General features: G+C 44.7%; 1 protein-coding gene across 1 annotated transcript; it reads right to left on the reverse strand.

Annotated features, from left to right (window-relative positions):
• Positions 1 to 7889: 7889 nt before the first annotated feature.
• Positions 7890 to 70552, reverse strand: MB21D2 (Mab-21 domain containing 2). The gene is made up of 2 exons (XM_056358946.1): positions 70336 to 70552; positions 7890 to 11579 (listed from the first exon to the last, which is right to left on the reverse strand). Exons 1-2 carry the CDS (start codon positions 70544 to 70546, stop codon positions 10315 to 10317), a joined length of 1476 nt encoding a protein of 491 aa, XP_056214921.1. The 5' UTR covers positions 70547 to 70552; the 3' UTR covers positions 7890 to 10314.
• Positions 70553 to 136541: the final 65989 nt, after the last annotated feature.

Consider the following 136541-nt stretch of genomic DNA (forward strand, 5'->3'; position numbering starts at 1 on the left):
ATATTTAACAGAAAGTCCTGGCTCTAACTGACTGCAAAGAAATTTCAGTGGCTGCAGAAGTGCAAATCAGCATAATCTGTGACTAGAATGAAAATCCGGTACTAGAAGTGAGTTATGCATACAAGAGATTATTTTACAAACACATTCATTAATTTGTGTTGCTATTCTGTCCTCGTGCCCCTGCCTTCATCTTTTGAAATCAGGCTGGCTAAACACGGACATTTGCTGAAATATTATGTGTGAAATTGAGAACAGCAGATACCTTCCCCATCATCAGCCTGACCCTCAAAATAATGTTTTATCTTGCCATATGTGTGAAGGGACAAGGCCACCGGCAGTCGACGCCAGAAGGTTATTTCCAGTAAGAACTGGGAGATCCAATACTGCTGTGAGACATTACTTAGCTGTCTAAGCAGCGTGGGTATTTCCAAAGTGGCACATGCCGTGCAGTTGAGAGATACCTGAGCTGGCTCTTCCAGAAAGAGGAGCTGCATGTGGTCTAATTAGTGCCACTGAAGGAAAGAGCAAATTGGCTTGTGTGCAGAGCTGGGCTGGTCCTGCATGGGGCCATGCTATGCAGCTACATCAGCCCTGCTTCCTGAATGTCATCAGTAAAAGACTCAGGTCTTATTTCCAAGCCAAGCACCGGGCGTTGGGAAAGGGGAGCAAGATGCACTCCATCTCCTCACAGCTGGAGATGGCCCTTGGCTCCTGGTCAGAGCTCTTTGGGTTCACAGGGTGCCTTCCTGATGCACTTGTTGAGGGAAGTGCTCAGTGAGTGTCGTAACTGGAAAGAGGAATGACATCTGGATCTGAAGGACCTTTTTGCAGTCAGGTCAGAGGAGTACATGTGGTGACATGTGGACCCAGCCAGCCACTGGGGTGAGTTATCGTATGATGATGGCATCATGCCATTAAACAAGCATTTGAGGGACCAGGTCTGTGCCAGCAAACACCAGCAATACAGGAGGGGCATGACTCATGTCTAAATGCCTTGCTGGTCCCTTAGACCTCAGATCTAGTTGCACAAATGGTCAAATTAACTCACTTTGTGATAAATAAGTCCCCACCCCCAGTCATAAACCACAGCAGTTCATAATCCCTCCACCCCAGCTTTGTGTAGAGGTGTATTTAGTTCTTCAAGGCATATGCAGCTGTATAGCTGGAGTTCTTCATGCCTGAAATAAAAGGAAAGTAGTTAACAGGACTTGGTCGCTGGGACACCTAGACCCCCAAAAGACACAAACTCCCAGACCTACCAACCGCTCTGCTGGGCTGAACCCAGAGCCGATCAGTCAGGGACGGGGAGCTACAGCTGTCCCCAAGGCCTCCAGTCCACACCTGAGACCTCTCCTGCATGTGCACAGGTGTGAAGGCACAGAGGGGAGGGAAAGGCAAAGTAGGCAGGACCCTGTTCTAAAAACACCATGAAGATTCCTTGGCACATTGTATGGGAATTCTTTAACACGCCTTGTCTTTGTGCTGTTGAGCTGTAGTCTTCCTTGTAATTTTAGACAGAAGTCTCAAGGTGGGAAACACCTCCTGGAGGTCTTCACTGTTCAGGAGAACTTCTGAGACACTAATATATCAAGCAACTGGAAGACTAGAAGTTCAAGGATTTGACGTATGCAGCCACACACAAACCACCGCTGTGTCTAATGCTCAGTATTGAGCTGGAGCAGTGGGACATGGGTTTGCATTTGCCTCCAAGAGCGCATCTTTCCATAGTTACCAGAGCTGTATAACTGGCACAAATTCCCTCTCAGGCAGAGCACAATACAGTAAGGTTCCTTGGGAGTTGGAAGCTGGGCAGGAAATCCAAGTCTACTGTGACATTAAAACTGACCACGTGAAGTTCCTTTTCACTCAGCTTCGCACTGTGGAAGGGCTGTGCATGATGTACTGGTTTTTAGGTGGTCTTCTTTTTTTGACCCTTTAATTCTTGAGCTGTTACTCAGAAATGGCTTTCTAACTCAGGCACTGACCGTGTTCAATCAGTTGCACAGTGGTGTATAGTAGTGCAGCCGCAGGCACCCGGGTGCAGGTACAGCCGTGCCAGCACTAGAGCCCTCCAGCCTGCTGGTGCTTACACTGCTCCCACACCCTGCAGCCTCTCTCCTGTCCTCCACACAGTCACACTGCTGAGTTTCCACCCGCTCAACGAGCTGGAAAGTTAACAGGAAGATTCGCTCAGTTTTCTCCATAGCTTGCTTTAACTTGGGAGAGCATGATTTCTGTGTGCTGTCTGTCAAAACAACAAGCCGGTGCATCTGAATTATTTACGCCAACTCACTTGAACTTGCATTTCTTTTGCTTTTTTGCACAGTCACCATGATGCTTGCCACTCCACAATTAAGAAGAAGAGACAGATGACACAGATGATGAGGTTGCTCTAGGTGATTATAACAAAATATGACAAGACATTTATCCAGCTCTCTTCAGCAGCATTTTATTTCTGCTCAATTCATTAGTGTGTAGCAGGACACCTCTGGCGAGTTTACTTAAAGGTGCTTTGGAGAGGGGCGTGGGGCAGGCTGGGTGCAACAGAGAAACAGATTAGAGAAACCAGCTGAGCAGCACTTCTTTCCATGCCTCCTGGTGGGCTGGGTTTCACGTTCTGCCTTCAGTGTGTTTTGATGCTGAATAGAACCATGCCCTGGGGAAAGAACATGTGAGGAACGAGCTCTGTGCTATGGACCTGGTAACATATGCCTCGGTGGACTTACCAGTCCTTAGTCACACGGGGCTGGTGGGATTCAGGACTGTTGGGTTCAGTTTCAGGAGTTTTCCTTTAACTGTTGGGCTCACATATTTTCTGGAGGCTTTCTGTAACAACTTCCTACTGTTGTTCCCTTCATTTTAATTAGTAGCAGAGATGATGTTAGTGCAACCGGTTCAAGTATTCATCAAGATAACATCTATACATACTTGGAGCAGTCCAGGAGCTAAAGGCAACACTTGCCAATTCCAGTTTTGCCACCAGTGGTTAACAAAACGAGGTAATGAACATATTACATCAACCCAGACAGAACCATCAGCAAATAGAGACAACCTCTCGGGGAAGCTAAATGAAGGTTCCAGCTTTGAGTATTTTCTTGCGGTAGCCCTTCTGCCTGTTACAGGGTGTTAAGAAGTGTGGGGCTGGGGGTAGACTAGACACTCTGGAGCCTAAACGACAAAACCACCACTGCTGGTGTTTTTGACCATACTGGTGGCTGAACTCCATGACTGAAGTGGCTCCTCTGAGCCCTGCGTCAACAATTAACAGTTGAAGAATTGGAGGATCCTCACAGGACAATCACAGCTGAACACATGTGTACTGGACACCATGGGAGGTAGAGGAGAAGCACATCCTTTGCACTAACACTGTTGCTTGTCCTTGTTCCTCAGTGCCCCAGTTCTTCTGTGTTAGTTTACATGGCTGCAAAGAAGGTGTAAAGGCCCAGGGAAGGCTCTTGCAGGCACTGAGCACTTACCTAAGCGAGTAGGGAGGGACAGGGATCAGTGGGCTTGCTGCAGGCTTTCCCCGAGAGCCAGCTTTGCCAGGAAAGATCCGACCTCGCTTCCTGAGAGCTCCACAAATAGTGTCTTGCCATAGAAGCCACAACCAGCTGCTGCAGCTGTGGTGGTGGTGCAGAGCTTGGGGGTCGGAGTGAGGGGAGAGTGTGTCCTCAACCACTCCAGCTACCACTCTGCCGCCCTTGCTGGGGCAGTCCTAAGGCAGTCCTGGACTCTGTCCCACATGGTGGCAGGAGGCAGAAGAGCCCCAGCATCTCTCATGGATAGTGGCTGCTGCATGACACACACTCCTCGACCCAAGGGTGCCTTTACGGTAGCACTAGTCATGGAGCCTTCTCCTGGTCACTGCACAAGTCATAGTGCTGGTGGGAAAGGTTAGACTTTGCAGTGGCCTCCCTGGAGGAAGAATGTTCTCCTCCGTGCTGTTTCAGATCAGCCAATGGAGTTCTCTCTTGGTGTGGCAGTTGTCGGAAGCTGTCCCCTGGCCTGCCATCATCTGCAGATGCAGTCTGTACCCTGCAAACATAACCAGCCAAAGTCTGCTCTCGGAGCACTGACTTCAGATAGAAGCAGACTTGCCCTGCAAGGGATGCTGAAGGCTTGGAAGGGGGAGCTGGCCAGTTTGCACAGAAGTGCCTTGGCCTTTATTCTCTGATCAGCTGAAGCCCTCAGAAGTGGCTAATAACATACTGTGTATGTGAGCCTTGGCACACAGGTGGCAGCAGGACAGGAGGTCACTAGCTGTTCATGAAAAAGCCCATTCCTTGCACAGTTCTGTTGTGAATTGGCTGAACAGATCATAAAACCCTCTCCCCATCCCACCAATGTTATGATAAGGTGTAAGGCAACAGGGAGCCCTGGAGACAGAGACATTAATGCATTTATGCACTGATTCTAAGCCAAAGCTATGATTAGTACCCACTGAAGTGGACAAAAGCAGTTCATGTCTCTCCTATCCACCTACCCAAAAGAAAGCTAAACAAAGGGCTCAGAGGGGTTGAGAATCAGGGAGAAAAGTGGCTATTTGGGCTCAATTTTCACTTTGCACTAGAACTTCCTTGACTTCAGAATCACGTATCATGTCTTCTCTGTGCCAATCAAGACCTCAGTCACATCTTCCATCTTAATATTCCCAGCACACAAAAACTAGGAGGGAAAGACAGGGCCGAGTGAGTTTAAAGACAGCCTGATGCCCCCGATGTGCACCCACATCTCTCTGCTTGGCAAATCGGGCTGTCTGAAGACTGAATGAGAGCGTGTTCCTGCACCACAGAAGGTCAGTAAGATAAAAATAACCCCCCAAAGCCTACATTCAGCTTGGAAGCACAGTGCTGAGCCAGGGACAATGATAATAGGAAAACACAATACATTTCTCAGAGCAGTCCTAAAATAATACATTATAAATGGGCAAAGGGGGAGGAGGAGGGATGGAGGGCTATTTTATCACTATTCCAAAAGCATTCAGAGGAAATAAATTGGGATCCATTTGACAGACAGTTCTCAAAAGCCAAAATGTGCTAAATATAATGCTGAATTTCTCTAAACACAAAACATGTCAGCAAGAGTCCCTTGGCCAGCAACTTTTTAATATTTGTGCTTTTTTTGCCCCCCTCCCCTGGTTTAGCCTTTTCCCCATGATGGTTATTTGCCTTTCTGGAGAGCTTAATCAGGAGCTATTAGAGACAGTCACTCTCTAAGCTGTAAACGTTAAAAGTCCATTAGCTCACCCCAAGCGAGGCTGGCAGGAGGGAGATGATGTACTTGCTGAAGTTGAACAAGCTGTTTGCATGCTGAATATTTCTAATCACTGAGCAATGCCAGGAGAATCTGAACATTATTGCACTCAGCTGCCCAGTGACCTTTCGAAAACACTCACTCTAATAAAAAAAATGAAGTGGCAAACGTATCCAGCACTGAACCTGCAAAAAGGGACAGATGAACGTTTGTAAGCAATTCTAGGCACCAACTACACCCACCTTTACAATAAAATAACTCTAGAAATATTCATTAGCAAGGCCTACCTTGCCTGCTCCCTCTGCCACATTCACTTGCGTTATGCATGGTTGCCTGTAAAATGCATGGGTTAATAAAACATGACAGACAACTGCTTGCTTTTGGTCTGATCACAATCAGCTTGATCCAGCAAAGTGCACACACTTTGTTTTAAGCACATTTTCAAGTCCCAACGGTCTTTAATGTGATTTGAGCCCTGTCCTGTGACATTCTGGCCCCAGCTAGCACCTCCTGGAGGCTTTTGGTCTGATCACCCAGCTGCCATTCATCACTATACAGCAAGCAGAATGGCGAGACACCTAGGTAAACCTTTACAGAAACATTTTCAGAGGTTGCAGCTGAGTAGAACCAGGTTTAAGCACAAGTCACAGCCTTTGGAGAGTACAGCAATGCAACCTTGAGGAATCTCTGGCCTTCTAAGGCTTTTAAGAAGTCATTTCTCCCTGTATTCCCCAAAAAATTAAGCAATTGATTGGAGACTTCTAGCTACTCGTGGATGCCTGGCACCAGGACAGCATCTTGAGTGATGCCAGCCACACTCTGCTTGTTTTAGAGCACAGTGCCTACAGACAGAGTTTGGGGATTATCTCATATGGCCCACAACACCGGCCAACAGAAATTGAGCTGAGGGCACATCTCACGTCAAGAGTAACTGCTGTCTTTCAGTGCCTGTTTCAGTCACCGACCTGTCAATTGTAGCAGACATAAGCCTGTCTCCTAGCATAGTATACCTTCCATGAGAAGACCAAAAAATGGAAGGGCAGAGAGCTTGGATGTCCCTGTGAAGTTCAGAACAACCATAGATCAAAATTAGAGTTATTTCTCACAGTGACAGAAGGACAACGGAAAAGACAGACCATTAAAAAACAGCTCTTTGGTCAGTGGATGGTTTAAGCAAAATACCAGCAGGACTTTATCTCCTGCAAAGAGTGACTCTGATGCTCAGTTATAGTTTTCTGGTTAGAGCACCAACATTTCTCCAGGCTAGGGTATTCAAAAACATGGAGAAACTGATTTATCACAGCCAGCCAGAAGCGTCTGAGGCTTCACATAAGATGCTTGAAGGAGCAGAGACTGCAGGCTTTCACAGAGCGCTTGGGCTGTTGTTCCCTTCTGCTGTAGTTTGAGTACTCCCTCCAACGCAGCACAGAGTAACGCCCCACTGGCTGGTGGCTTTGTCAGCTCTGTAGCAGCTCAGGCATCCCCCTGAAGTGACAGGTTCTTCAGGGTCTCCCAGAAGAGGTGACAACTGGAACCAGTCAAATCAGTTGCTCCTCCCCTTGTGCTACTGGCCAGAAGCCCTATTGAAAGAGTAAAGGCAAAAGCTTGTCCCAAGAGCAGGACCAGAGCCAGGATGCCCAAGGAGGCTCACACTGAGACATGGAAGTGGAGCCTCTGAGGGGCACTTTTCTTCCTCCCCACCTCTCTGATGCCTCAAGGCCAGACCCTCTTGGTGGGGACTCCCCTCCCTTTTAACAGTGTAGGAGGCAGTAACATGCTCCTAGGATGTTACATAAAGGAGACCTCCTACATTCTTACACGTGCAGCCAGCCCCTCACTAATTGTCTCAGTCCCTTTGCAACATCACTCACCAACAGGGAGAAGCCAGCAGGAAGGCAGCTAATGGGCAAAAGGAAAATAAAATAAAATAAAATAAAAATTTAAAAATCTTAGCTCCACAGCAGCGGGTGCAGAACTGCAGCTTCCATTGAGACATGGGCTTACAGCGCTGCCTTGTCCTCTTGATATCAGTAGGGAAGATGACTACATTGCTAGTTTAAAGCAAATCCCCTCTTACTCCAGTGTTAGTCAGATTGGCCAAGCCTCTAACCCCGTGGGGTTGGGTGCTCTATCTAAAGTCTTGTGTGAAGACTTTAAAGAACTTCCCAATAGGAAAGGAACTGCAATCCTCTTGAAACTTGCAGGTTTCAAGTGTATAAACCCACTCACTACTTTGAAATCTCACACAGAGATCTATGCATTTTGCAAGTCTGTCCCAGTATATACTCAAAGGCAAGAGGGGACAATGGGAGAGGAAGAAAATAGAACCTTCAGTGTTCTCCAATATACAAAGCACACATCACCTCTCTGGCTGGCAACCTGCTTTATTAAGTTAAGCCATAGTATGTGATAAGGAGCAAATACTAGCCTAAGATTCAAAATCTACTGGAGATTAAGATTCTGCCTCCTTGAAAGACAGATGGTCCAGGCAGAGGATATAATGTTCTCTCAGACCTACCTGGGAAATTGCTTTCCAGTCCAGTAAAAAGCCAAGCCACCTCTCCCCCACAAAAATACCCCAAACCACCAACCAACACACCCACAGTTTCCTGAAAATGCAGGAAGAACAAGATGGATACTTTTCAAAATGCTTTTTAATTAAAACCAAAAAAAAGGAGCACACACCACAGCTTGACATGGGCTAGCCAAACTGCTGGTCATTGGGACGCTGAACTGGCATGAGGAAGGCTGTGTTTCTGCATAACTCAGGAGCACCGGCATGGACACTGAGACTCCCAGGAAAGTACTCTGCCTGCCAGGCTACTGCTGCTTTATGCTGAGCAGATCTCTCTCATGTGGTGATGAGAAACTTCATCCTGCAGCCCAAATTCTTTTTCCAACAGGCAGAAGTCCTGGAGACTGGGGAAAAGACCATTTCAATGAATCTGCATTTTCCAAGCACTTCTGGAAAGGTTTCCCCGTTGGTTCTCCTGCCTCCCGCGGCAGGTTACACGAGTTTAAATGGAGACTCATCTTTGGCAATAGCCACACTGGTAGGACCCAGTTCTGCTTCTGCTGAAGTCAATATATGTCCTTCCCCGGACTGTAACCGCAGCTGCACCAGGGCTCATGATCACTAGCCAATTGTGCTTTAAAGTTAAATCCTCATCCACTCCGTCTAGTCAGCAACTTCTGAGAGCTTCTTCAGGCTCACGGAAGTGTGTACCAGTAAATACAGGTAAACATGAACATCTTGGCTACAGCAGTGTGGTGAAGTTTTCAAATATGCCCAAGAGATGGAGGAGCCAAAGTTTCATTTTAAGACATGACTTGGGCACCAGATTAGGTATCAAAACCTCTCTGTCATCTAATAAAGCAGTTTCCAAAGCTGCTGGTGTGTTGCTCCACCAGCCTGTGGGTTTTCTTTTACCAGAAAGGCTGGGCTAAAAAAAGTGACACATCTTTCATACACAATTTTTATCTGTTAGAATTTGCTAGATATGCACCTCATTTGTCTGTCAAATATTTAAAAAATACTTCAACCTGCTCTAATAATCACATTTTAACACATGCATCAAGTTTGGATCGGAACAGCTTCTCTGGGATAATCAGTAAGCCCAAATTGCTGATTTAAGGCCTAAATATCAGTCACTGGCCAGCCAGCCACAAAAAGTCACTATCCTTGAACTCTTGGAATTATTTTTGGCTCAGACTAACCCTTGTTACCATACATCTTATCCTACACACAAAAGGAAAGCGTATGTGTTTTTCAAGGCTACTGTTGCACCACAAGTTTACATACAAACACAACTTTTGCAAACATGAGACCAAAGTAAGATCTCATATGTCCCAGGGTAAGTCAGAAAGTCCACAGGAGTCAAGGGAATGGTAACTGCCATAGAGGATCAGGCCTAATACATGCATTACAGAAGCAAGGTAGCTCCTTGGCTCGAGGTCTGGCTGATTCACTTTGCACATACCACTGCTTTAGCATTACATCCTTATCTAATGGTAAACCTGTTTCAACAACATGCAATACATATTAATGCAATATGCACTGCAACACACAATACGCATCCAAAGAAATATGCCAATGCAAAAATCTGACTTCTCACACATAACAGGGCTAATAAGGAAGAGCCTTTTACAAAAGACAATCAAGAAATCACCCGAAACCATGAGACCTGAGGGGCCTCAAGCGATCTGCAATACTGAGACCTAATAACAGATGCTAATTCATGAAAGAAACACAAACAGTGGGACTGAGGTAATGGCAGAGATTTCATTAGTGCAATTAACATTTATAATGGTATGTTCTTTAATAGAATTTAAATAAGGCTTTGAATAATTACACACACTAAAACTAACATTCCATAACCTTATTCCGCATGGAAAAGCAGCAGAAACAACCCTCTGGACTGCACAAGGTCCAATTATGAACAATTACATTCAAAAAGTAGATCAAAACAGAAACAACTCTTTCCCCCAAAAGATGCATCATCATCTTTAAAGTCAACTTTCTCCCCTAGTGTGAGAAGTGTGAAGAACAGATGAACTGGGCTTCAGCCCAGTAGATTTGGCCTCATCAAATTACCGGTACTGCTTTCCAACCCAGAGTCTCTCCTCATTTCTTTAGGGTGGTGGAAGCTCATGGAAAAAGAAGAGAATTTCTGAAGCAATGGAAGGTGAGCTGTCCCTTCCCCAGGCCCGACAATGTACATAAATTATGGAAGCTTGAAAAAAATCTACATTACAGTGTGGCATGTGTGTTATCGGTGCATGTTCTCCTTTAGAAACTACTCACAGACAATGGGGCTGGGTGGGCAAAAAAAATCAAAGCAGCATATGAAATAGTAATATACTGTTTCAAAATCTGCACTGTCCTGCAGAACCAGGAATTATAATTTATTCAGATTGTTCTCAACAGATCCAATCTACGCTGGATATGTAAAAAACAAGAGACTAAGTCATCAAGGAAAACCAAACAAAAAAACCTGCACACTGAAAGAGTTTTTAAAAATGAAACAAAAGAAAAAAATCCCAAGAAACACTGCTGAAAGCTCAGAAAAATTTATCATCAATTCTGAAGTGGGGCCTTGTGACATCATCTGGGTTAATGAAGACGGAGATGGACTTCCCAGGGTTCTCAGTCACTAGCTGTTGCAACTTTTTGGCTAATCGGTCATCAGGCTGGTTGGTGTCCCCTCCATCTGACTGCGGGGAGGGGATGCTGGTGGTGCTGCCCCGCCGCTGGAGCTCGAGTGTTAGCCGGTTGGCTGCTTTGACATGTTCAATGGCAGTTCGAAGGTGTTCGGCAGGGTCTGAGCGGACTGAGGACAGCTTCCGCGCGTGCAGCATGACGGTTTCTTCGGAGAGGTGCTCCAGCATATTGCACTGGGGGATGAAATAGTTTGGGCACATCTTGTTGACCAAGCAGTGCTGGAGATCATCAATGAGACCCAAGAGAAAATGGGCTGCGTAATCCTCCTGGGCCAAGTAGTTGGCTGGTAGCCTGTCACAAGCCCACAGCATCATGCTCCGCAAGTGATATGGACTAATGGCTTTGGGGCGGGACAGCAACTTGATAATGATAGCTTTGCAGGCCTGATAGGCTTGCATGAGGCTGCTGGAGATGCACTTTTTCAGCTGCACTTCACTTCTGGCAAATGACAGCCTCCATTCATTGTCCTTCTTCCCCTTGTAGGAACATGCAGGCACTAAGTAAAACCCACTTATTACTTCCTCCTCTGTGATCTTCCCATCCCAGAAGTGGTTCTCCATCAGCCAGCTCTGGGCCACAGCTGGCCAACCTTTGAAGGACACCACAGGGACAATGTCATACAGCATGCGGCTGCTGCCCACTCCCAAAATGATGGATATGATAGTCCCATTCTTTTCTACCTTCTCCACCTTTGGCATCCCTCGCTGGGGCTTTTTCTGGATCTCGGAGAGGACAATGCTAATGGAGTCATAGAACCAGTCTGCGACTTTTGTTGGAGAGAAGAAATAATTGGTAGCTCCATTGATATGGTCCACGATTGTGCAGCAGTCCTTCCATTTGCTGATAGTTCCTTCGTCAAACAGACGCAGGCTCAGCCAGGAGTGGCACAAAGCTGAGTGGCGCATGTCCAGCGTGACTGGTTGGTTGCGGTCATGCAGCTTCAGCGCGGGCACAAGCAGGGTGAAGTCCATGTCATAGTCTGTGCCTCGTGCATAAACATTCAGCTCATCAAGATCAATGTCCACCACACCTTCCCGCACACCGCCTGAAAGCAGCAGGTACTCGTTGGCTACAGGCAGCTTCTGGTCAAGCTTCTGAACCATGCCTGCAAAAGAGAGAAAGAGAAGTCCTTTCAAGAGAAGGCAAACAGATCTGGGATACAGGATTTAACCCCACCCCATACCCAGCAGGAATAAAAGCGGCCAGAGTTATCCATCACAGTTTGTGTGACACAGCACAGATGTACGTCAGACCCAGCACCCAGCCAACCTTTAGTCCCACCTGACTCAGGGCAGGGCCTTCCCTGCATTCCTGGGAATGGGTGAAGTCCATCCTAAACATCATACTGGGGACAATGGAAAAAAGCAGAAGCCTCTGGTAAAACACAGCAAAGCTACTTTCAGGACTAACTTTAACTTCTTAAACACCTTCTAAACCAGTTTTTCACCATATTGTTGCTTATTTCCATGGTATCCAAATGCTTCAAAAAGAAATGAGATTATTATTTGAATCACCGCTCTTATTTTCTCTCTGGTGTAAGAAAAAAGCTGGGCCACCATCAGGGGGTTGATTTGTGTGTAACTGAATGAACAGCTACAAATGATAGTTCAAGCAGGCCCGATTTTACTATTTGCTTTAGATTTACTGATGAACAAAGGCAATACGTCCTTCTCTTACGGTGGAACGCAGACAGGTTAAACTATCATATCCCTGCTCATTGCAGGAGGATTGGACTAGATGACCTTTAAAGGTCCCTTCCAACCCAAACTGTTCTATGATTATTTGACTCTATCAGGCAGTAACAGAAGCCAGCTCTGAAATTGGTTCCTCAAGCTGTAATGATGGTATCATGCCACAAAATACCTGATCAGCTCCCCAGAGCACACACACAGAATCATAGAAATACAGAATCATTTAGGTTGGAAAAGACCTTTAAGATCATCAAGTCCAACCATAAACCTAACACTGCCAAGTCCACCACTAAAGCATGACATGCAGACAGATTTCTATTTTCAACACCGAAACCAGACACTTCCCCTCACCTGCACTACCCACACCAGTTGTGCAAAGCCAGTTTTTCACTGCATTCTATAAATACCACCATACTCTGTTCACAGAACACGAACAGCAGACTGAGAAGAGACTCCATGCAGTAGCTGAGGTATTAGCACTTCATTCAATGTTCAAATTAGGATTAAAATTGAGGTCTGCACTTCGACTGCTCTATAGTTTGCTTCTGCTATCTGCGCTGTTTCATTCCTGGTGCTAATCCTGTGGTTAAACACTCTTGATTCCTTCCCAGCCCCAGTTCAGAAAACACACTTAGGCCACAAAGGAACTAAAGCCAGTGACTTTGAAGGGAGACACTGATTCTCTTATAAGCACTGCAAAAGGGATATACTGTTATTTCTTACAAGCACAAACGTACTATTTTTTGTTGGCATGCTTTCGAAAAGCACTATAGTTCACTCTGGTTTGCTTATATCAAGAGTGGTCAAATTAAGACCTTCCATGACAATGAAGCCAGATTTAAGAGAGACATCAGTGGGAATAACTAGCCAGAGGCATGACGAGGTGAGGCAGAAAGCTGCCTATCACTCTGTCAGCCCAGGAAGCACAGACAGACACATTAGGAGTGGTTTTTTACTGAAACATTAATACAAATGATCAGCACTAGAGTCTGAGCACCCATCCTGGCAAAGCCCCAGGTACTGCTGAGCCTTTCCTGAAGTTAATGCATCCCTGGGGAATACTGCCTGAGCTGAGTGGGTCTCCCTGGCAGAGTGCAGCAGAAGTACCCCAAGGTGCCGAGTGCTGCACTAGGCTGAGTGGCGTTGCAGTGCTTTTGAGGAGACTCGCCTGTCCTTTCCTGCATGCTAGGACAGGGACAAGGAAATGCTCTCTGCATACACACAGGTAGGCCATGACTAGAGCAAAATCTAAACCTATGCTGATTCTGATTCCTTGGGAGAGCCAAGGAGACTGTAGGAAGAGGCCTGTATGTGAAAGGGAATGCACCATGGGGCAATATTCAGGGTAACTGTGCAATCCCCCATGTGAAATTCCTTGTTAAATTCACTTTACCTGTTTCATTGCTTCCAAGAGCACGGGACCCAGTCCATTTTGCTGCACTGAGCTGGGATGATTTTCCTGCCAGGCAGGGCAATGACATAACCCCTTCCATTTCATGCAGCTCTAGAGGCTGCAAGAGAAGGAAACTGCTCCAGAGGAGTGCTAAGAAACTTGTCCTGCTAAGTCTGAGCTAATCACATTCTGTAATCTTGCCACATGCATAATCAAGAAAAGCTTCTGTCTACCCCAAAAACATTTTCTGAGGTGTAGGTACGCAGTGAGCTACGTTTCCCTGATCCATGGAGTGGCAAAGCCTTGCACAGGCTTCTCTATCCCTGAGGCCAAGTAAGTGGCAGTCACTGCCCCACTGCACCCAGAAGAAGATTTCTAATGGGTACCTAAATTGACAGGACTTTTGGAGACACTATTGGCACACTGCTTCTAAATCCTCTCCTTGAACCAGTGCAAGCAGCCTCGGTGTTTTACACCCCAGTTGCTGAGTCCAAGACCCATGAAGTAGAGTTTGGGTTAATCACATCATAGGGACAGGGCGCAGTTGCTTTTCTGAGCATACAAGTCAGTACTGACACTTACTGTGGGGCAGCACAGCTATTCAGGGTATGTAAAGCCCTGATGGCCCATCCTGCTTCTACATTGACCCAAAATTTTCCACTTAGGACTGTGATCTGCAGCATCTGCCATGCAGATCTGCAGACGTTCTTGAGAGAGGCAGACAGAATGTAACTATCCTACAGAAGAAACTGTTCTAATCTACAGAGTTCAATAAAGGATGTATTTTTTTAAAGTATTTTTAAACTTGAAGGATGAAAAATGTCCTGTGAAGTTGTGCAGTGTGCTCTTCGCACCAAAACTTCTATCCTATGGTACAGCCAGAGCTTTTGACTGGAAAAGAAAACACGATTTTTCTAAAAGGTAGAGATTCTCCACCACAGAATTGAAAAATAATCAGGCAATGGCTACAGGAAATGATCCAATAGATCATCATTGTCTCTCTACCTGGCTGGCTGAAGAGTTTAAATCCAAACCCTTGAGCTCTGCCTGGCAAAGAATTTCCCCTTAAAGGCCCGGACCAGCAACACCGGCAGATCTGCCACAGAGCTAGAGAAGGTATTTTTGCTAACAGATGAGAGCAGCATTGCTGATCCAATTTAAGCTGTGGAGCAGGGCGTTGAGATGAGGTCCCCTTGAGGAAAATATATTTAGAATAGGCATAGAGTGTTCTATAAATAGTTGAGATGGCCAAATTCAGCATTCACTAAGGCTTTAGGGGTTTGCAATGTGTTCCAACTGCCCCCCTTATTTATAAAACTATTTGAAATGTGAAGGGATTTCAATGAATCCCATTAGCCAACATCGTACGGCATACACTACTCTGGCACAAAGCTTTCATCCCAAGTTTCAACAGCCCAAATGCAATCTGAGAGAAGAAGCAGGCACTCCAGCTCAGCAAACATGTAAGTGCAAACCCAAAGAGAATCAAGTCTGGTACTTGAGCCAAGTACTTAAGATAATAGCACCAGTGGGCCATTTGAGTTCTCTTCTTTCCATCTCAGTACCAGGACCACCTGGGAGGAGGAGGGAATAGGGGTTACGAATAACCTTATGACATTTGTAGAAGCCCTGTGGAGCTGTCAGTAAAGACCAAACCCAGAACCTGTAGCGTCAAACACAAAAAAATGTATTTTAGCTGAAGGACCAGCTCTCATAGCATCAAAGAAGGTTCACTGATCTTTAACAAGTCTCTTGCTGGTACCAGGCAAAACACATAATTTGCAGGCGTCCCTTGTGTGACACATTGTTTTGAAAAGTTTGCTTGGCAAGCTGGTATTTTGCTAAGTAAAGAGACTGATGTTCAGTTACCACTTTTGCTTAAAGCACTTTAAAGGAGTTCTGTTTTCCTAGCTGTGTAAGCAGTAAGGCCTTCCAAAGCTATACAATCTGGCATTGCAATAGGTAAGTGTGCACAAGCATGAGAAAAGCAAGGAATGTTAGAATTAGGAGCAGCACCTCTAGGCCAAGCTTGCTGGTTAGTTCAGAGTAACACAGGTGAGCAAATGAGTTCTACAGAGAGAACTTCATTGCATTGTTGTTCATTCAGTGACAGGAAAATAGGATTTATTTCTACTCCAAGCACTGTGATACAAGGAGAATAAAGACAGAGAAAAGAGATTTTACTTTTACGTAACACCTACATTTAGGATACATTCCTGAATGAAGTGGGATGCTGATGCACATGACGCAGAGATTGTTCTTCCCATTTAAAAAAAAGCAATGCAGAGATGCTCTTCATCCATTACAGAATTTCAGATGAACTGATTTCATGACCACTGCAGTGCATGCTGGGATCTGCTCCTATTTCATGACCAGCTTTGTGTAAATAAGGAGGAACACACAGACTTGTCTTTGAAAAAACTGACCACAACAAAAAAAAATCACACAAAACCTTATTTCTAACACAGGCATTTCCTAATTTTTGCTTCCTTCTTGAAGCCTTCCTTCCTGATCCCTTAGATACGCAACCATTGCCATCAAAAGGAAATGTAAGCAAAGACGGTCACTGCATTAAGAGACTTTTTGCTGCACGGGAACTAGAGAGAGGTCAAAAGAGCAGAGAGGTGCTCAGAAAGGCTCCATGAAAGAGGATTTGCAGAACCGTGCATGCAGCAGAAGCATATCATGGGAGTGCTTCTGGGAGCCCAGCCAGATCTAGGCAGTAGCTCTGCACTGCTCCTCTTCTCCAACTTAGACCCCAGCATCTGCAGTAGCTTTACCAATGTTCCACATCAGCCTGCTGGGGAGGAGACAGTCCACACAGTGCGCTGCCTTGACTTCTTTCCTTGACCCCTGTATCACTCACTCCTCCTGCACAGCCTGCAAGGCTCCCTGTAAGCTGCTGGGACCATGAGTTACTGTAACATCCTTGTCTTTGCAGGCTTCCCATGTCAGGAAGGGTTTGCAAGTTGGCTCAGAAAGCTCATGTGGTCCCTCACAGACCATCTGCAACTTCTTAAGATCACAAATGTATTCTTTACATCACCAGCACTGGAGGTAAGCAAGAGGGTACTAAACCATGAAGATACTGTGGCCAGGCTGCCAAAGACCTTTAGGGGCATGATGATCCCCAGACATGTGTAAATGATGCACACAAGCTTATCCACAGCGTAGACAGCCAGGAGCTTGCCCCCTCTCTCCAGAAGAAAAAGACCCCAGGTTAATGACAAGGGACTGGCTCCAGCCCACAGGCAGCCGTGCAGTGCAACTCGGCAAGTAAAGGTGATGTTTGCTGCTCCTCATTACCGAGCTTCTCTGCTCACCTCTTGATTTTGCCATCTAATCTGATTTGAGAAGAAGCACAAGTCTGTGTAACATCAGCTGTTAAAAATAGCTGCAGCACAGAATAAAAACGCCTGGTACCTGCCCTTCAGCCCCACACTGGAGTTCAGAAGACGCCAGAGTACTCTCCAGCCCTGCTCAAAGACCCAAAGCACTGTAGGTTCAGCCTAGGGACAGAGCACCCTCTGTGAAGGATCAGAAGAACTGGGACACTGATTCTTTACACACTTCAACACGTGCACATAGACAGAAGGGAGGGAAAGAGCTCGACAAAACTAGAAGTGTCCTTCTCCCAGCTCCTCTCTCCCTCATGTACCAGGAGAAAGCCTGCAGAATTAAAATTGAGATTTTGTCTAGAGAAACCCAACACCCAAGCCGGATTTCTCATTGGTATCTTCTTCCCTTTATTCCTTCTTACTTTGCAGGTAACTTAATCTCCACATAACAAGAGGCCTGGATGCTCATTTCCTTGATCAATAGCAATGGTGTGGTGTTCTGGCACTGATCATCAGCCGACCTTGCATTCAAACCCTGCCCTCTCCAAACCATTAGCTTGTGCTCTAGCAGAAGTCTCCTGTTATTCGCAGCCACTCTTGCACAGACTTGACTATTGTCTTCAGCAACATTTTTTAGTAATCATATTGAATGAAAGTGAGCATCATGCTGCTGCTTTTGCACCCCTAGCACCTGGGAAGAAACATAGATACATACCCCTCATAAGAGAAATCAGAAAGTCCCCACTGACATCAATAGGGCTGTATGTTTGAACTACCCATCATCTGAGACTCATCTGAGGCCCAGGGACAAGTGAATTCCCACACAGAGAAGCTCTCTGGAGGGGTTCCATGAAGGAATCACACCTCTGAGGAGATCAGAACTGCTGGGAATTGCTTTTGATTCAACAGATGTGATTTGCCCTCATTTTTTCAGCACTTCCAGCAAGAAGCAGCACAGAGCCCCTTTAGGGAAGCTTGCCCTGTGGCACTGCATGCCCCAGCTCCAGGCCTGTTTTCTGGGATATGCAGAAATGCATCACTGGGAAACTAACCACTTTGTGGGAGTGCAGAGCCTGAGCCCAGGATCTCAGACAAGCTGAGCCCACGTGGGTTTGGAAGGAGCTGACACAGCTGCTGTCGAAGGCAGGGGTCATGCCCATTCATTTCACCAGGGTGGCCAAAACCCACTATGCTAGGTGTATGCCCCCCCATGCCCCCTGGCAGCCTAGGGAGAAGACATGTAGAAGGGATCTTCCTTATATAGGTGATGTCTTCTATAGGGAAGGCTAGGGATCACCCATATGCACCACTGCCTCTCTCCTTTCTGCTGCTTAATCCTTCCGCAGGACCCAGCATAGTCAGAGCTCTTGATTTTTCCTTCCAGGTCTACACAGTTTGAATGCATAACCTTGGCCATGCCTTTTTTTTGTTTTTTTCTTCTGCATAAAATCATTATGCTCCTGTAAGCCCCAAAAGCTAAGGAAGTTTGACCTCCTGGATGCTCAGAAAAGTGCTTGGAATTGCTCAGATGGCACTAACCACACACCAGACGTTATTAGCAGAGAACTCACAATAAATCTTAGGATCCTCCACTTTGGCTGGGCAATTCTTACCCTTGACTGCTATAAGAAACACATGAAACCCCAGGCTAGTTAAAAACCAAAAAGCTTTTCTCATTTTTCGTAAAGACACTAGACAGGCACTCTGTGGTTCCTTGACAATTCTGCAGCAAATAGCAGATCCTGCAGAATAGGAATGTTGTTCAAAGGAAAGATCCCCCTGCAGAGGTCTCCCAGCTATGCCTCAGTGACGTGTGTTGAATTTCAGGGGCTTCTTTAAGACAGGATGGGAGGCCGGCTCTGATGCAGCTGGGTTGCACTGATTCTTCTGTTACCCTTGGTAATTGTAAATCTATTTATGAGCAGTACAAGTTTTTGTTATGCAGAAGAACTGAAAGAGTCAGCTCTTTAGGAGAGTCTTGAGTTACAAAGCACATTTTGAGAGGACTTGGAGGAAGCAGGTGGGGGTGGGAGCAGAGTGGGGAGACTGAACCCTCTGACACCAGTTTAGTCAAATACGGGAGGCGACCGAAGGAAGACGCTCTTTGCAGGCTGATACACCAGTGTCCTACTGCTTCTGCTCCTTTTAGAAATCTTGTGACACGGTGACAGAACACACTGCAGGGAGTCAGCACCCCCTTGTAAAAGAAATCAGCTTCTTCCTCCAAAGTCCTCTTCAAAAACAATCTTAAAAGTAGTGTCCCAGTTTTTTTCCAGTTCTCATGTGCCCCAATAGAAGCCACCCAGCCAGCTGAAATCCTGTATGCCATTGAAGAGGGGCATTTCATGCTGCAAGGGGTAAAAAGCAAAAAAACCCCAACCAGAATGAAAATGGAAAAGGCCCAGACTCAAAAGGGTGTGCCTGTACATCGAAGGGTGTGCTGTCACAAACACCCAAACCCACCACGGCACCAAAACCAGCAGCGGTGTTATTGTAGTGACCTGCTTGGATAAAGTACTCGGGTCTCAGAGACCAGCACAGCAGGGCTAGACTGCTTCAAGAGATGGAGCCAGCACTTCCACAGGGAGCTCCTGCATCACTGTGCATCTCTGCTTTGGATAGCGAAGAGTTTAAGAGCCACCCTCCAAACTGATGTTGAGTTGGGTTTCCAGCCTGCCTGTTTGCTTATCCAACGGGCTTAGTCCAGAGTCATATTAGCCCAACTAAGAAGAGTATCTGAAAGCTGAAAGCCTACAAAGAATATGAAGTGGAAGTGAAAGAGGTGCTTTAGAGTCTGAATAATATGGGTGATGAGGTCTGAGAGCAGCTGCCAAGCAGAACAGAGGAAGAGGCTACAGAAAGGATACTTACAAGAACAGCTTGCTGTTACACCCTGCTTAACACTGTCCATACGGTGTCCGTATTTTTGAGTGTGTTTAACACATAAGATTCCCTTTAGAAATGGCACAAGATGCCATTTACCCTAGAATTGCAATCCCAAAGATAAAATCTGCCAGGGGACAGATTGCTTTATCAGTTCCACCCTCTGGGACTGAGAGTACACATTTGGCAAGGGCTACACAAGGTCTAGATGGGCCATTTCTGCTCACACCCCTACGGAACACTGCTAAGTACCGAGCAAGATGTTAGACGGAGGAGACTCACCAGGATTCCTCTCCTGGATCTGTTTACAAGGTAACAACAGTGGGTACAAACCAGGTTGAGCTTCTTGAGTGCAAATGAGCAGCTCCTCGCAGAAGAATCTGCTCTGCCCTTGTTTTCCTAGTCACTTCACTGTTACTGTGCTCTTTACAAAAGCCTAACAACCTCGGTGTGGTACATAACGTGTTCATCTACCCTAGCACCCTGTCTCAGACTGCTGCTGCTGACTGCTTGCAGGGGAAGAGCGTAAGAGCAAGTACAGCTTAATAACTTTCTCCAATCTTCAAGCAGTCTCTGGCTTTGGGATTTCCCAAACCAGAGGCAGTATTTGCACCTTTGCCTTTAACAGCACCAATGGACTTATCTGCTGGGAATGTCTCTCACTGCTTTCTAAATCATTTATATTCTTTGTATAGTCAGTGCCTTGCAGCACTGTGTTGCACAAAGCACGTGTTGTGTCAAAAAGGATTTCCTTTTGCTGGCTTGCTAGAAAATGAAGAAACTCACCTAACCACGGCACCTTCCACAGATCATTCAAGATTTTATATGGCTTAGTCAGTCATCTTCCATGTTGAAAAGGACAATTTAAACTTCATATACCCAATTGTCCTTCTCAGCGCTCGCGTGGGCCCTAGTATTGCTACACTCTATGTGAAATAAGGTGATCAACACTGCATGTCACATGGAAAGGTGACCTCTGTATGGATGTCTTCACAGTCCTCTGGGAAATACCTCTGCAGCCCTGCTTGCTAAATTAGCCCCACTCCACTGCTGGTTTGCTCAATGTAATGGCCTTCTCCCTAGAATTTAATATCACCTTCAGGATATTCCCCCCAAAGAACACAACACCAATCCCACCACTTTACAAAGGGTGTTGATGTCACGGAAAAGAACTGTGGAAGTAGGACAGGGGAAGGTTTTGGAGGCTGCACAGGAAAAAAAAGTCCCCAGCCTCCCTCAAGCTCTCATCCCAATCTGACTAGTCAGCACCAGGTGCCTCTTGCAGAAGACACATGGCAGCCCTCCAGCGATGAGCAAAGCCGTTCCCTTCCAGACCTGGGAACACATTCTCCTCTCGCTCCAAGTCAGCCAGAGGGGCACGTGCACCTATCGGGCAGAACTTGACTCCAAGGTTGCAAAAGCACTTTGGGCTCCTCTGGGATGGTTTTCTGTTCTCTATTACTATCTGGTGTCTGTTTGCCTGCACTGAAATGGCTAAGTTGCTACACCGCTTTATGCTCTGGTGCTGGCCAGAGGGCTATGCCCAGAGGAATGCCACCACACCCTCACATTCTGTAAATAACACAAGAGCCTCAATCATAAAGGCACTTTGAGCTGTTCTGCTGAGCCTCCTGCTTACGGTTACCCAACACACTGGAAATTCTTCTCTTTAGCTGCTTAACTACCAGGTTGTTTTCTGTTCCCGTAGGACAGTTGTTTTCTACAAAGGTAAGTCACAGCCAGAGCAAATCACAGCACTCTTCTTTATGAACTGGGCTTGAATCAACACTGCCTATCCTCAGTGCCTGTTCATTCTGTAATAACAGCTCTACTTCGCTGCAGAGCAGCGGGAGATTTGTCCTTGACTCAAAAATTCTTCACTATATCGTGCAGCAAAGCTAAAACTTACATGTGGAGTATACATGGCAACAAACACCTATCCAAGGGCTGATGGATAGCCACAGCTGAATTCAATCTAATGTTCTTGATTTTCCCTTAAAATCTGTAAAACTTGGCTCCCAGGGTCAATGACATAATCAGAATGGCATCCCCTTCAATCACTTTCATTCTCTTCATCTACCAATGACTGTATCTATGTAGCTTTACACCATGGGACCGGTCAGAAAAAGGGGGAATGAAGGATGGCTCCAGGAAACCAGCCAAGCCCCAAGAGAGTGCTGGACACAGAGAAAATGATTCTGTGAGTGCAGAAAGACAGCAAGTGTCTTCAGAAGCCTTTCTGAGGCATCTGGTGGGGAAGACAACATGAGGCAAATCCTCTCTCCAGCCCCCATAATTCATTGGACTCCATACAGCTCTGGCCCCTTTGACGGATTCTATGTCCAAGCCAGATAGGCCAAATACCGCTGAGACACCCAGTGACAGAACCAGACTACCACTTTACTCTGGCTTTGCAGATGAGCATGGATTGGACTAGCAAAATGAGGCAAGGAATGCAGATTCTTGGTCAGAAAGCACTGAAATCAAAAGGGCTTAAAGAATACAATACATCTGAGATCAAGAAGCTAAGAGCAAGCTTTCCTGCAATACTAACCACCTTCCCATCCACTAGCAAAAACATTGCCAAAGCCACACAGAGCCAGGTCAAGTCACCTTATATGAAATACATTTGTTACGGCCCCATGTACAGCATCAGCTGTATGAAAAGTGCTGATTGGATTTGACATTCATGCAGAATTCCTCTTCGTCCACATTGTCAGGGGCAGAAGTTACAGACCAGACTTTCTGCTAGCAGAAAACAGAGCAGCTCCACTGAAGTGAATGGGAACACTGGGCAGACATCTCAAGAGCATTCCTCCACCCTGCCCACACGAGACAGAAGAAAACCTAAGCCCTCCAAACCTGCCTGTCCATGTCCCACTGCTCCTACCATCCTGCCCCAGCTTCATCTTGCAGACATCATATTGACGCTGCACAAAAGCCAGCGGAAGCTTCCAACAGGGACTGTAGTCCCTAAATTCTCAGATTTTATAGTCATTTACATGCAGCTGAGCACTGTCATCTGCTAAAGCGCATGGCAGGAAGCACTGTGCGGATTTGCTCTCCATCGAGCACCAAGCCCATGGCCCCAGCAGCTGTCAAGGATCTCTTATCCCTGCAGCACAGGCAGCAGCCAGGAAGCACAGAAACTGGAACGATGTCAGTAAAAGAGAAAGGGAAAGTCAACCACTGCTACCGCAGAGTAGAACCTGGGCCACCTTGTGTGAAGGCACAGAGTATAATGCCAGCACCACCCTGCAGGGCTTCCGAAGGTAAAAGGCACTATTATCTTAAGAAAGCAACAGTAAGAAGCTGTACAGCCAGGTGGCCCTGCGCGATCCAGGTACTGCAGCTGCCCTCCTTCCCATGTAAGGTGTGAATTGCCTGGTGGTAAGGAGGACCTGGTGGAGCTCGGGGGCAGGCGCTGGCAGTGCTCACATGTAGCTGATTCCCTGTAAGCAACTGTAGTGAGATGAGGGCTGTATTTTTGGACCAGTTCTCTCTTACCAGGAACAGGGCTGAAAAGCTAGTAACAGTTCAGGCATGAAGCACTCACGGCCCTTTGCACAGGACTCTCATCCCATTTTGCCTGCTCTGCTCACTCAGAAGTTCCAGGAGACCAGCCCCACATCTGTGCAAAGCCTCCTTGTGCTTACTTGCCATGAAACAGAGCCACACACACATTTATTTAGAGCAGGCCTAATGATTTCTCAGCTTATCAGGATGATACTTACATTGTGAGGTGAAGGAGAGAAGAGAAAGCACAATTGTTGCTGATCAAATAGAAAATTCACAAGGTATGTTTCAGGAAGCCATTCACTCCAGTAGCCTAGTCCCAGTGTCCTTTCTCATCTAAAAAACCTAGTGGAATATGGACATAAGCAAGATTTGGGTCCAGAGAACTGTCAGAAGCTTATGCAAAAGACCTCATGGAGTAGGATCTCAGAGTCCTCTTGTAATGGAAAGCTGATGACAATCAAAGCTTATTCTTCAAATCACATCTCCTGTCAGGGCTGCTTCACCCTGATAACTCCGAAAAGCTCAGGGGAGCAGGATTGTCCACCAATCCCCCCAAGTTTTAGGAGGCAGTGCCCCAACTCACACATCCATGAACTAAGAGACAGGCCATGAAATCATAGCAGTATCTCAGATTTCATTTTCTCCAGGTATTTTCACAGGGAGGACCAGAGGAAAGGCAGCTACCTCTGAAAATCAACCCAATAACGTAGTAAGTTTAGTTAGTTTACTTAGCTTTCCCCTGAAAACATGAGAACTAGAAATGCCCTCTTTACATTCTGCTTTATTTAACAGAGAACCTCACAGTACTCCAGTAACACACCTTATGGAACACCACAGTGTACTGGTAGATGCTGTCCTAGCAGGTCTGTTGTATTTGAAGTTTCTCTCAAAAATTTGACTCCTTTTTTTATTGTCTTACACAGTGCATAATCTTGAATTTTAATTATACAAATTCCCTAATATATCTGTAGCAATAATGAAAAATGTTAAAAAGCTTTGTTCACAAGTGCTGATAAAGAAGTTAGGCTCAGAATAGGGAGGTACATAGAGAATACAGACCTTTCAAATGAATTCAGTAATTAGAAATCTCACCTGCATTTTATCGATGTTGCTGTGAAAACACTTTGTAAAATTTCCCTGTGGATGCTCAGCTCCTGCAGGGCTTGCTATCCCTTGCATGAAAACACTTCCCAGCACAACAGGAATAAACACCATTGAATACAGTCCTGCTACACAGAAAGCAACGACTAACACTGTCCTCACTAGTTTCCCACTGACAGCTGGCCCCCTACCCTGTGATTAACAGACAAACAAAGATTACAAACCTCCTAAATTTGTTAACACGGTCTGTAGGACTAATCGCACAAGGTAGAAGCAGGAATATGAAGGTGTGAGTTGGCCTTTCAACAAGGATGTTCGTCCCTGCAGTCAGACAAAGCTGATGTACAGCTTGTGCCCAGAAGACACCTGAGGACAATCCTACTTATTTGTTCCTGGCTGCTCTTGGGGAAGGGGCTGGCAGAGATGGAGAAATACTGATTTGTAGCTGAAGCCAGTCAGTCCCGCGGCACGCGCCGTACACTGAGCTGCACTGCCTTTCTGGCTGGGGTCGTTCTGCTTGTGCCTATGTACACCTGCCTTGGATGACTGGGGCCCCAGTGAGCTCTTCTACCTAAATACATGCTGCTCTGCTCCCCCTGGCTCACAAAACCACCCCCCAGGAGGAATGTTGCCATCAGGCAAAAAGACCTCTCAGATCTGCTTCCCCACCAGCGGTGGGAGGTGTCATGCTGAATGGGGTTTGGGGCACTTCCAAGCTGAACTCAGCCAGCAGCCAGCCCTTACACACACACAGCCCAGAGGAGGGCAAGCGTATGCTGACCCCCAAGGAGCCAACATTTGCTTGTGCTCCGATGTGTCACTGGCACTCTCTGCCTATAGGAAGGGGCACCACTAGGAGGACCCTGTAGAGTTGGTTGCTACACCACAATTGCCCCTGACCCAAATTCTGTTCTGAATACTCAGAAATTAAGCAAGAAATATTCCACAGAACATTGGGTTTAAGGAAGAAGCACCATTTTACCCCTTCACAGAAAGATGACTTATGAAATCACGATGCTACTTCTCTTTGCTTTCCCAAGCTTAGGGCATTCTACTTTGCTGCTGGTTCTTTAGTTCATAATATTGAGCTTGAAATCTTATTTCAAACTTTACCGCCAGTTACCCAGCCGCCTTAACGAGAAGACAGGAAACACCCCCCCTTGCTGTAGGCATGTTCTTTGTCCTCCTGCTTATGAGATCCCAAAACTTCAGCAAAACTGACACCTGCAATCATCCCTTCTGACAGCAGATGGCACGAATGCATCAGCGTGCCTGGGCTGCAGAGCTCAGCAGGCCTGTGGGGTTTGCGAGCAGAGAAAGAACCGTTCAAAACAAAAGGCGATAGTTCTCACACTGCAGTACGGGCACGGGAAGAAGCCACAGACAGGCGTACAGACATCTTTCCCCGTCACCTGCGAGGATTTACACTGAAGAGGAAGCCAGCTCTGACACAATTATTGCTATGAGCGGAAAGAGACCTCCAGTACCAGGCTCTCTTCTATCAAACCAGACTTGGTACGTAATTTACATCCAGTGTATGTCAGAAGTCCTCTGGCAGTATACAATGTACGAGGTGGGAGTGAGATGCAAGTTTAAAAGAGGATAAGCCAGAAGACAGCCACCAAACCTGTCTACAAATCCTATTTAATGCCAGATTTCCAGTTAGTGACAACGGAAGGGAAAGGCCAGCATTTTGTGCAAGCCATCAGTACAGGGCTCCTTTTGTGTCATTTCTCTTTGGTTATTTATGCCACTTTACACAGCAGCATAACTGAGCAGACAGTGTGCAACATGGCTTCAAAGCAGAACAATTGCTGTTTATAGAAGCACTGTTAAGAACTTATTGCTAATGCATTTTAATAAGTTACAAAAAGAGCAGTGCTCTGAATGAATCATTGCAGGTAAATTTAGTTCAAAATTTAGAATTCCTATTTCTTCATCAAAAAAGCAAGCAAACTCACAGCAAGCACACACCTGCACACAGGCAGAGGAGCAGTTCCTATATTCAAAGGTACTTTTAATTTAAGGACAGAGCCCTCCAGTGACTGGGACTAAAGGTGAAAACAATACCCAACTAAGCAGTTTCCCTTATTTATTTTCATTCTCAGAACAGAGTGAATACAACAAGATTAGTCTAGGAGCATTCAAAATTCAATGCAAAGGGGGACATCTAGGAATGCACATACATCCATAATATGTATTTGAAGAGCAGGACTGGAATTTTGGAGCTGTTCCAGGACAATAAATGGACAGTCTACTGGGAGATGGGGGAGGGAAAGACACCATTAAGAAAAAGAAAAAAAAATAACACCAAATGGGTGTTCTTGTAAAGTGGCATTTGCATGTTTTAATCCCGTGTATAAAATTTCTGGACTAAATAAATGTAAAATGGACCTAAATAGCAGAGACATCTGGAAGACAAAACTAGCTTCTTACTCAAAGAAATTTTATTCCTATTTTGTCAGCATGACTCCTCAGAGATTCAAGATACAGACCTTCTGCAGTGAGCAATATGCTGTAGGTAGGAGGTTACAGCATGACTCCACTGGTAGTACTGAGATCCATCAAACTGTCCGTGTGCCTGCTGAGTTATGGGCAAGCAAAGGAACAAGTCCAGAGTGGTTAGTGCGTGCACTTAATGCAGCCTTAGATGTGTGTGCTCTAACAGACAGTTGTGAACATCTGGCAGTGCGTAACACATCTGGGATTGAGGGAACATCAAAGGAACAAAACCACATATCCTTTGACTTTACAGAAATAGCAAACTAGCTACCGCAAGCAATGTGTTAGTAATGCTGCCACCACACATATTATAACACTGTGCCAAGCAACAGCAATCAGCTCTCAGGGGATGCTGGGTGTCTCCTACAAACACTTCTGAAGCTGCATTTAAATAGCTATTGTCACACCCACACCTTAGCTGTAAGCCAGCAGAAACCTTAACGGATGACACACATATCTCTCATTAGCAGGCGTACCCCAGAACACTCTCTACCCTGGAAACCCTGTTTGGAGGCTCTTATGGGAGATACTGCTGGATACCTCTCTTGCTGGCTCAAGAAAAACATCGAGGAGCAACCCACCAGTGAGCCCACTTCAAGCTCCAGAACTGGTTTCCAGGTATTGGAGCATAACCCCTGGACAGCACTCCATAAGGCATACGTTCACTGATGCTTCAAAGCCGGACACAGGGTGCCCTGTCATGTTCTTGTGTGTTGTCCCGATCTGTCCCGTCCCCGTCCCCCCAACTCAATCAGGAGTCTGGAAAACAGGGAGGTGGATGGGTAACTGAATCTCCATATCCATTTTCCCATTCCATCCCAGTTAAAAGGAAAGGGGTGGTATGTAGAGCATGTCTGCCAGCCCCAGCAGTGTGAGGGGCAGATCACTTGTTGCAAGGCGGATGGATGAACAGGTAGTTTACAGACCACAGGAGGAAATCTTCTCCTTTGGGGAAGTCAGGGTAGCAAGGACGGTAAAGGTCCTGAGGGCAGGCTCACACCTGCAAAACAGCAGGGGAGCAAGAACAAGTCAGTGAAGTGGCAAACAAGAGCCCCACATGGCCACGAAGCTTGCACAGTCCCCAGGGAATAATTGTTGGATCCAGTGGAGAGTTTAAAGTAAATTTGTGGCAATTCAGAAGACACACAAGAGTTTTAAGCATTGAACAGCAACACTCGCTTGCTTCCTGACTTTGTTGCTCACTCAAACAAGGATGAGCTGGGTACGCAGCAGAGAGGAAGGAGCCAGAGCCTCTGCAATTCAGTCATGCTTTTGAAAGCCCACAGTATTTCAGCTCAGAGGCCTGAGACCAGTGTTTGTGTAACAGAAGAAACAAATGTGGAAACAAGTGAAGCAAAGACTGCTTAAGGCAGGGAAGAAATACAGGAATTGGCCTTCAGGGGAGCCTGTGTTGCTAAAGAGCAATCGCTTGATTGCATGAAGGACGAATGCTGGGAGATGGCTGGCTCTCTTGCCTACTTGAGATGCTCAGCACGTAAACAGCCCTGGCTCAGTGAGCCCCCAAACCACAGCTGCATTCCCCCCACCAATGGCTTAAGTGACAGCAGCCTCTCTCCCTTCTGCTCAGCCAGCTGAGCTGACCTGAATACGTAGCCACCATGCAAGCTTTGTATCCCTTGCAAGTTGAAGCACTCGTCCTGCTTCTCCCAACATGCCAGCTAGATCAGAGGCTGCTCTGCCAACCCTTGCGTTCAAAACCTGTAACAGGAGCTCCTGTATGGACTTGGCCCGCAGAAACACGGAAGGAACACTGAGTTCATTGCTACCTTTGCCCCCAGGCTACAAGCTGCCACACTGCCTTTTTGAACTTCCTTCCCCTGCTCAGAAACAAAGCTGGAATTCTCACAGCATCATCTACTGGCTCCAGAAGCTGCAGCTTTGATGAGAACATAAAATTTAAAATCGCTCTTGATTAAGAACAGAAACAAAAAATGTAATTATGAGCTGGCACCATTGCAAGGCACTCAGCCGATATTTTGCCCCCTGCACTGCGGAATGGCAGGGGCATGCCACAACTGCTAGAGACTTGTACCAGCTCAGGTGTAAACAACTTGGCCCCTGACTGCTCAGGGCAGAGCTGGAAAGCCAGCCCCTCTGCTGCCCTGACAGCAGCATGGCATGCCTGCAGCCTCCAGGGCAACAGGGGAAAAAATTTTTGACCTCTTCTCTCTTGCTTTAGATGTCTGTCTCCGCACACCATCCCACCAACTGCCCTGTGGTCACTCATGTGCACCCTGCAAGGTCCCACGTGTGCTGTCCAGGCAAGGGCTGGGGCAGGCAGCCACACACTGGGGGTATGCATGTACGCTCTTTCCCCAGTTTACTGTCTTTTAGAAGCTGTTAAGTTGAAAGTGGGAGAAAAGGGATCAATAGATAGAGGAGTTGCAATCTCTTGTGAGTTATCTTAAGAGCCTGGCTTTCAGCTATTTTCAGCAAATTAGTGTGGGCTCTTACACACTTAATTCTGCTCTCTGTGAGGTGAAAGCAGGACCACTGCCAGCTCTGTGACTCACACAAACACAGGGAAACAAACACAAAACGAGCCGCCTGCTTGCTCTTTCCCAGGGCTTATTCACACCCTTCGTAACTATTTGATGTGCCTGCTCCAGCACATCCCAAGTTGCAGAACAAGAAGCAGGGCTGGGGCTGGTCTTAGACAGCTCTTGCACAGAATTGCTGGCAGAATTTGAGCCAGATCCCAAACTTCCCAGTGAACAGAGAGAAGAAAATGGAGACCTGTCTGCACTTTTGAGACAGTAGCTACCAACGGCCCCTGCCAGCTGGGCAGTAATAACTGTTATGTTTTGTTACAAACCATTTTTGGCTATGGCACAGAAGAAGATCCATACTCATCCATCACCTCCACGTACTAACGTAACAGATACCTACAGACCTGTGCCTCCCAAAGCCTCTAAATCCTGAGCCACAGACAAGTGTTTGTATTGCATTCAGGTCCTGACACTAAGCAAAGATGTGCTGGAATTGCTTGACAAGTATTCGATACTCAGCATTCAGCCATATTGCCAATTCTTGCCTTCTGCACCTGTTTTGGTTTTTTTTGCTGAAGACCCCAGTTTCTAGAGGGGTAAAAGTGTCAGCTTAAATTTATGAAAAGAAATGAGCAATTCCTATCCATCACAGCTGCAAATACCTGAACATACCCTGAAGGAGATGTGGCTCAGAAAGACTTAAAAAGCTGAAGAAAACAGAACAGAAATAAAAATACAACAATAGTTTTAAATTTTAGAGTCCAACTCATACCGTCTGAGCACCTCAAGTTTAACAAACCAGCTCACTGTTTTTCCCTCTGAGGTTCCCCTTGCATGGCTGGCATCAGTTCTCTCTACAAATTTACCAGGTAAAACATTGGCAAAATAAACCCCACTGGGCCTCATACAAGGAGGTAGAGAGGTGGCACTGCTAGGAAAGGGATGAAAGGATCCCATGTATTGTTCCCTGGGAAAACAGTCCAAAAAGGGATCTGCCTGCAGCTCTAGGGATGGCGAGGGCAGGGCAGATTTCTTCCCAGGGCAGAGAGCTCCCTTCTCTGGAGGGCAGGGATGCAGTGCGGCTTTTCCCAGCACCTAATGGTCCCTGCTTCTCCGTGGTCTTCCAGGTGCCCACTTTCACACCAAGAACTCTGCTGGATTTTTTAATACCCCTTTACACATCTTCCACCCAGCCAAACTCTCTGCAGAGTTGCAGCAAAACAGTAGCAACGTACACTTGTACTGGGGGAGTTAGAAATGCCACAGAGAGCAGGAGTGAAAGGCTCTATTACAGGCACCGCTGCCTGCCGGCCAGGTCTGGCAGCGCAGAGTAACCTGGGTGCCTCTGCCAGGGACAGTAGCAAACGGCTTCCCGGGGCCTGGGGAGCCCTCACTTGCTCACCAGCTTTACTGCTGGGCTCCTCACTTGCTTCCCTGCTCAGCGTGAGTCGATCATTCCCACCAGAGTGCCCCACTTGCCCCACTGGGGCATCTGGGAAGGAGCATCCAGACAGGGCAGAGTGCTGTGACTTGGTGCAAAGGGGGACAAAAACGCAAGTTGAGCTCAGCAGTTATTCTAAGGCAACACGTGGCAGCGTATCCAACTGCCAGGTCCAGCAGCACACTGCCTTCCGTTCCAGCTACTGAAACAGGTCTTACAACCCCACTCGACACCAGACAAAACTCTGTCCAGGGCTCTGCACACCTCCAGGCTATTCCACCTTCAGCTGAGTGTCCCAGAACATCCCCTGGAACATGGACCAAAGGAAGGGGAATCTGCATCCCACCTCACCCAGCTCTCGGGGCTGGCAGACCTCTGCTGATACCCACAGCACAGCAACAGAAAACCTCTGCAGTGCCATGCTCTAACACCAGCAGCTGCAGCCTTCATCACAGCTTGAGGATTATCCTCCTCTGACCCCCCTCCAGCTCCTCTCTGTGATCTGACCACCCCACCCCACGGGCTGGCACCAGGCCAGGCTCCCCCGCCTCCAATCTCCATTACTCCATCTGTCCAAGTCCTGGCCTTTTTCAGCACTCAGCTGATGCATCAGGGGGCACAGTCGCTCCAGCCCAGAGCCCTGAGTCTTCCACCCTTCAGACGCTCCTATAAAGGCTCCCCCAGGGGCTCACAGCCTGTGACAAAACAAAGTTTTGAACACGATGCTCCTTGAGACCACTCGTTTTTCCTTCCCCATCTATGTGCACACAGGGAGCCAAGAGCCTCGTTGCCTCGCTATTTCTGGATGCGGGCAGACCCTCCTCTGCTTTTGCCATTGAAGATGTCTGACATATCAGACAGGCCAGCTCCTGGCATTTGGTTACCTTCCAGGCTCTCTGTTTAGCTTACATCCAGTGATAACAGATCCCTGCCAAGAAACTCAGTTGTCAAGGAGAGGTCTTTCAAACAACAGTTAGGTAGAAACTATGTTATTATTGAGAGTAGCACATCTCCAAGGTAGAGCACTCAGGTTAACTGCCCGCTAGCCCTACTTCAGTTGAAATACAGGCTCAGAGACAGGGGAGAAAGCCAAAATGGAGTTGGCAGCATAACCAAGCACCAGAGTTCCTAATTTCACATACATACAGGATGCTTTGAAGGCAGTGCAGAGGTCACCAAAGAGGGCTGTGCTCCTCCTAGTGCCGTGGCTCAGCTTCTCCCTCACTCTCCCACACTGATTTTACAATCCAAATTCAACCTAAAATGCAAAGAAACAGATCCTAGCTTTTCCCTAACATTGACTGTGTCTCCTCTGGGAACTGCATGTTTCAGGTGGCAATATTTAACCTAGAAACAGAGGAAAGCAGAAGCACCTATATGGAGAAAGTACAGGACCAGACAGGTGGGTTGGGAGCTGTGCTCAGCAGAGGGCTGGCAGGCGCTTCCTAATGAAAGATGTAGCTGAAGGGCATGCAAAGAGTTTCACTCTATAGATGCAATTCTCTGGCTCCTGCTGCATGTTTCCTCCCAGTCCTAGCAGAGGACAGATCTCAAGGGCAATAAGAACTGCTTTTTTATTTGCCTCTGCCCTCAGCAATTACAGCTTCTATTTTCTCTGTTTCCCTCTTCAGAGACCGGGTTAACTAGAAGGGAGAGATTTGCCACATTCACCCCTCTTACACTACAAATAAAGCTACCTCACAGCAGCATTACTAGCTACCAAAAAATTTATCAGCAGTGAAAAAGCAGCCAGAAACAAAGAGTGCATGTGGGTAATTAGGAAGAGTTACCCTGCATGGAATCTTCAAAACCAGCCAGAAATGAAGCAGTTGCGGGAAAGCAAGATATTTGCAAAACTACCAGGTGTCAGCTGATCTGTTTCTAATTGCCTGAAATGACAGCTCCTGACAGCATAAAGCTAATCTTTCATCTCTCGAGAGGAATTTCAAAGGTAGGAGACATTTCCTGGCATGGGGAAAAAGCTGAGCTGGGAATTCAGGTTATAAGGCACCCAACAGAGTGGGAGCCATTTTAAAGTCCACAAGCACTTACTACAACACATAGCTTTATTTGGTGCAGCCTCTTCCATACAAAACATGTAAAAATAGCAACTGGTGAGAAATGAAAATCAGAGATAGCGAGCCTGTGCCAGAGACATTTAAAAGGAATGATGATATGATGTTATGGCTTCAAGCAGTGATTTAAGACTCCATAATTAATTATTTTCTCTACACTAGCCATGAATGACAGGGGAAGTACCAAGATTTATAGTTCCATCCTCAAGATAAAGCAAGCCTGAAAATTCACTGGATGTAAAGGAACAAAATTCAGCAAACAACTCAGAATGTTGAGAGTTTCGTTCTCATACCAGCTTTTTCCTCAGTCTCCTACCATCACAAAGACTTGGACAGTTAAGCTTCTTGTGCAGTTTGTCTTGGAGATGAAATTCAGCACCAGCTTATTGCATGGCAAGGACTTTTCTGAAGAATATTCCACTAAAAGAAAATAAAGTATTAGTAGGTAAAATGGTAAATCCTTCTTAACTAGATACATTTATTGAAATCCAAGAGCTGAATTCAGCCTACATGGTCAAACCGAAGAGTACAGTAAAATTTCAAGCCAACATTTTCTTTTTCTTTTAGGAAAGACTGGTCACTGCATCTTCACACTTTCTTCCCAGTAACGTGCATCTAGGCATCTCAGCTAAATTGTCTAAACTATACAAGTTATCACACTGTGAGCCAGCTTATGCCCTCAGCACCATGGTGAATGCATGGTGACTCCCTTAACCCAAGTGGCATGTTCTTATCCTAGGAAAATGGTTTCACAGCCAGCACCAAAAGACCATTTGCTCCATTAGTGGGCCACTGGAGGCCCCAGAATTAATGCTGAGTGGAGGGAGAAAGTAACCTTGGAGTGGAGAAAGCAATTCCAGAAACATTACTCCAGTGAAATGATGGGTCTCAGAAAAAAACTGGAAACAAAAGGTAAAATTTGTCCTCCTGTGTGCTAAATTCTGTGTTTGTTAAATATGAAACAAATCCTCAGAGCACTACAGAAGACAGAAATCCATTATGACCGGGACTTAAACATTCTGAAATTTTACATCCTTTTGAGTTGAAACACCAGACATAAAACGTTTGAAATTATTCACAAGAGGAAGAATCTAAAAATATTTCAGATAGTTGCATACAGGAACAGCAAACAGAAAATACGCAAAACATGTCAAAAACCTCAAAAGCTGTGCTCCAGAAAAGAAACATCAAATCTTGTTATTTTTCCTTTACAATGGGAAATTGAGGTAAAGCAGTTTTGTGAGTTAACTCCAGATGGAAAATGATCAAAGGTTTTTGCAAGAGCTCTGCTTATCAGGTGTTTAAAACAGATCCACTCACAGCCTTTGCCTTCCAGAGCAGGATGCCCTCTTGACTGAAAGGCCAAATTGTTGGCCATGAGCAACAGAAGCAAGCTTTTTCCTCTTGTAAACCAGTGGCGGACACGTGTGTATCTTCCTGTTCCCTTGCTTTTATACAAGGGAGAGGTTGTGCCCATGCAGATGGACAGGAGTGGGATCTCATCTGGCAATACTGGAAACACACAGTCAGGCTTGGCTGCCCCAACACACATGGAACAAAAGCGAACAAGCTGGAAACCAGCCTGCAGCACTCTGCCAAAGCGGTTTGCCAGGAGGAAATCCCAAAAGACTATGGCCTGGAGCCAAGGATGTGGGGAGAAAGAATTAAAGTCCATCTGAAGTTGACCGTATTTCCTTCTCCTCCAATTGCCCTGCAGTGTCCTCAGGTCTGATGGGAAGTAGCTACAGGTCTTTCTGTGAAACAGGTATCAGGACAAGGAGGGGACCTCCTTGGGAAAAAACAAGGAGAATGGAACAGAAATATTTGTGAGGGTGTCTTACCCTCAACGCAAGCCAGTTTCATGCTGGAATGACCACACAAACCACTGTTTCCACATGAACATGAACAAACATGTTAGTGTCTTGTGCAGCCAAGTGACATACAATGCGAGCAAGCAGTACCACGTAGCAACTTATGCAAGATTTGGTGCTGACAGACACCAGACAGCTGGTTCAGGACCACAAAAGAGGACAGGATCTTCCACAGAGCAGGAAAGGACCCAGGCAGACCAAGTAATTTCTAACCCTGGAAAGTGCAACAAAAGAAGAGTTTGGTATACATAGCTCACAACGGGGCTTGGCCCTCTCTAGTCAAAAAAAGCCCTAGAGATACTCAAACAGAAAGAAATGAGACAGGGAGACCAACCAAAACCAATTAGCAGACTCCAGCCAGAAGGCAGAATTATCCTAGCCATTACTGACATGCTGAATTTCAGCTGCAAATGAACGCTGCAAACTTTGACAGTAGGGGAAAATCAGCTTCAGGGCTTCCAACAGGCCAATCCCAAACCACATTGTTAGGCTTATTTAACAAACAAAACATACTATAACTAGTCTTTTCTTTTATCAGTCTTAACTGGGGATTTTCAGGGTTGGGTTTTTTTATTATTTGTGGTTTCCTAAAAAATTCCAGGGGAGCCACCGACCTTCTTAGTGAATTTACAGCCTCCAGTAAGCTTGTTTCTCCCAGTCACCTACCACAAGCCCTGGAGAAGTTGAATATTCTTCTTCTTTTAAGTTAATTGAGTTGGGCTGAACAAGCAAAATGACAATCAGCCAATCAGCAAAGCATCAGCATGTTCCCAGGGCTCAAAGATCCAGCAGGGTGGGGGCAGAAATGAGAAGCTGAAAAGGATGCAGCATATGCATCCCCGGCACTGAACAGATCACTTTCATGACATACTCCTGGCCTTTCTTTACATGACCAGTAATATCCATGCTCATGTATGCATGCAGGCAGATACCAATCCCCTTCCTCGGGATGTGGAGCAAGTACTAATCCCAAAACAGCTCTACTGATATCCAAGAGATTTCTCCAACAGTAAGGTACAACTCAGTGAGAGTAAGGACACCAAACATAGCCCATAGCAAGCCTGTAGCTCTCCTTCCCTGGATCGATTTATTAATTTCTTCTGTGCGGGTGATTATAAAGAGGGGGAAGGGGATGGAGAGACAGAGACAAGGCCCTTGTGTGCAATGAAATTAAATGCACAGCAGCAGCCATCATTAATGATGCATTATGGAGTAACAAAGAGAGTCTGGTTGATTGACAGTCCCTAACAAGTTGTGTATAATAAACACTTCTCTCTAGACAGAATGTTCCTGATTATGGGATATGTTCCCCCTCATGTTACTGGCGGATCCATTGTGATAGACGCACCCCACTTGAAAGGGGAGAGACACCCAAAACAAAAGGAGGATTGACTGGGAGATGCTTGACTGAAGGAGCCACGAGGCCACCTTGCTGAGGTCTGTACAGAGCAAAATGTACACGGCTGCAAAGTCATCCAGGAAAATAAATGGCTGCAAAACAAGTATGAAGATCAGGGTCAAATATCATCCAGCAATGCCAAAATAAACCCTTCAAATGCCACTACAGATGCTCTGGATTTAGCTTCCTCAAAACAGGTTCTGAACTGTATTTTTATGATCTTCTCTAAATGAAGGAGTATTAGTGCAGATCCTCGGTTCCTTGCATCCTGCATCAACTTCTATGTACAGCACAGGGTAGCCTGCTCGGGGATACAGGCAACCCTACATACCCACATGCTAAGAGGAGCACCCCAACAGAGGAGACAGGCTCCTTTCCTTCTCTCAGCACCAGCCTGGCTCAGGGTTTGAGTGACCAGCTCTGGGGCTTCAGCACGTAACCAGTGCCCACACTGAACTGGTTATAAATCCATCCAGCTCATGCTGACATTCCTGGCCCCCAAGATCTTACTTGCCCTCAACAGCCTGAGTCCTTCTCCCCCCTGACAACTCTTGGTTCAGTCACCATTATCTCCTCCCTGCATCCCTCCAGCAGTACTCTCTTACCCTTCCCATTTGACCCCAATGATTAGAGGCTGCATAGAGCTCATGAGGTTCCATGTGACAGAGATGTCCTACAAGCCACTACAGGCTGGGTTCAAGCCACAGCCCCTGAAGCAAGGTTTAAGCTGCAAAGGCAGAGTCCGTTGGTGTTGCAGCCCAAGCAGAGGGCTGTCGGGTCCTCACAAGACTAGGACAGATCACAGACCAGTCAAGCAATGCAGAACTGCTCCAGTTCAGGCCTCCCAAACCCCGTCCCACCAGCAGAGAGGATCTGTCCAACAGAAACAGGCTCATCTAGCAGTTCCTACACCAGTTCCTCAGTTACTGGTATTAAGGCTATCGCTCAGCTTAGCTGGAGAAACTGCATTTCCTAGAGGGGACAGAATTCCCTTAAAGGGAAGGGTAACATCACTGTGGGATTTAAACATCTCTTGCTCTTCAGGACTGAATCCAAAACGAAGTGGGATGGAAGGACACAAGCTCAAGAGAAGCAGAGGGAGCATTCTAACCCACAAGTGTTCACATTCAGAAAGGCACCTGAGCAGGTACCCCAATCAAGCCTATTTCCAGGCAGTGCTACAAGCCCGGGGTTAGGGCCTGCAGCATGCGATGAAGTAGTTTGCTGGCAGACATTAAACAGAGGGTGTAAACTCTGAGTTTCCCAGAGAGTGATTAAAAGGGAAAGGCAGGAAATTTGCAGCTCTGTAATTAATGCCAGCGAGAAGTCAGAACAGAGGGTGACATCACCACAGCTAATTACAGCTAGGGAGAAGGGTAGGACTAATCGTTATCCTGACCCTGTGATCCATATCTGACTTGCTCCAATTGTGCTCCTGGCCAGCCTTCCCAGGAAGAGCATGTTTCCCATGCTCAGCAGCATGTTTCTGGCTCTGTTCACACCAAGCATATATGAGGGCAGACCCCCACATATTTCACACGAATGTTAAAAATGGAGAGTAGTTAGCAGCGAGTCTGGGGACAGATCACAGGACACCCAGCCCCCTAAGGCTTCTGCTGTAAGAAGATCCTGTAGGCACTGAGGAGCAGCCAGCCTTGACCTCTCTTCCCCACCCTGCTTTTAACTGCCCAAATCCCTTTTTCCACACCCACCCCAGAGCTGGCATTACTCCAATAGCCAGAAATAAGCAGACATCTGGCATCAAATGTGAGTGAAGCACTTCTGTACTCCTTGTGCCAAGGCAATTCTCCCCAAGCTGTCACCATCAGTGGCCTGGAAGCTGCTATTTCCACATCCACACACACGACGGATGGCAGGGCTCTACAGCTCATTGCCATTGCTGGGTAGATGGGTTTCTCAGAGCAACAAAAGCCAGAAAAAGCAGGAATTCCTTAAGAAGTCTGCTCTCATGTGCCAGGAAGGCCTGGGAAGACACTATTGACACATCCTGTTGTCCTGATGCTATCAGCATACTTTGCTGAGCCCGCAAAAGGAGCTGTTTCACTATAGGAAAAAGTCAGAGGTAGGTCCCCTTCCAAAAAAATTGTTGTAGTTCTGTACAAGGTCGCCAAGACTTCAGGGTACCAAATTTTCAGCCAAGGGCTTCAGCTACCCCATTCAGCCATTGCAGCTGATCTTTACCATCTGTTTAACCCTCTAACTCAGTGGCAATTGGCTCTCCCACTGCCATGCAAAAGGATACAAGAAGGCTGACAAATCATCTGCAGAAATGCAACACTACAGAAAAAATCCTTCTGAAACAGCAACAAAACAAGGCAGCCATCATACCATAGCTTGTGCCCTCCACCACCCTGAAGGGACATGCATCCATTCTGCATGTAAAGGAAATGAATTTGCAAAGTTGCTTCGGAGAAATGGCACATCAGTAGTGGGAGCTGTCAGTTCCATGGAAAACTAAACAAGGCTAAAAGTTAATCACCTTTTACAAACAGAAAAAGAAAAGCTATATCCAGAGGAAAGGGAAGGGGAAGTTGCATGGTCTTGGTTTTATTAAGAAAACTGTTCTTTACAGCAAATGTGACAGTATCTGCAGCCACTATCTTGGCACTGCATGAAAGCCACAGATCAATGCAGAAGCAGCGAATGTAGCCAGTTTCTGATGAACTCTTCAGCGTGAATCCAGTACAGCAAGTTAAACCCGACAGCATAAAGAAAGAAAACCCACCGTATAGGATTCTGCTTTGTCTCAGTATAGGTGTTAGTAACACACAAAATTATTTTTAAACTCCTTTCTAAGTCTCTGTGTATATGCAGCACTCCTGCCAAAAATATTTAAAGACTATACTGAAACATTGTCAGAGACCCCATGTAGCTATAAGTGAAACTTCTTGGTAGCATTTCGATGTGCTCCAACAATGTTACAAAAATTAAAAACATGACGGAAATCTACAGAATGGTTTCAAAGTAAGACATCAGTCAGTTTATACAGAAAACCACACTAACAGACCTGTAATACTTAACTGTTTGTCTGCAAAGGTTCATTACAAATTCCTTTTAAAATCTTTCTCACATCCTCCTCCCCTTTCGCTATCCTAGTTTTCAAAAAGACTGTAGGAATCCCCTGGATTAAGGGGGAACTCACAGTCCAGTAGCACGCAATATCCAGTCAGTCCTAAGGCTATTATAGCACAGTGCTCCCATGCAGAGATAAGCAATGGTTTAGAAAAATATCTGAGCAGTTCCAAACATCAAGATGATTTCACACCCCGATGGAAAATATGCAAGCTAATATTGCAGCAGTCAATATGGCATTCAGCATACAGTCATAGTGAAATCCATGGAAGAATACAGCTACATTCCTTCATAGGATTAGAAGACTGATCCATATACCACTGAAACCAATAAGATTTTTTCCATTAAGTGGGAACTGGATTGGATCATATAAAACATTTACTCTGTGAGCTTTCAGGAGACATGATGGTGCAGAACAGCTACACAGTCAATGCTGAGGCACACAAGCATGCTAGTAATTTGTAACGCAAACTGTAGTATCTGCTTATTTTTTGTCCTCCTAGACAGGAAGAACTGATTACAGAATGGGGTAAGCAATGGGGTTACATAACTGGGCATTGCAAATAATAAATAAACATGAATAAATGAACTCATGACTAGCCAGGGAATAAAGCTAAGGTAAAACCAATAGCACATCTTTTGCATACGCCAGAAAAGCTATGCATGCAGCTTTCAAGAACAGAGTCACATTTTAATGTGATGTTTTGAGAAGGAACTTTAGATAAAACATACAGTAGTCCTAAAGGAATGCAACAGTTCTTCTTAATGAAAGAGCTTTAAGTTGCAAATTTTTGTAGCGTGTAGACTAGCACTGTATTATCCCAGAGCACACAGGCTCCCTAAAGTCACAGAAATACAGTAAGGTAACCTAACACATACATATGGCCTTAAAAATCAACCCAGCTATCTGTCTCACCTGCTGTTGGAGGTGAAGAGGCTGACAGTGTGCATTTGAAAAAGCCCCATGGTGGGTGCTAAGGTGACAGGAGCAGAGCAAGGGCTGGGAAAAAAAAGAGGTGCATGCATCAGAAATAAATCTGGGATTGAAACCCAGGAACATTAGTGTGCTGTGCAAAGAGTTTGGTAGGAGGAAAAAAGCCAGCACTGAACACGGTCAGGATGCTTTCGCCTAGCAGTCCAGGCTAAATGTATCCAACAGCAGGTAACAGGCCACAGACCTGCATTTCCAACATGGGAAGTCTCTCTCCACCCTGAAGTTTTGCAGGACGGACGCCAAAGCCTGAATCCCCACCACAGAGATGCAAAGCATCTAATGGATGGCTGATGATATTCCTGTCTACTAAGAAAGATCAGACAAACAATGAAAAGCAATTATCAGAGGGGATAACAATAGCAGATGGAGGAAGGAAAGGTGAAAAACACACAACCAATCAGGCCCACAAACTAAGAGCTGTTCACGTTTGCTCCAGCAAGACAGGCTTTGTGAATTACATGTTTTGGATGAAAATCCTTAAGAAAGCCTGTGCCCCACAGTCTGCTACAGAGTACAACCCTGGCTGGTCCCCGAGAGAAGGACCTGTGGTGTACAAGCTACCCATCCAGACACTAGTCAAACACTAAGCAACATCACCTTCACAGTGGCAAAACTCCTGAGCTTCATACCTAGACCCCTTGAAAACAATGGGCTGAAAAGGAAGTTGGATAATATACCTTATATTCCATTGCTGTGAGTGAGGGTAGTATAAGATGCCAGAAATTTGAGGCATTTATCTCTTTAACATTTATCTCTTTAACAACTTTGAGATCCTTGTAGTCAAAGTGCCAGAGACAAGGGCTCAGCAAACAAAGAGGAATGAGAAGGTATCAAGCTGCAAAATACAATGGCAGGCACATCAGAGAAGCTCACACAGGTGAAAAAAGCAAAACAGCTGATCTGTCTGCACAACTGAACTGCTGTGCCATTTATTTTTAAACACCCTCATTGCTCATGATACTTGCGTCTACCTTTCCTCTCTCACCCACACCACAGCAGCTGCCCTACTTGTGTGAAAAGGGAACTTCTGAGCTTCAACACTTATTAGGACAATGCCTCATGCAAGCGGGCTCCAATTGGGATGCCTGCGTGACAAGTCTCTGTGCAAAAGGCAAAATGGCAGGGGTGGGAGGCAGATCGTGACAAAGCAACTAGTCAGTGTTCAACAACAGTAGAAAAACACTCCTGGGTCAGTTCATCTACCACAGACTGACAGTGACAACTAGGGACTTCAGGGGAAAGTGTAAAAAGGCAGAGCAGCCTACAGCAATAACTCCTCTGATACACCTTCCCCAGCTTTTGGCAATGTGTGGCTTAAAGATTTCTGCATGCAGACTTGCATATGCTAAACAGCCACTGACAGACAAATTCTCCGTTAATTTGCACAACTCCATTTAAACCCATTTGTATTTTGGCCTTCATGTGTCATGGGGCCATAAGCTCCATGCTGTAACTATGGGTCGTGGGAAGTGCTTGCATTTCAATGGCCATAATGGCCACCGAGTTCGTTGGTGCCTGTAATTCTTCTGCAGCATAACAGACAACCAGAATTCATATCATAATCACCCTTTCCACCCCACTCACCTCCACTCCCACCAGGGGAAAAAGGACGTTTGCAGAGAGGAGACTCCTCTCTTAAAACGCAGTAGCAAATGCCACAGGTCAGGATTTCATTATTTCAAGCTCCTGCTCTCCTAGAGCATTAACTCAACAGTTTGGGCTGCTCTATGGCTGCTTTAGAAGGAAGAAAGCGATTATATTCTGGCCCAGGCCTGCTGATCAAAAAAAACCACCCAAACAAACAACTTTTCTACCAGCCAAGGCCAAGTCTGGGCAGAGTGCTTCTGTAAGTGATATCAGTATTATCAGTCCAGACAAATTCCAGTGCATAACAGAGAACAGGGCAATGAGAGGAAGGCACCAGGGCACGCGCATCCCTTCTAGCACTGCTGGCTAATAAATCCTGCTCCAGGGGAAAGAACTGACAAACTTAGTCTGTCTGGTTTGTGCACTGCTAAATTAAAGCTGATATATGGCAGATTAGTAAGAAGAGCTGTAATAGAAAAATACTGTCAGGATGAAAAGGAAGATACGCAGACTTGTTAGAAAAAGATACCTTCTCTGTCCATCCCACCTTGCAGATACCTATGCATCAGTCAAACTAGAGCTACTCCCACCTCAGAGCAGAAGCAACTGCCTACCGAGTCTACCACCCTGCCTGTAAAACCAGCTGTCTGGTTATTTAAGGAGAGGATGCAAGACCCAGAGGTTTCTTCTAACTGTACTACCCAAAGACACCAGAAAATGATTATTCCTTGCAGCCTGTGGGGTGGCACTCCCCAGAGCTCGCCTTCATCCTGGATCGCAGGCAGCCTGACAGGTTGACATGAACGAATCAGGGCCTGACAGGTCTGTGGTTCCCTACACAGTGGCTGGGACCTTACTCTTTGTGGAGGACAGCAGCTACTCGTGTTCCTGAGCAACCACCTGAGATGGGTCTCACTGGGAATCTGGGTGTAAGCTTCCAAGGGTGGGCTCTGCTCCCAAATACAGAGAAAACAGTGGGCAATAATCTGCACCCTAATAGGATATTCATAGCACTTTTTCTTCTTTATTGAAGCAGAATCATAGATTTAAGGTCCATGATTCTGCGATCCTGTGATTTCACAGGGTCCACTTCCCTGGCTCCTGACCAAGTCTACCTATGCTGTAGCACTTTCCCTGAGCAGCTCAGGGCAAGCAAAGGGAAGCAATTCCAGAAACAACTCTAGACTCAATGCAACTCTCAAATTAGAAATAACCCATCCTCTGCACAGAGCTAGCCAAATAGCAGCCTGGGTGCTGAGCTGTCCCTCTGCCCATCATGCCCTGGCTAGTACGAGCAGCACAACTCACACTGGAGAGCACACTGAGCCTTAAGGAATGGTTTCAGAACCCTGCCTTCAGCCTGCTGGACTACTGCAGAGCCAGGCAATTGCAACCATTTCTGTGCTCTTTCTAGCAGCATCACAGGGGTCTGCACCGAACTGTGTCTTGAAAGGCAAGGTGAAGACAGAGCACTGTTGCAAAGAGATTTCATTAAGCCAATAGCATCATGGGTTATCAGAAGCAGTTTTTTCATCCAGGACATTTCAGGCTCAAGGCTAATACTTCAAGAAAAGGACAAAGGAGAACAATACTTCACAGGTTCTGTTTTCCAGCCTTTCCTTTCAAGCATCCTCTTAAGTCCCAGCACACAGTGGACTCCATACTTAGTAGCGCTGCATACAAATCTTAACTACCAACTTAGTACTGGCTAGGGACTGATAGAGGAAAGAACAAGCCTGGCTTGTTCCAAGACAAACTCTCAGTACAGGCTGCATTCCTATGTTCATAGAATCATTTCTGTTGGAAAAGACCTTTAAGATTATCGACTCCAACTGTTAACCTAGCACTGCCAAGTCTACCACTAAACCATGTCCCTAAGTGTCACATCTATACATCTTTCAAACACCACCAGGGATGATGACTCAACCACTTCCCTGGGCAGCCTGTTGCATTGCTTGACAACTGTTTCAGTGAAGAAATTTTTCCTAATATCCAATCTAAACCTCCCCTGGCGCAACTGCAGGCCATTTCCTCTTGTCCTATATCACTATTATCCTGTTGTTATGTGGGAGACCAGCACCCACCTTGCCACAACCTCCTTGAGAGCAATAAGGTCTCCCAGAGCCTCCTATTCTACAGGCTAAACAACCCGTTCCCTCAGACGCTCCTCATAAGACTTGCTCTCCAGACCCTTTACCATCTTTGCTGCCCTTCTCTGGACAGGCTCCAGCATCTTAATGCCCTTCCTTTAGTGAGGGGCCCAGAACTGAACACAGGATTCAAGATGCAGCCTCACCAGTGCCAAGTACAGGGGGATAATCACGTCCCTAGCTCTGCTGGCCACACTATTTCTAATACAAGCCAGGATACTAATTGGCCTTCTTGGCCACCTGGGCACACTGCCAACTCATATTCAGCTGGCTTTCAACCAACACCTCCATGTCCTTTTCCACCGGGCAGCTTTCCAGCCACTGTTCCCCCAGCCTATAGCGCTGTGTGGGGCTGTTGTGACCCAAGTGCAGGACCCGGCACTGAGCCTTGTTGAACCTCACACAGCTGGCCTTGGCTTATCGATCCAGCCTGTCCAGACTCCTCTGCAGAGCTTTCCTCCCTCAGGATCAACACTCCTGCCCAGCCTGGTGTCTGCAGACTTACTGAGGATGCACTTGATCCCCTCGTCCAGATCACTGATAAAGATATTAACCAGGACTGGCCCCAGCACTGAGCCCTGGGGAACCACTTGTGACTGGCCACCAACTGGATGTAACTCCATTCACCACCACTCTTCGGGCCTGGCCATCCTGCCAGTTTTTTACCCAGTGAAGAGTACACCTTTCCAAGCCACAAGCAACCAGTTTCTCCAGGAGAATGCTGTGGGAAATGGTGTCAAAGGCTTTACTAAAGTCTAGGTAGACAACACCCACAGCCTTTCGCTCATCCACTAAGCGGGTCACCTTGTCACAGAAGATCAGTTTCATCAAGCAGGACCTGCCTTTCATAACCCCATGCTGACTAGGCCTGATCACCTGCTTGTCCTGTACCTGCCATATGACAGCACTCAAGATGATCAGAAGACCCCCATGTGATCTGCTAACCAAATCCATGGTGGTTCTTCCTCTGCCTCTAGGACAGATTATCGTATGCTGTACAATCATGTTGCACCATGTTTGTGTTGCCAGAAAAGCTGATTTAGTGAAGGAAATCAAATAATTTATCCAAGCTACCTCATGGTGTTAAAACCTCTTTTCTGTGAAGGTGATGGGACAGTCTAACCTCTGCTAGGCAGTGCTGTAAGCTCCTCTAAATATGGTTTTAAGGTCTGCTCCATCTAGTGCCCCGAGAGATGAGTAACATTGGCTAAGTTTTGCACCTTCATGTTCATTTACTCCAGATAAGCAATGGATTTCAAGGACAAGGAGAACTCCTGGTATTAGTACATATGATCAAACCTTTCCCAGACACCCCATTAAAGTCTTTCAGCTTGAATTCCTATTCATTGGATAGACAGAGTATCCCTTTTTACCCAGTCTGTGTTCTTTGCTCTGCTCTTTTTTCTATCTCTGTTAAAACTAAAACAACCCAGCTTAGGGAATGTGCTGCAACCTATTACTGAGAGATCTGCCACTGCCCTTTAACCACCTTACTGCATCTATTATAAAGAAACTTACTTTAACCTTTATTTCCTTCCTTCCTTCTTGTCTCTACTTACAGCTTTGCACTGAAACTACGCAAACATACTGCTAGAGTAGCCATCTGCATAATTAGATCAGCTTGTGGTACTATCATATATTTTAACGACAGAGCAGCCCCATGCCCGACCTCTCAACTCTTGAGGTTTCCTTGAAGCATCATTCTCCCACTCAGCTGCTCACTTCACCCACAGACTAGTACATACATGCCATTTTTGAGGACTGCCTCCTATCAATTACATCCTCGGCTTTGTGCTCCTCTCCCTTGATGAGCTCTTGCACATATTACACCCTTTTGTACTGGCATGAAGTAGTCTTCTGTTGTTTAGAGGCACTTGTTGCCTTCTCTGAAGCTTAGTGATGTACAAGTGCTGGGGTTTCCCTCCTATTCCTCTTGCTAAGGGTGAATCTGTCTCCAAAGGACCTTCCTAGCACCTCAAGATGCTCCATGCCGTAAGAGAGAGAACGGTGCTAAAAATACTGGGTGGAGAAAGACAGGGTTCTTTCTGGTGTGTTTTTTCATTCATTCACTTAGAGGGTCCCTGAGGTGTGGGGCAATTGTGCCTACTAGGGATACTGCGTTTAACACCTTTGCAGTCTCCATTGCTTAATATTTCAAGTGGTTAATCCTGGAACAAACTCCTGTTTAGCTCATACAATTAATTCAGTACTAGCTTCTCCTCTTGCCTACTGCTTTACCAGCCTCACTTGCCTTTCTTCTGTCAGTGTTTAGTGCTCATTCTTTTTCCAGGCCACTGCAGCAGCTTAGCTCTGCTAGCTTGCTCAACTTCATAGGCTGCACTATATGTATTGTTATATTGTAGTGTCGCCTCTTCCCTTCACATTATGTCACCCATTACAGTTTGGCGAGGTGTTTGGGGGGCCCTGTACTCCTTTCTCATCTCTATAACATGATATGTCTGTCCCTACTGTTTATAGCCACAAATTAGAGTATCCCATCACTTTAAATCATATCATCACCCTCCAGTGCCACCTACAATAACAAAGTTCCCACTTCTCCTCCACTGTGTGGGTTAATCAAACTTGCACCTTGGGAGAGAAGCTCCCAAGAAGAAAGGCCAGAGAGATTTCTGACTGTTTCTACAAGGCTGTATGAGAATTTTTCAGGGACCTCGTATCTGCAGCTCTCAGCTGTGCTGAGAGCCGTAATCACTAGACAAGCATTCACAAAGACACCAGCAGTTTCACTCGGTGCCCTCTCACCTTGAATGCCTCTGGCTCAGTGAAGCCTTGGTTTCCATCCCATTCACTAATACAGAGATTCCCTTGTGTCCATCACATCCCTAAGAGACTTTTCCTGTTCAACCCAGTCAGCTCTGCAAATACCTACCAGCCTGCTCCTGGCTCACAATTTCCACATCACTGCACAAAGCCATCTTTCTTCTCTCTAGCAGCTGTCTGCTTGTTACTTTTGGTTAAGAACCATTCCCACTCAACAAACATCCCAGGTTTATAGACTTTATACCACCCCCCAGGTGGCCATTTCTCTGACAGTTCCTCATTAGCTAAGGGAGAATGTCATAGAAGAATACACAGGAGACTTGAAATTCACAGCTAAAGAATGCCCTGCAACAACCTTACTGGTGCCAGTGGGTACCACAACCAGTGGTTTATGCTTCATGAGACTCATAAGGGCCTGGGAAAAATCTTTAGGGACTATCTGTCCCTGCATTCGGTGGTTGAGTTCTTAAAAGGGTTGTCAGCCACATTTTATTAGTTTGAGATGAATGTATCACCCCCTGGGTGTTTTTTAACATGCTGGTTACTACACAGTTTTTGGTTTTAGATATGATACTTAAAGGGAAACCTAATCTTCACGCATGCACCTGCTGACACAACAGGAGGACTCTGAATCAGTAGATGTGTGCAACCTGATCTATTACTTACATCAACCATCCCAGGCTGAACATAAAGCACAACACACCCAGCCAGGAGCAGGGCCACTTAAACCCATTAGAGTGGTCTTTGCTGTGACTAAGCAGCACAATGAGATTACGCAGGAGCAGGGGGATGGGGAGGACCCAGCAGCCCTGTGCTTATGGTCACAAGATTTTAAGCGCTACACATCACAAGAGCAAAATGCAGATGGGAGGTAGGGCATGCTTCGAGTCCAGCGGACAAGATAATTTTGGGTTTTTTCTGCAGAACTGTTTAGTTTGCTGCAGCACAGATCGTGGTCATAGACAGTGGAGGGCTCATCCAGGAGAGGAGAGTGCAGCATCTGAGTCAGTACAGCAGAGGCACCTACCCTGAGGCGGAGGGGAGAGATACCACGGAGATTTGCCTCCTCTTTGAAAGGGGCACAAAGGGATTCTGAGTCTCCTGGATTTAAATCCTGGCAGAGGTCAGTGCCAGCTTCTTTTCAATATCACCTAAGAAGGTCAACATGATAAAAGCTCACCCCCTCAGTACTCAACAATCAGCGATTAGCAACCACTTGAACAGCAGCAATAGATTCTCCTCCTCTCCCCCAGTTTTATTACCCAGCAAGTCTGTGAGTGGGTTCAAAGGAACAGATGTCTTCATTGTGCCTTCCCCCTCCTTTTGCTCACAGGAAGAGGTGGAGCAGAAAGAAATTAATTTCCTCCAAATTATGTTTTTAGCCTACTGTATCCTCTACACTATTCAATGGTCACAGAGCTAGGGAAGGAACTGCAAACTTCTGATACTGCAACAACTTCCTTGGAGTGCAAGTGACTAAAAAACTTCCACATTTTGAATACACAAAACAGCCTCTTCAGCCAATTAGCACCCAAAATCTTTGTGGTACAAGTAAATAAAACCTTGGTGAATACATTTTACTTCATCTTTGTATCCACCTGGGCCTGGGTTTGTGTTTACTGGGTGGTTCTTAACCTACCAAGGCACACCTCAGTCTGCAATACGCAGCATTTTATTGCTCAGCAATGCATGCAGTTCTGAGTGGAATTCAAGGGACCACGAAGTACTCTAACATTAAAAGAGAATTTGGTGGCAACATAAATGCGCTATTAACTCAGCTTCTGCTGCAGGCTTTTCTGTCAGCATTGCCAAAAAGTGCAAGAGATGCAATTCATGATTAGCAGTGTTGCCACTGAAACCCTGCGGTATGAGCCCAGTCTATTTGCCACTTGGTGCTGCCTTTTGCCTAGATACAGGCAAAGGTAGGAAAGAGACTTCCTGGCAAAAACTACAATCATCTTGGCAAGATTTTGCTGACAGAGCTTGCCTTTACTAACCTGAGAGGACATCAAGCCTCCTGCTTCAAAAGCACCAGTCCCTGCGCATTGAGCTGCACGAAAATCTTCATTGGCTGAGTGAAGAACACAAGACACAGCATCAAACACAAAAGAAACCAGAGAGGCACAGCTGAGACACCAACTGCTTTATTTAATAATTACACAGAAAGAGGCAAGCCAGACTGTGCAAATACTGCCCTCTCCCCAAGCAGCTGGACTCTGCAGGTGCGCAGCATGAGGAGCACCAGCCACTGTTTAGAGGACCACCATTTCCCACGGAACACCAAGGTTACATCCGACAGTATGCCGTAGCCCAAGCATGCCATACCTGACCTCTCCCAAATTACCAGGAGATGCACCAGAGCGTTGAGCAGAGACTGCCCTTTTCAGCTCCTCTGCTCACTGGCACAGGATATCCAGAGCCAAGCAGCAGCAGGGAGGTATCCTGATTTCTAGTGGAAGGCAGGTAGGAATGCTGAACCATAGAGAATGCTCCCAGAGGACAGATACTGAAAGGAACTGTTGTGCCAAGGTGTGAACAGCTTTCCCATGGGAACAGAATGACAATTCTGCGTTTCTCGTCTCCACCCCCTCCTGACTCAGCAGTTGCAGAAACAAACCACAGCTCTTCTTATGGTTAGTTCCCTCTATTAAGACATCATGTAGTATAAATTTCAGCAGAAGACTCTGACAGAGCTTAATTTTTTCTGGGAACAGAGCAGGGAGACAACCCTCACCACCACCTATACACATTTCTTCCTTTTGATGGATCCACGAGTAAGGCTACTAGCACCCCATGTTCTGGCAGCTGGAGACTGCTGATACCCTGCAATAATTTTGCACAAATGGGATTTCTGACAGTCATAGATACAGCACTGTAGACTCCACACTGTCCAGTGCCAAGACTTGCTACTCTGTATTCACCATAAACGCCCTCTGTGCAGTAAAAAACATGTCTGGTTCAGCTGTTCATCAGTCGAGATTAATACTTCCCTATTATGAGTTACAAAACAGCCAGTTTCTGCTCTTTGGGCTGAATTCCCCAGGCACCGACAGCAGCACACTTCACTTGGACTTCATTCATATATAAAAGTTTAACCTGATTTAGGGTTAAAGTGTTCCAATTTACAACATCAGCAATAAAGTACAAAGAGCCGTGCTGTTAAGACATACTGACTGAATTTGATCAAGCACTTCTGCTTATTCTCTGCACTTCCCAGCCTAAATATAAGCAAGTTTTAAACAAACAAATGTGCATTTACAGTACTAGACTTTCAGGCAGCTGCCCAGTCCCATCTCTGGCATGAGTCTGTGCATACATCTAGCCTCAGAAAAGCTTATTCCAGTAGCTTTCTGGGAGACTGCCAAGTGTAACTGCAAAGGGAAAAAATAGGTGAGCTAATCACATTCCTGTTCGTGAAAACAGAATTTCCTCCATCTCAGCAGAAGGCGGAAGGAAATACATTTGGCCAAGAAGACCCCAGTGATCTCTAAGCTGATGGTATTTGACAATAAAGGAATACTTGGAGTGGGAAAAACTGTGTGTAATTTGGGCACCAGCTGGGTGTAAGCACCTTCACATATTAACTGAGCCTACTGCAATCATATTTCTGTATTTCATGCTCCCAGGCTGGCAGCACTCAGTTCTGGACACACATCTCCAGTGCCTCCCTGGTCTCATGGCACAAGATTTCTGTGCAGACCCTCCATCCCATAACTCTGTTAGACCTTTGCTAAATGAAAGGGAATTGTACCTGATGTGGCTGCAGTTACAGACACAGACAGCAAAGCCAGCCAAGCATTTCTATCAAGTTATTCCTTTTCTCAACGCAACAGCCAGCTGAGTGTTCTGGAAGATGTTTTGGCACTAGTTTTAGCTGAATCATGTAGTAATATAAGCCACATCTGTTCCACACACATGATCTGGAAAGCATCTTTTCTTTAGCAATTTCACAGGAGGAGAAGGTAAAATTGATAACAGCTTGGCTTGTGGCCTTGAGTGCGCAGCAGATCAAGGGAATCAGCGTTTCTAGTCCAGACTGCAAAAGGGAAATCAATCAAGTTTATTCTCCGTAACCCACTAAACCAGCTCAATTATTGCTAGAGACAGTGAGCAAATGCCTGCCAGGCTCCTCAACAGGGGAACTTCCAGAAACAAGTAAGACAAACTCTGTAAGACTATCAGCAGGGATTTTTGCTGAGATGCAAGGAGGAGCAATCATAAACCAAGCAACTGCCAAGAGTCCAGTCAATGGTTAAACCAACCCAATGGAATTGCAAGTCAACGAAGTAGTAGAAGGCACAGGACTACTTAAAATGCCTCTGCTACTTATATCCTAAAGACACCTTCAAAGCAAAGATCCCAGTTTTCCATTAATCTTTGCACAGACTTGAGTACTATAGGGCTCTGTCCCCAGTTGACAACTCCTAGATGTACCCACAACACATACCAAAAGCTTCCGTTTCAACATGAAATGCTAGTTTAAGTATTACTGCCCACCATTAACCTGACACTTGTGGGAAGGCTTTGCTGGACTTGTATCAGATGAAAGAGTGCTACCAGTTTATTCCCTGCCAAGACCTCACCAGATAGTGTGCGTGCCTCCCTGGCTGCAGCACCAGGAGCTACATGAAGATTTCTGTCAGCAGAACATTCTTCCAGGGCAGAAATATTGGGTAGCAAAGCCAGCATGTTGCCTGTTTTCTGAAGCCTGACATTTGGAAATCTGGCATGTACAGCCTCAGCTGTGGTAATCATAAGGTGTATACATCTCCTGACATCCAGAAGAAAAGACTAAGGGATGGAGGAACCCGAGCTCCTTGTACAATGCTCAGTACCACCAAGAACAGTACACCACTTCAGATGAGTGACTGAGCTCTCAGCTCTTCAAAAAGCAGATTAAAACTCCTTGCTGCATGGGGACAGAAAGAAAAACAAAGAATAAAGAGAGTGATTTAATAGCTTTGCTCACTCTCACTCCTCCTTTAAGAAAAGCTGCAGAGTTAAGTAGAGACTGACCGTAGCTTAAGTTTTGTCCTCATCAACCTTGGTTGCATGCTTTCAATACCAATGAAGACAAGAGTTAGAAGAAAAATAAAGTGAGAGCAGGCAGATAAGGGGATTTTGCAGTGATCAAACCAAGCATTGCTGTCTTATGCTGTCCTTGAAAAGGGAAGTGAGAGATCTTTTCAAAGAGTGCACTAGAAGTACAGAAGTGATACATCTAGGAGCATTTTAGGTTGCAAAGGCCACATTATGACCTGCATAATAATAATAATAAAAAATCATCCTTCCTTTTCTCTTGGGTGCTAAAAACTAAGCAAACTTGCAATAAAGGGTCAAATATTTAATTTGATTTACTTCTCCTTCCTCAGCCACCATTTCAGTACCTCCTAGATCTAGTCTTCCCTCATGGCAAACTAGCACAAAGAAGGTTTTTTTTTACATATATAGTGCCAAGATACACAGAAAACTGAGCCAGTCTGGGCAGGAAACAAAATGTGCTGTAAACTGCTGTGGACAGTGATCAAAATTAGTTCAAGAAAGGTCTTGAAAACAAAAGGCAAGGGGGGAGCAAACACCTTTCTAGGCAATTAACAGGACGTACACAAGTGGTTTCAGAGTTAAGCTGCAAATGAGAATCTATAGTACCATTTTCAAGGTCAGCTCAAGGCGGCAAAATTTCACGTTAAGAAGACTGGTGACCTGGTCAGGCCCTCTGTTGTGTGCATCTGGCTTCTCAACTTTTCACTGCTGTGTGAGAAGACTTCAGTTCGTCTCACTACTCGGAAAAGTGCACTTTACAAAGCTACAAACCCATCAAGAAATGCAGGAAACACTGCTCCATTTGCTACGGATTTTCCTTAGGAAGAACCTTGTAGAAATCAAGATGCTGGGGACAGCAAAAGCTGAATCACTTATTGAAGAAACACTATACACTACACTCATTTAGAAGAGGAAAAAGTCCAATCCCATCCTCAAAGACTACAGTGGAAAGAACTGCAACAGAGTATGTGTGAAAGGAGACAAACACTTTTCTGTTACAAATTGGAATTAAAACTAAAGCACTGGAAACCCCTGAACTCCCTCCCCGTTTCCAAATAAATCTTCCTCTTTTGAATGTCTACTGTTGCTAGTTCAAGATTCTTTATATAATGGGAGGGGATAGAAAGTAATTTTGTTTCTTCTTAAAAAAGTAAAAATAAAAATAAACGTCCCCCAAAGCCTCCAAACTTACCCTTTCTCCAGGAATTAGGAATTTGTACAAAGCATCCTTGACCTGACAAAATCACAGTTTAGAAGAATACTACACAGCAGCAAAGAAAAAGTGGACAAATAGTCTATATGTACATATGTCTTACGATACAGCGCCACGTACATACCATGATTCACAGTCAAATGTTTTCATAACTCAGCTTGTATATTCATATCCAACCAGTGCCCACCAATTAGCCATCCTTTCCAAATAGTTAAATACAAGAGTTGTTTATGGCTAAAGACAATTTCAAATATTTTCAAAATAGCACAATGCAACATTTGCAACACTGAAGCTAAACAAGGTATTAGTTTGCAAGTAATCCTGCTGGCCTAGGAGATAAGCATTCCTGAATTATTATAATTTTATTCTTGGAAAGAAAAAAGCTTTGCTTTTACAGAAAACAATCATCATGCAGTTTGGACATGGTGAGATCACACCTCCAGATGGATAGGGAAAAAGAGGGACAGATGATGGGATAGAGGGTGAAGCTTGAGTGCAAACCCAACCCTGCCTATGAAATGGAAACAACTGTTGTGCTTTCACCGCAGACTGATGCTGGACAAGTAAACATGCACCGCCTTGGTCTGTGCAGACAGATGCCCCCAGGGAAGATGAAGCCCTGTTGTGGCACAACATGCTTGTGGTATGTCAGTCTGGTGGCTCTGTCAGGTGTAAATGCTCTTTAGTGTTCACAGCACTTCACTACCAAGGGGACTGTAGTCTGGATTAGCACTGTGTACCTCTTTTAGGAACGCTTCTTGGCAATTATAGGTAAGGAAGATATGGGTGGTGGGAAAAACAGGTCATAAAAAGCCATGACTATTTAAATATAAAATAAAATGCAGCAAAGCATACTCAATGGCTACACTAAGTCCCTTAGGAATCATGAGACATCTCCTGACAGATCACTGGTAAGCACAGACTGTTTCTCCCTCCCTTAGACAGCTAACAGGACCCAGCCCTTCCCACCACTTAAAATTCAATACTGTAAGAAACAGCCGACTCTTCTGTACATCGGAAGCAATGGGGGAAGCGAACAAAGCTGCTTTACTTTCCTCTAATCTTTCTCCCTTGTGTGCCTGCACCAGATGGTGCCAAGCTGCAGGTTGGAGGGAGATAATAAACCCAGAGGAAAAAAAAATGGTAATATTAGGTTATAAAACAGCTGACCTTCAAATATGACGTCAGCTCCTGTTTAATTGATGGGACAGGTCCAGACAGACAGACGCATGCACACTGGGATGTCCATATTCAGCACCTTCCTTTCTAATATGGGAAGAAGCCATACGGCAGCGCTGTTAAAACGGTCTGTTCAGACTTTACAGGTGTGAGAATAAGCAGAGAAAAAGTCAGTCTCCATTTATCTTGCAACAGGCAGACCCACTTGGGGAAAGCATTCTTGCTTTGTTAAACCCCTGGTCCAGTATCACCAGTCTCTCTACTGATAATAGCCTGCCTCTCCCACTGTAAGCAAAGTGAAATAACCCCAGAGTTAGAGAGCACAGATCTTCCAGAAGAGGAAAATTATCAAATGAAAGATGGGTTTAAGCTTCTGGCTACTCTTGTCCAGAGCTTTGCTTCTAGCTGCCAGCACTGTAAACACTGCTATGAACAGTGATTTTAAACACAGTGTTGACTACTGGGGTTATCTTGCTTGGGTCAAGCATAAACTCGGGAAAACTCTGCCACAGCATACCGTAAAATTTTGCAGCCTTTTTTGATATGGTGATCTCAAACGTTTCCCACCAGCCTAGTGTTGGATGCCTATTTTGTATGATGTCTAGCTTTGGGATAAAGAAAGCAAAACACACTAAATAGTAGTCCCATTGATTAAAAGGCAAGTCCTGTGCTAGGCTACTGTGAGGAAGATGGAGCAGTGTGAAATGCATAGGCCTGAGAGTGGGAAGCCCTGGGTGGCTCTGCCTCCCCTGCAGACACATGCCACAGAAGGCACCTCCCTCCCCTTGGCAAGGAAGTCATCTCCTGCCCACCTGCCACAGCTGTCTTTGCAAGTAGCTGAAAAGGGCTTTAAAACTATTAAGTGGTTTGAAAAACATTAGGCTCTGGTTTAGTGCTTTTAGTGTTCTCCCGGCAAAGGTGACAGACAACAGCCTCAGCTAGAAAAGTGCGCATCTTATGTCACACTCAAGGAAGCAGCCTGCATTGTGCACTGAGTCACAGGGCTTTATGGCTATGTTTCGCCAGTCTCAAGGGAAATCTATACAGAGGCTCCCAGCAGCAAGGGACAAAGCCGCACTGAGTGACAACACTGAACAGTTCAGTATTTATTAGGCATGCACAGAAATAAAATAGCTTGCTGTAAGCAGCTCAGTGCTGAACCACTGAATTTCAGTTTTCTTGCTGCTTCAAAGATGCTTCGATCAGGGAAGAACAAAGCCAAGAGCAGAGCCACTCAATTACTGTGTCCCTGCAGAGTGTCTGCACCCAGACACCAATGCAAACATCTCTCATTCACATCACAGCCGTACCAGGTGTGCCTGCCTCTGCTCTCTAGAGCCAGACAGATGCCTGGACATTGGCCAGCACACAGGTCGCTCATCAAAATACTGCTTCCTTGTCCTGTGAACAGCCCTGTAACTTCTTGTTGTCCTTCTAAGGTTGCTGGCAGGAGAAATGCCTTCCTAAGAACTCAGAAATTTTACACGGAGCTTGGAACTGGGACAGCAGTGATTTAACATCTACCATTAAAAGTAGTTTAAAATTTAATGGTCAGAGCATAATAAATCCTATTCAGACATTTTCAGTTTGCGAGCCAGGCCATCAGCAGGGCAGAAATAGATTTGCTGCAAGGCAACCAGGAACAATTTCAAGTGTATTTTGTAGAGAACATAAGCCCTGGATTGTCTCACACCACAGCTTTACCCAGCACCTAGATGAGAAGACACAAAAAAGGACGTACTCAAGCAACCAATATTTGCCAGTTAAAATAGGTAGGACCAAGAAATGAGGAATAAGGCAGAACAATGCTGAACTGTAGCACAAAACTGGAGCATTATCCTCCTTGGTGCAGAACAGAATAGCAACAACTCTAAAAATTACCCTACATTTTCCTCCAGAATCAAACTGGGTTCTCACTTGGGTACAGGTTGCTTTTCATACTGCATTCCACATCTCAAATACCTCGAATCACCGCCTAGTTATCAAGCATGGCACTGAACACCTGCACCTGTAGGAACTCCCTGCTAAGAGAATTAGGATGGAACTCCAAGATGCACTGTTGGGATCTTCCAGAGAAGCTGGTTACATGGTTGTTCTGCCATGCCGAGGACACAAATTGCTTTGCCTTCCTTTGTCAAAGCAAACAGGAGTACCTTTCACCATCCACCAGAAGTAGAGATGGGGACTAGGGAGTGCATTCCTTCACCCCTTGTTACCATACCTGCTACAAAGCAAACCCAAGACTCAAACCACCTTGCTGTGCAAGACACACACATAGCAAAGACACACAGGACACAGAGCTGTGGACAAAGCCAAGCAGGCGGTGGGGCCTGTATGACCAACTTAGTTCCTAACTTCCTCCCATATAGGTCAACAGCAGACCTCCCACATCCTCCAACAGGAATAATTCAAGCAGCTGGAGGCTAAAGATGTGGCTGCTTCACCATGGAGGGGACATCAAAAGAGAGAGGTTTGCATCAGTGATACCGGTTCCATCTTCCCACAGACTTTCTCCTCTAACCTCCTTAGATCAATTGCCCCTGCAGCTTGGGGCAATACAACACTAACTACAGCCTCTTCGATATCCCAGTCACTGAAGTTTTAATGTCTTAAAACCAAAGGGATTGGGAGAGGGAATGGTGAAGAGTGAGGCTGAAGCTGTGCTGTGCCAGGGAAGAGAAGAGGTCTCTCTCCAGCTCTTTGATGTTGGCTCCTGCTGTTCTAATGGAATCTTACCCGGGAAAACAAATCTTTAGTTAAAAATACTGCAAACAATCACAATGGGGCTTTATCGTGGCAAAACCAACCCCATTGCACCTTCTAAAGCTTCTAAAGTTGGACACGGTGTAAGCAGCAGCAACCCCACACCGTGCTGAAGTCCACATTCCTAAAATTCCCCAGTGCACCAGGCATGCTCAGAGAAGGCAGCTTAGTGGCTCAGGGGTTATTAGCTGAGAGTTCAGGTTCACATGTGCCATGGGATGGAGGTCAGGGCACGGTTATGGCTCCTTATTTCTCTTGGACTTTCATTCGAAAATCTTCAAGCATTTTCAGCATAGCACCCTCGCTGTCCTCTCTCCACCAGCTGTTGCGCTAAGTGGTTTTTGCTTGCATTCCTCCAGTCCTTACAGCCCGGGGAAGTGCTGTAGATCTCTGGGGCTGGAGTGCAGGAGATCCACGCTGCAGCAGCCTCCTGGGAGGTCTCGTAAAACAGCAGCACACAGCTTCCACCCTACCCCCCTGATAACCGCTGCATCAGTGTGAGGGAGGAGAATAGTGTTAATGCAGCAGGAATCAACAAGCCTGCTTGTTTCTTATTCCAAATCGAAGACAAAGGTGGGGTTTGTTCAGCTAGGCAGTACAGCCAAGCCTTGCAAGGAAGGCAAGAAAAAACATGGGTATTTTTCATTCTGGTTTGAGCTGAGTCCCTTGAAACAGGATGGGGTTAGAAGTATTTTATAGGGAAAGTAAAAAATTGGAAATTCATCAGAAAAATACTTTTTTTTCTAAGTGCTCTACAACTGTCCAGTAACACTGCTCCTTTGGAGACAAATGGGGCTGTAAGGAGGGGACAAAACAGGGGGGAAAAATCTAATGCTTCAAGCTTCTTTCATCCTAACTTCAGAACAGGAAGGAGTCGCTAAACCTTTCTGAGTTTTAAAGCAGAAAAGAAATGGAAACAACCATTGGATTTGTGGGTATATGTTAGAAAAAATATGGCATACTAAAAGAGAAGAGTTGAAAGGCAGCAGGGAAGTCTGGACGTAAAAAAAATACAAGAGTGAAAGAAGGTCCCTAAATTCCCTATGCTTCCAGCATAGGAACACATATAGCAATTGGAGAAAATTAACTTGAAGATAGAGATTATTTCCTATTATTTGGTAAAAGTTATGTGACAAATCAGTTTGCTAGTCAAATCACACAACCTTTTTAATTTTTTTTAAGCTATTCATTTGCAGTGTTTAATAGCAACATTTTCAGCCTTAGACTCTGAGCTGTATTTGGCAGCTACAGTGCTAATAATAAACTGTTAAAATATCTTGCTCCTTTAGCTGACCAGCTCCCTTAAAATGTCTTGTGGCAGAAGCCAATGTGCTATTTGACCAGGAAATTAGTTGTCTTGGAGACATCTTCACATACAACAGCGGCTCAGTCAGTCACTTTGAGTGACGCCACCTAGCAATCTACACATTAACTTCAAACAGAAAATGAGGATATCAAAGCTACTGAAAGAGAAATCATCACCTGCAAGAAACACGCTGTTCTTCTCCCATGCACTGTTAGCTGATAGGAAAGCTGCAGTGAGATATGAGTTTTTATCTCAAAATGGGCTGCTACCTCCCTCTGTAATTAGGTCACTAAGACCCTAATGGTGTTCCTGTTCATACAATAATTTACACGAAAATTATAATCTACACTGTTCTTTCAGAATCAGTTTCAGGTCAAACCACAGACATCACTTCTAAAAAAGAAAGTTACCAAAAGGTTAAAAAAAGAGGCAATCCAGAAGTGCCACCACCTAGTTATAACTAAACCTCACAGATTAAAAAGAGGGTTATAACTACAGAGCATGCAGCAGTTCTACAGCATGAGGCATCAGTTTACAAAGTCTACCAAACAGTTATTTCTAAGGTAAACCATTAAACCCAGGTTATATGATCTGATAAAAAAAAAGATGCTTACCTTCTAGTCACCCTAATGGAATGGTAAAAGGAGATGCTATTCCTGCAAATAAAAGTAGAACCAATCCTGCCCAGCTCAAAGATACAGACAGAGATGCATCAAACTCCCTCTCACCAGCTCTACACACATACACAAAATGCCAAAGCAGAAAGTGAGTCAAATACCAGCCAAATTAGATTAATGCCAATGCATGTATTACTATGCTACATGTTTGGGATACAGGACTATGAATAATGGGACATGACATCTTCAATCACCTTCAAAACACATCTCTTACATGGCAATAGGACGTGTGTTGTGGTTTCTCCTGCCCCAAAAGACAGATTGGTGCTCTAGCAGGTGCTGAATCAAGAAACACGGACCGAAGCCATCCACCAAGCATGCTCGGGTCTCTTCAGCATATCGTCTGATGACGCAGCAATAGGCACAACTGACAAATGTTTATTCTCCTCAGCCTTGAAGTCCACCGGATATAGTGCTCCCCCAAGGCCTTATGCAAGCCCAGGAAGATGCACTTAATGCATCAACACCTTTGCTAATGCAGTAGCTTCTGAAACCACAAATCTGTTAACTGTGGGTCTGCATATTTGCAGCACAGAGCGTACAGGCAAGTCTCCTGCATAATTTTCTTAATAGTAACACATGTGATTTGGGAATAGTCCAATTCCTGTGCAAACAGGGGTACATACAAAGGCTTAAAAATGTCATGAAGAACGACACTGTCCCTGTAGAGAACATTCCTGCCAACAGCTCCAGTTAAGGGGAAAAAGAAAAGCCTTGTCCCAGCTGTAATGAAAGGTTCCCCTGGGCAGCAAGAAGAGTAGCTTCACTCACAGAGTATTTGCATCTCAGCTGAATTGGTTAATGTGTGTTGAACACTCTGAAAACTGTGAAGTGGTATATAAATGCTAAGGATTGTTATTTATTATTGTCTTGGTGCACAACAGCGGAAACTAGTGCCATTTACAGACGCAAATTAAGAACAACAGGAGGTCTATCGACATGCTGTGGGTCTGGGGATTTTGTTCATTTGTCTCCCCCACTTCGTCTCCCTCAGACAGAAATCTCTTCCATAGTACTCCTACCGTCCTCATGGAGCAGTGAAGCCTGTCACAGTGGAACAGCTCTGTGGGGAGGGGATGAGACATCCACCTGCACACCTAGGTTATACCACTTCTTAACAGCACTCTCCTACACTCCAGAGCACTGTCATCACTGCCCTTGACCAGCAAATATTTTCCATCTAAATTATTTGTTTGGTGCAAAGTAAGACAGAAAATAGAATAAAATAAAGGCACATAAATGTTTCAAGGTAAAGAAAGGGCTGGTTTAAAAAAGCTGAGAACTCAGAGTGACATACACTAGCACAATAGAGCGATTCATATACACAAGTGATGTCTTACAAGACTGGTCTCAGTATAAGAGCAGATTCTTAGACACCAGTTTCTTTACCTGCATTGTTAAGAAGCAGCTTAGATAAAAAGATGATTCTAAACTGCCTGTCTGCAGCTTGGGTGAAGACGTGAGAGGGATTGTCTAGTTTTTAAAGTAACCCAGAAGTGTTTCAGGAATCAGAATTTAGGTTTAAGAAGATCAAAAATAACTTAACTTTTTTTAAACTTTGATTTTCCAGACTAACTTGTCAATTAACTCTGCAGCTCTGATAATGTGCAAGTAGTTTTGCTGAGTGCTTACATAGCACATACGAATCCCTCCCCAAAATAATTACAATAACTGCACAGACGTAGTCATTCATTGATTTTATAAGGCTGTGTCAAAGTAGTTATTTTCAGTATAATATTGCTGCCTCAACTGCATGCTTTGCACATTCACAAAATTCACAGGATATTGGAAAAAATTGGGGGTACAGGGTCAAGCTTTTACAGACAACTTAGCATATAAAACAAGCCTCTGACAGATGCTCAGTCAAATTGTAATATCTCGTTTTTCTCAGTAATGCACTTATATTGTGCATTACAGCTTACATGTTGGAAAATAAAAGGCATTTAATTCAGAAGGTGCAGTTTGTTCAGAGACATGCTGCACTTGCAGAGACTTGCATTCCTCTTATTTTTCTCAAGTTACTGATTGCTTAGCACATGGTTGCCCTACTGTCTATGAAATACAGACATTTCAGGAACTCGAGCTTTGAGGGCCTAATATCAAGGGGCCAATATCAATACCTCTTCTGCCATTCAGCACACTGTATGCAACTTTCAAAAGGCAAATTTCAGAGACAGAAAGCAGCAGAGCCCCTGAGGTGTTGTTGCAGTGACATTCCCTCCTCTATTTGCAGAGCTGCAAATTGTTTTATGAACACCATTCAATCAAAAGTTTAAAATAAACAGCAGTTCACTGTCCATGCTGGAACAGAAGCAAGCTCTGCTGGTTGTGTCGCAAGAACTAATAACTGGAGAGTACAGCTATCCCTGTGTACAGATCTGCATCCATACCAAGGCTTCAGAATCATATATAACAAAGAGCAGTGGGTTTAGGCACCTCTGAATCAATATAACCACACCGCTCTGAATGCTGGCAAAGGAAGAAGTGTATTTAGAAGGAGATTAGGGTATTTCCCCCCTCCTCCCAGGACAAGCCTTATTTAATTTGAATGCAGTCAGTTAGCTCCTTTGTTTGCACTCAACTCCAGATTCCTCAATACACCAGGCAATCCTGTACAATCACATTCAAGAGTGGCAATGCACAAAAAAGTTTACAAGAATAGGTCTCAAAGTACCTACAAGAGCTTGCAAGCTCCTGCAAAATGCCCTCTAGAACAGGTTCCTGTCGCACCGAGCTAGGGACAGAGATTAGAGTTATCAGCTTTGACACTCAGCAGGAATGTGTCACAAAGGATTAAATCATTATATCATGAAGTGTCAGCAAACGCAGCTTTCCTGCTGTTCTACCACTAAGTTACACATTAATTAGTGAGGTACAAAACAAACATGAAATATCTCCAAGCATCTGCCTGTGGATCAGGCCCAGATAGAGCTATTAGCACAGGATTCCTTTCCAAGAGAAGAGCTGGTGATGCTTTGGGTGACTCCAAGAGATCCATTAAAATGCAAAGAGTAGAAGTGCTGAAGGGAAAAGCACAGAAGCTCATTGCAATGTTTGTCTTAGCATTTTTGATGCTTTCTCACAACTGCAGCACCTGATTTTCTAAACAAGGTCATGTACGCACCACTGAATAAAAACATCCTTCCTTGAGAGGTGTGGAGTAGTGTCATAAGATCCTGCAACATGAACAGGAGAGTTGGGATACAACATTTTAGAACAGATGAAGCACGTGGCCTAACAGATTATGCAGTAAAGGAAGAACCGACTTTGTTCATTATTTCTTGCAACTGCAAATGTCCTCTAGCTGCTCAGCAGTTCTGAACCGAATCATTCATGAACTTTGTCTGTCAGTGGGTGGAAGAAATTTGGCTTGGTCTGACTGCAAGCTACAGTAGAGAAGATCTAAGCAGACCAATGACATCTGACACATAAACCTCTATTTTTCATCTAAATCATGACCTTAGGTGTCATTGGACAAAAAAAAAAAAAAAAAAGATTCTCTGCCAATTCCTTATGGCTATCCCAGCAGGATTTCTAGCTTCAGCCATGTCTTGTATTTTTCCCTTGCTTTCTGTCCCAAACTGCTGCCTTCTCCTGCTTGGCACTGCCTGAATCTGCCAAATTACATCAGCATGCAGACTGTGGCCAGGATGCATTCTTCACACTAATTTTTCCTGATTTTGCTTTGGGATCCCTTCAGTATAAAATAAGATTACCTCCTAGAACTGCCTAACTAGGTCACGTTGTAATCTCTCTCTCAGAGTCTGAACTGTACTTGATCTCAAAGCCACTAGATCAACACCCACTGGCAGAGTTGCTATTTGCCCTCACTGATTAAACACTTTCTGAGGCTAGACTCTTACAAACAGACTTCCTTTTCCAGCTTCAGTTTCAGAGGGTTGCATGGTTAAACCATCCTACCATGAAGAGCAGCAGCACCACGATATTCCACTACTCTGGTACCACCCCACCTTTCACAGACTGATGAAGCACAGGAGATGAGGATGGCTTCTGGTAGTACCGAGCTCCCACCATGTATCGTTACATTCAGAAACTTGCGCAGGTCTGTGTAAATTTGAGGGCAGCTCAGAATGAAACATAGATCTAGGATGTCCTGACTCAGTGTTTTACCCACAGAGTGATTTTCTTAGGGTGAAATGGATGCCACCCACCTCCTGTTCTACAAGCTGAAGCCACCCAGTGCTATGCAGACTTCTGCCCAGCAGCCCTAAACATGAGTGGGTGGAAGTAGCTACCACTGCCGTTTCAAAGACATGAATATTATGAACCTTAAAGTAATTAATCACCCCCTCTCAGTAGTATGCAAATCGGACTTTCGACATCAGCATGCTCATAACAAAATGCATTAACAATCTTCTAATTAAATGCTTTAAATTAGATTAAAATCATACTGTCTGACAGGTGACATATAATACAGTAACAGGATTGTTGTAACTTCCTTAGCATCAAGTGTTTATTAAAAGCTCAAAAGTCAAATATGTTGGGGAGAAGGGAATCTATCTTCTTCACACTGAACGCTACAGACATGTTGATTCCGTTACAACCAGAAAGTCACTGAAACAGTGCTTTGAAAGAACTGCAGAAAGTTTATCTAATGCAGAAGTACATGATTCAGGGACCTGTCAGGTTGGCTGAAGTACTAAGGCACAGATTACTCCACTCAGTCCACAACAATTGCTATTTGCAAGAAAAGGGAATGCAACAGAATGGTAGAAATTAAAGCAAACAGTAGTTCTCTTCACTAAAGAGAACAAAATCCATAGCAACATCTGTCAATTGGAACATCAGCTGCTGCTGAAAGATTTATTTTGAATGTCTCATAAGCTGCCTTAGCAGTTATGCAGCAGTTGTATTAGCGAAAAAAGAAGCCAACCCTCCTATTTTTGTTAGTCAGACAGTAAGATAGGTTTGTGCTAACAGAAGTCATAAACTTTCACTGGATATAAAATTCATAATGAGGATGGAGAACCTGTGAAGCATGGTTGCAAGTTCTGATAAAGCTACAGTTCAGTCTCGTGAACTCACATCACACTAATAGTGATCAGAACAAGACTTGGGCAAATAACTTGAGACATCCACCTCAAGCTCATTTTTCAGCTCTTTTATCCTTGCTCCCATGCAGGCACACTCCTCTTTTCTCCATAAGGGATGTTCTGTGAGTACAACATCCAAAGCTGCCTTCTGTTCTAGCTCCCATGATAGGTCCCCTGCTTTTCCAGGGCAAAAAGCAGGCCAGATACCCTTCTTTGCTTCCCCAGAACTCCATCTACACTACTACTTGTTTCAAACCCCAAAGATAGGCAAAATTAAAGAAAGTCTAAATGTAATACAGTGTTGTGCAGAAGAATGGACTGTTACTCTCTAAGGAATTGTGTCTCCTCGTTCAGAGGACAGCAAGCGAAGCTACTGATGGGCAGAATTAACAGTTTTCTTCTAGGATAAGGAACTTAACCCATCCCAGCTGTAAGTTGCTAAGGGAAAACCTAGCTCAGAAGGTATGTCACCCTACATAATACATTCAAGTTTAACCCTCTCTTTTCATAGGAAATGAGCTACAGCACTTGCTTCTCAAGTTAAGTTTCATATACTAGCATCACTCAGCCGTAGGTAATGGACTCAATGGTGGGTCATTTTTCTTAAAGAGAGTTGAGAGGTCTATACCAGAGCCTCCACCCGCAGCTGCCACCGCAGGGTCTCACACAGGCATGCCTGGAAGTAGACTTGTCAGCTCAATCACTGTTCACAGTGTCATGCTGAAGCAGCCCTTACAACTGAAGCCTCCTCAACTGGAGGTGAGAGCTAATCTCTTGGCCTTAAACCCATTTCTTCCTGGCACTTTCTCACCTAACCAATCTTGCAGAGTACAAACAGATAGGGACTGACCTGGACAGAGAAGGAAACAGGGAAACAGACAGGGAAGGGTTTCAGATATGCCTGGGGAAACCATCTTTGCAGCAAAAGGACTGGGACATAAACAGGGGCAAGACTGTACGTGTCAAGGCCCAAGAAAACATGCAAAAGTTTTAGCTGTAGAGAAGATGGTTAAAGCCATCAGGAACCTGGCAGTTGTCAAATAAAATTAAGGACAATCCCAACTTTCAAAAAAATTTGCACAGCTTGAAGATTCCCTTTGAGCAGTCCAGGCAGGACTATCACATTCCAAGTCTCCTCTGGACTGGACTCTGCCCATGGGCTGCTCTGGGTATCTGAGTACACATCCGTCTTATAAATTACCAAAGCTATAATAAAACATGTCCTCTAGACTTCCTGAGTAATGCTGTATTTGTTTTTAATTTAGCTTCATCTATAAAAATAGCCAGCTGCCTAAAAGAAAGTTGAACAACTGGTTTCTGACTAAATTGCTCCAAATGTGTTAACATTCAAGCAAAGTCATGTGGAAGAAAAAAGGAAAAGTCAAAAACCCAATAACTCATGTATCCTGGTTACCATCCTCCACTATAATTATAAAATTGCCCTTAAAACATAATTGCATAATTGGGCTTGGCAAGTATTCACCCAAATCTTTTACAAATATTTCCACAGACTGAAGGAACAGGCAGTGGGCAGTCTGACAAGCCTGCCATGAGAATTTGTGCCCTTAGGACATGTTCCTAGCTATTATACTAAATACTTTGCATCACAGTCTAATGTTTCAAAACACTAGTTGAGCAAATTAAGTACCAGCATCTTAGAACAAATTGAGAGAAAGATTTTTAAGCTGTTTTCACCGGGCACACACATGGAGCAGTAATCCCTTTGAACAAAGAGACAGAGGAGGGTACGGATCCTTTTTAACTAGTTACACAGACAGAATCCCCAGTCAGATGGAATCGGTTGACTTATGGTAACTATAACCAAACAGAAGCTACCAATTCCTTGCTAGGGTTACTTTACCAGCCTAGCCCCTTGTCCCTTAAGAAAAAAAAACAACACAAAACCTCCACAATCCCAAATGCAAATACAAAAACATGTGGCCTGCAGGGAGAGGAGACCCAACAGAAGCCAGAAATGAAATCTGCAATACAGTAAGGTTGTTTTTAACAGCTGTGCATTATGCATTCAACAGCACAGGGAATGCCAGCAGGGAGCTTTTATTAACATAGGCCTCAGAGTACAGTGTGCTCCTATCATGATTGGCCTCTCTTGAGAAAAGGCACACACACACAAAAGACTTAACCCTAGAGAGATCACTCCAATCCTGTTGCTATTTCATCAGCTCAACACCACAACAGAAACCAGAGAATTTCCGTGATGTATCATAGACAAACAGGTAACACTTCTAACAATGCCTTACACCTAATCTACAACAGAAGTTTCATCAGCAAGTCAGCAAGTTATGCCAGGTAGGGAAAGGGAGAAAAAAACGCCGCACAAACCAACAGAAGAGTCACACTATGGACACTGCTCTGCTACAGCAGACCTTGGGCACAGGGGATGAACGTAATATGCTTCTCTTGTTGAAGATGCTAATAAAAGCAAGCTCTTGTCAGGACACCTGTGTTCTCAGCACAGCAATCTGCACTTCCACTGCACATATTTCAGGAGCCCGTCAGTCCAAGGAACAGCTGGAAGCCTTGCTACAGATGCAGGGGCCCAGCAGGGTAACTCACTCCATTTGGGAAGCCGGTATTGGCAGCAGAAATCTTTTGCCGATGCCAGCTCTGCCTCTGCTACGAGACTCACCTCTATCACAAACACTTGCCAGCACCAGACACCAGACAGAAGGGAAATGCTCTCAGAACAAGCTTACCACCCCTCCTGTATCAGGTGCTGATACAAGCTCTCTAGAGGTCTTGTCAACAGCTCAAAGCGGCAGCTGGCTACAGATCCTCAAAGTGTGGTCTGTCCCAGTGGGCAGCTCCCACAGAAGTGAGATGCAACCACTGAACTGACAAAAAGACACACTAGAGGCCTTAAAAACAAAAAGAAGGCCACCTTAGCACCAATCTAAACCAGTCCTTCCCCTGACTTGTGGGGGGGTGGGGGGGGGCAAGGGCAATGAATGAGAGGAAAGGCAACAGCATGAAATGTCCTCAGAATCCCTCTTCTAACTCTACAGAGAAGAAAAAGTCTCATGATAAGAAAAGGAAACAAAATACCAACCTGAAGAGCTTGAAAACTGCTCTAGAGGACTGAACACCAATGTGTGCCTGGAGTGGAGGAAATAGGTCTGTATAGCCTGTATCTATTCCTGCCTCCACTCTTTTCTCTTCTCTTGTTAAGAAGTAAAACACAAGTCAGTATACCTAACAACATGAGCTGACTTGAAGAAAAAATAGCTCTAGAAATTTCAAGGAGTTATTTAATATGCAATGTTATAGTTCCCATTAACATCATATATTTTTTAAGCCTAGCACATCTATGCATTACAACACATTTCTACTTAGGTGCTGAACAGAAAGAGACAGGTAGTGCTTATTAAAGAAGTTTCCTGGAAGTACCTGTACTGCAGGAACAATACGTATAAGACAACATAGGTCAGGTAGCCCTAAAAGGTTTTTAATAGGAGTGCTATGCACCTCTCATCACAACAGCAGCAAGTGCTTTAAAAATCAAAATATCATTGACTATAATATCATCACTTGATAAAAATACTCCTTTATCGCTCTTTGAGCACAAAAATACCCCAAACCCAAGTAACAAGGAGAGTAAGCAATTAGCTCCTTTCACAACTGGCAAGCAGACTTGGTCTCTCAGTCACTCCCAGCCAGCCCACTGCCCAGAACACAAGACTTCTTTCCATTTTTTCTTGATTAATACAGCCTTCCCCTCCTTTGAGGCCCTGTTATACCTGTGTCAAAGAGACAACTAATTAATCCGGACAGTTCAGTGTGAGTATAGGAAAGTACTCAGCAAATACTCAGAAAATACTCAGCAAAGGCACCAAAAGACACCTGTTGTTTCAAAGTAGGGTTCTAGCAAGAACATATGGTCTTGGTGACTATGAATGGGATGCCCAGGAATTGCCTACATTCAGAAAATACTTCCCCTACCAGATAGGTAGGTCATTTGCAGTCCTACTCTAATGTTTGGGGCACAAGATTTTGACAAAGGCATGACAAGCAGTACCTCTCCCTAATTTTATCATAGCCCAATACTTGAGATGTTCCAGAGTTCAGTTGCTAATAGCCAGGGCAAGAAAACACAGATGAAAGAATTAATATAAATAGAAACCAAAGATCTGACCTAGAGGGCAAGCCGTGCAGCGTACAAACATCTGAGAATCTGCACAGTCTCCTATCATTCAGCCACCAATTACACACACCAATGTAATTAAATCAGGAAAGCTACGTTTAATTTTCCTATCATCACCCGATGAGATAAGAGCAGTACGTATGGGAGGGATCAGGCACAGGGGAAAGAGCTATTTATTAATAAGTTAAATCCTTTTAGATTTAAGAGCCTTTCTGGCTAAGAAGGGTCTGGATCTACAAACACAACTTCCATGTCTAATGCAGACAAATCAGACCTCCATTTCAGCCCTGGGCTTGGTCCTCAAGTCTCTTCTTTTATTCAGAAACAAGTCTCATTGGAAAGTGCCAGGTGTAACTTAAAACAAATATAGCTTTTGTTTAAATTCCATTTTTAGCCTGTACATTTAAAATTGAAGAACGCTCATCTCTGAGCCATTATATTAACAAAGACAGCCAGTTTAATTTACATTATTTCTAAACAGCCTAAGGCTGCCTGTTTTCACGAACAGCAAGGCATTAGGGTGCATTTGCAAAAATACAAGGCATGCTCCAGCCTGTTCTGTATTTCTATTGCCTTCTCCCACAGGAGGCAGGAAGAAATGCTGTGGTCCCTGTCCCCTGCAAAGACTAGTAATGCTTAAACAGGATCATACAAAGCTTTCTCTGCTTGCTAGCCACACACCCAGAACTGCTGTTCTGGCTGTTTTCTCTCCACTCTTCTTTGCTTCACCCCATCCAGCCCTGCTTCCTCAGCCAGTTATTTAAAGCCCTGATTGAAAAATGTATCAGATCATAATAGTGGATGACTTCCACAGGATCAGGTTTTCAATAACAAAAATCCTACAGGCTTTGATGCAACTATGGCTTCATCACTTCATTTTTTTTTTAAACAGGAAGGGAAAAATATTTATAACAGCAACTATAAATATACATGCTACTGACTTTTCAACTTGTTGTCCTTGCTCTCAAGCTAAATTTAGTCTGCTATATCCTGTCCAGCCGTCGGTGAAAAAGCAACACACACACAAAATTGTGCAAATCCTACAGCAGGCAATTATACTTATCCAGATACCTTACAAGATAATGAGCTGGACAGGTAGATTCTCATTTAGTGAGTGTAGGTATGTTCATGGCTATAAAGGTTGTCTATTACAATGATTACCCCCAATGCAGAAAATAATTATTATTGCCATAGGATAGCTCTGTGCTTCTAAATGAGAAAAGCCATGCAGGTTATTCACAGTGTACATGTAGACCATACACTAGGTTTGTGCCAAATACGCTTTCAAGGGTGTATGTGCACCTCTGAGGTACAAAGAGCCATCCACCGGCCACACCTGCTGTTTACCCATGTTCGTATTTTACGTGCAAAAATGTTTGAGATACTGATTCAAACTTGGATGACTGATTTCCAGGTCCGACCTACATGTTAAAGAGCATCCTTTCGTACCCTGAAGGCTCTCATTCCTGTGAGTGATTTCTTAGTCGAAACAAGGTAAATATTTACCAGGAACTTACTACCTGGAGAATCGGAGCTGTTAGTCATTCCACTGTTAATCTTAAGAATCCTTAGTCATGCCAGAGCCCAGGTGATTTCTGCAAGGGCCGACACATGTTCCACCCTGGCTTAAGGATCCCTGCCCACGATTCAAAGTTTCACGCAGATGTGGACTCCCCCGCCACAATCTCACTTGCTCCACTCGCAGCAAGTTTTGCAACCTAAGCAAGAAACGCAGTGGATGCTCCTGTACGAGCATGAGCCCGTCTAATAACCAAACTAAGCGGTCCAGAAAAGTCTGTTTCCTAAAGCCTTGAGAGTTGGGGGCGGGGGGGATAACAAGAAAGGGGCTCGCCTCGCCCTGCTGGCTCGGCGTGTCTCTGGGGCACCGGCCAGCTCTGCGACCCAGCCTTTCCTCTGGGCTTATCCGTACAGCGCTGCTAAAGGCCAGGTGGATAGGACAGGGAAAAACAGTTTCCTGGGGATGAGACCCGCCCTGCGGCCGGGGACCCCCCAGCTCGGCGCGCCCGGGAAAGGGTCCGCCGGTGCCGCCCCGCCGGGCAGCCCCGAGCCCTGCCCCGGGTCCCCGGCCGGCATCGGCATCGCGGCTGCCCCCGCCCCGCGCGGTCCCTGCCCTACCCAGCATGGAGAAGATGAAGTCCTTCGCCGTGTGGATCTCCAGGGCTCGCTGGTCGTCGTACTCCCTCTGGTCGTGTTTGGTGAATTCCTGGATGAGTTTATTCAATTCCTCCACCCTGGCTCCCGATCGGAAATCCAGCTCCGGGAAGGGAGGCTTGCTGGTGGTGCCAGCGGACCCTGCCTTGCTGGCGAGAGGCGCCGCCATCTTCATGCAAAAAAAAAAAAAAAAAAAAAAAAAAAAAAAAGGCAAGAAAGGGGAGGGGGGGGGAAGGAGGGTTTGCAATGTTGCAATGGTAGAACGCAAGCGGCGCCGCAGCGCAGCGCAAAGCCGGGGCGCGGGGGTGCCTGCGCGGCGCGGGGCGGAGCGGGCCCGGCAGGCGCGGAGCGGCGCCGGCCGCCGCGATCAACAAGCGGCCGCGCTGGCTGAGCCCCCGCCCGGGCACCGCGGAGCCGCCCGCCCGCCGCCGCGCCGGGGGGCCGGGCCGGAGCGGAGCCCGGCGGCGCCGGGGCCGCCTGCTGCCGGGGCCGGGGGGCGCGGGGGGGCTCGCTCCTCCGCCGGCGTCACGGCGGGCGGGTGCTGCGGCGGGAGCCGGACCCCTGGCTCAGGATAAAATCTCCCCTTTTTTCCTTTTTAAATTAAAATTTAAACTTGAGCAAAAGCCTTGTCCTGCAAGTGGATTAATGACCGGCTGGGAGCTCTGCTCCTCCCACATGTTATGTGTTTATTCCTTTATTGCTCCGTAAGACGTCCTAAAGATTAGGGGGTTTATATATATGAAGTATATCTATTGTAGGTCTTGGAAGCAATGACCAAGATAAAGTATCCTCACTGCTGCACTTGAGACCAACCCTGCCTAGAAGCGCTCCTGGGAGCTACATAGACAAAGGGTAGGAGGGGAAATGGGATCTCAGAAGACTTTGCCTGAGGTCAAGCTGCCTGTGGCAGGCAGCCCAATCCATTTGCCCACCTTCAAGACTATGTGCTTTTCTTCTGTATGTATTTTTAATGCCTTCTAACTTTTCAGCCCGGAATGGTTTTCTCCCTTTAGCCTGATCTTCTGTGCCTTGTCCCATCATTGAACAGATGTCTTGTCTTCCTGCCCAGGGAGCATACAAATATATCACGTTAGCCTCCTACAGGGCGTTTCAGGTGCTGTGGCACCGATGCAAACTCCTTGGATGTGTACTATCCTCTCAAGATTCTTGGCAGGAAACAAAGCTTTCAGCTCAGTCCCAGACTATGGTAAAATGTGTCTACCAAAATCAGGCAATTCAGAGAAAAAACAGGAAGGTGAAACTAAGCTTAGTGTGAGGAGATTACAGGCTGGTTTCCCTGATGCATAGTAAACACAGATGCTAGTGTTTAGACCTGAGCTCAGGGCTTTGGCTTGGTTCCTCTGGACCACTAATCTTGATCAGAAATGGGAATTCAGCACTTCTTCCAGCAGGACCGTATCTGAAACAAGAATGAAAATCAAGGGTAGATTTGGAGCCTGTAACAGAAACCACAGCCTATTCAGAGGAGAACAGCCAACGCCTCTGGCTTTGTCCTGTAACTACTTACACAGCTTTTGAGGGCACTGAAATGCTCATTATTTAAGAAATTATGTCCCAAAGGTAAAGGTAGGAGTGTGTGCGTGTGCATGCACATGCCCTCCGCTGTGTATACATGCCCTGTTGTGTTCAGACACTGCTCACAGCCTACTCTGAAAGACATCGACTTCATTCACTGTCTGAGCGAGCCTCGGTGAGCAGCTGCATTGTCGCATGAACCATTGACCAAGCACCTTTCCTTCATCTGCCTTCCCAGCAAAGCCTACAAATAAAAACAATTAACTGATAGCATTAACATAATGCAGGATCTGACTTGCAGAAGAGCAATTGGCAGTGCTCAGTGTGGGTGGCCTGCCCCGCAGGATTAGCTCTGCTAACCTGGCTCAGCCCGTGCCCTCCCATGCTAGCCTGCTGTGGTTACTGCACGACCGAGCTCTCGGGACCTCCTGCCCCTCCGGGGGTTGGAGAGCCCTGTTGCCGCTTCTCTGCAGTGTGTTTGTCGGGGGTGACAATCTCATACAGGCGGACAGCTCCCTCTTGTGATAACACTGCTCCCACAGAAGTCACAGCACCTCCTGAACCCCGAACTGCTTCAAGACCTTCTGGTTTGTGGTTTGCCCTGTCCGTCCTCTGAACATCCTGCTTGCCTGCCATAACCATTTCTAGTTGTACTGGGTATCCTTGTTTCACTTTTGTGTAGTGCAATCCTGCTTGCCTGCCATAACCATTTCTAGTTGTATGGGTATCCTTGTTTCGCTTTTGTGTGGTGCAAACTTTTAGCAGCTATGCATCACTGGCACCACTTGGTGAAGTAGCTGAGCCTTTTGATACCAGCTATGCTTTTCATCCCCAACCCCCTTGCCTCATCTTTTTCAAGCTGATGTTCTCCACAGGATTCATGAGCTGTGTAGCCTTCTTTCCTAACCATATCTTATTTGCTGCATCATACTTCAGTACTAGGACTTTCAGTAGTTTCTTCATGAGCATTTTGTCTCAGATTCTGTCTTTCAGTGGGTCTCCAAATGATCGCACTGACTCTCCACCCACATCAATCACAGACTTATATTATCATTTTCCCCCTTCTTCATTTAAAATGTTTAAATCTCATTCAGTAACAACATCCTAGCTCGCTTTGATTGCCTGAATTCACTAAACACCTATTGGAAACATAAAGTGCTTTAGAAACAGCTGATGCCAGGAGCAATAGAGATTTCAGTTTGATTGCCTTTTTGCACCTCAGCTTGAAGTTATAGTCACCTTCATGTTTGCAGAAAGTTTCCATTAGATCAGGGTGTTAACTGCTCCATGCTACTTGCCCATCTGGAGTTTGTTTTATTCCTGGTACCATGCATTATTCAGAAATTGCTCAGAACCAAAGAATGTGCTTCATTTAGTGTCTGAACTCAGACCAACGGTGTTCACCAAAAGCAGCGTCAAACAAGCAGTTTTAATTTTCTTCAAGAGTCTCTGACAGATACTACACCTCTCTGCCTCTCTTCAGTGCTAAGAAAAATTCTCCTTCATGAAAAGCAGTTGTACTTGCAAAAGAAGGAGCCTTTTTGCCACCTTCTCTGGAAGCCTTTGAATGGGCTTGGGTCCCCCAGTGGCAAGTAGGATCTGCCACGCTATCATATGCTTGTTAATACCCTTGAAACTGCATCAGCTTGCAATTTTACCTCATCGCATCAGTGCAATTTAAGATCTCTGAATAAATACACAGTTAATTCAAGTCTTACATAAATCAAGCACTAGGGATTACTTGAGCAAATAAATGAGAATGAGATTGCAAGTATAGTTGGCCACGAGTTTTTCTACCAATCTTTTTTCTTTCTGAAATGGAACTTTCTGGGGAAATATTGCAGCATCCCCAAAGCTCCTCCTGTGAGCATTATTTAGGGCCCAGAAAGAATCTATGGCCTCTGCCATGCTGGTCCCAAGACTTACCAGTGAGGACATTCACCTTATTTGAGACAGGGATTGAACACCCTGACAGCTAAACTGTTTCTCACTTGCACTTGGATCTGTGCCTTCCCTCTCACGTGCACTCATCTTTTCTCCCATACGTCTTCTCTTCCCTTCAAAGCATCTTCCTCTTTTTCTCCTGCAAAATAGACTTCCTCTTCTTTCTTCTGCAGAACAGATATCCTCTTTTCTGCTCAGCGCCACTTCCAGCATTTAGAAATAGAACAGGCCACAGAGAAATGAAGTGAAAGGAAAGAAATAACTGTTCTCACTTCTGTAGAATGACCTGAGACCTCAAAATGCTTTTCACGCTTGAATAGGCTGTCTCAAAAAAATGCTGGATAGCAAGTGGTATTAATACCACCATCCTAAGACTGGCAAAACAGTTCTGCAGTAACTATGAAGAGCAATTGACCAGGAATACCAAGGGAGAAAGATTAGGCATCCCAGGGCCTGATGCGAGCAGCATCTCATTTAGGTGCTGCAGGCTGGTAGAGGGAATTAATTGGAACAAGATCCAGAAATAAGACGGAGCCTCAGATACATCATCTTAGGATATTTCACTGCAGCTGGTAATTAGAGTGTGACGCAGAATGAGCTAGACTGATCCCTCATTTCATAGAAATTGTACCCAGATTTTCTGAGGCTAAAAGTAGACTCAAGAAACATCATCCTTATCTGTACTTAGCACCAAAGCAGCTGTAGCTCAAAGCTTCACGTGGCAAGGGGCTTCACCAGGAACAAAATTACTGACTGGAAGAGCTCTATTTTTCCAATCTGGTGGTTGCAACTTCTGCTTCATATTATTGTGGTACCTTCTAAGCTGTTGAAGGGTCCTTTGTGCCTTGTGTTGCAGAAAGTTGGTCCTGGCCTATAGAACAGCCTGTCTGCACAGATAAGAGGGGTGACACAGAGCAGGGAAGTGAGCTGTGCACAGGGAGGGAAGTAGATCAGCAGCAGACCAAGGATCCTGCTGTGCCATCCTCGTCCCTCTCACTGGCTCTGCACCCAACCCTGCTCTTCCCACTGATAGCTGAACCCCAGCCAAGATTCCCTTCTACTCCCTGTTCTCCTCCCTGCAGCCTTTCTCTGTATGGCCTTAATTCCCAGATCTGTGACATTCCCAGGAGGAAGGAGCCTAGAGTAGCACCAAAGCTGGTTTCACATTTATCAGGACCTCACTTTGATTAGGCTGCCCTGGTGATCTCCTGATGTACTTCAGCTGCTTCACTGCTCCTCAGATCTTTCCCTCCACTAGCAGTCCCTAGTCTGGTTCTGGAGTGGGGCATTTTTGGACTCCCAGACAAGACTGGAATGTCACATCGTGCTACAATGCCACTAAAGCACTCCTTGTGCTTCTCTGTGCCAGGGGTTCCCCTCATCCTGGTGCCAGAAACTTTGCCTGTGTTTCACACACCCCAAGAATATCTTCAAAATAGCAGTTACAAGTAGCAGTCTTCAGGCTCCACACAGCTGGGATTGGCCAAGGCCAAGTCTAGTGCAGACTCAGGGAAAAGAGAGTCTTTCAGATGAAGTTTGGACCCATGCTCTCTCCCTGGCACTGCTAGTCAAGTTGCATGCTTCAAAGGGGCAAGATTTGAAGGAACTACAGTGAACATAAAGTCACACACCCCCACCAGAGCACTCCCAGACTCTGGAGATATTGAACTGGCAAGGACTTAGGCGCTTGCTCTGTACCCAGGGCTCCCCTTGCCTTCCCCAATTAATAGAGGAAAGCCAGTTCCATTCTGGCCCGTGGATCCCATTGATTTCACCACCTGTAGCTGTCTCCACATGGGACATATGTGGTACCAGCTGTGAAATTTTCCATCCAAAGCAGCATGTATTATATTCAACTCTGTCCCTCTCCAAACACCTAGTATGTCCCAGATATTTCCCAGAGACCATGAGAAGCTCTTCCTGCCCTTTTCCCTCCTCCAGTCACCACAGACTTTGTCTAAGTTAGTGTCTGTAAGTAAAAATCTGGGTGATTTACAGGCACAATTTCCATATGCAAAGGATTATGACAGGTGAATAGCACCCAGCACACACCACAATCCTGAGACAGTTTTAAAAAGGGGTGTGTTGCCTCCTTGACAGACTTAAACTTTTTCTCCAGATTAAAAAAAAAATAATAATAAAATGCCTCCCCCTGTGAAAAGTTGTGATCTCCTACGTCCTGTCAGCAGAACACAGCATCAAGCTATCCACATGGCAGTGGAGCTGTGCTCATTAAAATCTTTTGAAACAGTGGCATTGCATCTGTCATAGCCAGCCTCAAAGTACCCATACTCAGGATGCTTAAAATGTTTTCTGAAAGAATAGCAGATGCTTAGTGCATATCCCAAGCTAGAAATATATCTAGCTTGTATATCCACCAAGGCTTTTGAAGTAAGTTTCTAAGCAGCAGACTGCTGATTCTCAACCAGCTTCAGACACTAACTGCTGAAAGACCCCAGCCAGATCATTTTACTGTTCTTTCCACAGTGACCTTTTATTTTGGCAAAAATACAGTAGTGATATGTTTATCTCATTTATGTTACGCGTAATTAGATTGTACTCAGACACCTTTGAAGTTGATTTGATAAACTTCTTAATCTGTAAGTGGGTTGGCTCAGGACCTATGTAAGCAACGTTTGGAAATATTTCTGCTGTTCATTTCCTGGGCTTATGTCAATTTTCTGTCATTAGTTTTATTTTTAAATTGGGATTATCTCAAGTAATAAAATTTGGATTCAGATCTGAGCAGTGTTGAGTGTTGTAGTGCTGCACTGGAGCTAATGCTGTGGTACAGGGATCCTTTCCTACTTGGAAAGGATACAGCTTTGGCATTTGGGTTTGGTTCCATATATAATAAATAAATTCTGGTGGGGCAGATTAGAGAATACAAACAGCAAGACACGCTCCCTTACACATCTACATGCATTTTGTATAGCTTGACTATACTCATTGCTGTTGTTCATTTGTAGCTAATTATTTGTATTACAGTAATATCAAAAGCCACAAATTAGAATCAGCATGCTATTGTACTGGAAACCAGATATAAACATAATGAAGAACTGGTCATTAGCACTTCTGTTTTGTTTCACTGTATGGTCAGAGACCTCTCTCACCAACTCTCCTCCTACCCAGGAGCTTAGAAAAGTTACCAGTGGGTCTGTGCCTGCAGTGATCTAGGGTGAGACGAACAAATTACACCATTTCTCCCATGCCAGCCCTCTGCTCACAATATGGCTACCAGCATCAATTTAACCCCCACATTGTAGGGGTTAAATCTGCAGCTCTTGAGCAGACTTCAACATGGCATTTTTCATGCAAACTGTAAAATAACAATTGTCTTTGTGATTTAGACATACCTGCTACTTCTTTGGAGCCCCATAATGTACCAATCCCAGCATCAATTGTTATTTAATATCACACATTGAGTTCACAGGTGACTCAGTTCTCCAGACCATTGGGTAGTGGTTGTAGCTGTAAAAGATGGATATTTTTCCAAGTTTGAAAACAAGAAAGGCTCCAGCTGCCAGACTCTTTCGTATGTTCCTGGAGAACACACTTCTTACAAGTTGTCATAAAGCTGTGGGGAAAAGGAGGTCTGCAGGAAATATTAGAATTCCCTGTGGCAGCATCCACACAAAGAGAAAACCGTCCTTTTGCCACGTATGGAAAGCCAATAGTCCCTTTCCTCTGCCTTTCCCCATGTTGTGCTTCCTGTTAGAATGTCCCAGCCTGTAACTGATTGCCAAACCACTGACTTCTGTATCAATTTCCCTTTCATTAGCATGAAGATCTAAGAGCTTTCTGAGCATCTTTCTATAAAAATATATCAATGTAAAATTAAATCCAGGAGGCCTGAGCTCTGTACTGTATTTAACTGCCCTACTTCACTAAAAACCTTTCTGCATCTGGCCACTGCAGACAGATTTTTAAGAGCTTGTTTTTTGTGTTGCTGAGAAGCAGCATTCAGCACAGCTCTGGCTGGTAGATATGTTCATATCTGAGGAAGGGAAGACCTGAGATGGATAAACAAAAGGCAGCAACAATCTATAATGAAAAAAGTCTCCTGTAATGCTTGTGACAGACTGCAAATGTGTCAGATAAAACATTGTTGTGGTCTACAATAAGAAATAGGAGTTTGCATGCTGAACACAGGACTTGTCTGTCTGCCAAGACAGACAATTGCAGCTGAAAAATAATGAAAAAGATGGGCGGAGGGAGTTATGGAAAATCAAGGGAATTGTGCTTTTCACTAAAGAAAGATATTAGTGAGACAGACTTCGCCAGAAATACAACATGCATGAATTTTTTTTCTAGCTTTAGTTCAATTTACAAATCTAATAACTAAAATAATTTAATTTTTACTTCCAGTATTGAGCATGCTGTTTTCTGCTTACTGGAATGATCTGTATTTACTGTTCAGTGTTTTGTGCTAGCAGCTGGCATACAAATACCCAAAATATAAATGGGTCCCTGGGAAATTAAAAACATCCTTTAGTCTGAGATTATCAAACACCTTTTGTCATGTGGGCTTTCAATGCACGGGTATGCAGTGCTGGGATACCTGTCACAGAAGGACTTTCGTAACATTTTCCTAATTTAATTTTTCTCAAAAAAAAGCCACAATATCCTTTGACGCTAAAATCCCTCTGTGACTCCTGTTCTGAAAGCCTGGCATGTTGTCACCTGGGAAGAAAGTCACATAAAGTCACTGTGTTTCCTCTTCCTTCCTCAGCTCTTTTGCAGACACAGGCAAATCCTGACATTGCTGCTGTCATCTTTCTTCCATTTTCCCTGCTGTGAACTTGCAAGAGGCAAATGAGGATAGATGCCTAGACATTTGCTATGACTTCTGTTGTTCTCAGCTCTGCAAACACCTCAATCTGGAAGCCTTAGCTGTACTACTTAAACTCTGGGGAACTCCGGCAGAGAGTGCTAGTGTCAGGTACTGTTCAGCATGTTCCCCATCAGGTGGTGGAATAACAAATCTGTTGAGAAGCACAGAACTATGCTCAGCAGGGTATTTTCCTTCAAGGTGCTATAACAAAAGTGCAAAAGCAGTTAGCATAAGAGAAAAAGGAACAGAAATGCCCATCAGAAAAGGGAAAGTCCCAAAGCAGATGTTGTGTCCCCATTACTTAAAGGCTGTTGACCAGTTCTCCTTGTAGTTATGTGACAGTCTTGGTGTTTGTGAGGTGGGAGTGAGGGTGAAAAGCAGGGTTTGGGGAGTCCTATTCTGTCAGTGTGACAAGCACTAGGGGAGAAGGAAACAGGCTGTGGACAGCACAGTCTGCTCAGGAGAGATCTGTGATTGCAGTTGAAAGACCAGGCTGCTCAGCTAAAGGAAGTAAACAAGGAATTGATCAGTTATTGCAGTCATGGTTTCTTGCATGCAAGCTTTCAGGGTATGATCAAACACCATTATCAATTTACAGTGTTAGTCTATGAAGCTGTAATCCAAAGTAAAGCTCTTTGAACCTCCCTAGAGCTGCAGAATTTAGATGGGAACAAGGGCCTACCAGCAGTAACTCCATGCAGGATCAAAACCTTAGCTTTTTTCTGCTTTTCTTGGCTATGTGATGCATTTTCATGGGGTGATGAGGATGGTCTCCTGTGTTTTCATGCTGTCCTTTTTCCCAGAAACAAGATCACTGGTCTCTGCTGTCTATTTTCGCTTTTCTTACTCTAATGAGTGTGCATTATAAACAGAGGTGTACAACATAATAGAACCCCCTGAAAGTATTTGTAAATAAAAGGCTTTTAGGAACCCTTTATAGAGAAGCCCTATAGACATTAATAGATAGTGAACACTTTTCTATAGGCATTGTTTTTCCACTAGTCTATACAATTCAATAGCAAATTATATTCCTGCTATCAAATCCCAAAGGATGATTCAGAAAACCATTAGAAAGGATCTAATTCTCTGTAATTTTCTGCAGTAATTAAGATAAAAGCCTTTCAGGGTCTCCTCTATTACAGTTCATGGGATTTTTCCACAGGAAAATAATTGATCAGTTTAAATTCTCCTTGGTTGCTTAAGCAAAGTAAAGCCAGTACATTCTGGAGGTTTATTCAGATAAAATTTCCTCTCATTTCTGTGGGAAATTTACTTAATTTCAGGAGGCAGTGAGGGCCAAGAATTAGGCTCCCTGTTTGTGATTTTTATAACAGGACATCAAACTCCACCTTCTGCTAGAGCTAAACAATTTGAGTGATTTTGCCTCTTCTTCCCTCTGGGCTGGCAGGGAATGTGTGCTTTGTAGAGGCATTGCACACAGCAGCAGGTCCCACTCCATTAACACATGAAGGCTCAGCGCTGCAGTGAACTCAGAACCGCAGCTTGTCTGGAGAGCTGCAGAATGCTAATTGGAGCACTGCTAGTGTCTTTCCCATCATGTGCTTGGAAAGCCATCTGAAGACGAACACAGCTCTGTGCCTACCTATATCTTGTCCAGAGAGCAGAGATGATGTTTCTAGAACGTTGTGCTGAGACTCTGTGAAAGCCAAATCTTTCTTTGCCCCTTGTCTCCCTGTTTGCTGCCCCAGGAGAGGCACTAGTGACCTCTAGAGCAGGGAACTCACTGCAGAGCCCTGGGAAGAGGTCACACATATGAGAGAAGAATGGGTCATAAAAGCCATGGTGACATATCAAAGAGCTTAAAGGCAAAAATCACTCCTGTGCCATGCTTTGTTGGAGCTCCCCTTGTGAGGCTGTGACCTATACTTTGGAGTACATAAAGCTGAGGGTCAGGCCTCTGTGAAATCCTGACCTTGCTGACAGCAATAGCAGCTTTTTCACCGACTTCCCTGGGTTTCTGATATGAAAGATTTGTCCATAGCCCTATCATAAGCTCACTCCAGGCAGTGCCCTCTCTGACCATCCTAATGTTTTTTCCCCCAGCCTTCCCCACTCCACCCTTCTCCACTACTCTTTGAGGCTCACAGCAAACTGCTCACAGTAAAATGTCAAGAGTAATGGCTTCTACTGTGTGGCATTTTGCATTCCCAGATCTCTTCAGGGCCAAGTTTTTTAATATCACTGGCCTTTCACATGCAGCTTATACCTAGTTCTTCCTTGGAGAAGTCAAAGCTGGGTACAGAATATAGAACTTTGGATTTAGCTGTCCTCACTGATTCTTGTATCTGTATCTTTCCCTATCTCATTACCTGCCTTCCTGACACAGTGTGAAAGGAAGCTATTCCTATTTCCAGGACCTATAATGACAGACCCCAGCTGATGGTACAAGAAGGTCATGAGGGGCTAGGAGGGCTGTGAGAAACCATCCCTTGTCTTAGTGAAGGATAGAAGCCTGCAGAAAATGGCTTATCAAAGACGTTAATCACCTCTGCTTCCAAGGGGAGTTTTGGAGGTGTTGGATACACTCACCAGTAACAAGACTTCCTGCTGGAATTACTGCATCAATTAGCCACATAAAAAATGACATCCTGCTTTCCCAGCTTCAAACAGATCCTTCCTCTAAGTGTGTGGTGCCCTCTTCATCCTTATTCTAGAGTGATTTTTTTCATCTGGTGGTGCATTGCAAAATTTCCTGGCCTAGCATCGGTATCAATGGCTTATTTTGCCTCCATGTACCAAAGTGCGACTTTGATTACATCATTGTCCCAGCTACTCTAAATCCCAGCCACTTAGCAGCAAACTTAAAGTAGGTCACAATGAATTCAGAAACAAATGGCTTACAAAGATAAATCTTCACTCCAACACGTCAATGCCAGTACTGTACAAGCAAGTAAACTGCAAATCCTCACAGCACCACTACAGAATGTCACTGTAATACTCCAGAGACCAAAGGAAACAGAGCACGCTGAATTAGCTGTTTCAGCTTTTATTAATTTTAATGGCTTTTGGTTGATGCTTTATGAAATTATCATAACTCATGAATGGTGCTCCTTCTTCATTTGACACTGGGACGGTGGGGAAAAGGACATGACTCAAGGGTTTTTCATTTCACTCCAGACTAAATAGTTCTGTGACCTTAGGCAAGCCACCACACTGTGTGTGCCTCTTTCCCCACTTGCCAAGCAGAAACAGCGTTTGCAATGCAGGTGAGTTGAGTGCCGCTGACCCTAATTCATCAAGTCCTGTAATAGCTTGTCTGCCTTTGAAGTCTTGTGGAAGTCCTTTGGGGAACCTTGCTGTGGCTGGTGACCACAGTGGACTTTATGATGCTCAGAACCCTCCTGCTAAACTGGAGGACTCAGAGCACCAGAAAGTCTGCTGTGGTAACTGCAATAATAATACTAATAATACTAATAATACTAATACTAATACTAATATTAATACTAATAATAATAGAAACCCCACCACTAGTAATTGCTTGTCTATGTTCTTTTTGATTAGGAGTTTGCACATGGCTACGAGGTCTTCATTTCACAATGAATATTTTTCTGTGTTTGGAGTGACAGAAGTCAGGCTGCACTTCCAGAGTTTACAGGGGGCTTATTTTATCTGCCTGTACAAATACCCATTCAGCTTTAGCCAAACCATCATGAAACACTTCCTGCTATTTTTCTGGACAGGTATTTTGTTCCTATGTGACAGTGAGTTCCCACATTTTTGAAAGCCTTCTGCCCAAAGGTGATATTTGCCTTAGTGCATAGTGTAAGCATACAAGAGCTCCCACAGTACTTTTTGGTAAGATTTTTGCTGCACACAAGTCTTTCAGCAGCCCCTTTACATGAATGAATTTCATCCACACACCAAAAAAAAAAAATTAGTTTTAAGATTTTGAGCTGAAAAGCACAGTGTAAGTGCCTAGGGTTATTTTCAATTAACAATATCTAATTCCAAGCACACCATGAATTACATTTTTCTTCTCTCTTTAGAGCCAACATTAATCCTTTGAAACAAAAATGGCTGCATTTTAATGAGAGTTTAAAAGGGTGAAAGTTCTGCTCTAGTACACTGAGCATAATAGATTATTTTTGTGATGTATATCTTCCATCCACTCGCTTTAATTTTCAGAATAATATCTGGAGAGCAGCCTGTTTTATCTCTGGTCTCTCTTCATTCATTCCACTTAGCTTTCAGTGTGTGTATCACAGTTAATTTGAAGTTGGTATTTGTTACTCCTTATGGGCAATATGTTACAATAACACCAAAAAGATTACAGTGTTGTCCTCTCCAGGTTCACTTGCACAACGGATCTCAGAGAAGCATTTGTTTTAATTGTGTTTTTTGACACTACTTCCTGGCACTAGAACATAAAGAATCCCATTAGGTTAAGTCCTCAGTTGACGACATGGGGTATTAGCGCGGGAGAGCCTTCCACTGGCTGGCACAGACCCCATGCAGGTCTGCAGTGGATTGGCCCATGTTTGCTCTCCTTCAGTGGCAGCTCAAGTCATACGGTGTGGTTTGGAGGGGAAGGGATCAGTGAAAACACCGTAACTTGTTTTTGTAATTGTCCATCAGTGAAACACAGTAACACAGCAGGCAATGCTAGTAGTAAGGGTAGGAAAGAAATTGTAAACTAAGAAGGAAATTTCCTATCCCATTCATGCAAGACACCAAGCCTGATACCTTGCCCACGTGCCTTGCCTGTATACGGTTGTTCATGCCTCCTCTCCAGTGTGATTTTGGCCCTCCTGTTTCTCTGTTGCTTTAGTTGGTGTTCAGGCCAGAAATGTGGGTAAGAACAAGGCGTCTAACAATACTTCTGTGTGCCCTTTTCCCCCATTGTGTCCTGCTCTAGAGCTGAGAAGTCCAGGTAGGTATTTATGCTCCACATGGGGAGGGCTGGAGATGCCTATGGAGGAGGAATTTCCAAATACTTGTTTTGGCATACATGGTCAGAGTAGGAGAAAGCCACAAGAAACAGGTCCACTGTGCTGTCTGTATCCTGCACACAGACTAGATGACAGAAAATAAATGGATATAGAACATCACAAAACTCTTTGGTACAGGAGAATGCACATGGGAGGCTGAGAGATTTTGCCTGAGAAACAGCAAATACTTTAATCTGTCAGTTCTAGCTGCTAGCTCCTAGAGATTTAGCTAAATGCCAAGATCTCAATCCTGATCCAGGTCAGCATCCCAGCCTACTCACCAGCCTGAATTTCATCAGTTTGGGACCATGGGACCTTCCTACATTATTAATTCATTCTCCTGCAGTGTTTCACTTTGTGCAGCTTAGAGGCAATCCAAAGTGGGACAGGAGTCCCAAAAGTGCATAGGAGCAATGGCTAGCTGATATATTCCAGAAGGCATCCCACAGCTGAGAAATTGCCTCCTTTCACCAGAGAAAATGATGAGGAAAAATGTCTACTGTACTGCTTCCCAATCTATTTGCCAAGGAGGAATGCTGCTGCTTACAAAGGACCTTGGAAGGTGCCCATTCTTCCACCTTGGCCCACTTGTGACTAAAACAATAGTATGCATGCATGTTTGATTAAACGTTATAGGCTTGCTTGCCTAGCTCGATTATGAAACTAGATGCACACATGGCATGCACACATGTCCTAAATGTGGGCATTATGTTGTGTGACCAGATGTCACCATCACGTTCCTTCCTTCTACCATGTGCTTTTCAAGCGGTTGTACCCTGAAACAAGAGCATGGCAGGGAAATTGTCTCAGGCTTATTAGAACCATCTCTGTCATACTGTAGAGATGCTTTTATACATCAGCTTCAACATCAGGAAATCCACTGGAACAGGTTTAGAAACCTCAGTGACTTAGTTGTAAATTTTACTGGGTTTATGGTTTTTATCAGATTAATGTATGGCAGGTAGACCCTACTTATACAGAAAATAAAAGGAGTTGCTCATCCACAGAGCTCTGAACTGAAGTAGATGAAGTAGGTGGATGAAACTAGACAGTGGCTGTGAGCCCAGTGTGGTAGCAATTCAGTGCAGATGTTTGCGTTTTCCACTGATGTATATAGACAGCTACAATCTGACTTGAAACAGTGTCTTGCACTGGGTAAAACTGACTTCTTCATTTTGTGGGAAAAAGGGAGATTTGAGGAAACCTGTGTAACATCACTCCAAGGTTTAAAGAAAGAGCCTACCTTTATGCAGAAAATCAAACTGGATGAGCCAGCCATCTCTCAAGTTCCTTTGATTACTCCAATCAGGGCATGTAAACAACATGCTGCTAGAGGAGAAAAATATGAAGACTGTAAGTATGCGGAAGAAAGGCTAACAGCTGCTTATGGAAGAGTAAAATAGAGACACAAGAACAGTTTGTGGATAAAACTACAGTAAATTATGCCGTCAGCCAGGCCAGCCCAGGTATATTATAAGCAAAAGTTATTGAATCATTCACACCCACTGCATTGTGTAACAGGCAAGCAGAGATGTGCAGATCCATAATGCAGAGGTGTTACGGAGATGGGTAGATGGCTGGCTGACCAACATTTTGGCTGTAATACACAGTGGCAAGTGACTATGGTCCTGTCTGATCTGTGCATCTCTATGATCTCTGCAGTTATTTAGCTCCTGACTCTTTGAGCTATCCTGTTCTTCCTTTCTCCATTCTGCTCAGTTATTATTAATGGACTGTAACTTTTTAGTTTGCTTTGTTCTAAGTATATTTACTTAATTTCCAGCAGGAAAGCTCTAATAGAAACTGCGCCTTGCAGCATGTTGGGGAGCTGACACTGATGACTGTGTATTAAAGCCAAGAAGTTGGTCAGCCAGACAGTCGTCTATCCATCTCTGTAACACCAGCACAATTTACTTTAAAATTTGGGTAGCTGTCACCAGTTCTCCCCGTATAGCCCCCTACAGTGAAGATGTCAGGGGTAGGTTAAATCTCATTTTCTTGCTGGTAGGTTTAACTACACGAGCTTGCCTTTTCTAGCCAGCCTACACTGTGTTGGGACATTCCACTGTAGTGTGGCTTCCTCAAGTAGATCTGTGTGAACCTGCCAGAGTAAAGAAATTTCAAAGTTGTTTATCTATCCGAGGGTCTCACACACTAGAAGAGAATGTAGTCAGCAACTATGCACTCTCCAGTGAAAGCAGAGGGTGAAAAGAGGCCTCTGAATTTAAAATACAACTTCGTGTGTGCAAATCCTTGGAGATACAAGAATTTGTACCTGCTTAGTTACCAACATTAAGGATGGGGTGGAACTGTAGCTATAATGATGAGGCAGACAATGACAACACAAGACCACCTGCCAATGTTATTCATACTCAGGAGCCATCAGGTGTTCTGTAGTTATACATGAGGTAAGAACATGAGGTAAGTGGACACATCTCTGTCAACAGTCTGCTGAAGTTTTTTAGTCCACTTTGGATTATAGATGAATTTACATTCTCTTGCGTTTCAAGTGATGCCATAAAATCACATTCTTTCCTCCATAGATTTGCAGATGTGCACAGTCCTCTTCTGTACTGATTCATGGAAGTGTCTCCCTGCTTTTCTGCGGGGTCAGGTCCTCTTGCTATTTCCTTTCTCTGTCACATCCACTTACCCTGGGTGCAATCACTCTGGAAGTGAGTGATGCCACTTGTGTCCAAATCAACTCAGGACAGGAGAGAAACAGTAGACAGGAAAGGACAATGCTACCAGTGTTAGTACGCTTATTTGTAACCATGGCTGGATTCTCATGGCTCATTTAGACAGAAACAAATGAACATTAATTTGCAAATGGCAATTAACCCTATAGGCATAAGGGAGAGCTTGCAAGACCTGATCCTATTATCACTCTGAGAAATTTCAGGTGCAATTTTCACTGAGTTCATTGAATTTCTCTTGATTTAGCAAGGAAGATCTGTCCTTGCTTTCAGCATGCTGTTTAAAATATACATGAGAATTCCTCTCTCCATTGTGGCAGAACAAAAGCCATTCTCACAGCTTTAGCTGAAGAGGCTTTGGGGCAAAATTCATGCCAGCGTGTTACCTCAACTGACTGATTTCTTTGCTGCACAGATGAGCAAACTAGGAGTCATCAACTTGACCTCATCAGAGGAATCAGAGCACCTGTCCCTCTGCACTCTGTGCTCTGCATGAGATGAAAGAAAAAGCAAGTAGATCAGTGCTTGTGAAGTAGAGCAGCTAAGTGTAACGCTGAAACAGAGTTGCAACACTCTTGGCTGGCCTGACCAACACTCCCTGTTGACACAGGTTTGCACCTCTGCCAATTCAGGTAATGAGTACCAAGTCACTGCTCCCATGCTCTCCTAACCAACATCTCATTTAAAAGCAGAGACAGCTGGTTCTTAATAAGTGGGTAGAAGGTTTTATTACTTTAATGGGCGAAGGAGAAACTGGAAGGAAGACAAGACTTCAGAGCATCACTTCCAGACTGCATTTCAGCATATCAAGCATTCAGCAGCTATACTGGTTTCCATACACAACCCAGTACTACTGCTGGTTCTCATTCACTTGCTGCAATGAATTCCCTTGGTTGTTCAAGGATCTGAGACTTTGCTTAGTGGGCCAGCAGTGAATATACAGTTTCATTCTTTAGCCGTTTTCCTCTTCATAAAGCCAGATCGGTTCTCCATTCTGGTTCTTAGCATGGGCCTCGGAAACGGTTGCCCTGATAAAACCAGGTGGGTAAGTGGAGTGAGATGTAGGGCATGAGAATTCCCTAATTTGTTGCCTTTGCTACATCTTTAGAGCATGAAACCCTGCCCTATAATGAGATCTCAAAGGATGGAGTTCACCTATACACAGAAGCCTAGTGCAAGAACAACATGCAGCTTTGAAAGTCTGATTTGTTCTTAAATAGTAATCAAGTCAGTAATGTTTTATGCTAGCACACAAAAGCTGGTTATGGAGTTAAACCCTGCTGTGTCAAATGCTGTGCCAAAAAAAACCCCATAAAACCAAAAAAGGAGGATCTCTACCTCAGAGAGCTCTCACACGAGCGTAAGTCTGTGAAGAAACACAGAAGCAAGGCAATGTCGGCCAGCATAACAGATGGAGATCCCTGCACCCACATTAGTCCAGCATTACGTTCCTTTGGTGTTACAGGAAAGACTTTCAAAGAAGTGAAAATCACAAGTTTATTTTCTTTTTCTCCCTTCATGTGGAAGGCCTGTAGAAATCTCAGATTTATATCATCTGTCACAGGACAATTGGCATAGTTTCAGTGGACCCTTCAACCTATGTAAACTTTTTGCTGTGAGATTCAAGACATCAGGGACATGGTAGGCATTGTCCTGCAGTCTCACCATCTTTGAGTCTGATTACCCTTGACAAGCTGGGTAACTCTGCAGACATTTTTTTCATCTTTTCTTAAAGCCAGATACTGAAAATTACGGAAACAGAGCCAGGCTTTGGCCACAGCCAGTGAAAACGCACACATACACACAGTGAGACCTAGGCAGAGTCTCAAAAGGTAGATATTTGCCTTGCCATATTTCTAACTGTCATGAAACGCTTCACTTTTATTGTAGAGCAGAAGTAAGTGTTGGGATTATGGGCACTAATGACATACTTATTCACAGGTCTATCACCCATGACAAAAATTTAACCCTTCCTTGTACTACAGACAACAAACTCCTTAGCAAAATTCTGTTCCTGCTGCAAACAAATTCAGCCCAACACTTTCCTGCTCCAAACAAAATGTTTATTTTGATGTCTTGGAGACACGGCTGGAGTGTCACTAATATCAGTCAGCTAAAGCTCTCAGAAGGCTCTGATGCTTCAGCCAGAAGCTGAAACGAGGGTGTAGAAGACTAAGCAGAGACACTTGGAAAGGTTGCCAGGCAAAGTTAAGATTCATGTTATTTAGGAAGAGCCACCAGTACACTTTGGAGCTGATCTAACACTCAGTGAAGGCCTCAAGGTAAATCCATTTATTGACTGCACTCTGCCATGTATGGGTTCACATGAGGCAGAACACAGTATGAAGTAAGAGTGTTGTTATGATGGAAAGAGCATAACAAAAGGGGATACATGGAGCTCCTGGCAAATCACTGCAGGCAGGATGTAGATGAGACTGGAATTACTTGGAGATGAACACTGGGCCCTAACCAACAGCCTTAAGCAATGCAGCGGCCATTTCCTATGGCCTTGTGGCCAAACAATTTCACAGGACTCTTTCCCTGCTTTGGGTTTTTGCCTTTGTTCTGGCAATGATACAGTGTTTGACCTCAAGGACTACTAATCAGTGAGATTTTGAAAGGCAGTCTGCAAGATGGTAAATTGCAGAGTGAAAGTGGAAAAGCTGTTCTTGATTCACGCCAGGTGGAAGTGCTGGTAACCCAAAAGCCGAGTGTCTTCCTCTGGGCAACCCTGAACTACTTTATGAAGCCAAGGGAAGTTAATACTTGGATACCTACTTAAATCACCTGAATTTGAAGAACTGCTGCTCCCATGGACAGCCAAAGAGTAATGGATTGAAGAAGGTAAATGTCAGTACATCTTCAGTGAGCAGAAATGCCTAGGCTCAGAGACAGGCTATAGTGAAGCATGAATTCAGCACAGAAGCATTGATATTTCAGTCCCTTAACTATCAAGAAGGCTCCTGCTTCTCTTTTCAACTGATTAGGCAATTAGGTTAAATACTGGGCTCAAGGGTAGCTGTTACTCACAGCTGTATCTTGTGTATCTTTGCATTCAGAAGCAATTTTATTCATCTGTCAAGAGAAACAGGTCCAGAAAATTTCAAAGCTGTGTGGCAGGATGCAGTGATGAAGCACACAGCAGCAAGACTCCCAGTACAGCAGCTTGGGTGCTGGCCTAAGAAGGTGGCAAATCAGGAGTTGAGTATTGAAGAGAGGCTGGACAGAAGCCCCACTTTTTTCTCTGGATCAGAACCCATATAAATCTACTGGCTGTAGAGATTTAATTTTGGGAATTTCCCCCACAAGTCTGACCTAATGAGAGATAGCAATGTCTGTGTGCTGCTTCTGCACACGCTCATTTCCCAGGTGGCCATTTCCCTGCATTAGAAAAACAATGTAATTACACACTGAACTCAAACTGCCCTGTTTTAGGGAGAGGCAGTTTCTGATACACAGAATTTTTAAATTGAAAACACATTGCCATTGCATAGGCAACACTATCAATTCCTCATCTGTATCAATTTTTTTTTCAGCATATCGAGTCACTTTTTTTTTTTTTTTTTTTTTTAATACTTAAAGGTTAGAATGAATCAGTGCTAGCGTGAACTTTGCAAAAAAAGGTATCCCCAGCAGAAATGAAGACATAATTGATCATCTAGTTTACTAACTTCTATCTAGGGAGACAGACTAGTTGCGCTGGTGACCATGGGAACATAACCGTAATCTGTCAACACTGTCATGCAGGTACTTTTTTCATTTAATTTTCATTTTCTTTTCACTTTTACATTTACTCACCTTGTACTTGACTGTGATTTTGCACAGTGGGTATCTCATATTTAAAATATAAATCCATGATTTTACTGTAAAACCACGCAAACTCTCTCCTTTTTATGGCTCACCCATTAAAATTTCACAGATGAGAAATTCAAGCACTAGGCTCATGCAGACCTGAGCTATAAACAAACTCTCTGGACTGGAAAAGCCCTGATTTTCACAGACACTTTACTCAGACAGGCTTTGGGCTTAAAATGCCCATAGCTGAGAAATGCAAATTAGGTTGTAAGTTTCTGTTTGGAGATGTGCCAGCTCTGTTCTGCTTTGCTTCCATTTTGCTGGGCTAGGTGGTCATTGACCCAGGGTGGCCTTGAATTTGGATTGAGAGCTCACTTCAGCACTTCACTACAGCCTGCTGCTCATGTGAAAGGGTACAGTTTTAAGTATGTGTACTAGTCCAAATGTTAGGCAAAGGTAATTCCTTTCTGGGGACCAGGTCCCATTCAAGATGGCAGGGTGAGTTCTACAACTCGTACTCCTCTTTCCAAATTCTGCTTACATCCCAGCCAATTTCCTTTGCTTCCCTACTCCTTCAGGGTACCCTTCACTGCTTCTCCTACCTCCAGAAAGTGGAGCACGTTGTCTTCCCAGAAGGACCCCACACTCCTGCCCAACAAGCATGTGCAAAGGATGTTCTGATTGCCTCCTTCCTTAAGAAACAGTGAAAGTTTCCTCCCTGTGCCCTAGAAACAGGGAGTCCCTGCTGGCCTCGCAGGCTGCCATGATATTGAGTACCATCAGTCCTTGGCTCTGTGGGTGACAGAGCTCTGCAGACATCCCCTAAGGCCTTTCCTGCTGTCCCTTCTATGTTAATAAGATATCTGGACTCTAGCTCTAAGTGGATCATTTCCTTTCTCATTTGTCTCATCTCACAGAACCCTGGAGGTCTGCTCACATTTATTTTAGGCTCTGGTGGAGCCAATTTCCCCATTTCAGTTTGATTTACCTTCATTCCCAGACAATTATGCTTCCCTTTCTTAGGGAGGCCTGTTCTTGGATTAAATAAAACCAAGCTGTTCTTACTGGTATTTTTGTTGTTGTTGTTGTTATTAGCATTTTGCTCCCTCATTCACTGGGATGCTGGATAGCCTGCCTCCACCAGCAAAAAGACAAGTGAGTGAAAGGGTACCCTAACCGTGCAGACATGCATGCTGTGAGGCCAGCTCCCTGTGCAGCTCAGGTCTGGATTGTAGGCTCATACAGAGCTTGAGCTGGAGGATCGATTTCAAGCATCAGCAAAACCAACAGCTCTGCCTTTGAGCAGGGAGCAGGCAGCGGGGCCACATGCACGCAAGGAGCACCTGGAAAGCTGCTGGGGGTGGTTCCTCTAGGAGTGCAGGGTGATACTGAGACACACTCAACAAAACAATTTGAGGTGTCCTGGGTGAAAAAAAACCCCTCTGTGTCTCCTGCCTAATCTGGTTTTTTGAGAACTCAACATAGCAACTAGTTTAGTGAATTTCCAGACTCCTCCCATAGCCCCACAGGAGCAGAAACTCATAGGGTATCTCCTTTGGAGAGCTCAGCTTCTAGCCTTTTGTCTGCATTCCCTACGTGGCACTAGAAATGCTTTGGTGTTGGTAGCAGTTGGGTAATGGGAACTGCATCCTGTGGCGAAATACGGAGAAGGGCATGTGCTTGTGAGGGTGGAACTGCGTAAGGGGCAGGCGGTCAGCACTGACCAGCACAACCTTCTCTCCCTGCTCTCCATGCATGGCCTAAGCCCTTTGGATAGAAGTTCACTGGATGTGTGTGCAGATGCAAGGAATGACAGATAAAACTGGAAACACAAATGTGCTTCTAGGGCTGCTGCGGAGCCATCAGCAGGTGCATCTTCAATCCTTATTCCGTTTGCACTGAAGTCAAAGCAACTTGGACAGATAAAGACATTATTGCTCACCCTCTAAGATACATCTCTGGGAACCATGGACTGAGCTCACAAGGACATTACAAAGCTTATTTATTGGTGGGGGGTAACACGCTTTCTCCCATAGGTGGAAGGCACAGCTCAGACCCTGCAGACAAAAATACCAAACAGAATATTATTCCCTACATCGAGCCGTAACTGAAAAAGCAAGGAAAAGCTGCTCCCTCCTCATGCTTTGGGACAGGGATTGTGGTGTCTAAGGAACCATGAAGGAGAAACTCTCTCGACTGTATTTCTAGTCTCTGCAGCCTGTTCTTGCCACTGTCCTGACAAGTGTAAATCATGTTCCAGTGTGAATCTGGACCCAGTACATCTATCATGTCCGAGTGGCAATACAGGTTATGCTGTTTGTAAATCCACTGAGAATAATGTATTTGTGCTGTGGGATGACATCCCATAATGAGATTGTGATATTCCAAAGGCCAAGATTTGCTATTTGTGACAAAGACATTTCATGAACAGCAAGGCTGCCAGGAGATCTGCTGGGCTTAGGGGACATTCATAAGCTGGGGAACCTTCTTACCTGCTCAGCCATAACTCAGATACAGGGGGGAGTTTCTAGTGCTTTTTAGACCAATCACTAAATACAATTAACTACATATCTGGCCATATATTTGCATTCAAAACACCTCACAGCACAAAATAACTGAATGTAGAAAAGCACAGCCAAGAACTGCGTATATTTACAAGCCACCCCATCATATTGATCCAACTACATTTAATATAGCAAATACAATAGTAAAAAAAGTCATTTCCATGCCTAGAACAACTACATTTACTCTCCTCAGAGATTTAGAAAATGAATCCTTTTTATAATGAAATTCTGCTTTTTTTCTTTGCTCCCAGTTGTAGTTTATTTATGGAAAGCTTGAAAAAATTTCTTCACTCTAATTTGTGGAAATGCACATATGCCACATCCTTCCCTTCTGTGCTGTAAGCAGAAGTTGTGTATGTTTGTATTTATGCATATGTACAAATCTGCATGTAAATTCATGTCACACTAACCCTCTTAGCTACTGAAACAACTTACACCTAGCTTGTCTCCTCTTATCTCCTTGGGAATCAATCAGTCTGGATTTAGTAAAGTAGGTGAGTTATACATTTATCTCGGCTTATAAAAGCAGCCTCAGAAATGTTGTCTTGTTGAAGGCCAGACAGTAACAGGAAAATTGTTAAAATACAGCCTCTGTATAGAACCCAGCAGAATTAGGAACTCAGCCTAAGCCTCTTGAGACTCAGTCTTGTTTCTCTGGCACTGAGACCAGCTGTCTTGTCTTTATTTAAATGCACAGTCTTTTGAAATTACTATTTTATCCTACTAGACCTCTTGTTCTTCACTTACATCAACGCGTATACAAGCATGGAAAATAGTTACATGTTAAAATAAAAGCGAAGGCAGAGTATAATGCAAACTCCAAATCCCCTATCCATGCACAGCCCAAGGCAAGGGAAGTGCATGGAGCAATGGTTAGGTTACTGGAAGCTGAAGGCCTTCTTACCCATCTGAACTGGAAGTTGAGTTAAAGTCAGTATGAAGTTAAGGCTGCCTGCTCTACTGGGGAGTTGTACTTAGTGACTCAGGGCATGCTCCTAGCCCTAATTTCCCACATCTGGATCACAGACATCCCATTTTACAGGTGGGTAAAAATATAAAAAAGCAAATTGAAGCAATTTGTCTGTAGTCATACAACATGTCTGTGACAATGCAGAACAGTTCTTAGTGTCTCTCAAGCCTGTCCTATCAGTCTCTACAGGTGAAGCTGCACGCTCTCCAACTATGCTGGGTGCTGTATGTTCACATGTATAAGCAAATGTATTCCTGTTGTTTATTTGCTCTGCTGCTTACCTCCACATGTCTCCTAGCACAACAGCTGACCAGGGCTACAGATGGGTAAGAAAGATGGTTACACATGAATCAGTACATCTTTGAAATCTGCCACCTCCACCTCCCGGGACTATCATACAGATGTGGACATCCAGGCCAAAATCCTGCACTGGGTGGAGTGGAAAGTTTGCCTGACATCACTGTTGTGTCTCCTGAGCAACAGTGCGTGCTTGGCTTGCTGTCTACGGCCTCAATCAGGCAAAGGGCTTGTAAAGTGGCGTAAAAGAAGCATTGATGGGGTTTAACATAAAAGGTAGAATCAGGCCACTAAAGCTGACCATATAAATCCAGCAGGTCACTGATTCTTTTGTGTTGATGTGAACTGGCATAATCAAAACCTGGCTGGGTTCCCCTTGCAGTCTCTCCATCACATGTTACTTACCATCTGAATTTCCCTGCCTTCACAGAACACTCCCACCCCCTCCTGACCTGCTCTCTGAAGGAACTGTTAGTTTGAATAATAAGATCCCTTTTTAATAACATTCTCTCAGAAATCCCAAATGCCAGAGACTGCACATCAGCATGTACAATCTCAGCCATTCACATGCACGCATCAGTGATTTTTCCCATCTCTGATATGTCAATGCTGTTTACAAATTAATTCTTAAATATATTTCTGCCCTTTAAAATCTGTAGCATAGCGTGACTGCACTGACTGCCCCGTACAACTGCAGAGGTTCTATTCCAGAGACACTACTGTCAAGGATGAGTTTGCCTGTAAACAAGAGGCTAATACAGCCCATGGGCATAGTTTCTAGCCATGAGAAGTCTGTTGGGTTTTGTACAGCAGGTAGGGCCTTTGTGTGTGTTTTGTGACCCATATTTCAGGTTTATTATTACCAAAAGACAGAATCCTCCCCTTGCGTTACTAATCTGCAGCAGAATATCATGGCCACCACCACAGAAAACACTAGTACCAAATGTATTGTTGGAGTCTGGAAAAACACTGTTCCAGCGGTATATCCATTTCTGCCACGTCTGTCCAGACTTTGCCTGGAGCTGGTTTCTGCTCCCTCAGGGAAGGCAGCGCAGTTGTGCTGGTGTACGTTAGGTGGCAGAGATCCCGCAGAGAGGTTCATTCTTCGGAACGTTTGGCCTCAGCCAGTGTTTTGGAAAGAAAAGAAAAACGGGGGAAAATCTCACAAAATAATCCTGGAAGACAATCTCAAAAACCTGGGACACTGCTGAGAACCTCATGGAGTGCTTTGATCATCTATTTTACAGCCAGGCCCTCTGATTTCTATGTCTAATCCATCCAGCAGCCTGAAAACTTAGTAGTAGGTATCTTTGAAAACTGAAAGTTTCTCCTCTGTAAATGGTTCCCACAAATGATGCAATGTTTGGAGAAGTGTCAATGCTGGTTTTATTTATTTATTTATTTTAAAACGGATTTCACTAGACACTACCCCACATATTCAGCTTCATGTGTTCTGATCTCCATGCTGATAGCTCAGCATGGGGCTGCAGAAGCTGTCCTAGCTGGAGACAGTGGGAACAGAGGGAATGCAATGAGTGCTAGCCAGATTGCCACAGAAGGCAATTTGAGATGATAAGTAAATTAGCTGGATGCTTCTGTAATACGATCAGTGGCAAAACAGTAGTAACTTAGTTGTGGTAACTGCATGTGGATGTCTGAAAACTAGTTTCCCCCATTGTTTACAGTACCAGAAAAATAGTATTTTATCAGTGACATATATTCCTCTTAGATTTCGGAAGTTTTTTGCACAGCTATAAGCACCTGTGATACTTGTCCTTAATGATATCTCCCTGTGCAGAGGAATGAAGCACCAAATGGTTTGGCTGGTCCTAGAGCAAGGCAGCACAGAATAAGCAGGCCTGAATCTCTTTAGAAGATTGCTGCCAACTGCAGTGGGACCTGAGCCTGTGTGCATCAGTGCTTAATTCACCCTCAAAAAAAGCCTAACGACGGGCTGGATTTGTTCTTAGTACAACTCTCTTGACTTCAGTGGAGTTTCCCTTGCAGCAAACTTGCCCTAACACACTCACATTGTGCAGTCAAGCAGAGCGGCAGAGGCTCTGGCTGGCAGGCCATAATCGAATACCACTTCAAGTAACACAGCCAGCCTGCTGCCAGGGGTTTGGAGCAAGGAGAGAGGCAGCATGCCAAAGTCATCTCCTGCAGAACTCTGTTCTTCCCAATTATTTAGTTATACTGATGCTGACAAGTGTATTTTGAATCTTTGATTTCTACTGCTTGGGGCTACCTCACCAGTGTTGAAAGCTCAGCATAGCTTCTGATTAAACAGCCAGTTCACCATCCATGCAGCTCAGCAATCCATTTCCTACAGTGTTTGCACCAGGACTGCTGCGAAGGAGTTTGTGCTGGCTCCTTTCTGGGTGCCATTTGCACCAGTGGCTTTGGGAGGTACTACTGCTCTCCTCTGCACAGCAAGACTGTTCCTAGTCCTTAGGGTGCCAGTTCCTGCCTTAGCAACACAAGAAAGACAAGCAGAGTCTCCTCCAGTTTGTCAAGCAGATGCCAAGTAAGAGATGTAAAGGCTACTTCTCTAGCAAATTCCAGGATGAGGAAGAAATAATGAACATAAGCCCTTCTGGGATGAGCACACTTATTTCCCAGAGCAGTGACTAGAATCGTTAGCCAATTGTACCTCAAATTCCTGTAGGATATTGCTGGGAAGAAATAGAAATATACTGCACAATGGTTTGCCTTGTGACAGGAGATTCTGTGTAGAAACTACTGGGAACAGACAGACATTAATCTGCTGTAGGCCTGGTATGAATTTCTCTGTGTTTTGTAGAATGCTGGAGGAAATCACCTACTGTGATTTCCTAGATCTGAAGATTCACTTTCCCTCAGAAATTCCTTTCAGAATTTCCCATGAATAAGCTTCTTCCTTTCCTCTGAAAAATTGTGACCATTGCCAAAGTACAGAATGCTGGACTTCACTTGTAGACTTTTGATGAAAAAAAGGAATATTTTTCACCAGAAGATAAGCACTTCCACACACTGAAGATACTTGTAGAGGTTTTTACCTTCCCCAGGGGAGAAAAAGCTCTCCCCTGTTGCTTCTTCCTCCTCCTCCCAGTTAGTACCAGTGGCAAAGATTAGCAACAAAGTACTATGGCATCTTCTTAACAGCCCAGCTGGTGCCCAAGTCAGAAGAGAAAGACTTGGTTGAGTGAGGTTTCTCTTTGATGAAAGAGTTATTCTTTGTCTTCTCTGTTTCCTAACAGAGATGGACTCAGAGACTGTGTATCTCCATGGTCGCCTAGTGGCCATGGTTTCAGAGGGGCTGTGTTTGGTCACTTTGGGGCTCCCTCCAGGTCTGTGTTCCTTTTTCTGTTGCTGAGAAATAATAAGACTTGGGAAAATGAGCCTAGACTTCCCAAATTGTAGCAGTGGGAGTCTAAAACCTACTCCTGAATTCTTCACAGCATTCTACAAATACTCTACCTTGCATGAACCACAAGCCTTGACTGAGGCACCATTCAAGCTGCTCTGCTATGTCTGATTTGCATTCAGATTTTCTGTGCTCTGTTTGTTTCTCATGAATGCATCAGAGTAGTCAGTGTGCATCCCAGGGTGGTGTACTGGAAGCTGTACCTTGGTGCCTGTGATTTAGAAAAAGCCAGTAAAATACCTTTTGATCACTGGGCTGAGCTCAGATGTGTTTTGCGCTAATAAGGGGCCCTTATTTTTTTGTACATTTTCATGTTTTATTATTTAAATATAAATTTAGCTGTGGTTGAATAGACTGACTTTATAGCTGGTAGAAATGTCACTCTTCTGTATTGCAGGCATGAAGATGAAGCTATATAGGAGCTTAGTAATAACTCTATGCTTCTAGAAAAATGCAACTGTGATTTACAAGTTTGTAAAGCTTGAAAGTTCTCAACATAACAAGCTAGCTGTGAAACATTAGAGGTAAGGGCAGGTGAAGGAGGGCAAGAAGCAGAAAGCCTGCTCTGCTGAGTCTGTTTAGCCAGTCTCCAGCCATTGGTCTGACCCTGGCATTTCCACATGATCCCAAATGATCACAAGCCACATCGAAGGTGGGTCCCTTTTACAACATAAATGCTGAACTGTGGCAGGAAATAGTAATGTTAACACCTCAGGCAAAGCAGGTATTATTTCACTATGGGACTATGGTCCCAAGAACTGATTAGACAAGAAAAATAATGAATCTGGAAACATGTGGAAGAGCTAAGAACTGCTCAGACTAGTTTTCCACATAGATTACATTTCCAGATCTGTAAATGTAATCCTTACAGGTGGGGTCTTAGCCGGAATGGAAACATGCAGCACTCTGGACTGACACCAACCACAAAACCTGCCTAACAAATACTACCAACATCATTGCTAGCAAGAGCACTGGCTGACAAGAGAGCTGATGGCTGATACAAGTAGCAACATCCAGAGATGCAGCAAAGGCTTCCGTCTCGAGGAGAAAAAATTGTTGCCTTCTGCATCCTATGGACCAGAAAGAATGGAGATATGCTAAAATCCAGAAAGACTGTTTGTGATTTTGTTGTTGCTGTTCTGAGAGTGGCCTTTCAGAGGACATGAACTCCAGGGCTGGCTATTGCTCACGGCAGCCCCATAGCCCCTGCCGATTGCCATCGGCTGGTCCCAGGCCCGCCAGCGGGGATTACACACTGCCACCTCACGGTGCGATTCAGCCAAACCAGTGATCTGGTTGCTACTGGAAGTCCTGGGGGAAAGACTTCACCAGTCCTTCTTACATTAAAGTCATAGATAGTGGAGGCAAACAAGTCTGCACTAGAACTCTAAAAGCAGCTTGGATAAATGAGCTCCAGTGGAAAGGAAAAATCTTCTATTTGTCTAAAACTACAATCAGAAGAAGAAACGGCAACAGGATTTTCAGGATAACAAATGTGCTTTGCTGCAGTCTGAGGCAAACAGAAATGATGGCTACATCTATTTGGTGAATGGTCTCCCACAAGTGGTTCCTGAGCATTTATGCAGGTTTGAGCTGTTGGAAAACATGCTGGCCTGCTACAGACCGGCAAGTTTGGACTCCTTTCTTTTACCATCCCTCCATCAGCATTTTCAAGAGACATTCCCACTGGGCCAGTCAGGGGATATGGGGAGACCACAGCCTAGTTGGAGGTGGGCTGGGTCATGAATCTCTTCCACATCATTGTTACTGTGAGACTTCACCTACTGATGCAAAGGAGATTACTAGTTCAGTGCATCCCCATTTCTCCACTGGGATTGAATCCTCCTGGCCTTTTATCTTCCACAGTGATACAGAGGAAGCTATCCACCACCAAACAACTGCACTGTAGCATCAGCAGGCCCAGCTGAGGTTGGGATGGTCACATGCTATATTTAAATAGCGGTTTGCTTTTGCTATGTCATTGTTACATAAGAGTCATTAATTGGAAGGCTGTAGAACAGGCTATTTGAGAGAGCTGATGTCTCCCACTAGGGATCCAAGAGACAGAAGATTTCCTGACTACACATGTGTATCCTCTGCCAAAGGCTTATACAGCCAGCACTTTCTTATGATTACAACTTTCTTTGAGAGAAAAATATATTCTAACAAGCAGCCCTTAATCCTTCAACTACTGCTATGAAGAAGCCTTAGAATAAGAGTTCCTGCAGCATAACACTTTTGAAATATATGCAGCAGGAGTGATAAAAAACCCTCTTTTATACTTGGAAAACAAATCTGTTTCAGTTGGGTGCACTCAGGCATTCCTTCTGATTTGTTTAACATGCATCTTCTGTCCAGTCTGTCTGAACAGAGACCAACTTAATGAAGCCCAAAGATGTAAGGCTTTTAGATCTTTTTATGATGTTGTGGATGAAGTAAAAACAAAACTGTTGTGGGGTGGTGAGCATCAGACAACAGAAATAACACTGATATGTGCCTTGATTTATTATATAGCAGCCATATGGCAAGGTTTGCAGTTTCTGAATAGACAGCAAATTCTCTCAGAAGTTGCCACACAGGAAAAGCATGAGGAATCCTTACAGCAAAGAGACAGGTGGCCAAGAGCTGCCCCACCACACATGCTGCTGTCAGAATGGAAACGTACCCATACCAGGGCTGCAGCTCTCTGCCCCACCGTAGTGACCAGCTCCTGCCCACCTCATCTGGCACCACTCCCTTTAGGAAAGAGCTGCTCTTTCTGGTGTGCATTCCTGCTCTCTGGTTTGGCTCACATCCAGGGCAGAGAGGAATCTGAAAGCTGGTAGCACCTTCAGCTGCAAACACTGAGTATCTGCCTCACCTTTAGACAATGAGTTTTGACATTTCCTCTTTCCTTCCCTGTTGGCATAATTTCTTGATAGGCAACGAAACTTTATTTATTGAGTCATCTTGTGGGTTGAACATTTTTATGTTCATGGAACAAGATAAACCCAACATATAAACATATACTTGGCCACAAAAATAAGCTCTTGACACCCAGCGACCTGGGCTCTTCCCCACCCTCAGACAGAAGCCTCACCCAAAATATAATTCATGTTCATTGTCTTGCTGATCTACACAGTACCGTTGGACTGAGGGAAAGTTTGATGGTCAAAGGCAGGGCTTTCAGTAATTCTTCTAGTTCCTCAATAGGCAGGTCTAGTGGAGACATTGCTTGATCTCTGCTGAGATGACACATTGGCAGAAGGGGCTCTGTAAGGCAGAACGGGTGAGGTCCTAAAGGTTTCTTAGGTCAAAGTCAGTGAATCAAAGAGTAGCAAACGGGAAACCAATGCATTTTATTGAGTCGTGACAGGCTGCAGTAAAACCGCATTCATCAGACAAGGCTTTATTGCCACCCACTGTGGCTGTGTCACTGCTGAGATCAGGCTTCATGTCAGAAAAGGTGTAATACAAAAGTACTTTGACAGATGGGCAGTGCCCAAAAGACTTTGCAGTCCTAACAGATGAAGGTGATAGGAAAAAAGGATTTTTGTCTCCATGCTATAGGTGGACAATAGAGTAGGCGTACCTCCAAACTGCACACTGCTGCTCAGAGCCCCGAACCAGCTCATAATGCTTGGTGTTGCTAAAAATCACCATTTGGACAGGCAAGGGCAGCACCTACAACATTGCCTTGAGCTAGCACACCTCTCTTCCTGACTTACCAGATCTGTGCTCTGTGAGTGTGGCTAGATTGCTTCCAAATTGAGACTGGTGATTACACAGCTCTGGCTCTCCACCCCACTCAATTTCTTTGAATTTCATTGCATCAGAGTTAACATAGCCAAGTCAACATCTGGATATACACTAGAACATCTACCCATCACTATGTGAATAGGCTGTAAGAACCAGGATTTAACCTCGGGTCTTCTGTCCAGTATCTAACTGAAGGTAAACTTTCAAGTTGGCCTCCAGTAAAGGGGCATGTTCTTTTCAAAACTGAAGAGTTGACAGAGAATACCTAGTTGAAATCATTTCACTGACAGCTTGGTTTAGCCTGAGGGAGATTAAAGTTTCCTGCTGGCAATAGCTGGGCAATAAAACTGTGATGCTTTTTTATCAGTCACTGCAATAATATTAGATAAATAGATTTCATTGTTCAGCATCACTCATACCACGTAAGTCACTCAAAGAATCCTGATATCAAGAGATGAAGAAACCACCTCAGAGAAAAAGCTTGTTTTCCTCAAAGTTTAAAACCCTTTCAGAAATTTGAGGGTATTTCCTAGATGGTCTTTTACAGATCCCTTTTATATTCCTAAAGAATCTTTTACACACCATCTTTCATTCATATGTACCTCAGAGTATGGCTCTTCCATATTGAGACTAGTTTTTACCCACAGGTTTCAGGAAGGGTTCATGATTTGGGATGCTCCCTCCCATGCTAAGGGCCCTACCTTGACATGCCTGGAAATGCTGAAAAATTTTTAAGCTGCCTAAACTGCACTGTCCATCACCTTCAAATCTGAATAACTACAGGACCCCTGTTCAGCCCCTACTCAGCTCCATTAACCTGAGGATGGGACAACTCCTAAGCTTTCACTTACACTATGCTCTCAGTCACGCGGTGTCAAAGGGCACCATTTAAGATAGTTATACTGCGGTGGAGGATTTATTTCATCTTTGTACTTTTTATAGCTGCAATCTGAGGCAATTACAGAACATGACTCAGGACCTATCTACACAATGCAGTGCAATGCAGAGATTTTCAGTTACAACTGATTCATCCCATAGTGGAAGTTGCCCTGACTCACAGGAGTCATTACAAAAAATGAGACTATGTACAGCTTCCAGAGCCAAGATTTCTGTTACAGTATCTTGGATCTTTCAGTGCCTTCAAAGTACCAGAGATTATGTTAGCTAACTGGGAAGAGTTAAAATACTTTTATGCATGGACAAACACTTAAAAGTCACCCTTCTGTAGTTTCTACTCAGAGGCTGCCTAAAAGACCAACAGATACCTCGTAGAAATTGAAAGCCTTGCATTTTAAAGTGTCAGATGATCAGGACATTTCACTTCTCCTGCCCAGCTTAAAATTACACTGAAGAAACTTGGTTTTCAGAGGCTATCAGAAGCTCAGCACTTGAATGGCTTGAAATGGAGGCAGTCCAAATAACTACTTACTTTTGAGAATTTGAGCAATTAAAAGTAGAACTCTGCTGCTATCTCCAGTGACTAATGATATAGCCAAACTGAACAGTTTGGGACAACATTTTCCCTAGTATTATGAGCCTCAGTCTTGGTTTTCCTGGTGTACTCCAAGCAGAACACTGATCATTTAAAAATAAATACCCGCCCCCCCCCCCCCCAACAAACAAAACAAGAATTCTACTTTGTCTGTACCTTAAAATTCTAGTGACCTTTTCTGCATTAGAGACTAATACTCCCTTTAAAAACCAGGAGCTTATAATTTGCTTGAGGGGAAGTACATTTACCAAAATTGTGCTTGTTGACACTATGTCTGTTCAACTTCAGGAAGAATCAGAGTTCTGGCCAGGATACAGTTTGGCCAGATCCTTGTAACTGCATTTCCTATTTTGCCAAGCTCCAGACCAACTTTATGTGAGCAAAGCCTCATTTACCCAGCACTAAAGCGTTGCAAGGGATTAAACAGGTAAATTATCGGGAACCAGGTCTGGCATCCTGCTTCCTTTTCACTGTCAAGCTGCTGTCCCAATACCACTGGGCACAGACAGGTAGGAGAATGACAGCATCCAGTTCAGGTCTGGACACAGAGCCATGTGAAAGGCATACTGGAACAGACTGCAGTGTAGCAGCCAGACAGGAAACCAAGCTGGAGAATCTGCAAAGACAGAAGCAGGTGAAGTAGACAGATCCTGTGAAGAGAGCAAGAAAAATGCATGTGGAAGTAGAAGTCCAAGTAGTGAGGACAGAATCTGGGAGTCTGAAACTGGTAAGATGACAGGAAGGGGCAGCCTGGGGTAGAGTGGAAGGAAGGGCAGGACAGCTTAGGCACACAGAAGGTGGAAGACAGGTGCTGTGCTCTGTTCCTGGAAAGCAGCGGCAAAAGCAATGGCAGAGTGGACAGATCATCTGCAAATACTGAAGCAGTCAAAGCATGAGGAACTAACAAAAGCTACCTGTAATGCCATGAGGCAGCAAAGCAAATGACCCCCATGTCACTGGTAACTTTAAGGTATCATGACAAACCTGAGGAAGTACTTCTCTTTAACATGCCCTAACAAGAGAGGAAATTATGACACACATGAAAATTATTCCACCACATGCGGAACTGTGTTAAAAAAGCCCCCAACATACTAAAGAAACCTCACACATTTATACAATTTATAAAATCCAAGACTCAGTAATTTCATGACAGAATTTAAAACCATTTTTTCTACTTCCTTCACTTTGGCCTCCTTCTCTGTAGGCATTATGACATTTAAGTGCATTTTTGCATGTTACCAACAATATAAAGTTTTTCAATATTCTAAACTTCTTCTACCTGTTCTTTTCCTTACCATTTTGATATTTTCAGCAGGTTTCTTGAACTTTTGACACCAAACTAAAACAATATACTCCAAATGAGCAAAAATGTTTAATTGACTACAGCTCCCATCGCTGACTTGGCATTCTACCCAGCCCACCCCCACCAAATCAGATCAGCCCTTCTGTTTATACTGAATTCTGCTGATTGTGTAATATGAACACCCACTCTTTTGGAAAACTTCTTTTTGCCCTGTCACCTTCCTTCAAGTATGGTAGCAGAAGTACAACTGTATATTTGCCTTAAGTAAATGTGCATGCATATTCCAAGAGCTACAGACCTCTGCACCACGGTTCTACAGGCTTCCTCACTTAATATATCCATTAATCTGTGTCACCCGCACAACTCATCAGTCATGAATTTATGCTTTCTTCCACATCATTGCTCAGAATATTAAACGGCATACCCTCCAGAACTCTGCCCAAGCTACATACCCAGACTGTGATAATCCCTTGTTTATAGCTACCCTCCGGGGTTTAGCAAATAATAGGGCTGGAAAAGGATCTCCTCAAGAATTTAAACTTGCTCTCAGAAAAACATTTTGCATACCGCATAGGATATGGTTTTGCTAGAGGATTGCACTTACTTCAAACTCTACTGGCTGCCAGGTAGAGACCACGTAAAAGTATCTATACTTAACAATGTTTATCCAGGTATTCACAGCGTATGAATGATCATGCAAAGAAATATTAGATGTCAGACCTACAGAAGGAGGGCATCTCTGTGAAAACATCCTTAGACATTTCTTCTACAGCCTGAGACATAAGCAAGTCTTAATTAAAGGACCACAGCACAGTTCAACAGTAGCCATCATCTGCAGCTCTGGGATCATCCAGGCATCAGTACAGATTGGCCCTAATGGATGCCCCCTCCCCATGCTCTTACCCTTGTTTCATTTTAGGCAGCCTCCTCAGTGTCTGGTGGTCTCCGGAGATAGCAGAGGTGACAAAAATGAGCAGGAATAGCATCAGACAAGTAGAATAGAGAAATTGTCTTTCCTCCTTCACTGTCCACAGTTTTGATGCCTGGGTATTTGATTCCATGGATTTTGTTTCCATCTATGAAATAACCAGAAAAAGTTATTTGTGAAATTCAGCCCTAAAGTTTGGAGGAAAAAGGAGAGTGTTGTACCTAAAGTTATGCAAAGGTACAGACATAAAAACGTTTGCCAAGCATTAAGGAGTATTATTATCAATTTCATAGCATTCCAGGGCTGGAATCTGCAAAGTGTCCAAGAAGGCTTGAAAGTACTTGAGGCCTTGGCTAGGATCACCGAGATCAATAGGGCAAAATACAGGCCTGCCAAAAAATGTTCTTCAATGTCTCATTGAACCTGTTCTGAAAGGCAAAAAATTGGACCCAATCTTATCTAACCTCAAAAGGCAAAGGTGATGATTGCCGGCTGTTTCACTTAACTTTTGAAAACTACCCATGCTTTTCAGGCCTATGCAAACCTGACATCAACACTAAAATCCAGATGGATAACCAAAACAACAATTCTTTTCTCATTTTGCTCATTTTGTCTGCAGGTATCAAAGCAGTTAACAACTTTGCCCAAATGTCAAGGTGATGAGGCTCGCAGCAAAGAGCTAATTCAGCGGGACCACCAACATAGGCGGCTGCCGGAGCCCAGCCAGCTGCATGCGGGTCCATGCTGCCACGGTGCATGTCAAAGCTCACTCTTAAACACCAGGTGTGGTGAAGATGGAGTTTGAACTCAAGGAAGAAATCACCACTGTGGTGCTTGCTCAACAACTGACCTCCCCACAGGTCAAAAAATCAGACCAGTTACCAGAAAAAGAACTAAAGAGTGACTCCAGCACAAACAGAAGAGTGCTGTGGCTTTATTGCACCATCCCCTGATTGCCTAAGCCCGGTAGGGAACTGGGTAATATGTGAAACAGTTTCAACCTGGAGAATCCTCTCCTGTGAGGAGACAAGTGGTGTGAGATGTTGAGACCCTGCCCGCCATGACTTCCATCTGTATACCAGCCTCTTCCTCTTCCCTGCCAGGGGCACTGCACCGCCAGCCCCCAGCCGGCTGCAGCCCCTCGTGCATCAGCTCCTGAGCCAGCTGGAGCCGCCCCTGGCCAGCCCAGGGCAGCTCTGACCCCCAGCCTGAGGCATGAGCCTACACATGGGGACCAGGGTAAGGCCAGTGAGGGGAACCAGGACGAGGCAGAGCCGGGGGTGTCGTGGTTTAACCCCAGACAGCAACCAAGCACCACACAGCCACTTGCTCACTCCCCCTCACCCAGAGGGATGGGGAGGAGAATCAGAAAGGAATGTGAAACTCAAGGGTAGAGATAAGAATAATTTAACAAGTAAAGCAAAAGCCACACATGCAAACAAATAAAACCAAGGAATTAATTCACTACTTCCCACGGGCAGACAGGTGTTTGGCCACCCCCAGGGAAGCAGGGCTCCATCACATGTACCGGTTACTCAGGAAGACAAAAGCCATAATGCCAGATGTCCCCACCTTCCTCCTTCTTACCCCAGTTTATATACTCAGCATGACACCCCATGGTATGGAACACCTCTTTGGCTAGTTCTGGTCACCTGTCCTGGCTGTGTCCCCTCCCAGTTTCCCGTGCCCCTCCAGCCCTCTCACTGGCAGGGCCCAAGAAACCAAAAAGTCCTTGATTTAGTATAAACATCACCCAGCAACAACTAAAAACATCAGTGCACTATCGACATTATCCTTACATCATAGCCAAAACGCAGCACTGTACTCACTACTAAGAAGAAAATTAACTCCATCCCAGCCGAAACCAGGACAGGGGTTGAGCCAGGAGCCCAGCCTGCGGGGCCTACAGCCAGGCCGGGCTGCGGCGAGGCCAGAGCGTGGGCCACAATGGGGCAGTGGTTGTGGGTGGAGGCCCCAGGTGAGGCTGGTCAGGGCCCATGAGATCTCTTAGTGTGCTCAGTGCCCTGATGTTGTGCTGTAACACTTGCTTTTTAGTTCAAATTTTAAGTACCAAAACTTCACTCCCTACTTACCCGCAGCTCCTGTTACCTGCATCCCTGGTGCACGTCTCAGCCTGCTGCAGGTGCAGAGGAGGGCCCCTAACAAGGCCAGTGGTCCACACTTTACCATGGCCACTCCCAAAAGTTATTTACCATCATCTCATCAAAACATTTGCATTTACAAAAGCCAGGGGAAGCCTAGAAGAGTTTCAGCTACTTGCCTGCTAGGGAGAAGCATCCTGCTTCACTGCACTTTCCCATGCATGTTTTTTCTTTCCTAGGTGGCTGACACAATGCAATTTGACCACCTCTATGTCTTAATAGTTGCTCCTCTTGCTGGGTACCTGTAGCTTCCATCACTACTGCTGCTTCACTTTGGTGAGACCTTGATGTTTTACAAATGAGGTGAGTGCTCTAATCCCTGAGCTAACCAGGTAATTTCACTTACTTTTTTCTTCTTTGGACCTGCTTGCTTTCTGTGAAAAAATTAAATAGCTGCTGGGCCTTAAAGGCAGCCTGACTCATGTGGGAGATCAAGGTACAAGAGCTCACTCTGCAGAACAGACAAGATAAAGACTGGCTTCCCTTTTCACTCTGTGACCTCTGGCAAGACCTGTCATCTCATACTGTTCCACCCTGGGAAATGGGAACAAATACACAGTTCTGAAACTTGAGCCTAGGGAGAAATTTTCAGAAATAAGGAGGAAACCCATGTGGCTTCACTGAGTGAATGCAACTGGAGTATTGCACCTGCTCCTTTGAGCACAGCAGTTTGAAAACCTGTTCCAAGCTGTCTGCATGTGAAGAGAGTCTAAAGCAATGCTTTACAGCCTATGGCTGCTTAAAAGATTTTTCTAAGTATATTAATATATTATTTTCTTCATTTTATTCATTTTCTGGATTTACAAGATAACACAAGGCAATAGAAGAACTGTGGGATAAAATGAAAGCTATTTTCCACAGCAAAATCTTAACTGATTAGTATATTTTATTTAGGTTTTTTTTCATGAAGCTTTTCTCACGGCTTATCCTCTGCTATGCTCCTTGTATAGCAGGCCTAGAATAAAAGAATTTGCCAGGACGCGGGGGGTGTCATACGTTCCATCTCTAACAGGCTTATTCAAAACTACAGGGAAGATTTACAGGTTTGTATCTCTTGGAAGCCCTGTACTTACAACATTAACAGCACAAAGAGAATTGCCTGTGATTCTGTTTCCTAGCTTTACTCAGATGTTTCTCTGTCATTGCTAATTCTCCCATTTTGATACTAGCCTTTAGAAATTGTTTTCATAAAACTAAGCTTGTGGAGTTAAGTGGATATTTTTGTTTCACAGATGGTGTTTTGCTTAAAAACAAACAAGGGAGAGAAGCATTCTATTTCTTTGAAAACCTGAGATTGTAACCTGATGGTGACTTGAAAGCTTGGAGCTCTTAGGGCAGTGAAGAAAAGGCAGGGATGTGAGTTTTGTGATTATTGAGCCATCAAATGATTATTTCTGAAGTCTAACATGATTTTTTTACACGGTTTCAAGTCCTGCTCATGGCACAGATGCACTATGTACTATACAGGTAAATTACACGTTCTCTCTTGTCTGGTTTAGATATCAAAGCAGGGTCTTTCTGCTCTGTACTGTGTTATTCCTGATTAGAGCACATTTACAGGCACTTCTGCATTCATTCCTGAATGCAGGTGTGAAAAGAAGCTCATTCCATTAAGGTTATATATTACTAATTATATCCAGAAGTCTTCACAGTGGAGGTGGTCAAACACAGGAGTTGGAGAGGGACCCGAAGAGGTAATGGTATTTCCATTGTGATGGATAAGGCCCAGACCAACTTAATATAATTTTGAAGTTACTTAGGCTTTAAGCAGGGTGTGAACCAGGTGATTTTCAGAGTTCCCTTCCTCCTTCAATTATTGTGTGGTTCTGCAATTTGTATGCATTGTTGTGGGCCTGTCCAGCTGGGGAATGTTGGCTAATTCCACATGAATCAAAACATTGCGGTAGTTTTACCCATACAATCACACAAGAGAGCATACTATCCTGAAATAAGGGTAGAATGTTCTGTTATTATTGATCTGCTTTGGAAACTATAGTATTATTTTTCAGTTTCCCAATGCACAAGAAAAGAGGGAAGAAGGAAGATTGTATGTGGGAGATATATCTGTTCTCAATGAAACATCACTGCAGGGGTCTAGTGAAAGTGTCTTCCAGCTCTGCATTGTTAAGTGTGCAAAGACTGCTTATTTCTGTAGAAGCTTCTAGATTTCTGGGTTCATATATGATTTCAGTATAACGGCAATATATTTTATCCTTCTGAATCATGTTAATAGCCACTCATCTCCTTAATCTTATCAGTATAACACAAATTAGTGATGCTCAGCAAGAACTGGATGTCTAACAAATCACTGACTTGGCTGGCAATGGCTTTAACAGCCCTCTTTCCAAAAACTATTTGCTTCCAAGGTTTGGTGTACAGGGTACATCCTTTACTCAGGCACTTCCTTTCAGCAGTGAGAGGCTAACTGCCACCTCCTTTCTACCTACTAAACTCCAAAATAATATATCCAGAGGCTTTCCTCTTGGGTCCATATCCACTGCTGTGGGTACTCTTCCTTCAAGAGGTTGTGTCGTATTACAAGGTCAAAAGATAATTTCTTAATTTAGCTGGTAAAAACAATTTATATGCATGTGTTCTGTCTGCTAATTATCACTTCACTTTATAGCAGCATGGTAGTTTGTAATCTTCATCTTTCATTTATAGGTGTTTGACTTTGCCACTGAATCTTAAAGTGATAGATAACCAAACAGGGAAGCTTCAAGGTCTGAAATGTGTAAAGTCTGAGGGTTTGACCAGAAGAACCCAAACTGAAGCATTTTAGCTTGATCAAAATACAATTATGATTTCTAGAATGTCACACTTTGAATGGACTCAATCTGACACAAAATGTTTTCCAACTGTCTTTGATTTCTGGAAAAGGAAATCCCAGTCATACATAAAAAACCCTATCTTCTCCTGCGGTCAACTGTTTTTCCTAAACTTTGTTCACACAAATATTTATGTATATATAAGTATGCAACCACACCCACATGTCATCTACGGTCCTAAATGCTTTGCTGATAAGGAACCCTGCTTACTTCCTGAGGCAAACCTGCTTTTCCTGCATAGCTCAAGACTCAAGTACTCTTTTTATAAATATAGTTCGCTCCAAAGCAAACAGCAGAATGCTGATCACTCGCTCTGACCCTGTGGATGACACAATGACACAACCCCATTTCAGTTTAGTTCTTTTCGGATGTAGAGTTTGTAGAACAAATAGCAATACATTTCAAAAGCTTTATACTTTGCTAGGGTCCGGAGTGGATTTAGTTTGTGATCTGCGCATAGACTGAGCAACATGCTAACTTTCCTGTCTCTGCTTGTAAAAGTAGCAGGAGCTGCCAGATGAGACTTTTTTTAAGTTCAACTCTGTCACTTCTCAGTGGGTTTTCCTGTAGACTGGGTAGGGAGGTGTCTGTGATCTAGGTAATGGAGGGCAGTACATAGCTCCACTAGACATGGGAAGTGTAGGATTTAGATCAGAAAATGCCTTATGAATAGATGTTGACAAGTTTCTTCATTTTTAAGTAATATATATTTGTACATCTCTATATATTTACATAAAACCAAAATTGTACTAGGAATTTTTGAGAAACAATTCTAATAACAAGATTTAATACCTTAACTGCAGGAGCCATTGGATATCCAGAGGGCTCTCTTACTGTAAGAAATGACCATACCTTAGGAATATACATTGAGAGGAAACAGCTTTATCCAGGAGATAACAGATGGGAGAAGTTACCCTTCCTGAAATGACCAATAAGAGGTAAGCAGTTTGTAGGATTACTCAGGGCATGAGGAATCAGATTGGAAGGCAAAGAACTGCACCAATTCATTTGGGATCTGTAGAAAAAGATAACCAGGCATAAACAGCTTTTTAAAATAGGGTTCAAGTAAGTGAAAGCCTTGCTAATGTCAGGGTGTTGAAGATGAGAAGGACAATGTAGTTTTCATCATCATCCAAAGAGCATGCAATGGTGAGCTGAAAATTCTGACTTCCCCATTCATTAAGCCAGGCCTAAGATATCTAATTTTAGACACAGCTACATCTGTAATACCAGTTCTGTTGACAGTGAGACAGTCCCTTTCATTTACACTAGAATGAACTAGGACGAGCACCACCAACTTTTACAGTAGAATATTGGAACTAAAATAGTGCAAGAGCAGAATCAGACTTTTGCAGTAGTCTAAATCCTTTATCTCTGTAGGTAGCTTGGTTTTACAAACCCATTGACAGAAATAAAAAGCACCACTCCGCCTCTGAGAGGAACTAGTGTTAGAAAATGGTCTTTGCACACCACAGGTTTGTTATGTATTGTAGATCCAAGTGAATAAATGTAAAATACATCAAGGTGCAGATAAGAAACTACTGAACACCAGTGAGCCAGAAGCAGTTGATTAGATTATTACTGAATAAAAACCCCAACCCTATAAATAAGGCAGTTACAGAGATAAATATCAGCAGTTTCTTCCTGCCAGAGATCTGCTCTCAAAATACATATTTGAAGTTGTCTTTTATATCTCATCTATTATAGACAGACAGACTTAGAAAGAATTCTGGGCTTTTATGAACTGATTTACTAATCTCATGATTGCAAGTGTGGCATCACAAAATCGGGGAGAAAGTTGTTTTTATCTATGAGTCTTTTCTTTATTTAAATATCCATTGCAATGCCAGCAAAAATTCTTTATTGCATTAATCAGGAGGAATGTTATGTTCTTTACCTTGGTATGCTGGAAATGAAATACATTGTGATGTATTTAAGCTCAAAGATACAAAAGTCCTTAATAGTTGCAATTTTAGTAACACATTATCCATATGGTACACACTTGTAACCACATAACAGTCCTGAATGTTACCTTGAAAATACATTTATTTTAGGTCACAGTATAAGGTTTCTGTTTCCACGCAGGAATTTTGGCAACTGAGAATACTCACTGAAAAGCTGCTATCTTTTTATTTCTGTTAGCTCTGCACTGTTCAAAGCATAAAAGAATGAAATTTTAATCTGGCACCTGCACTCTAATAAGAATGCTACATTCTGTTTTCAAAATCATTGCAGCTCTCAAACAAGGAAAAAGACAGCTTGAATTTCAAATCAAAGCTTCAGTTTGGAGAGCCAGCAGTTAGAAAAACAACCTCAGCTTGTGCTCAACAGAACACAAGTACACTTCAGCTATCAAAGAAACATCAATTTATTTTCTAGCGACAGAGGTGGGTTTTTTCTGTACTTCCTTTTCAGCCTATCAAAGCCTATTACCCAACAGAGCAAAAGTGGGATTAGTTGCACTTCTGTATAAGCTAAATTTACCTGATTTTAGATTTATGGGTGCTAATTGTTTGTTTCGTAACTCCTTAGTGAAGGTTTACCAGAGCAGTGACTTGGGGGTAGCTCCAGCAAGAGTCTAACACAGGCAGGTTTCTGAAGGAATGAGAGATCTGACAATGCCTTCTCATACACAATGTCAGTCAAGGCAGAGTGGAGTGCAGAGGGTACTGGGAGTTCCAGAAACTGTGACAGAGGTATTACATGTTGCAAAACCCGACTCAGTCATTTGTTAGGACAGAGGGAGAACTTATTACCTGAACAGAAACAACAGAGGGATCCTTCTACTCATGCAAATTGTATCAATTTAACTACAATTGATGCAAAACCCCAGTGCAGCTAAATCTGTGCAAAACTCAATGAGATAAATTCATATTGTCTGAAAATCAGATAAAGATGTTTAATGTGTGAATTTACTGAACCTGATGTATTCCAAATTAAGAGAACCTGCACAGAATTCTGCCATCTAAGAACAGCCATTTAGTTAATCCAATTAAAATTTCTTCCAGATATAGCCTCAGCCAGAATAGACCCTGGGATATACATGTGCTTCAAGTGCATCCCAACAAGACAACAGCATTTCACAGCAGCCAGTGACCTTTCTGCTTTGTACTAAGTAGCAGTGTAGCAGTCTTCTGCAGTGTCACTATGAGGCTCAACTAGCTCCAAACCTGTCAGTTGGGAGAAAGAGGTTTTGTATAATTTTCCTCATTTATTAGCTTGCCAGGCTCTCTAGCTTTGTACTCACTCCAACACCACAGACTAACCATTAGCAACATGGTGAAGTGCAATTGATTTTCATCAGAGAATACTTGATTCAAGAAAATGAGTAACCAGATTTAGATACTTTAGGACAATTACATGTGCTAGAACTGCACAGCAAAAGCTGCACTGGACAGCACTCACTAGAATGGATGAACTGCTGAGTTTGCTTCTTTTACTGTTTGATATGTCTTGCTTGGGGGAATTTTTTTAGTTGTGTCTTCATTGTGCTGTCCCTTTGCAGTAGTACCAGGCTGATTCTGTCTCCTGGGAAACATAACTTCATCCTGCAAAAATTAAGAGTCTCTTTAAGAGCCCCTTTCTGACCATCAGTCAGAAATAAAGTTGTATGCAGTGTTATCTCTGTCCTTTTGAAGATGTTGCATTTCACACTGTTGGCAGACAAGCCTTTCTATTTGGCATCTTCTGCAGATTTTTGGGAAATCTGTTTGTGTCACCTAAAGGCAATTAGTTCCCACGAGTAGCCCCAGTGTGCCTTGTCAACTGGTAGTAGGTGAGGAGAATTTGTAGTGCTGGTTGCAGATGGAGTGAAATCTGATGTCTGGTCTCAAAAAGAAATGCAGCAGTACAGAGCACTAGGAAGCCAGTCACAGGGATTAGCTGTCAGGTGTGCATCACTTGCATCCTTGGTTTAAGGCAGATGTAAAACATAACTTGTTCATAAGATTGTCTGCAAATGTCCTTCCTTGGAAAGAATTTTAGCTTCATTGTATTAGAAGTGAAGAACTGTTATTGTCCTTCTTCCTCAGACTGCTGTGCAGTTCAGACCATTTTTTTTGTAAAAAAAGCAGTGTCTCCCAGGTGCCTTTCAGAGATACAAAGCATGCAGATGGAGAATCATAGAATCATTTAGGTTTGAGAAGACCTTTAAGATACTAAAGTCCAACTGTTGGAACCTAGCACTGCCAAGTCTGCCACTAAACTATGTCCCTAAGAGAAACAGTAGACCTGCAAGGTGATCAGTTTGACTGCCAGGAATGCAGGATCATGTCACATCCAGCTGGAATCAAATGGCAAGTGAATTCCTTGTCATCCTCTCCCTATGTAACAGAGGTTATTAGTATCTTTCCCTCACTGAAAAGCCCTAATCAGTACTCCACCTTTCACAGAGTACCTGATCATGCTATTTTTATGCTCTGTGCTTGGGGAGGGGTCAAAGACAGTGCATCATCTGGATGGACAGATTTACCAGAGGGTTGCATACTTTCCAAGATTGACTCACATCCTCTCGTCAGAATCATACAGAGCAGCATCAAATTATTGAGGAAAGTACGTGCATACATGGAAGGCCCCTTGCTACCCATTACCATGCTAAGGACAGCTGTTGCCCAGATTGCCACTTGCTGGACCAGCATCTCAGCAGCCCTGCTGAAAATGCAGTGTGTTCAATGCAACTTCTATCTGAAAGTCACTTGTATTCTCCCACTCACACTGAGCTCACCTCAGCTGAACTGGGAAAAGTGTGGTCAATGGTTTTGTGCATGGAATGAGTCTCTTTTGTCCCTGAATCATAGAATCCTCTTCGCTGTTTACTGATTGGCAAAAATACATATTTTCTGAAGAAAGGATTTTTATTGGGGAGTGATGATTACCAGTCAAGTGGACATCCACCCTCTGACTTTGGAAGGGCTTGTGTAGGGTGTGAGCTTGTGGCAGAATGTAGCCTAACACCCATTGTCAACATATCAGTTAACACCGAATTTGAAATTTAGTTTCTGCTTAGCCTCCCTTGATCCTTCCTTATTTATCTTGTTTCTGTGAGCAGCCTCTTCAGTTATTTGTTAAGGGCAAGTGAAAATATTTTGTTCTGAGCAGGGGGAAAGGGAGTTGAAGAAATTTCCAACTTAAAGTACGAAGCCTTTATGACCTTAATCATCAGAATATAATCACAAAGGGAAAGTGTAACTAAAAGGCCACTTTTGCAGAAAGCCTCACTCCTGTAGACATCTTCCTTTTAGACACAAAAAGAAAAAGAAAAAAAAAAAAAGAGAGAGAGTCATGAGCTGGGATTTCCAGGCAATGCAAGGAAACACTGTACACTTCCTGATACTCCTTTACTCCTTTGATTCTCATAACTCACCTGATACTCCTTTGATTCTCACCACTCATGAAATTCAGGTTAAGTAGGGAATCGGGCTGCTTTTGAGCCATTTCTTTGCAAACCCCGGTGCAAGGAATGCTGCAAAGAAGAGAACAGCAAAGGCCCAAGTGGCAGTGGGAATGATCTGCCTGCTTTTTCTGTGCCAGCAACCAACAGAGACTCCATTGCAGCCCAGAAGATGATCCTTTTATTTTTAAGCATGGGCAATATGGTAGCAGTAATATTTCAGCAAGTTCCTGAATTGGCCCACAACAATATGACTGTTGCAAGTAAATTGAAAGCTTGTTACCTGCTCTACTTAATGCTAGTTTCAGAAAGGGGGAAAGTCAGTCAATACGAGAAATCTCACTTAAACTAGCAGTGAAAGCTAGGCAGGAGTTTTAACATGAAGAAAAGTTGTCTTACTATCAATGTGAGAAAAATACCCCTTTATAATTGCAGACTTTTTTTTAATGTACAACAGCAGCAACAAAAATTGCCAAAATCAGTTTCTCCAGCAGACAACTAAGGGTGTCAAAGCAAGTGACGCAGAATAATATGAGCTTTCAGTTCATATGTGCTTGAGGTAGATAACCCATGGAACACAACTGATACATGGTTGGACAGATTTTATAACCGCCTCCACCCTCTGGTCAATATATTCTGTTTCACGTAGGTTGTCCTCATTTCCTCCTTGCTGAGTATAGCTGATGGATTACTATGCAGACTGTACCACACAGAAGAATTAACTCTGTCTTCTAGCATGGGGACCCTCTGGCACTTAGAATATACCTTAATTTTATTATTTGTTTCTGTGCTGAATACCACAGGGTAAGTAGTACAGAACTGAATGTAGCTTAATTCAGGAAGCTTAGCTATTAATGATAAATATTCTATCTTTACTTTTTAATGTGGAATGTTGTACAATTAAACTGTGTCTTCTTTAAAAAGAAGAAATAATTTAATTTTGTTGTTGCTTGCTTCTGCATTGGTTCCTGTCTGTGATAGAAACCTATAACACATGGATTTCTAACGGCACATCTGAAAAGGAGACATCTTGACAAAATAACTGCAGTAGTTATAAAACACTTTTGAGACTGAATATACCTACACTAACCTTTGCCTTAGGGCTTGCTTGATGTGTAACAGTTTAAAGACAGTGCTGAATAGCGACCAAGTGGCAACTTGTCACAGCTTTCCCCTTCTCATGGAAAAAGAAATCCAGGAAGGAACAGTGAAGAGAATTTTCTTACTTTACCTGTCATCACATATTCTCTTTCCTCCTTAGCTCAGTCTGTTTTCCAGTTGCTTGCTGTATTTAACCAATGAATTGATTGTGTGATATTTGCTCCTAATCTCTCTAGTTTCTCTGAATGTCATTGCTTAGGTTTTGAGGGTCAGTGGGGAGATTCACTGTGATGCACTCACTGAAGGACAGATTCTCTATACTGTGCCAAGTACAATAAAGATAATTAAGGAGGGGGCACCACAGAGGTTCGAACTGAACCCTACCTCCTGAAACTGTGGACTGCAGTTGGAAGATGTCAAGAACTACTGCTGTAGCCTTGGAGTCCTGGAAATCCCTTCCCTATACAAAACACTCAAAGGGCAGAGCCATTTAGGCTGTGATCTGTGGTGGGATTTTGGTCTTGTGTCAACTCATCTCTGCAGGACTTCATAGCGCCACAAGGACTATGGATTTATAGCTGCTTTTGTTCTGCAGCATTTTCAGGGTGAATTAGAAGAGCTGAATGAGATTACAGCTTTATGTCATGAGAGATTTGCAGGGTTTAAAGGAAATATATAGCCTTCCAACAAATAACAGAGTTATATGGTACAGTAATTTACTGGCATTTATACGCTTTGCTTTGCAATAGTGGGGACGACAATGCCTTGATCAAGTTAAGCATGTCTTTGTTATTATGTTATTATGGTGGTTATGCCCAAGCTGAGCTGCATACATCTATCCATCCCTTCCGTATCTCCCAGTACCTAGGAGAGGTGGTCTGCTTTCATTTCAATGGGTTACAGAGCAGAGGATCCTTCCACACTACATTAAGCGAACACATCCCACCTTTGACTTGCTCTCAGAGCTTTACCACGAAGGAGTGAGTACATATGGGAAGAGAAAGTGTCAGACATGGAAAACCATGGGTCTATGCAGTTACTCAGTGAAACACCCAAAGACATATGTTGAGGTCCCAACATTTTTTTTAAACAGTTCTTGAGTCACTAGTTCCACAAGGGTTTCACTGTGTTCTTTTTCTTGGCAGGATCAAGCAAAGACCAACTGGTGAGTTGAGAACATGGGATCCTGAAACAGGTAACTGCATGTCATTAGTGCTGTTAACATCCAAGACAGATTTTGAACATGCTAGATTCTCTTCCTTACTTTAATGTATTGTATTTCAGCTTACCTCACCAGGTGTGATTTTAACAACAACTCCAGACCATTCTGTGACTGGGTCCAGCCTTGCAACGTCAACCAGGGAATGTGGATACGAACCAAGCATGACACTCCAACTGATGGAACGGGTCCCAGTGGAGACTATCCTGATGGAAGTAAGTGCTCAGTTGTGGCAGTGTTGATTTCCTTTTGAAGACAGCTTGACTACCTTTATTCTTCTGTCTTTGAAAGAGGAAACAGATTCATGAAGCCGTTTGAAATGTGTCAGTTTCATTTCATGCTGACACCTCTCTTTGACTTTTCACATTGTCAGTTATGACGTTGTGAAACACAGTTAAACTGGGTTGCCCCATCATGGATTGGAAATCTTTATCAGTGCATGAAAGTAGAAGGGAACTAATTATGTCTTGCATAAGATCTCACTCATAGAGAATGCAGTGACATCCAAAAGGTCATTATTCAAGAGAGATCTTATGGCCAAATTACACTGATATGAGTTAATGGCCATAAATGTAATGATCATTGTACTGGCACTAGATAATGTTCACACTCTCAAAGCATTACAAGATCGTCTGAAATTAAAGAATATCTTTAAAAAGCTTATCCTAAACCACATGTGATTGAAAAACTAGGTTCTAACATGGTCATATCATCAAACAAGTGCTTAGTATGTCTCCATCTATATATATTTGAACCACGATCCTTGCACGAGCAGATCCATTTATGGGGGATCCGTCTGCAGTCATACTTCTTTGTATAATTATCCCAGTGCTGAAAGGTCAATTACTGTCAGGCTCAGTAAGCAGATTAGAACACTATCAGCTGGCATTTTTGCTAAACAATTTTCTGCATTTTTGGTATTTTGATAATAACAATTAAAATTGCCTGTTGAAAGCAGAAATATTTTTAACCTGGATTCACACAAATAATACTGTTTTGCTTTTTGAATTGACACAGACCATATAACACTAAATGTGACTTAAGTTTTCTTGCCAACTAAAATATATGACTGAGTATTTAGATGCTGTGTGCAGCCATACTTTACCATATATAAATGGTCATCCAATTCTTTTTGATTTCTTTCCATAGTCAGATGGATGGAAAAGACTTGACTTGAACTCCACTGAGGAAATGTAGCTTTGATTTTAGTCCATGGGAAGCAAAAATCTTCAGCCCTAGTAAAGCAAAATGTCTTCTCATATTGAACCAATTCAGATTAAAGCATTTCAATTCCTAAAAGAAATACTATGAATTTCTGATTTTCAAAAAGTTTCCTTCTGTTTCCTAATGTGAAACCTAAATATTTTGATGAAAATGTCTGAATCGCTTTCTAGCCTTTCCATTTGGAGACAGAAACAATTGCTGATGGGTTGGAATTTTCCTTGTGACTAGGGATTTGCTCATCTTGAGACCAAAATCTTTAGAAAAAAATATGTCCTGCAAGAGAAGGTGTATAGCAGATTGCATTATTTTCCTTTGAGGAAAGAGAAAACTGAACATGGATCAGTGGGGCACTCTGTCTGGAGATGCCATCTCTTGAAAGAGGCCTACATCTATATTTGTGACCCCAAAACAATTGTTCATGTGAGATGGGATATATTTGCTTTGCTCTCCACCTCACGTTCTAGTTTGGATAACTACATGGTGCTAACCATTGCAATGTGAATTCTAAACACCTTCTACTTTGCTTCTTTGCACTGCTAATGATGCCCTTAATTTCTTCCAGAGTTGGGTTGTACTTCAGTTTTATATGACATCTAACAAGTTACAAAGATTCAACCGTATTTTAATTTTCTTCACTCTGCAGAAGGCTATTTCATCTACCAAGAAGCAAGTAATCTGATCCCATTTGACAGTAACAGGCTTGAGAGCCCAGATACTATAGTTTCTGGAAAAATATGCATAGACTTCTGGTACTATATGTTTGGGTCAGAAGACATGAATGAGCTGAGAGTGCTTATCCAAGACAGCACAGGGGAGTCTGTGGTGTGGAGTCAGAAGGGCAACCAGAGTTCCTTGTGGAACTATGGCACCATCACTCATGCTTTTCCAACACAGAGAAAGATAAAGGTAATGTATTCTCAGAATAAATTTATTTCTACAGTGTCAGCATGTGTTCTCCCCTTGCATGCTGCAAAAGATTGTCATGTAAGCTAGAAAATATAACCAAGATTTGCTTGGTTTATTATGCTCTGTGCCTATGAACTAAGAGAAGAAATAAGCAACCCTGAGTTTTGCTAGTGCCGTTACTTAGGGGATAAAATATATTTAGTTTTCTCTTTATTTCCTTCCTACTCTCCTTCATTTTATCACAAAGCCGAGAACTTTAGTTGCCTTAATTAAATGCATGTTTGTCTGCTGTGAGTTAAGGTTTGAACTTTAGGATGCTGCCTGCATTGGAATCCTCTGTAGAATCCAGGCAACCAATTCTCATAAATCATTTATCAGTCAGCAAAACAGAGGACAATGTTTCTTGAAGCCTTTGCCTCATTACAGAATATGTATTTTAGGCTTCTGAGGGAAGCTAGGAACACTGTAATAGCCTCAGCTTACTTGATACCTTTAGAGAGAGACCAGAAAGAATGTTTTGGAAACATGCTAAGCAAAATGATCCCATGTTTCCCTGAACAACTCTGATGCAGTGATTCACTTTAACTCCTGCCCAGGTAATTTTTGAGGCTGTCCGAGGACTGACAGAATATGGGGATACGGCACTAGACAATGTGAGAGTGAGGGATGGATCCTGTGGTAAGTCTGTATTTGCACCATATTGTATACTCCTTCCTCATCTCTGTTTAAGCTGTTGACCATTACTCAATTCCACATACAGTAGAGAAACTCCTCATAACTTTGAACCACAAAAGAGAAATGGCAAAAACTTTACAGATCACTTCATTTGAATGTTACCTGGTTTCTTGTAGTAGTTTTGTTTCTACCTAAATTTTTCCTCACCACCTCAAACATTCAGAATAAGCTATCCCCTTCTCTGCAAATGTATTTTCACAAGGTCCAGCAAACTTCACCTTCACTTCAAGTCTGAAGTGTATCTCTAAACCCAGCCAAGACTATGCACATTGGTCTTGGATTCCAGAATAAATGCTCTAATCAGCATTTTACAGCAAATCTCAGTTCATACAAGCTCAGCAAATACACAGCACTGGCATAAAAAGAAGTAACGTTGAGTCAATAAAGCTGAGCTGCACTACCAACTCGGACTATGAATCAGCAATTTATGCTTGATCCCTGACCCTGTAACAAATCAGCCAAGACTGGCACAAGCTGTGGATGACTAGGATCTGGAAGGGAATTACAGTTTCATCCTGTCTTTACTGACAAGCATGCAATATTTAAAATTATAAAATGTTAATTAAACAGGAAACTTGCTGAAAACCATATAGAAGTGTTGTTATGTCTTAATGGGCCTCACTGTTTGTGAAATACTATAATGACAATAAAATATTTCAAATTTATGCTAGCCAGGACAAAGGTTTCCACTCAGGTCAACATCCTCAGAACATATATTTTTCTTTAAAATTTTGTGAAAAATACCTGGGGCCTGTTTGGGGTTTTTTGTTTGTTTGTTTGTTTGAGGGCTAGGGAAAGCCAGTTCTTCATTTATCCAGGCATATTAGCACATGATTCAGCCACTGGATGGTGCACTAATGTAACTCCAAGAGACACGAGTAAAGGGTCCTCCTTCTGTTCAACTGTATGGCTACTAATGTAATGAAAGTCAAGTGAATTATTACGTCTGGTAAAAGTCAAAGTCCTCCCAACCTCTTTTTTTTCTACAAATTGAATAGACATTTTAATCAAACTCATGAAAAACTAAATATTTATGTCCCTTCATAACATGAAAAGTTAGCTTCCAAGGCAACTTTAGCAAGCAGCCTTTAGGTTATGATGTTTGATATTCGCACTGTCATTTGCAGAACTTCTTCACCTTAATCTCAAAGGACAATAATCTTAGGAAGAGGTTTTCTTCTGGTTTGGTTTGGTGGGTTTTTTGTGATGTTTGGTTTTTTGGTTGGTTTTTTTTTTCCTCAGCCCTACAACAAAGTTAACTTAAAGCTCGTTGGGAAGTATCCATTGCAGGAATACAGGCATTATCAGTATTCCTGTAATTTTTCACCAATGTTAAAAAGCAAAAAGAGCAGTTATGGGTTAGGTATGCAAAAGCTGCATTTACACTGGAGTGGGGAGCTGGATGTGAAGAAATGGACATATAAGAAAACAGGTGTGCAAGAAACCAGTGCATACAAAGAAGCTGATCCCGTTTCGTAGGCAGGTTATTACAAAATATCTTCAGCTTTGAAGTTAGAGCTCATTAAGTGAATGGGACCATTTTGTGCAGAGATTTATCAGTATGCACTAGACTTCAAGTTATGTGAAATCTATTGTCTTTTTCTAAACTATACTTATATGTAGCTTACAAAAACCCCACATCCAGCTAGGTTTGAATCACGTTTAGCACAAAAGCAACAACATCATAGTATGTAGTTACTGCATCATTGTTCAAAAATCTCTGACTTGTTCTCATATGACTTGTATTCTATATTACAATTTAATCCCTAGAAATAATCTCATCAGTGTCAGTAATACGGAAGACCAACTGCCCCATGTGGATTTATTTGGATGATTATATACCTACAGTGCATCTATAAGTAGGTTGGAAAGCATTGTTCTCCATGAATCAGTTCATCGTTTGGTTATCTCGTTGTACACTAACTGCTAACGCACACTTAGTGCACAGTGGAAGGCTCACAAGGGTGCAATAGGAGAGTACCTAAATGAGGAGAGTTGTTCTTTGGTCTGCAGAGGGACAGGAGTGAATGTGTGCACACTCTGAAGGTTTTAGGCAGCCTGTTGTACTTCCAGAGATTCGTATCCATCGCTCATTTGCACGTCACCAGGTGATAACATGACATCAAGAGAATACTCACCCTGGTGTTGCTAGTTCACACATATAAGTACACCAAGAGGACCACTTCTTTTAGATGATACCTTTGTGATGAATAAAGAATAGGTGGAGAATATGCTAATATTTGTTAGCAAGCAGAAGCAGGCAGGAGGGAAGACTTCACAACATGACTGTTTGTTGTGTCTGTCAGTAGAAAGCTCTTACAGCTATCACATTCCTAAGAAATAAATATAATTTTGAAGAAACAACAGAATTCCCTGATTAGAAACCACCATTGCCCTGGGAGTTATTTGTTTCTAATGTATGGCATCTGCTGGCAGGCTACTCACTCCCAGACCTGCCAATACTTGCAGACAGTATGACCTTTATGCCTTAACATGCACACCAGAGGGAGTCACATATCCAATTGTAAATACCTTTCCAACTCCAGAGAACCATGACAGCACAAGCCCATTCACTATCACCAAGCTAACAATCAGATGAGCTTTCCTAAGTGCTCAAAAGTCTCCCGTGTCCTCATTTCTAAATATAGGCAGTTCTACTTGCTTCAGTGAAAAAATTCTAGATTTATGCTGGTGAAAAGTAAGTGCAAGTTCATGTAGGTAGGTTGGTGTGGAAGTAGTGTTCACCATGTAATGGTGAATGTTGTGTTGCCTTGTCTTTTCTACCAACAGAAGCTGTCCCTACCCTGGTACCACCAAGACCTACACCAACAGATTCTACACCACCTCCAGTGACAGGTAATTTTAGCTAATCACTTATGCTAGTCAATGGACCGTAGAAGGGCACCTAAATTTTCCAGTACCAGTGCTACTTATTTGCTTCAGTTAATTTCTGTGGGTTTCTCTCTATGGTATTCCCTTATGCCTTATAAATCTGGCTTTTCTGTTTCAGTTCTTCCATATGTAATCCATAAAATGGGGATGATTCTGTTTTGCCACTGTACAGTGAGGTGGTTTTTCTGGATGTATCCATACATTAATGAAAATATATTCCTTTTCTTGTCTCCAGAAGCAATTTGCAGTATACATGGGGATCCTCACTACCACACGTTTGACAAGCAGCTACACCACTTCATGGGCACCTGCACCTACACCCTCTCCAAGCTGTGCGAGAGCAACAGCTCGCTGCCCTACTTCAACGTGGAAGCAGCCAACGAGCACAGAGGAGCCAACACTCGCGTGTCCTATGTCCGACACGTGGACATCGATGTGTATGGCTACAGGATCAATCTGGGTAAAAACAGAATTGTTAAGGTAAGGTTGGAGCCCACTATCTCTCATCAGTAACTCACAGTGGGGAACAAAGAAATTGTTGTACACTGACTTCAAATTTCCAGCATAGATACAGTAATATTTAAAGTGCAGTCAGATATTTAGAAGTAGGAGTAGTGTGGAGTTCTTAAATGCTGGAATTTCAGGACTGAAAGCATAGGCTAAAATTTTGTTCTGTGTTGCTAAAGGGTGAGATTAGAGCTGACACTCCAGATGGTGCTGGTGGGCTAGCCTACCTTTCTGGCTTGCCCTCTATGCTCAGGCTTGGTTTTCATTAGGGAGTAAAAAGCTCTGCATTAAACAAATCCATGCTGGTGGTTGTTTCCTGATCATGTATGGTAACCTGTAAAGCTGCATGCTCATCCCTGATTTCTAGTTATTCTATGTCACTGCTAACTTCGCTTAAACACCTGGCATTTGCCGTAAAGCAGGGCCAGATAAGAGAGTCCTAGAGTGACAATCTGGTGACACTAGTTGTGTCACTTGACCATCTATTGTATTTTAAGGCTTCTTTATGGCTCCTTTCCATAAAGGGCCAAGGCAACCGACATGTTTGATTCAAACCCCCAATAAATGAATAGGTGACCTTACTTCATTACCACCCTTCTTATAAGAAAATAGTACAGTGATTTATGTGGCAGGAGATAAAGGTTTAAATGTACACTGAGATCCTTCCCATCTGACCTTAGAAACATAGTGAACTCATATATCCACATTTGTCCAGCTGCTTCTTTTTTATACTTCTCCCTTGTATTTACTGGTTTCATTATATATATGTTTCTAAGTAAACCAAACTTTATTACATATGTAATAAGAACAAATGTTCAAAGTAGATACTAATTTTAGCATATTTTAAATAAATTGAAAATTTTACTCGGACACTTACTTTCTATTGCCTGGCATTTCAAATGTGAAAGTTAAAAGAGAAATAGAAGAAACAAAAAGAAGCTTATTCAAGATCTGACCAACCTTTAAAGTTTTTTGAGAATCCATTCTAACTGCATTTTTGAAATCTTATTTGATCCAAAATAAAAGGCAGCTCTGTAAGCAGTTACTGCTGACCGGCCGTGCAAAGCCTTGGACTTTTGCCAGCTGGGTCTGGCTCACCAAGCTCACTCTGACCGCACTTGGAAGCTACGCAGCTACATTACTATGGCCTCAAGGCCCTAGATTATGTGCCCATATACAACATTCATGTTAAAAAATACTTAAGACAATGTGCATTCTTACTGCTCACTGCATACATCCTATGCTCAATATAGGGATGTGATCTAAGAGGGTCACTATTAAAAATACTTCTTTTAAAGTGATTGTAATGATTGCCTTTCTCTGTGTCTGCAGGTTGATGGAGTCATCCAGGTGCTCCCTCTGACCTTGGCACAGGGTGTCAGTATTTCCTTCAGTGGGCAGTATGTTGTGGTTGCTACTGACTTTGGGCTGAATGTCAAGTTTGATGGAAATCACAGAGCAGAAATCACTCTTCTCAGTACCTACATGTCTAAAGTCTGTGGAATATGTGGAAATTATAATGGGCACAAAGCAGATGACTTTCTTAATCCAGATGGAGAGATGGAAACAAACTCAGCTAGCCTTGGCAACAGTTGGCAGGTTTACAATGACTCCAGGTAGGACTCCAGCTGGGATCTTAGACCTTAGCTGTTGGTTATACAATTACAAGTATTTTAAGCGACTGTTGTATGTGGGCCAAAAATGTCAGACAAGTGGGATAAAATATATTCTTGTCAGTGTACTTACTTCATCTATCTGGGTAAAGTTTCACAGCAAACTTACCTGTGCTTCAAAAAGAGAAAATTTGAATAAAACACAGCACATGTCCACTAAGATTTCAGTTATTGTTATAGTATATTAATGCTGATGCTTGAAGATCTTGTTTGAACTCTTCTGAGATACTTTGTTTTCTTATTTCACAGTGTATTACTTAATTATAGTAGAGGTTTAACTTTGAATGCTTTAACTTTTTGTTTGCCCTTCCTAGGTATCTTTCATGTAGAAAGCTTGACTTAAAAGAAAGGCAAAATAAATATTTGGGTTTCTTCCAGGCCTCTCAAAGATTATAAGGTTGAGATCACATTAAAATCTGAATTTCTGTCCTAAATGTTTGAAATGGAGAGCTTTAAAATATGTCATGCTTAGCCTGGCGACAATCCTGTGGTTTTGTTAGATGTGATTTGAAAAGCATCTTAGGTGCCAGTGCATCCAAAGTTTATTGGTAAATTTTTCTACATCTTTTTTTTTCCACACTAGGTGCATGCCAGATGAGGGCCATACTCCAAATTGCACTACTGATGAAAAACTTATGATCCAAAGCAATGAATACTGTGGTCTGATCACAGATCCCAGTGGTCCATTCCAGAATTGCCACTCAGTAGTTGATCCACAAAGTTATTCTGAAGCCTGCCAGTATGATCTCTGTGAACTTCACCTGAATAATGCAGCCCTCTGTCGAAACCTGCAGGCTTATGCAGATGTATGCCAAGCTGCAGGAGTCCAGCTAACACCATGGAGAAATGCAACCTTCTGCCGTATGTATCAAAGATTAGTGGAAATTACCATTTGTCAGGAGAATATAATTAGAACTTCCTGAAGACAAAACATTACAAGAGACTGTTTTGAATTCATATAACATTCTGGATCTTGACTAATCAGGCTAAAGATTTCAGGGTTGCGTATAGTCTTCAGTTTAATTCTTTTGGGAAGATTCTAGTGAAAAAAAGTTAAGCTGCTTCAGATGAAAGTAGAAAATACTAATACATGTTGAAACAGAATTGGAGGCTTTTCCTCTGAATTCCTCTCGTGTCCCTATTTTTTTGTTCAGGGGTATTGTGTCAGGGACATTAGACTTAGAGGATTTTTTACCTTCTGAAGAAGCTATCTCTAAACTTAATTGTCTGAGAAAAAGTATCTCATTTTGCACATGCAAGACTCTCCCTGCTGAAAGCTTGAGCTGCCTTCTTTTATGCTCCCAGCCCCCCTACCCTGCAGGGGTGGCCAGGAACCCAGTTAACAGAAGGGAAGCTGTGTCTTCTTCTGGAGCAACCTCAGCAAAAACACATCAACATCGATACCTTGTATGAACATAGAAAGGACATGAGCCAGAACAGATGAAAGACAGAGCTGTAGGTGACAATAAGGAATCCAGGCAGTCTGGGACAGTGTGAAAGGACCTTTGACTAGGAACTGGAGAAGGCTAATGAACAGACTAAGTGTAAGAGCCTGGATCTAGAGAAAGCAAGTAGGAGCTACAAAGGAAATGGAAATTTGCTTAGAAGTCTATAGACAAGAGGAAGGACAGGCTGAAATTTTCTAGGCAGAGAGCCAAGGACAAGGGATCATAGACTAGGTAGCTGGTCCAGGGGTTGGAGCTTGTTGCTTTTGCAGGAATAATGAAATTAGAGCTGATGGGGAAAATAAACCTGAGAATGAACAGAGAAAATGTCTGAAAGTCACAGTTTGTATCAGTGCAAAGAGAGCAGGATGAAGGAGGAACACATCTGATGAGCTGAGCAGGAGATCTGGGATAAAGGGAGAAAGAGAGTTTTGGAAACATTGTCAGTGGCACAAACTCCCATATGTATAAAAGAGGAGGGCCATTCATCCCTAGGGATGTTGAGAAAACTGTCTGAGTGTCCTGTACAGGCACAGTGAGTCACAGTTTCAGAAGGGAGAGAAGAACACAGGTAGGCAGCCTGGAATTAAAGGCCAGGACTGAAGTAAGAAGCCTTTGCAATGGAGATGAGTAGCCACACTAGTGGAAGTGGAGAAAAAAGTGAGGATAGGGAAGAGACAGAAACCCATGGAGTCACAAGACAAAATGTGTTGAGTATTGAAGTAATAGAAGTCTGTATTGGAGGTTAAATGAGAAGAATGACATTTCTTCTGTGAGTGTTGGTAAAGATAAAATAAAGAACATTTCTCAAGCATTCACACATATATTATGGAAAAGAAAGAATAAAGTTATCTTTAGAACAGGTTTTAAATACTGATCTGCTCCCACCAGAAGCAATGTAAGGAACATGAAACAGTGATTCAGTGTCCTACGTGCCTTCTGCATTGAAGGAGATGGGGAGACCAAAGAAAGGGACTTGTCTATAAACACTGAAATGACTGTAGCCTAATTTTTTTCTGACGTTTGTTCCACATTTGACTGCAGTCTCTAGCTGGAGCATTTTCTCTGCTGGGGACATTACTGAGGTTTTCTCTCACATGGATTCTATGGTTTCTAAGCAGGAGTGAGCCCTCTCTGTAGCTGTTATTTCTGCTATTGAGGCTTGCAGGATTTTTCCTCTTTCCCTTGTACTTAGTTCATTTAAAGGACCCGAATATGTTTTTGTCCTCTACCAACCTCACCAACTTATTTTCAATAAGTCAGCTGGGTAAATTTAGTAAGTGGGAGGATGAACAGAGAAATATACAATGTAATTGTGTAATCTCTGTCTCCTTAGGAAAGCATGCTAAAAATAAAGTGAGAAAACATGTCATTAAAAACTGAACTGCATCACACATACAAGAAAGTTCAGTTCTGGTATCTTCTCACCTGAAAATGTCACTGTTTAAAACCTCTAATTAGCTTGGGTGTATACATGTCATGTATGTAACAAGATCTAAAAATGAACAAAGCACGTATAAATCCAAATTATTTAAATAACATTAAACATCTTGGTGAAGTGAAAAATATGAATATAAGAGGCTACAAAATGTTTAGAATTAAATATCAGGCCTATAATCTAAATATGGCACATGTCCAGGACAAATAATTAAAATGACACTGATATCCTCAGCCCAGTGCAAGCAAAAAGAGCAGTCATCTTCAGAAATAAGAGGTCACCTAAAAAATTCTCACCAAGAGTAAAAATGTAAATAGCCAAAACCTCAAAAGAAATTAAAGGGTGGTAAAATAGCAAAGACATGCATAAAAGTGGCTCAAAATTCAAACGTCCCAAAATATTAAAAAAAAAGACAGAATATGATATTAAACAATACTCAATACGTAGAGTAAAACCAGGTTAATAAATAATTTTGTTTTTTTTATTACATAGCACTAGCCTGTTCTGCCAACAGTCACTATGAGCCCTGTGCTGCAGCCTGCCCTGCCACCTGTGTTGACCCAATGGCTCCTGCTACCTGCAGCCTGCCGTGCGTGGAGGGCTGCGTGTGCGACAGCGGGTACCTGCTCTACAATGACCGATGTGTGCCCAGCCAGCAGTGTGGGTGCTGGCACAATGGGCAGCACTACCCTGTGGGCTCTGAGTTCTGGACGGACAACACCTGCTCCTCAAAGTGCACGTGTCCCGCGCGGGGAAGCAAAGTCCAGTGTTCCAGCGCCTCGTGCCCTGTGGGCCAGTACTGTGGGGTGCAGGATGGGAAACCTGTGTGCCTCGAACAATCCTACGGCATCTGCCACGTCCACGGTGACCCTCACTACAACACCTTTGACAAGGTGACGCACAACTTCATGGGCAACTGCACCTACACCCTGGCCAAAGTGTGCTCCAACACCACCTCCCTGCCCTACTTCAACGTTGAGGCCAAGAACGAGCATCGTGGGAACACCAGAGTGTCCTATGTGCGCGAAGTGCTGGTTGAGGTGTACGGAGAGCGCATTGCCATCGTCAAGAAGGAGAGGAGCCAAGTGCTGGTAGGCAGCGGGGCTGGCATGAGCGTGGCGCGGCTGCAGGGCAGGACTGGCTTTTCTTGGCAGGGCTTGGCAGGTACCAGACACCTCCGTTGTCCCAGGCCCGGGTGGGTTCCCCCAGAACCTCCGGGTTGCTTTGTTTTACCTTTGCGCGGGGGCTGGAGGAGGAAGAGGCAAAGGCAGAAGGTGGCCCGTGTTGTACAGAGGCCCCGCAGAGTGCAGACCACAGATACGGCCCTGCAAGCCCCAGGGGCATCTGGGTGTGAGGCCATTGCGGGCAGCGGTTTGCCATGCCTGGCCTGGCAGCTGCGGCCCCAGGGAGGCCAGGGACAAGTCGAGGGCCCACCGCGGTGTGTCTGCCCTAGGTGAACAATGTGCGCCAGACCTTGCCGGTGAGCGCAGCAAGAGGGGCCATCACGGTGAGCAGGAGCGGTCGCTACGTTGTCCTGGAGACAGACTTCAACCTCAGAGTGTCCTACGACACTGACCACTCGGTGGAGGTGAAGGTGCCCACCACCTACTTCAACCTGACCTGTGGCATGTGCGGGAACTTCAACAACCGGAGAGAGGACGATTACATGATGCCCGACGGGCAGCAAGCCACAGACTCCAATGTGCTGGGGCAGAGCTGGCAGGTCCCAGATGATGACGTGTCCTGCGGCGTCCCCATCCCCTCCCCACCCTGCAGCGCGGAAGAGGAGAAGCTCTACCGATCGGACCAGTTCTGTGGCATGCTGACTGCCAGGCCTGGCTCTTTTGACAAGTGCCACGCCGTGATCAACCCCCAGGGCTACTTTGACACCTGCTTCTATGACCTTTGTGCCCTGAAGGGTGGCCAGGAGGTCCTGTGTGCTACTCTGGAGGCCTACGCTGACGCGTGCCAGGCAGTCGGCGTGACTCTTCTGCCCTGGAGGAATGCCACCTTCTGCCGTGAGTACCTGTCCTGCAGTTGCCAGAAGGGAAATGTGCTGCTCCCTGTCTTGGGCCTTCCTCTTCCCAGAGGGTCACCCTTCCTTGAAGGCTTGCCGGTCCTAATTGTCCCCTTCCCGCTGCAGCCCTGCTGTGCCCCGCTAACAGCTACTACGACCCTTGCATGACCGGCTGCCCTGCCACCTGTGTTGACCGACAAGCCCCGCAGAATTGCTCCAAGCCCTGCATGGAGGGCTGTGCGTGTACCTCTGGCTTCCTCCTCAGCGGAGGCACCTGCGTGCCCGAGGCCCACTGTGGCTGCCTTTTTGAGGGCAACTACTACAGCGTGAGTGAAAACCCTGCCCTGGCTTGACGCCCCTCCCAGGGCGCTCCCTTGCCTCTACTTCCCTGACCGATATCCTGACGATCGGTGTTCCTCTGCCCGCAGGAAGGCGAGCACTCTGTGAACGAGAACTGCACTTGCCAGTGCCGGTGTGAAGCCAACGGCCAGATGGTTTGCTCTGCACTGTCCTGTGGTGAGGACGAGGTCTGCAAGATCCAGAAGGGCCAGAGGGGCTGTTACCCAGCCGGCACTGCTGTCTGCCACATCTACGGCGACCCGCATTACAGCACCTTCGACGGGAAGCTTCACCACTTCCAGGGCTCCTGCAACTACACGGTGGTGGCGGGCTGTGACAGCTCCTCTGTTGGCTTCACTGTCACCACGCGCAACAGGCATCGTGGCAGCCGGAGCTGGACAGCTCTGGACTCTGTGGCACTGTCCATGGAAGGCCTCCACATTGCACTGCGCAAGAACAAGGCAGTCTATGTAAGCTCCTCATTTTTACACCTGTGAACAACAGGTGCCCTAGGCACCATGAAGTACCACTCTGTCCCCAGGAAGAGCCTGACGTTCCCTGAGCCTGCTGGTGCGCTCAGAGAAGAGCCCAGCGAGGCTCTGAGCGGGGCACGAATGGCTGCTCGTGCAGCAACGGATTTTTGGCTTGTCTTCCTGAGCTTTCAGTGTGCCCTGTGTAGAGTGGCTGCTGTTCTCGTAGTCCTGGCCAGGGTTTCTCATGCCATTGGTGCTTCTGAGCTCACTGGGCCCTGGCACCACCACAGCAGAGTGACCTCTCAGCAGAGGCCACCTCTTTATGCTTTTCTCTCTCTCTCTCTCTCTCTCTCCCCGCTCCGCCTTATTCAGATCAATGGTGCTCTGGCCTCCGCGCCTGCTTCTCCTGCCCCCGGTGTCACCATTGCCCTGAGTGGCTCCTACGTGCGCGTTTCTACCAAGCTGGGCCTGCAGCTGCAGTTCAATGGGGACCACGAGCTCCTAGTGAAGGTGTCCGAGAAGCACAAGGGCCGGCTGTGTGGGCTGTGCGGGACATACACTGGGAGCCAGCAGGACGACTTCATGCGACCCGATGGGGTTGTCGTGCCCGACTTCAATGACTTTGGAGCCAGCTGGATGGTGCCTGATGACGAGTGGCTGTGAGTCCTTGTTCCGTCACGTAGATGACAGACAAAAGACAGCGCGAGAGGGGGCAGCTGTGAGGGGCACGAGGAGGGAGGGTCAGTAATGTCAGGCCTGTGTCAAGGGAGAGGAGGCCTGCGGGTTTGGGACTGCCTGCCAGAGCATGTAGAGGCTCCACAGCAGCAGATGCCTTGTCCTTGTCTCTCGCCTCTGCCCCACCCACCAGTGGGATGTCCTGCCTGCAGCGGGGTCCCAGACGGACAGGGACGGCCGTTGCCTTTTCCCCTCAAGGCTGGCTTGCTTGTGGCAGTGCCCAGGCCCCTCCGTGCGGTCAGGGTGCACGGCGCTCTCTCCACATAGGCGCTCTGCTCTAGGGTCCTCCGTGAGCCCCATGCAGTGCCCTGCCACGCCGCTCCACGTGCTGCACCTCACTGCTCCTGACCGCAGAGAGAGTGGGCCAGGGTCTCGGCACGGTGCTCTTGGGGTCACAGCTGCCTCAGCGCCTTGTTTCTGCCTGCCTGATGCCACGGCAGGGAATGGTGGCTGTGGGCCACGTGTGGGCCCAGCCTTGCAAGCGACAGCCGTGGGTGCCCTGACTTAGGGAGGAATGTGGACTCCAGAGGCTGAGGTCTTGGCTGGGAAGGAGGTCAGGGCATGGTGTGGCTGGGGTCCACAGGCTGTTGTGAGCTCAGGCCTGTCCGCCTGCTTTGTAGGTGTGACCCAGCCATCAGCCCGCCTGCATCCTGCTCCCCCGAGGAGGAGGTGGCGGCTATCAAGCAGTGTGCCATCCTCACGCAACTCGGTGGCCAGTTCCAGCCATGCCATGCAGTCCTGTCGCCCAAGACCTACTTTGAGAGCTGTGTCTATGACCAGTGTGCCACGGGTGGCAGTACGGAGCAGCTCTGCAATGACCTGGGAGCCTATGCCGCAGCCTGTGCTGAGGCAGGTGTTGCTCTGGGAGACTGGAGTCATGGCACTGTCTGTGGTAAGTGTTCTCTTGGCCTCCTTTGTGGCCCACATTCAAGGAGTGGGGCAGCTGTGGCGGAGGTTTCCCGTGTGTCACCTAACCGCTCTGGTGGGCCAGCCCTTAGGTGAAGAGGCCCTTGCTGCCATGGTGTGGGGTGTTTGGGAAGGGTGCAAGATCCCCATCCGGGAACAAATCCCCATTATAAAACACATCTTCTCCACCTCTGTCTCACTGCACGTCCAGCAGCTCCTACAACCTCGGCCCCCTTGCCAGACACCTCAACGCGGCCTCCGCATACAACAACATCACGAGCACCTGGCACAAGCACAGATACTCTTGTCTCCCATCCATGTTTCTGCTGGCTGTGCTAGGCACTCAGCTCGTGCCCTCCCGCTTGGCTGCCCATCCTCAGCTGGGCCTGAGCATGCCGGGGACGTAGGCGTGCCCCGTGCAACACTGGGGAAAGTTCGACCCCACCCTCACTCTGCCATCTCTGCTTTCCCTTCTGCACCATCTCCAGCTGCCCCAAGCGACTGCCGTTTCGCCTGCACATTTGACAACGACTTCTGCGAGTGGGTCCAGGCAGATTACAACAGCATTGACTGGATAAGGAACAAGGGTCCAACTCCCACACAAGACACCGGCCCCTCCTCTGACCACACGACGGGAGGTAGGAGCAGCACTTAGGCCGCAGCAGTCGTTCAGGCAGCGGGCTGTCCCTAGGAAAGTGGCAACAAACCTCTTCTAACAGCAGCTACAGCCCACAGCTTTCCTGGCCTTGATGCAGAGCCGTTGGCGGCAGTCTCCCCCAGAGCCAGGGCCTTCCTTTTTGCCTGCCTTGAACTGCAGCAGGGGTGCTCCCAGGAGTGTGCTGGGGTTGTCCGTGGCTGCTTTGTCCAGATCTGACAGGCGTGTGACAGTGTGGCTCACGCTCTCTTTCAGACGGCTACTACATCTACCTGCAAGGGAGCAATGCCCTCCCCGGCTTTTCGGCTCATCTGCTCAGTCCGGTGTGCAGTTCGGAAGGGCCGCACTGCTTCCGCTTCTGGTATCACATGTATGGAGCGGCTGAGCAAATGGCCCTGCGGGTGTACGTGACTAAGGGCGAAGACCTTGCACTGCTCTGGAGCGCTGCTGGGAACCACGGGGACCAATGGAACTTGGGAGAGATCACGGTGCACAGCACTGGAAACTTACAGGTAAGGGCACAGGCTCTCAGTGCCATCGGAGGTGAACGGTGCCTTCCAGAGGCACTTGACACACACAGCTGGACCTAACGCTGGGAACCGTCCCTTCCCTTAGATTGTCCTGGAGGGAGAATGGGGTGAAGATGCCCGGAGCGACGTAGCATTGGATGATCTGTCCATTGAGAAGGGAACCTGTGCAGGTACAAGGCTTGGCTTGCGGAAGGGAAGCTTGAGAGATGCCACTGACTTAGGTGGCAGGCTGCGCTAGAGGCAGGAGCACAGGCTGCCTTTGCAGCGCCCTGTAAGCCAGCGGTGCAGCCTGTGCCCAAGCAGGCTTTCCTCTGGGAGGCTGGGGTGCTGCCGCTGCTTGCAGTCACTGTTTAGTTCATGTATGACAAGGGGCACGGCCAAGACGTTGAGCATAGTTACTGAAGCGCCTAATCTGCTTTTGTCAAACCAGCTATGCTGGTGGGAGAGCCCTTGAGGGGCAGGGCTCTTTCTGGGATGACACCCTGCCAATCCCTGCCCTGGGCCTCTCTGCTCATGGCACTGGGGTCTTTGGGAAGGGTGGGCCAGCTGCCTGGAACAGAACTCCCACGCTGGCACAGATCTCCTCTAGCTCTCTCTTGTGCTAGGTCCATCGACACCAAAACCCACGGTCACCTTGCCAGGCACTACAACGCAGCCTCCACGCACAACGTCACCACCGAGACCCACGCCGAGCTCAGGTACTCTCCTGCTTCATCTCCATCTTCCGCTGCTTGTAGAACCTGTTTGTGTTGCTCCCTCAAAGGCCCATGACTATGGCATGGAGTGTTATGAAGGGGCTTCTGTAGTGAAGGGGCTGGTTACATCATTCCATCTTCCAGCAATGCTGGTGGGAGAGCGCTTGAGTGCTGGTGTTTTTTATGAGCAGAAACTGTGCGATGCCTGCCCTGGGCCTCTCTGGTCACGGTGTCGGGGTCTTTGGGAAGGGTGGGCCAGCTGCCTGGAACAGAACTCCCACGCTGGCACAGATCTCCTCTAGCTCTCTCTTGTGCTAGGTCCATCGACACCAAAACCCACGGTCACCTTGCCAGGCACTACAACGCAGCCTCCACGCACATCGTCACCACCGAGACCCACGCCGAGCTCAGGTACTCTCCTGCTCCATCTCCAGATTCCACTGCCTGTAGAACCTGTTCATGTTGCTCCCTCTAAGGCCCAGGTTCATGGCGTGGAGTGTAGTATAGGGGCTTCTGTAGTGAAGGGGCTGTGTGCCTCGTTCAATCTTCCAGCAATGCTGGTGGCAGAGCCCTTGAGTGCAGGTGCTGTTTGTTGAGCAGGAGCTGTGTGATGCCTGCCCTTGGCCCCTCTGGTCACAGCACTGGCATCTTTGGGAAGGGTGGGCCAGCTGCCTGGAACAGAACTCCCATGCTGACGATGACCACTTCTCCCTCTGTCTCTCCATAGGTCCACTTCCTTCGACACCATCAGCCCCTTTGCCAGACACCACAACGCAGCTACCACACACACCACCAACACCAACACCACCTGAGACAACCTCAGGTACTGCGATTATTGCTAGCATTCTGAGTCATCGTGAAAACCCATAGTGGCTACGTGGTGCATTTGCACTGGAGGACTGTTGCTTGCTTTGTGTCACTCTGCTGCCATATTGAGACACACATCGAGTGGTATTCCCTTTCTGAGATTTTGGGGGTGGCAACAGTGCTGCTGGCATTTAGGTGTTTGAGCAGGATTTAACGGGATGCCCAGAAGAAGTCATCGTGTCCTGCACTAGATCTCCACCAACTCTGTCTCTTGGTTAAAGCAGCAGACCAGTCATGGGGCCACAGTCCTCTGTGCAGGGTAGGCTGGAGAGCAGGGGCGGCAGGAGGTGCTTGGCTAAACGTTTCCTCTGGTCTTTCCACTGTCAGGGACCTGTGTGGTGGAAGGAGACCCTCACTACCACACGTTTGACAAGCAGCTACACCACTTCATGGGCACCTGTACCTACACCCTCTCCAAGCTGTGCGAGAGCAACAGCTCGCTGCCCTACTTCAACGTGGAAGCAGCCAACGAGCACAGAGGAGCCAACACTCGCGTGTCCTATGTCCGACACGTGGACATCGATGTGGCTGGCCAGCGGATAAGGCTGGGGAAGGGTGGAGTGCTGATGGTAAGCACAAGCGGGAGACGCGGTGGGGCTGTGTGAGAGAGCTGTGCCAGGTGGGTTGCTCCAACCCTGTCCTGGTTTCTGTCCTTCCAGGTCAATGGAGTGGCAGAGGTCCTGCCCTGCACCCCATCTGCGGGTGTGCAGGTCTCGTTCAGTGGGTTTTACACTGTGGTCACGACAGACTTTGGCTTGAGAGTGAAGTTTGATGGGAACCATCGGGTGGAGGTGACGCTTCCCCGCAGCTTTGAGCAGAAGGTTTGTGGCATGTGTGGGAACTACAACGGGATGGCAGCAGATGACTTCCTGAATCCGGAGGGGGTGCTGGAGCCAGACTCCACCAGCCTGGGCAACAGCTGGCAGGTGTCCAATGACAGCAGGTGTGTGTGTGGCCCCCCAGCAGGTCTGGGGATGTATCG

Source organism: Falco biarmicus, chromosome 13 (assembly GCF_023638135.1).
Source record: "Falco biarmicus isolate bFalBia1 chromosome 13, bFalBia1.pri, whole genome shotgun sequence".
In the NCBI taxonomy this organism is placed as follows: Eukaryota; Metazoa; Chordata; class Aves; order Falconiformes; family Falconidae; genus Falco; species Falco biarmicus.

Bases quoted from the DNA above. Each gene is read 5' to 3' on its own strand.
- MB21D2 (XM_056358946.1), bottom strand. From the start codon at position 70,546: ATGAAGATGGCGGCGCCTCTCGCCAGCAAGGCAGGGTCCGCTGGCACC. The intron at 11,580-70,335 runs GTAGGGCAGGGA...TCTCTTTTGCAG, and splicing joins CTTCATCTTCTCCATGCTGG to GCATGGTTCAGAAGCTTGAC.